The sequence below is a fragment of the Cupressus sempervirens genome, chromosome 10 (assembly GCF_028749045.1).
Source record: "Cupressus sempervirens isolate cs-2001-9-10 chromosome 10, ASM2874904v1, whole genome shotgun sequence".
In the NCBI taxonomy this organism is placed as follows: domain Eukaryota; kingdom Viridiplantae; phylum Streptophyta; class Pinopsida; order Cupressales; family Cupressaceae; genus Cupressus; species Cupressus sempervirens.
In genome coordinates this window covers 200,195,718-200,339,896 of record NC_143127.1, presented here as the reverse complement: position 1 = coordinate 200,339,896, position 144,179 = coordinate 200,195,718, and the positions used below count along the sequence as shown (strand labels likewise).

The 144,179-nt window shown below is 33.8% G+C and overlaps 1 pseudogene; it reads left to right on the top strand.

Moving 5' to 3' along the window:
* Positions 1 to 60,812: 60,812 nt before the first annotated feature.
* Positions 60,813 to 127,363, top strand: LOC149533326 (anaphase-promoting complex subunit 8-like; annotated as a pseudogene).
* The last annotated feature ends 16,816 nt before the right edge of the window (positions 127,364 to 144,179 follow it).

The following is a 144,179-nucleotide window of genomic DNA, read 5'->3' as shown; positions in this document are numbered from 1 at the left end:
TCAGTGATAGTGGTTTTCAAACCCCTGTCTATTTGAGAAACTTCTTTCATAGAAAATACTGGGGAATTAGCATAAAAAATTTATTCAAACCCTATATGATTTAATCAAGGTTGTGTATTTCATATGAGGTAGATATGGATGTAAGGAAGCTACACCTAAAAGCACATGAGATTCTAAGTTGATATGTGAGTGCATAAAGGATAACAAATTCTTGGGTTAACAAGAATAACTATTTGAAGTTGTGGACTTGTGCAATCAATGAAAAAGTAAATTTGAAAGCATTTAAATGGTAAAATCAAATTTTTTAGGATCATTTAATCATGCAAAGAGTTGAGGAGAATAAAGAAGAAAATTTAAGAGCAATTTACTAGCAGCTAAAGAACTTGTCAAAGCATCTTACCATGATTATGTAGAAAACCCCAAAATCCTAAATTATAGGTATTAACATTCTTGCAAAATTAATTTGAGAACTAAGGTTAAGTGTTTTATGTGCTAAAATAGAATATTCTATGGTTCACAATATGGAAGAGATCCCAAGACCTAAGATTAAACCAAACCCTATTTCAACAATACAAGATGACCCTATAACTGCATTTTCACAAATTCTTAAAGGAAAATTGAATTTAGAAGATATTAGGAGTTACACATACTATAAGTTTTAAATAATAGGATAAAACAACATATGATTTTTCTTTGAAAAGGTATACAAGTAAGATATGTTATTCAAGGATTTATTTAAACATGAAGGTCATAATTATGTAGTCAAATATATGTTTTACCATGACTTTGACAATGAAGTTTGGGCCAAGATAACCTTAAGAAGAATTCGTGATGAGAAATTATTGCTAGAAGACAATGTGGTTGATATTAAAATAGAATTTATTCATGAGGTGACTAGTTTGAGCAATGTGTTGGTAAAATGACCAATCAATAAGATAAGGTAAGTGATATGGTTGTTATTTATTGCAACATATTTGTTTTGAAGATTAGAAAATTGTCTAAGTATTAGACAACATTATAGCAACATGACAGATTTGATGATAGTGGACTATTCCCTTGGAATATTTTTTTGTGTAGTTAACTAGAGATGCATGACATCATGTTGATGATGTATACCAGTGTGCATGTTTGTATGACCAACCAAGTTCAAGTTATGAAGGAATTAGTGATGTAGCAATGTTACAACATAGAATAGAGCATATCAACAAAATGTGTTAATCGATTTGATTAATTTTTTAAATTATTATTTCTTTGTGAGCTGACTCTAAGGATGTTATGTGAGTTTAATAAAGGAAGAATTTACCAATATGTTTGGTATAAGTAAAGAACTTCATTTGTGAAGTTAGATAGTATTAATGTGATGATGATATGAAACTAGTAATTGCAAAATTGATATGATCTTGTGAAATGTGAATAAAAAGTGAATGCAATGTTATGAGTTGTGATGTGAAGCAATACTATACAAGATCTGATGCAAATTGATATGTGCATAGTCATTCTTCTTATGAAGAATTGATAATCAGAAGATTTGTGAAGTACAACAAATAATCTAGTATTGTATGTATATCTATTATCTTGAAGAAACTTATTGTATAGTTGCATGTTAGGGTAGTGCGATCTTCTTGCACACATTTGTATATGATCCAAATGTTGGGTGATGCGATGCGCTCCCCTGCCCATAGGTGGTTAATTATGTGGTGTTCCATGTTCACTAACAGTCATTGCTTTTGGTGCAATGGCAAATGGGCCCTACAATTGGTATCAGAGCCTAGTTTTGGCCTAGTCATGGGTTCAAATCTCCCTGGTGCCTTCCCGACCCGCGTAAGCACCTAGTATGCGTGTCGAGGGGGAGATTGTTGAGTGATGCGACGTGCTCCCCTGCCCACAGGTGGTTAATTATGCGGTGTTCCATGTTCACTAACAATCATGGCTTTTGGTGCAATGACAAATGGGCCCTACACCAAAAACTCTTAATAGGGTTGAGGCTTCTAAAAAGCTCTTGTCTCCTAACAAGGACTTGAGACACTATACATATTTCATAGACTCCTAACAAGGTCAATATTCTTAACTAGATCCTTTATATAGTGAATCATCTTGTGGGTTCCATCCCCACCGGGGTTTTCCCTTGGCCTAGGTTTCCCTAGTTAATAAAATATGGTGTTATGAGTTCTCTTCTTGTGTGGTTGTTCATATTATTTTGCACTATTGGTTCTCTCTCTTCTGCATGTGGAAAAGTAATTAATAATATTTAGTAGTGGGTAAAAAAATTAAAAATACTAATTCAAACTCCCCCCAAGAATATTATCTACTTCTGGCACAATGAAGCTTCAATTCTATTAAATGAGAAAAATGTCAATAAAATTTTATTTCAGAACAACCAATCAAGTTATAATAGAAAATGAATAGTTATAACAAACATAAAGTAAGATGATGTAGGGTTTGTAAGTAGGATTATTATAATTACATTATGTTCAAGATCTAGAGATGATGAGTTAGTAGTAGGACTTGTGCATGCATCCTACAAACTATGTGTTGGGAGAACAAAAGTGAGCTTGTGTAAAATCTTGAGAATTCAACTAATAGATAATTTGGAGAGAATAAAGAAGATAAGTAATGGATAATTGAGATATCAGTATTTGATTACTTACATGTTTCTCCATCTTCTGGAGGGATTTCTATTCATGCTCATTTTTTATTGGAATAATTATAAGTGTACATTGAAGAAAATCACAAACTTGTCATAGGAGCTATGTTAGAAAAAGGTAATATTGAGAGGGGAGATAAATTACTATTCTATAATTTTTTTTCCCACAAGTGAATATTATTGTTTACTTTATAAAATGCATATGAAATTACACTAACAATGTTGAATATTAATAATAATCATACACAAAGAGAACTCATAACACCATTTTTTTAAACTATGGAAACCCTAGCCAATGGAAAACCCTAGTGGCGATTGTATCCAAAAAATGATCCACTAAACAAAAGTATCATGTTAAGGATTTCAACCTTGTTAGGAGTCTATTAAGAACATATAGTGTCTTGGTCCTTATTAGAAGACTAGGCTCTATTAAAATCCTCAACCTTGTTAGTACTTGCTTCAACCCTGTTAGGAGTTATCTCTCCAATTGTTAAGCATTGTATACATCATTTGAATTTGGTGTCTATTTTTCTATCAATTTCCATGGATCTTCTGCAGTTAGTCTATCTTCTAGAGGTCCTTGCTCTAAAATTCATCAAACAACAATATTGGGAGGACAAAAAACTCAAGATTGTAATGCATCACTATGATCTTTGGCCTATTGATTCCATAGTTGGGGGTCTATTCACAAAGTCTTGGCTTCTTAGGAAGCATGAATACATGGTTATGTTTGATGCACTCCAAAGGTACTTTTAGAACCAAATCTCTCAAGCTATGAAATATTCTATACATGTTGTTTCTTGTGCCCTTGGTTATCATCTAGAAGAAAGAGTTCAAAAAATTGGGCATGCCTTGTTGGACTTATTGATCCTTTCAAATAATTTGTATCTAGCTTAGCCCCCACATGATCCTTTGAAGTTTTCACCTTCAAACTTATGTGACAATGAGTAGGCTTGGCAAGATATTGGGTTGTAGAATCCACATATGTTGTTTGACATGACAAATACCTTTGCTTTAGGTGTTCTTCTCATTGGTATATGTCAAATCATAAGGACCATTTAGGTGGTATGGTGTTTAGGATAGATAGGTTCTTACTAATGGTGGTCAACTCTGATACTGGTTGTAGAAATGATCCTTGGTCAATGGGTGGACATCATCATGTTGATGAATCTACATTCATAGAGATGGAGGAATGATAGTTAATGGATATGAGAAATTATTATTTTTTGAAGTTGGACATCATGAGAATAATGCTCGGTCCATATTGTAAATATTCTTCTTTTATATCCTTAAGGATGTTATTATATATGTAATGTTTGATAATCCAAACTTTTGTATTTAGCGATGATTTTGGGTTTTCTTGCTAGTTCTTTCCTAGTTGAGTTTTTGAATCATGGATTTTTTTAAAAATAATAATTAATATATTCAATGGCTTGTCCAATTTTTCCAAAAAAAAACCATCAAGGATTTCATCCCTAATTAGTTCAGTAATATTTGGTAACCAAAATAATTCCTTAACCTTTAATCATCCATTTATGATTATGCTTTGTTCGACTCTATTCACTATCTTTACTAGTGTTTATTGCATAATTCCTTCTATATAGAATTGTCCACTTAGTCACATTATCATGGAATATTGTACTAGCTATCCTTAACTATATACATGCCAAATATCACTCTTTCATCCATACACATAAAAACTGATCCTTCTCTACTAGATAATTATCTAATATTTAGACACTTTTCCATATCTAATTGTATAAACTTCATCTATACATAATACCTTCTTCACTTAGGATGTATGTTTCCGGAAATGACAAATATGTCATTATTCAAACTTATTTTACTTAGCCATATAGAAAAAAATATACCTAATGATAGGATTGAGAGCAACACACCATTGTTGATTTTGGCAACATTTTAGAAAATGATGAAATAAAGAACAAGAATCCCTAAGTCAATGATTAAAAAGTAAAGAATGAGATATTTTTTTATCATAGATATAGATTTAACATATATGGAAGAAGTTACACCTAGAATGCTATATGTTAACCTACTTGGCTATGAGATAAATTAATGGGAAATTGAAGGATATGCACAAACAATTCTTAGATGATAATTAGACCTAATCGTGTGATATTTCTAACTTGTGAGGAAAATATGTAGTTGGCATACCAAGCTAACATTGAGGAATTTTCAAAGAAAAAAGTTGATGGTACAATGAATAAGATTATGGAAAAAGCACATATGACCCCACGAGAATTTATAGAAGAGAAATAGACAATATTAGGAATGAAACAAATTGCATAAGAGGTTATTTTATTTTTTCCATATTTATTAGTAGAAGGCTCAAGAACTGCACCTACAACTCATTTTTTTTCAACATCTATAATTGTCCTATATTAGCCTATAGAGGAAGAATATTTTAGTATTGTAGATATTTAGAAATCTACTTCTATTAGATTAAGAAGGTCCATGAGGTTGGCATAAGTAAAACAAGAGCTAGGTGTGGGCCCTAAGCCCAAAATAATGAAAAAAAATGGCTACTGGATGTAGTACAAGATAGAAGGTAATTTATACTTATGAGGTAGAAAGATGAGAGGATAAGTGGCTACCCCTAAAGTTCCACAATAGAAATAAGAAGAAGAGGGAAGCACTAAAAGGAAAGATTCATGTAAGCCAAAGATTTAGAATTTCAATGATTCTATATTGAATGAGAGAAATATTTTTTTAAAAATTAAAAATTCTATGAAAAATACCCCTTGTATGAACCTAGAAATTTGGATGTGATAGTGGTTCAATATATGATAAATTTTAAGAAACTACTTCTTATAATTCATGGTGAGTTACCTAAGGAATTGTATAAAAAAGTAAATAAGGAGAGATTGAAGTTAAAGAAATAAGAAGAGACCTTGAGAGAAGGATTGCTGAGAAACTACTACAATGTGGAAAATCAAGAAAAAATGGAAAAAATAAGGCATTTACTAAATCCACATGTGTGAGATAAGATGAGGATAATAAGAACTGTGGGAGGAGAGGGAGAAGTTCTTAAGGATATTGAAAATCTTATTGACTTGATTTTTAATGAACCAGTAAGAAGTACCTATATTGATGAGGGAAAAAATGAAGAGGCAAAATCTCTATCTATAGCACAACCACCAAGGACATCAAAGATTTTACAGAAGACTTCAAAAGATATAATAGAATCTAATATGCTTGAACCTAAAAAGGAAGAAGAATGTGTGAAGTTAGGGGGATAAACTCTAGCAGCTTCTACTTCCACTACAATAAAAGATATTGGATTACTCTTTAAGGGGATCATATTCCAATTCTATAGTGAATTTGTAGAATATTTTTTATAGGAGGGATTACTCCTCAAGGGGATTCAATTGTGCATTCCTAAGGGATCAATAAGGGAGAAAATCGTAAAAGAGAATCATTGTGTGAGTATGGCAGGATATTTTGGAGTAAAAAAACATTGGAGCAAGTGAGGAGACATTACTTTTAGCCCAAGTTGTAGATAGATGTAAGGAAGTATGTTTGATTTTTCAAAAAGCCAAAGATCACACTTCAAATGGAGGATTATATACTTCACTCATTATTCTAAATAATCCTTGGGATTAAGTAAGCATGTATTTTTTATTAGGCTTGCCTAGGACTAAAATCGGTTATGATAGCCTTTATGTGATTGTAGATAGATTCTTAGAAAATGGCTCACTTTATTCCATGTAAGACAACACATGACACATCATATATTTTAGATTTATTCCTTAAGGAATCTATTAGGTTGCATGGGTTTCCACTATCCATCATTTTAAACAAGGGTCAAATTCTTGGACACTTTTAGAGAACATTGTGGAGAAATCTAGTCACACATTTGTGCTTGTCATCAGCCTACCATCCTTAGTTTGATGGAAAAAATGAGGTAATTAATAGATCTCTTAGAAACATCCTAAGGTGTTTGAAAAAGAAACATGACACAAGTTGGGATATTATATTGGGACAAGAAAAATTATCCTATAATGATTCAGTCAATAGAAATACAAAATGACCCCATTTCAAATAGTCCATGGGAGACACCCAAGAGGTGTTCTTGAACTTAGAGATGTGAAGGACCTAGAGAAGATAAGGGCACAAGAAGAGGAATTTACTAAATTAGTGAAGGATATCCATTAGAATGTACCAAAAAACTTGAAACATACCTCAAGAAAATATAAAGAACAAGTAGACAAGAAGAAGAGGGAAATCCAATACCAAGTTGGAGATATGGTGATGATTCATCTCAAAAAAGAAAGGCTCCCAAAAGGAAAGTATACTAAGCTCATGATGAAGAATATTGGACCTTTCAAGATAATGAATAAGTGTGGGAATAATACTTACAAGATATACTTTCCTTCTAACATTAGTATATCTCAATCTTCAATATGGTTAAAAAAATTCCATAAAAAGTTGATGCAAAAGAATCAAGAGAAGTTGTAGATCAGTTTGATGAACAATGATGCAATTTGTTCCTATACAAGCACCAAAAATTGAATGCATCCTCACAAAGAGGGTAAAGAAGAATACTAGGAGAGAAACTTACTAAAGTGGAAGAATCAACTAGCAACAAATGCAACATGGATGATTGAGGAAGATATTTTGAAGGTAGGATACTAGGTTCCAGATATTCCAACTCAAGAGATGCAAGTTTCCTTTGACTAGGGGATTATGGAGTAGAGAGTTCAAGAAAAAAACATGAGAAAATTTCTTAGAAAGATCATAGGAGATTAGAATAAATTAGATAATAGGCTATGTGGTTTGAAAATCCAAAATTGTAAGGCTAAGGGATCAAGTGATGCATTATAAATCATGGATTTCCTTGAGTTACCATATGATTTCTTTTCTTTTCTTTTTTGATTATTTGGTTAGAATAAGAGTTTCAAGAGAATAAAAAGTTATTTCAAACTTGTATTAACTGACCAAAAGATCTTAAGAGTTAGCTAAGTGAAAATTTGTAAAAGTTATCAGTTTTGCATAATTGAAAAGTTACAATTTTGATACAACTTATCTAATTATGGTTACAAGTGATGTTGGTCTATTTTGACCATTAGGGGAGGCCTATATAATAATTTTAGACATCTCTCATACCAGAGAGGAAGATGTATGAAAATTTGAGGATTTGAAGAGCAATAAAAATAGATTTAGCATCAAATTCATTGATTTATGTGTTTTTTATGGATTGAACAAATGGATCAAGTTGCACAGGTGGATAGAGGAGTGCTATAGTTAACCATTTAACTTGGTTTAATAGTTGTGATATTTCCAATTAAATTTATATCTATTCTTGTGCAGGCTATTCTAGAAACCCTCATTTCTAGGGGGTGTGACAAAGATGGAGGCCTAACTTGCATTTTGACAAATATAATTTAATGACCATTTGGTGAAAACAATTTGGGTATGTGTACTACTAAATTTTAAATATTTGTGGTCAATATCCATGGTTTTCTATTTTTCTAGCCATCCCTATGTCAAATATCTCAATGTATATGACACTATTGAATGCAACATCAAGCATTTGAGGGACAAATTTGTGTCAGTGGGACAAGAAAATTGGAGGATAGCGTGAATTGGTGTGTAGGATAGTGTGAATTAGTGTGGAGGAAAATATCCAAGGGACTAAACCAATCCTATGCACCCATATAATTTCACTAGCTTTATAAACCAAACATAATTAGGCTTATTAGGTTTGCATACAAAGTAACGGTTAGGGGATACTAGAGTAGAGTCAAATTTTGATATTTTGGAATCTAAAGTAAGGCAGAGAAGGGTACCTAAAAAGATTTATTTTTTTTCGTAGTCGATTGGATATTTTGGAGGTTGAGTAGGAAAAACCAATTATGGAGGCTTGATTTCTCAACTAGCCCAAATTGGGTTTGGAGACTTGTGTGAAGTTGGGGATCAAATTGACTATTGGAATACCCTATTTTAGTGCCTAAGACACCATTCCAAGTGAAAGAAATGGTCAGTAAGGGGCTTAGGGAAGGTATTCAAAAAATCAAAAATTTAAGGGACTTGGGTCCTAAAATCAAAAGGTGCTTCAACCTTTACATCTTATCCAAGTGTGAGGGAAGTCTTGGGGTAGGTTGGAGTTTTTTAGGGGGTTGATTTGGAGACCCTAGATACCATCCTTACAAAGAGGGAAGTCAATTTCCTCTTTTGAAGAAGTGGGTAGGGAAGTTTGATGAAACCACTTTTCTTGCTATGATCTCTAAATCAAGGAGGATAGACCAAAGGTGAAGGAGATACTAGTGAGGAGGCTTCAACTAGAAAGAGATAATGATAGAGGGAAAATCAAGCCAAACTAGAGGCAACCATAGCACAACATACATAGAGATAAGGACATAATAGTGTTGCTATAAGCCACACAAGAAAAGTTAAGGACGCTACAAGAAGAGATAGAGATAATGACATAATAGTGTACCTATAAGCCACACAATAAAAGTTGAGGACACTACAAGAAGAGATAAAATACTCATATACTACCATTACTATGTGAGATCATTAGCTCATAGATGGGTGAGCTTGTAGTGATTAATTAGTACCATAAAGAGAGGGACACAACATGATAGGACACAAAGCATCATGGTACTAGAGAAACCTATTACTATGCCACATACAAAGCCATAGTTCCTCCAAGGAAGGGACTCCAAGACTATTTATTGTATATGAGGTGTTTAGAAGGAGAGATTCCACCACCAAATAGGACCTAGGATCTTCCTCCATAGAAACATCATAATCAAGGGGAGGAAGCAACACATAGATTTCATCTTGACATTATAATACTTGATGTATTATTGAGACATCAATATCCATATTTTGATACTCATGTTGTGCTTGTACTTTGTCTCTTTTTATGCTCATGTGGTGTGATAGATATATCTTTACATTTCAACACTTTTTTTATGTAATCATGTTCTTTTCTTGTGTTCCATAGATGTGTTCTATGCTATCATAGATGTTGATATCTCTCATGTATGTCTACCTCTATCATGTTGATATGGACTTATGATTTGAAAACTTAGCATATGGATATATTAGGTATGATGATGTGGTTAACCCCACATCATGACATGATATCAAGGAGCTAAAAAAACTAGAACGTGTGACAAGACATGATAAAAAAAAAGATCAAGAATAAGGTGATCAAGCATTCTTGATGACACATCCAAGACAAATGAAGGATACTCTCTCAAAACTCAAGTGCAAAACTAAGATAGAATTAAACTCTAGAATGAAACCTAGTATGCAAAGTGCAATTGCAAGGGTTAATATATAAGCAGGTTGTAGTTCTTATCATCAAGCCTTATTATGGACATTGTAAGATCATACAATCATAACTATCATTAACTATGAGGATATGAATATGATCTATATTGGATAGGAGTGTGGGAATCTAGATTATTCATTGAAGACATAAAGGTCAAGATTAAAGTGTAGCTAGATTCCCTAGGTTTAGTCTATCAAGATTATTCTTACATCAAGACACAAAATTTTGAGATGTTCATAAGAATGATCTTGTCATAGAAAACACAATGAATATACAAGGTCATACCTTTGAAGATCCTATGTGTCAAGGGGGTCAAAGAAAGATTCTCAAGACAATTAAGATCCATAAAGGACAACTGCAAACATTAATCAAAGGGAAAACATGCCCTGTGCTCCTAGTCCTTCTAGTTCTGTAACATCCTTGAGAGACTAAGAAGGGAACACTTACCAAAGAAATCATTATAAATAATGTACATATAAAATAAGTCAAGCAAGTCTTAGTCGTCTTAGTTTCAATATTTGTGTGAAAGTCAAGTTCTTATCTTCCTAGGACTCATGTTTTCAAGTGAGAAACATTACATTATTCTAGACTTTAGAGATAATGTTGACTCAAAGTAAGGTATCTAATAAGTGTTGATAAAAACTCGATGTCAAGGGGAGTGTTAAAAAAATATTCTTTAGAGAGGTGCTAGAGAAAAACCAATGCAACTAAGAGACCTAGTATGATATATACATTTTTTGCCCCCTAGATGTAGATAAGGACAAATTCCAAACTATGGAAGGAGATATGAAATGGATTTAGTTTAGAGCACAAAGTGATGCATGATAGACATAAGTTTGAGGGTCTAATGTAGTGCATGTTTCTAGGTTTTAACCACTTGGTAGGATTTTTTTTTAGGACTTTTTATGATTTTTTTCTATTTTGTAATATTTTATTTTATTTGGTGATACATAAAAAATGTCTATTAGTAGGTTTTCACCAAGACAATAAATTTTAGGATATTTTATAGTTTTTAGGATTTATTTAGGACCATATTGATTTTTTATTTTTATTTTTTCAAGATCATGAAGTATGCATAAATCTCTAGACATAAATAATATCAAGCATATTACATCTTTAGATGTAGGATATTGATAGGATCAGGGAGTTGTTCTCCCTCATGTGTAGAAATCTAATAAGAACAAGACATAAAATAAATAGTGATTATATTGAGATCTAGCTAGTTAGGTTCAAAATTTTTTTTCAGTGCTCTGTTCTATTGATTCTTTGGTTTCTCTCTAAGGACTAGATCACCAACCTAGAACTTTCAAGGATGAACTTTTTTGTTATAGCTTTAAGACATCCTTTTATGATAGTCCTGATAGCCTAAATTTTCATCTAGCCAAAATTTACCTTATGAAAATCAGGAAAAGATTATGTTTTTGTAGCTTAGGGTTTCTAAAAATGTTGTTATCCTCATGAAAAAACCTTAGAAAATAGTTGTCTTATATCTTGATGAATTATTCATAAATTGACATGAAATTATAAAATAGGGATACATCAAAAAATTTGGTTGTGTTGATTTTTATACCCCTAAGTCCACTGATCATTTTTATATATTATAAGTCATGTCTCTAAAGCTCTTTAAGTTACAATCATGTGATTTTTTTTTAATCACAACATCTCTCCATTTTGCCCCTAGCTATTTTGGTGACTGCAATGTCACAAAATATTCATCAAAAAGGTCATCACAACATCATAGGTGTTAGTGTTGAATTTCAAGTTTGGGCTATGAAGAAGGGATTAGGTGAAGATTTCACAATCACAAGTTATATTTGGTTTAAGAGTTTCCGAGTTGTGAAGGTGAAAAAGATAACCATGCTAGAGAAAGTATAAGCTATTGCTACTTCATGGCTAGTTAAGATTGTCCCCAAGTTACATTAGAGAAGAGGAGATCATTTTGTATCGCACCATTGTGGGATTAATAGATGAGTTAAATATTTAAATTTTAAAACTACAAACAAGGTAACCATTATCTCCAAAGGGTTTTCACAACATCATGGGTAGGAGAGTGGAAAATAAGATTTAAGGTGTGAAGTAGAGATAAGCTAGAAAATGAACCATCACTGCTTATGATTCTCTAAATAATATTAGAGTTATGATGTAGCAAAAGGTAACCTTAAAAGTCAAGATTAAGGTTATTGCTTCATCGCTTGTAGTTGTGGATGATCCATAGGTAAGGTAGCAAAGAAAAGATACATAGCCATCACATAGTCACAAGGTTTGATCATGAGTTAAATTCTTTGGTTGTAAAGCCATGAAACAAAATAGAAGTCAATCAAGATAGACATCACAAAATCACACATTTTAAAGGAGATATATTTTTGACAATTTCAAAGTAGCAATGAGTTTAGAATGAAGGCTTTTTGTAACATTACAAGAGATAAAAATATTAAGTCCTAAACCACAAAGAATTTGCAAGGTGGTTAGTTCAAAAGGTTTTACTAATTTACATGTTTAAAGTGACAGTGTGAAAGAAGCAATGTAGAGATAAGTAGTTATGTAGTTTTTTCATTGGATCACTAGAGTTAATGAAGTAAATGGTTAAAGAGTTCATAAGCTATGAGATGGTCAAGTTTTCTATGCTCGCTATTTCACAAGGTGTTCACTCACAATATTATTTTGTATCATCTTCAAATGGAAGCACTTCCAAGTTAAGAGTTTTTATTCCTCCTAGTAAGTTTTTTGGGGTCATGTAAAGCACCTTGGATGGGTTTTTGACTTGAATCTTAATTTTTCCCTATTCTGCCCCCTTTTCCACTTTCTTTCTATAATTTTCTAGCATTCTAGACTGAGATCCTAAGATTTTTGACCTTAAGGTAAAGGACTAACTTTTAGGTCAAGGATGACCTCAACCTTGACCTAGGGCAAGGTCAACCTCATCCTCGACCATAGGTCCAAATTTCACAATTCCATGATTTTCTAATGTTGGGTTTTGGAAAGAATTGTTTTCCCAGATCCAGATCAACTATTTTGGTCTCTAAAATGGTAAACTCTTAAATTAAATTTAATCTAGGTCCATTTATAGGGGTTAACATTAATTTGGATTTAATTCTCCCATGGTTGTCTTCTCTGGAAGTTTGATCCCTAGATCTTTATATAAGGAAGCCTCCTCCTCTTATTTTCTCTAAGGCAGATGATGATAATTAGGATTTAAGAACTCAACAAGGAATAAGGAGATGAGAGGCAGTTATAATCTTTCATGATCAAGCATTAAAGAATTATCAAGTTCAAGAAACAATCCATCTTCAAGCATTCAATTCATGAACGTGATCCATTAGTAGCCATTGAAGGATTCAAGCTCTATGGAGGCCTCTTGTTGAAGATTCACCATTTCCATTGAAGCCTCTTCCTAATCCAAGATCCATTCAATATTGGTATTTAAGATCTATTATCATTGATTTGAGACATCCTACTTTCTATTCTACATTCATTTCGAGCATACCTACTTGTGGGTTCAAGGATTCAAATACTCCACAAGGATTTCAATATAAGCAAAGTGAATAGCTCCTTTTACTTTGTTTATACATATTGAAATTTCAATTACATTTCAACATTGATTCCAAAATAAGGTTTGACTAAGGAAAACCCCCCATAAAAAAATAAATAAATAAAATAAAAAACATTTTTCTTGTAGGTACAGGTGTTTGATAGGGAATATTAGTGTAGATTTGGATACCCCTTTTGTAAAAATTTTTGGATCCATGAAAAGAAATTTCATTGGAGATGTGTAGGTCAAGGTAAACTTTTTGGGGCACAATTGTGCCCCAAGGTATAATTGTACCCATAAGAATTTTCCTAAGGTAATAATGCAATGCAAGATCTAGAAGCACAAGTGGCAACACAAGAGAGACAAGAGATGATCAAATGAGAATCTCAATAATGATCAAATTAATAATGGATGAATACATCATAGTAGCACCTATACAAAAGGGAAAATGATATTTCTTGGAGTTATACATGGGATAAGCATAGAAATTAAGCACATGTCCACCAAGAGTGGATTATCCTTCATTGTGCATGAATGTACGTGTAATAATGAGAGGAAAAGAATACAATGGTGTATCTCATAAAGAGATGTAGTACACAACATGTGCTCAATTGGAGTGCTAACTAAAATTTTTTCTACATGAAAACTCATATGAATATGCAAATTCTTAGGTTTATACATGACAACTAATATGAAAATGCATTAAGCTAAGTAAACTTAAGTAAAGTGTAAATAGTAAAATATTAATTTACACAAACACCCCCCCCCTAAATGCAACTTAGGGAAATTTACTTAAGCTCACAAAAGAAATATAATAATTCAATATGGGTCTCAACTACTAGACCATGTTAGGTAACCACGTACAAATGGCAAGTGCAAAAAAAAGATTCAACACAATCTCTTGTAAAGCAAAGAAAGAGGGAAAACCACATGGGAAAAATCCCCCTTCAAAAAAATAATATAAGTATAATAAGAGAAAATAAGAGAGAATAAGACCTCATGTGAGGAAAAGATCCCTCCCATAAGAAAGAGGGAAGAAGTTAAGTGACCCCCCTACTAAAATATCACACCCCCAAGAGATCTCACAAATGAATACACTTGACTGTGGTGAAGGGTTCGGTGTAGATGTTTGCAACCTTCTCTACTATAGGAAAATTATTCAACTCAATGACCTAATCCTATATCATCTCTATGGTGTAGTGCATATGAACCCCAATGTGTTTGGTCCATTGATGCTGAATTAGATGTTTTGAGATCTCAATAGCACTCTTATTATCACAATAAATGATTATAGACTATGGAAGGTTGAACTCAAACTCATTCAAGATATGTCATAGCCATATAGCCTCTTTCACTATAGTAACATCCCCTCTATACTTAGCCTTAATCAAAGAAAGAACAATAGTATTTTTCTTCTTTCTATGCCAACAAATGGGGCCAAAACCAAGATAAAACATGTAACCTAAAGTAGACTTGCTAGAATCAAGATCTCCTACATAATCTGAGCGTGTGTATCCAACCAACTAAAGTCCAATACTTATTGCATAGTGTATCCCATGTATATTTGTACCTTGCATGTAGTTCAAGATGCATTTAGTAGCCTTTCGATGAAGATCATGTGTCTCTTGCATAAAGTGAGAACCCATGCCGACTACAAAAGCTATCTCAAGGCATGTATGTGTCAAGTAGATGAGACTCCCAACCAATTATTTATACAATGTAGCATCAACAAGTGGAATTGAACACTTGGATTCTAACTTAACACTTGAAAGAAAGGGAGTAGTTGCATGTTTGTAATCACTCATGCAAAATTGACAAAGTAAATCAAGAGCATACTTGGGTTAAGAAAGTGTGATCCTAGTTGAAGACTATGGGATTTCAATATGAAGGAAATAATGAAGTAAACCCAAGTATGTCATAGAAAATACTTCCTACAAAGAAGTCTTGATGCTAGAAATGATGGATAAAGTACTTCTTGTAATGATAAAGTCATCTACATAAATATAAAGTATCAAGTGTGATTCATCCCTCTGAAGAATGTAAACATTCAAATCTAAATGATACCTATTGAATCCTACTAAGAGTAGAAAGGAATCCATATTGGCATACCAAGCTCTAGGAGCCTGCTTAAGGCCACAGATAGACTTCCTTAACCTACAAACCATTGTAAAATCATGTATTAATCCCTAAGATTTCTCCCTATAGATCTCTTCAAGAAAATCCCCATTGAGGAAAGCACTCTTCACATCCATCTCATGTACAACCTAGATATGAGCTAAAAAATAGCTAGTGTTAAATGAATGAAATTCATCTTAGCTAGTAGTGAAAAGGTCTTAGTATAGTCAATACTAAGAACATGTGAGAAACCTTTAGCAACAAGTCTAGCATTATACTTATCCACAGTTCCATCCACTACAAAATTAGTCTGGTAGATCCACTTACATCAAACCAACTTCCTTCTCTTAAGAAGAGGATCTAAGTCACAATTATTGTTTTTCATCAAGGAGTTATACTTTTCCTCCATAAGCCTTGTCCCATATAGTAACCCATGATGTTTCCTTAAAGGATTGTAGATCTATAGCAATGAATATATGTGCATGTGGAAATGATTTGTGTTGTTCCCTTGTCCTTCAAGTATCTAAAGGTTTCCCCACCAATAAACCTACTAAATCAAGTGTTTGTTGTGCCTAGTGAGGTATAGTGGAAGAAGAAGGAGTATCCTCAATTATTTGTGGACCATATGAAGATGGTGGCCTACGAGTAAATTTGGAAGAAATATCATCTTCCAATCACTATTATCACTATAATTACTTTCCATGAAGGAGGAAGAAGGAGGAGTTAAAGGTGCCAAACTTGGACAAGTCTCTTCAAAGTGAACACTATGTCTCAAAGAAAATTTCATGTGACTCTAGATCCATGAGTCTATATGCCTTAAGATGATCAAGATATCCAAAAAATAAACAAGGTTTACTTTGAGGTTCTAATGCCCTCCCTTTTTGTGGAGGTATCCTTGCCCATGTTGGACAATCAAATTCTTTAAAGTGTTTTATTCTTGTTTTTCTTCCACACCAAGCCTCAAAATGTGTAATTCCATCCATGGGCTTATGAGGACTTCTATTTTGAATGTAACTAGAAAAAGACATAGCTTTTTCCCAAAATACTTGGTCTAGAAACTTACGTCGTAGCATATGAGTGCTCATCTCCTTAAGGGTTTTTCTCTTCCTTTAAGAAACACCATTTTTGTGTGGAATGTATTCAACTAAATGTTGAAGATCAATAACCTCATGTGTAAAAAATTCTATAAGCCTTTTGTTCACATACTCCCTTCCATTATTTGTTTGAAGAATCATGATGGGTTCCCCAATTTCTTCTCAACTTGAGCTTTGAAGGCAATAAAATGATTAAACACTTCATTCTTATGAGCAAGAAAGAACACTTAAGTTTAGCATGAAAATTAATTAATGAAGATGAGAATGTAGTGATCCTTTCCAAATGAAGGCATTGGAAATGATCCAACTACATCACTATGAAACAATTCAAGAAAAATAGTCTCTCTTCGAGATGTCCCCTTGTCAAAATTCTCTTCAGGATGGTTGTTTACTTCACAACTTGTACATACTCCCTCTAAATACTTGACTTGATGTAGACCTATTACCATGTCATTATTGTTAAATTTTTGAAGGTGGTAGTGATTGAGATGTCCAAACTTCTCATGCCATAGTTTACTTTGTGAATTGGACTAGGTCAACAAGGCAAGGGAAGTGGACTTAGGTATAGAATGAGAAGAAGAATAAAGTCTTGTATCATGATTAGCATTTCCATTTTCCACCATAGAATCATTCTTAAGATTTTTCACCACAACTAAGTTAGGAAGGAACTCCACTTTTTTTCCACATCCATAGTGAGTGATTTGGTATATTGAAAGGAGATTGGTTCTAAGGTTGGGAACATGAAGAACATTCTTGAAAACTCCATTGTCCAACTCAACATCCCCTCTTCCTTCAACTTCCACTTTTGTTTCATCTCCCACATAGATGTAAGGTACATGAGATGGTTTTAAAGAGGAAAAATTCTCCTTTGAAGTACCCATATGATGTGTAGCTCTTGAATCAAGAACCCATTCCTTGGAATTGTTTGTACTTGCTACCAAAGCTTGTCTCTTACCTTTTGAAGTGGATGAGGATCCCTTATCATTATAGGAATTTGGCACATCAATTTTATGTTTACTCATTATGTTTAGCAACTCATAAATTTTCTTATCCACTCATGTTCATCATGACCATTCTTCTTACAATAGGCACAAGTTTTCTTCTCTTTTTTATTGAAGTTGTTCCCCTTCTTATTATTGTTGGAAAATGGCTTTCCTTGTTCTAAGGAAGATTTTTTTGTGGAGGAATATTGATATGTGGAGGTAGATTGTTGTGTGTTATCTTGTGGCTTATCCTTCCACTACTTTTGCTTCTTGTTGGAATGTTTACCACCTTGATTCCCTTGATTCCCCTTATTAGCTACCAAGTCTTTGGACTTGGAAGGCTGGAGAATTCCCATACTAACTTTTGATGTTCTAAGACCAAAATTCCTAAAATTGACTCAAATTAAAGCTTAGTGAAGGCACTTCCCATTGTTAACTTGTGAGTATTATAATTTGAAATAGAAGCCATATATTTAGTAGGAAGATGAGTCATCATATGTTTGATCAAATTTCCATCCTTGATGGGTTCACCACAATCCTTAAGTTGTTCCCTATACATGTCTACTTGAGTAAAATAATCTTTTCCAGTGACAAAATTCCTTGGACTCAATTCAAGAAGATTGTCCTCAATGGTGTAGGCCATTTCTTTATCTACTATCCCATACAATGCTTGTAGTTTATCCCAAACTTCTAATGGATTGGTAATGTTTCAAATGTGATATTTGATAGGATCTAACATATTCTTCAGCAAGTTTCCTAAGGAAATCTCTTGTTTTGATTCCCACTCTTCTTTACAATACTCATCAACATCATCATCATGTTTATTTGCAACACCGGTTACATAATGTAATGAGACTTTTTCAACTAATGGTTCATTTATCTTTCCTTTCCAAGTAGCATAATTATGTGGTGCTAATTTAGAAAAAGAACCCATAATATAAAAGAAATATCACAATATCAAAAGAGATATAAGAACACAAGAAATACTCCCCCTTTTTACTCAATCAAATAATCCCCACCCTAGAAAAGATGATTTGGAACTTTATATTTAGTGCAGGTACAATAGCCACTTGCCAATTTTGGGTCAAAGTGGAACCCTAATTTTTGATCTTTACAACTACCCCTTGATGCCAATTCTAAAACTCAACAAGATAGCTCAAAATGAAAAAAAAATCTTAAACTTTAAAATGATTATAAAATGCAAAAAGGGGCCTATTTTTGAAAGTGATATATCTGCCCAAACAAGGCTACAATGTTATTGCACATTTGTATAGTAGATGAAAAACCATACACTTTCAAAAAAAAAAAAAAAACTAGAAATGTGTCTGGATGAGCTCAAACAAAGCCTTTGAAGTTGAAAAATGAGGATTTTCCTACTTCAGTCACCAAAATCTTTCAAATCTTCAAAATCTACTGACCAAAACTAGATAATAGCTATAACAATGCAAAATTTAGGAAATTTTAGCTCAAATCAAAAAACATTACACCTGGTTCTAAGTCAAGATGAATGAGATATGACCTCTCAAAGTTAGAGTACCCAATAAAAAACTCATATGGTGACTTGTTTACAATTTTCAACTATAGATGATGTTAGTAGATCTATGGGTGTAAATTCAATGTTGGTCCCAATTTCTTGTTGGAGTGGGAGTTCAGGTTGGCTAGATCTATGTGGGTGAAAATCAAAGTGATGAATGTTGTGAGTAGATATGTAGTAGTCCCAAATAGATATTCCAATGCTCATGCATGTAGAAGATCATATTGCCTACAATGTCTTCAAATGATGAGGATCATGTTTTGAGGATTAAATGCTCAAAGAAAGAGCTTAGCTTGTCCAAGTCAAATCAAAGACCTATTCTACTCGATTGAATGGATCAACCAATGCAAATGTTTGATGTTGCTACTTGTGGTAGGGATCTCTACTAACTATGGTGATTAGGTGCTAAAATATTGATGGCATTTCTTGTGTTACAAAAAACACACAATTTCCCATTTGGAGTCTTTGAGCTAGGATCTCTACTTTAGTAATAGAGATTGTGATGTGCATCAACCACTATTAAACTAAAGGGTGGTGTAGATTCTTGGGTGGATCATAGATGAGGATGGAGCTCAATAGATATACTAGCTCTAACCTTGGATCAATAATGATTCAATGTCCTAATGTTGTCAATTATGTCAAGGTCAATGTGAATGTAATCAGGTTGGGTCTACTCCAATGTTTGGAGTGATGTACACAAAAAGAATGTGGCACTAATCAATGTGAGTGCAAACTATAGGATGCATGAATGTAGATCTAATGCCACCCAATTAATTCCACATAGGGATGTAGCCTCCTAGATTGCATTGCTAGGATGAACAATTTCTATTGTGCAGATTGAGATACAAGTCTCAAAGTGATCTTGATAGAGGTAAGAAAAATCCAACTTGATCAGGCAATGTAAGACATTGATGAAATTAATGCCAAATTTTCAATTCAAAAAATGATTTAAGATGTAAATATTATGCAATGATTAGATCAAAATCTCTTCATATTGTAAAGAATATGATCTATGCAATGAAAAATATACATAGGCTAATTTTTCCTTACCTCATAAGAAATTGTACTCCATAGGAAATTGTGATTTCACAATAATAGTGAAGGCAAAATAATTTCACTCCCCCAGATTACAAATAATGTAGAGAAAAACTATAAAGGAAAATATGCATATTTAAGAAAAAATTGAAAATAGTTTTTGTAATATAGAAACCTCAAATCTGTACCAAAAAATTACAAATATTTTCTCTACATTGGATGTATTATTGTACGATAGTGAGCTTGAAGAATGGTACTTGTAATCCTCCAAAATGGTAAATTAGGCTTCCATGTTTGATTTGTAAAAATAATTTGTCTCAGATTTGACTTTTTCCTAGTATAGGCAAATTTATAGTCAATATTTTCTAGAACAACCACCTGAATGTAACGGAGAGGTCCACTTTGGCTCTAGACTCTCCTAATTGAATGTTGATCCTAGATGTGAATTATGGTCCTCCAAGGGGTGAAGCAATGATTCTCTCTAATGGCTACCAAATTTATGCTCCTATGGCTCTAATACCATGTAAAATTTTTCTTAAAGGTATAATGCAACACAAGTTCTAGAAGCACAAGTGATAGCATAAGAGAGATAAGAGATGATCAAATGAGAATATCATTAATGATCAAATTGATAATGGATGAATACATCATAGTAGTTCTTGTATAAAAAGAAAATTGATATGTCTAGGAGTCATACAAGAGATAAGCATAAAAACTAAGCGCATGTCCATCAAGAGTGGATTATCCTCCATTGTGTGTGAATGCACGTGCAACAATGAGAGGATAAGAATACAAAGGTGTAGAAGTTGACAAATCCAACTACACAAATCCTCAAGAACACCTGCATGCAAATATCTTGCAATGAAGAGTAGCCAAAAAATAGAAAATGTAGAGCTTAGAAGTTCTCAAAAATGTGAGAGCCAAAATGTATTCTAAGTTATGAAAGAAAAATAAAAAAGTTCAACCTTTTAAGGTGAACAAAACCCTAAAGGAAAGAAAAGTAGGCTTGCACATTATAATTAATATAAAATATTAATTATATGCACCTAAGAGAGCTAAAGAAACTAGAGTAATAAATGACTTACTCTAACAACCCCCCTTAAGTTAAGCTTAGGAGGAAGCTAACCTAGCAAAGCTATGAAAGTAGGAAAATGGGTCCCAACAACAAGGCCTAATTAGGTACCCAATACAAGGAAATCTTTGTAAATTGGAGACAAAGGAGAAAACCCAATGGGAAAAACCCCTTTCCAAAAAGAGATGAAAAAATAACAGAAGTAAAATGGCTCAAGAGACTCTCTCAAAACCATAAAAAACCCCCCCATGAGAGAGAGATGAGACATCAAAGCCCCCCTAGAATGATGAAGCCCTTGTAGAAATGAATGAACCAATGGAACTCCAATGTAGAAGAAATAAGGGCATAGAACAAGGAAACCACTAAATGATAAGAATGCCTAACTGATGCTCAAAAGAGTAGACATGAGGATCCTAAAAAGGAATCCCCAATGCTTGTGTGCTAACATTGTCATGAAAGAGGAGATGACCATCCTCTATAGAATCCACAACAAGTTCACTTGAAGGCTCGATGAGTGGAGCTAGAGGCTCTAGAAGAGTTGAAGAAGAAAAGACTTCAATAGAATGAGGTGTGGTGAACTTAGGAAGAATACAAAGGTTCACGTGTCCTAACTGCACCACATGATGCTCTCGTGAAAGAGAAGTATGCTTCGATAATGGAGATGGTGGACCAAAGTGAGATAAGGTGTAGAGATAGGTGGTATGATCAACTATCCCTATAGAAATAAAGCCTCCTATTACACTATCCTAAATGTAGACTGAATCTGCAATGAACTCAGTTGACTTCACTAATCCACTATGTGTAATCTGATACATCAAGAGAAGGTTTGTAGAGAGAGATGGAACATACAATACATCATTGAATGTGCCATCCTAAATGTGAATTGAACCTTTCTCACAAATTGTTAGAGTAGTGTTATTCCCCATGAGAATATGAGGAATTGAAGAAGCCTCAATAGAGGAGAAGACACCTTGAGAAGATGCCATATGGTGAGAAGCACTTGAATCTAGTATCCAAGGGAATTGGGAAAGGGATGCAAGAGAAGCCCGTAATGCATGACCCTAACCAAAATTTGGTGAAGATGTCAAATAGGTGGATGAAGACTAAAAGAAAAAACCCTAAGAGGTAGAAGAGGATGGGGATGAAATAGAGCTCTTTTGAAGAAGAGCTTGCAAATCTACAATCTATTTCTCATAGCCATCAAATCTCTTCTGAAAACAATGTGCCTCATCATGAGCTCCTTTTTGACAATAGGAACAGGAAGGAGTCTCAGTCTTCTTTTTCTCCTTCTTCTTAGAAGAAGAGGATGGACTAGTAGAGTGCTAAGAAGAGGAATCATATATCTTCTTTAGCTTCTGCTCCTATGTATCCTTGGCAAGTAATGCCTATGATGGTGAACCTATAAGTGAATCCATCTGAGTGAGCTTGGACTGCTCACAAGTTAACGTATCATAGAAAATCTCAAAAGAGGGCATCTGATGTCTATTATGCAAGGCATCCATAATGGAGTAGAAAGTGGAAGAAAAGATCTGATACTATCCTCGCAACTTTGAAAGTATCAAAAAAATACACTCATCATCTATTTTGTTTCTACCACATCCCTGCAAGACTGTGCATAGAGATTTGAACTACATCAAGAAGTCCTTAATGGTTGGAAAGCTATTAGGTGTCAAAGAAGTCAACTCTGCATCAAGTTGAAGTGCTCGAAACTCATTCGCTTGGCCAAACAAAGTCTGAAATTTGAGCCAATAAGCTCATGGAGTAGTTAAAACATCCAAGTGAAATAGTAGACTGTCTGAAATTTTTAGTGCAATCAATCCAATGGCTTCATCCATTTTGTTTCTATGCTAAACAACCTCAAAAGGCAATTACAAAATAGGTTAGTTCACATCTAGGCATGACCATAAGCCTCTAGACATGAGAAGCCTAGTCATTTGTGTCTTTGAGGTGTGATAGTTGTGCAGTGTGAGCTAGATCAAAAAAGGATCTGACATTGAGAGAAAGAAAAGATGGAAGCAGAAGGGTCTAATTTTGAAGCAAATTATAGAATATAAAATGCTTGCCCCCACAATGAATAAAAATATCCCCCAAAACCAAAGCAACAACTATGGAAAAACACAAAAAGTAAGAAAAGAACCTAGAATTCAAATGTAAAGAAGAGGAAAACAAAAGCCTCTACTGAAATGCCAAATTTAGAAGCTCAAATGAAATCAGAATCACACAAAACTAGCACCATTGTGTCTATCTTTGAGTCATCTTTTTGACACTCCTTTCAGATCACATAAATATGTCTGTATGCTCTAGTTATCAGCAAAAAATTGATTGTAGGTCTATAAAAAGAACTCTCTAGAAAATTACAAAGATGGTCTTAAATTTGATGCCCGTACGACCATCACCAGGCCATTACTAGGAAAAAAATTTGATCACCGAAAAGATGACATCATCAACCAAAATGATGACATCAGTAGTCAAAAATATGATATCATCTCAATGCAGCCCAGATGATGTCAATGATCGAAAAGTATGAGGTATCCTATCAAAAAATAACATGTCGTCATTGGAAAATGATGTACGCTGGCATCACTTGCTAGAGCGACAACAGGCTAGTGGTTCGTTGGCAGTGGTGATGCCCAGGAGGTGAACCAGGTGGTGACCACTAGTAGAGGTGGAGGATTGGTGGTGCATGGGTCGTGGTGGTAGCGAGGTGTTGAGTGAATGATGCTACCCTCTGAAGTAGAGCATAGGTGGAGCACTAGTGGAGCATGGGTGGCCCCGCGATGGTGTGCTAGCCCTACTATGGTAGCGCCTTTTAAATTTTTATTTTTATTTTGCAATAAATGCAAAATATCATCCTTACGGCCTCTCGAAGGGGCTAAAAAAATTTCCAGACACCTGAAAGCCAAAAATGACAAGTTTTATATGTATCTTGACTGTAAACGACCTTTCAGATCCAATGGCAATGTCCGTTTGAGCCCAAAGTGCCTCAAAAATTTTCCCTTCACCCTTTGAAGAATTTTATTTTGAAAAAGGTGGGGTTTCTGACTGCAAATCATGGCTTCAAGAATCTTCAAATGAGGAAGTAGTAGGTCCGCTCTGATACCATGTAGAAGTTGAGAAATCCAACTTCATAGATCCTCAAGAAAACCTGCATGCAAATACCCTGCAATGAAGAGAAGCCAAAAAATGAAAAAAGTAGAGCTTAGAAGTTCTAAAAAATGTGAGAACCAAAATGTATTCTAAGTTATGAAAAAAAATACAAAAGTTCAACCTTTTAAGGTGAACGAAACCCTAAAGGAAAGAAAACTAGGTTTGTGCATTATAATTAATATAAAATATTAATTATATGCACCTAAGAGAGCTAAAGCAACTAGAGTAATAAATGACTTACTCTAACAAAAGTTGTATCTCATAAAGAGTTTTAGTAGACAATATGTGCTCAATTGGAGTGCAAAGTACAATGTTTTCTACATTACAACTCATATGAATATGCAAACTCCTAGCTATCTATAATAAAACTAATATGAAAATGAATTAAGCTAAGTAAACTTAAGTTAAGTCTAAATAGTAAATACAAATTTACACTAATGGTACCCCACTATTTGGTTCAAAGTTAACGTACTCTTAGGAAATAAAATGATTTCTAGGTTTTGAGGATCTCACAATTTTGATTCAAGCATATAGAAATTGATAATTTTTGAGATCGTTTGACATGGTTTTGAGTTAAGTCTTTTTCAGAGGTAAGTACCTTTTATTTCTTCATTTAAATATTAGTCTCTTATATTTACATCTCATATCATAAGAATATATTTGTATGTGTAAAATATGGGCTTAGGGTATTTTTCATGTGCATTATTCTAAACCCTGTTCTTCATCCATATTTTTATCCTATACATTTTGGTGAACCTGACACACTTACCCCCTCTCTTTTGTGGAATTAGATGGCCTATTATGTTTTTGGTGTTAGATATCTCTTTATATTATTTTGTGTGTTCACCTTCATTATTTATTTTGGTGAACCTGTTTACAACAACTCTTTCTTTTTGGTGTTATACTTAAATCTTACATTTCTTTCATTTATATTTTAATTTTATTTTTATTTTTGTGGAAAATTTCTTTTGAAATATAAAAACATTTACAATTTCATGCTTTTAGTATTTCAAATATGTATGATTCTTGTTTTGAATACTTTCATGAGGCTTTTATTGCAAAAGAGGATAGATTGTATAATGAGTTACATGGTAGTGAGGATAAAAATGGTTTGGATAAGATCTCCATTGATCCTATTCCTATTTCACTCTTGTCCACAACCTCTCCAATTGAATTTTACCTTAGGTTGTGTGCATGGTGTCCTTCATGTTCCATTATTTACAATATTGATAAACCTAAAGTGATATTTCCTAGTGAGTGTGATGTTTCTTTGTCTTCTTTTCAATTACCTATTGGAGTTCTTACTAGTAAGGAACATACTATGTTCTTTTAATCCTAATACAAGGGAGCACAAGATAAAGGCCAAGACTAAGTGATAGCTAAAACCTATAATTAGTTGGGTTTATCCTAGCTCTGGACCAACTTCAACATAATCACTATGAATCCCTTCACTTTAGACTATACGGGGCTAAGATCGGAAAACATCAAGGATTGATATGACTACTTCTATGATATTCTTCTCTTCAAGAAAATCCCCTATAACAAAAAGTGGTCAATGTTCTTCTGTAATTTATCAATAACTTCCCTATCATAGTAGTTAACTATAACTAAGAAGGTATTACAAATAAGTAATGACATACAAATTTAGTTTTTCATTACATGAAATGGTGATTGAATGTTCACAATTTGTGTATTTAGTAATTACATGAATCATCAGTCTACAACTTAAAAATTAATGACCAGTGTCTTATCCATTGCTATATAGAGTCAAAATCAATATCTTAGACCTATTTAATCAACTTGTAACTAAATCTTTCAATTGCAAACTCTAACTTTCGTTCTTATCATATCCTTCTTATAAACCCTAAACCCTATCACATACAAATAGAAATTACATAATTCTTTGAATTAATATCAAGTAATAAGATATATACAATTCATTAAAGTTGAATTAAACTGAAAGAAACTTGTTCATTTTAGTCTCAAGATCAAAGATATATAAAGATGGAGACAAAACTCAAAGACACAAATATATGAAAAATTCCTTTTGTATTGATTTCCCTTTGAAAAATGCATACGATACTGATAAAAACTTCAAATATGACTTAGAAATTGACTAATGATACTCAATACTCACTATATTCTAAAGTATATGGAAATGATTACATCCATATAATTACAAAAACTAGGCAGACTGCAAAAAAAAGCATAAAACATGAAAGTTCCTATAGATTACTGACCACCACTCCACATCTTAGGAATCTTTATATAGAGGATTGAAACAATCTTTAGATGGGAGGGTAGGTGTCAAAAACTATCTAGTTAAAAATAGAAGGAAAAATCCTTTGAAGGTTACATTAATTCATTCTTTGTAGTTGGAGAGAAGATAGGAAAGTGGGTGTAAAAAGTAGATCTTATTTATGGCAAGAGCCTTTGCTTTAACTATTTTTTCTTATTCTTTCTTCTTGTAGTAGGGTCAAAGTTTTTTCTATCTAATCATCGTACTATGATGGTAGAGCCTTGATGTCTTCTACTAATTCCCATATGACTATATCTAATTCAATATCAGGCCAATGGCTTTTTTGATCATGTTGAAATCATCTAAGCACTTAGTCCATTTGGCATTAGTTATGGCTTTGACCTCAACAATCACCTTAGACATCACTGCCTTTATTTTGGAAAAGTATAAAATCATATCATAGATGGCAATAGGAATTGCTTCATTATTAAAAAATGATAAAAACCTGGGATGATCAAGAATATTTTCAAAAGATGATGACCATTCTACCCAGTCCTTTATTTTACCTTCACTGTCCATAATTATAGGTATAAAATTTGGTGTCCCTATAACAAATTTTTTTCATTTTTCTCTTAATCAACTACATCTTACCTCCAAAGAAACCATTTCTATAAGAAAACTAGTTAATTTTGTGTGCTAAGAGCTAAAAAAGTTTACTTGGATATCTCTGCACTTGGAAATTGCTTAGAAAAAAAAGACAAATTAAGGAAATGGTGATGAAAATCTCTTTCTCTTTAGAATTTATCAATATCTGTATTTAGGGTGTGCCTTTAATTGGAATTTAAGAATGGTATTCTTGAAAACCTATAAATTTCTCATAAAACTAGCTAAATCTATACATTTTTTGATTTTCATACATCCAACTCATCACATCCCTATCCAGCTGAGACTTTGTTGTTGAAAATCCATTTTATGACTTTAGAAATAATGGATACAACCATGTGATTAGGGCCTTACTTCTTAGTACTTCATAGCTTTGCAATGGTTTAGTAAGACACTTACATTAACCTTGCGATGTCACACTTACCATTTTATCTAGCCATTATTCCTTGATCACAACATCGTGACCTAAATTTTATCTACTACACATGTCCATGTGAACATGCGATATTTTACAATTTTAACCATTTGTTCTTTCTTTCACTCATTTGCAACTTCATCTTGCTAACTAGGGTTAGAACTTGCGGTAGTACGATGTACTACATTCACTACCTCACCACCTCCTCCATGAGTTAAAAACTATCTCCAAGGAAAGTGTAAATGTATAAAAGGTGATTGTGTGGTCACTATAATTTCTTCATTGAAACTTAAAACTATAACTATGGTGAAACCTTTGTGAACCAAGCGATGAACATTTCTTTTGACTACCATACATCCTTCATGACTTCATATCTTGAAGACTACCTTGGCCACTTAACTATGTGGTCATGTGGCAATTGTCAGATTCCTTTTCCATGTTCATAGACCAACCTACATGTCTACAATATGGCTTTACCATCTAGATTTATTTGGATACATGTCTTCCCTACACTGCTTCATATCCTTAGAAGACTATAGCTGGATTTCACATGCAAACATGTAATTAACCTTTATATTAATTTCTTTCCTTTGTTCACATAGTCACCACTTTGAATTAATTGAATTCAAGAAAACCTACAACCTTGCACTCATACTCTTTTCATATCTTTGCAACTTTGAAAGAAAATTTACAATTGATTGATGTGGAACCATGCAATGACTAAAATAAAGTATTTCACTCCTTTTCTTCCCTTTGAATGGTTAGTGAGCAAGGAGATGCATTTTTGCAAAAGATAAGATTTCACAACATCATGACTTAATTATATAAAATGCCATGACAAAATAATGTGAAATCTTGTCGTAAAACATAAGGACATAAGATATATTAATCAATTTTTGCATAGCCTCATGGTGGACCTTTTGAAATAATTTTACTTAAGGGGTTTCTATTGATGTCAAAGATGGAATGTTTTGACCTAGGGTTTTTATAAGGATTAACTAAAATATATGAACCCTAAGAAAGGTAATTTTGCAAATTCTTTCATGATTATCACTTATAATTTTCAAACTCTTTGAAAAATGGAAAATTAGACCAATAGTGTCTCTATCTAGGTATGATGGATAAATTATATTGGTGTAAGGATTCATAATTTTTGGCAGAAGCAAACCCCACACACACACACAATAGCCTGAGTCATCAGCCTAAGTAGAATCAACCAGATATGGACCAAGCCATATAAGATCAAATATTCCATGTTTTCCTTTGTCCTCTATTCATGCATTCCACATTAGGAATAGATCATCTGATTGAAACTTCCTTTCCATTGCCTTTCTATCATACAAATTCTTTATCTATAATTGCAATTTTACGTTTCTTACATAGACTTCATTTCTTGTTTTAGATATCCCAACTAATTCATCCATCCTTTCTTGCATATCATTAATGATATCTTCACCATACATTTGGATGTAATTATATAGAACTATGAGGTTGTTCTGAGGCATTCTAGCCTGGATTCCATACATAAGCTCAAAAGGTGAAACACTTATTGCCTTCTTCACTATCACTCTGTTAGTCCAAACTACCAACTCTAATTTTGAATCCCATGCTTTCTTGTTATGATGTAGGAGCATCCTAGGTTTCCTTGTAATCCTACACTTTTGTTCATCCTACTAGTTACTATCAAGTTACCAATTTCTAGTTGATGCCAAGTTGCTAGTTTCTAGTTGATGCCAAGTTGCCATTTTTCTAATTGATGATGAGTTGCCAATTTTCTAGTTCATGTTGAGTTGCCAATTTTCTAGTTGATGTCAAGTTGCCAATTTCTAGTTGATGTCGAGTTGCCAATTTCTAGTTGATGTCGAGTTGCCAATTTTCTAGTTGATGTTGAGTTGCCAATTTTCTAGTTGATGCTGAGTTACCAATTTTCTAGTTGATGCCAAGTTTCTAGTTTCCAATTAATGCCAAGTTTCTGATTTCCAATTGATGCCGAGTTGCTAATTTCTAGTTGATTCCGAGTTACCAATTTCCAGTTGATGCCAGTTTCTAGTTGATGTCAAGTTACCAGTTTCTAGTTGATGTTGAGTTACTAGTTTCCAATTGATGATGAGTTGCAGTTTCTAGTTGATGTTGAGTGTTAGTTTTCTACTATGTGTTGAGTTATCTAGTGTATGTCATGTGTCAGCATTTGGACATGATTTTTGTGAGCTGACTTGTGAGATTTATTTTGATTATGATATTTATGTTAAGATATTTTCTTGGGATGTGCCCAAACTATTGTTGGTTTAGCCCTCCTCTTATGTAATGTTCTAGAATGATCTGTAAGCCATTTTGGCAAGTATATATAGAGTGTTTAGGCTTAGAGTTAGTCAAGTTTTGTAGGGTGATTGGAGAGAAGAATTGAAAGTATGAATTTTCTATTGGATCTTTGAATGTGAATGTATTTTTATTTGGTTGTAACCTAGAAGGCCTTATAGAAAGGCATTTGTGAAGATATTTTGATGAATCAATACAAGTATTTCACTCTTCTCCAACCTTTGGTTGTTGTTCCTTATGTTTGCTTCCATTGTGTTAACTCTTGTAGGGTGGTTTAGATAGTTGGGTGAGCCTTTGGCCCTAGTTATTCACCCCTTTTCTTATTTAAATTGGTATCAAAGATTGAGGTTCATCCTTATGGAGATTGGATCGTGTAGTACCCTAATTTAGATTTGGTTATAGGATGGAAAATCTATGGATTTGACCTATAACTTGCAGAGGGTTACAATCTTGTAGGAACCTAATTTGTAAAGATGGTTTGTGGTAGAAGAAATGTCGATGATGCTATATTAGATTAGTTGAGACAAATTATAGCTAGATGACATGTTGTGGAGATAGCCCAGAGGAGAGAAGAACATCTTGATGATGTAAGTGATGATGAAGTAGCACCAACAAACTATAATCTAGAACTTGAAGAAGATCAAGATGAGGAAAGATTGTTGCAAGTTTTGTCTAGGAAAAATTCAAAGCTTATTGTAGAAGTTGTTCCTTATGATGGAAAATCGGATAACAATGTTGCGTTGGATTGGATCTTTGATATGGAGAAGTTATTTGAGTATGAAAATACTCATGATAATAGAAAGGTGAAGATTGTAGTCACTAGGTTGAAAGGTCATGCATCACTATGGTGGGAGCACTTGCAAATTGATAGACAAAGGAGAGGAAAGGAGAAGATCAAAACTTGGCCAAAGATGGTCAACAAGGTAAAGAACAAATTCCTCCATGCTAATTACCAAGTTAGCTTGTTAAGAAAGATGAAAAATTTGAAACAAAAGGACATGACTGGGAAAGAATATACCAAGGAATTGAATAGATTGGACATCAGATCTAGACATGTGGATGATGATGTTGAGAAAATTGCAAGGTACATTAATGCATTGAGATATGGAATTCAAGATGAAACAAGTTTTATGAAGTTGGAAAGTGTAGAAGAAGCCTATCAATATGCCTTTAAAGCTGAGGAGATCTTGACAAAGAAGCATGAGCAAAGACAAAGAGGTAGAGGTGGTAGATTCGAGAGAGCTAGAGGTAGATCTTATGGTGAAGGTGGTAGATCTAACAATTTTATGTAGGATAAAGGCAAATCTGAATGAAAGAATGATGACAAATGAAAGACCAAATGGAAAGGTGGTAATTCTTAGCAAGGAGGCACTAATTCTTACTGAGGAAGAGGTAATTCTTACTCTAGAGGTGAATTTTATGGTAATTGTTTTGGATGTGGTAAAGAAGGGCCGATATTCTTTGAATGTAGATCCTCTGAAAGTGGGCAAGGTAACAAAAATGCTATGATTCAAGAAGACATTGGGAGTTCACCAAGTGGACTTGAGGCTGGAGAAAATATGATGGTGATAAGAACCTTATGTAATAAGGAAAGTGATAAGGAATCTATTTTAAGGAGGAGTCTTTTCAAGACAAGACATAAGATGGCTAGAAAATGCTACAAAGTGATCATTGAGAGTGGAAGTTCTACAAATTTGGCATTAGAGGAGCTGGTTACAAAGTTGCAATTATAGAGGCTGAAGCATCCTAAACCCTATCATGTTTCATGGATCAAAGATGAGAATAAGATATTGGTAAGTGAACAATGCCTTGTGAAGTTAAAAATTGGACATTACTTTGATGAAGTTTTGTGTGATATTATGCCCATGGATTGTTGTCATATTTTGTTGGGTAGACCTTGGCAATATGATAGATATGTTTTACATGATGGAAGATTGAATCAATATACTCTTTCAATAAATGAGAAGAAACAAACATTGCTACCTTTGATTGAAATTCTAGATGAGGTTAATTGTACTACTCTAAAAATTTGCATGATTAATGGGAAACAATTTGAAAAGGAAATGAAAAAGAATCAATTCTGTTTTGCCATAGTTCCTAGAGGATCAAGTGTTGGTAGTAATGGCCAAGCAATAGAAGCTAGTAATTACTGAGTGACAATTTATAGTGATAGCTAAGTACAAGTAGAAATTCTAAAATTGATGAATAAGTATAAAGACATTATTACTGATGATATTCCTAATAGTTTACCTCTAGTAAGAAGTATAAGTCATTCCATGGATATGATTCCTAGAGCTAGTTTTTCAAACAAAGCAACATATAAATTGACACATATAGAAAATGAAAAACTTAACAGATAAGTGAATGAGTTGTTGCAGAAAGGTTTGATTAGAGGAAGATTGAGTCCATATGTTGTACCTACTATAGTAGCACCTAAAATGAATGGATAATGGAGAATGTGTATTGATTCTAGAGCCATTAACAAGACAATAGTGAAATATAGGTTTCCTCTACCGAGGATGAATGACATAATAGATTCTTTGAGTGGAGCAAAGTATTTTACCAAATTTGATTTGAAGAGTGGCTATCATTAGATCAGAATCAAAGAAGGTGGTGAATGGAAGACTACTTTCAAGACAAGGGATGGTTTGTATAAATGGTTGGTTATGCCTACTTTGACTAATGCACCTAGTCCTTTCATGACGTTGATGAATGAAGTTTTGAAAAGATTTTTGGATAAGTTTATGATTGTTTATTTGGATGATATTATGCTATTTAGTAAGACTAAGGAATAAAATATTGAGCATATTAGACAATTATTTTAGAGGTTAAAAGAGGAAAAGTTGTTAATTAATTTGAAAAAGTGTTCTTCTATGTAAGAGGAGATTGTGTATTTGGAATTTGTGATTTCATTTGATGGATTGAAGATGGATCCTAAGAAGGTTAAAGCAATTTTGGAATGGCCTACACCTGAGGAATTTATGGTTTGGCTAGTTTTTATAGGAAAATTATAAAGGATTTTAGTGCTATTTGTAATGTTATGACTGAGACAATGAGGGGAGATAAAAAAGAATTCAAGTGGACATATGGAGCTGATAAGAGTTTTGAGACTTGGAAACAAAAGGTTTCTAAATTACCTATATTAGCTTTGCCTAATTTTAACAAAGCATTTAAAGTTGAATGTGATGCAAGTGGTAATGCAATAGGAGCTGTATTAAGTCAAGAAGGTAAACCCATTGCTTTCTTTAGTAAAAATTTGTATGATGCTAAAAGGAAATATTCTATGTATGATCAAGAATTTTATGCCATTTTTCAAGCATTGAAGAATGGAGATATTATTTGATTCCTAAAGAGTTTGTACTATATACTGATCATAATACTTTACAATACTTGGGAAGTCAACATAAGTTGAATCAAAGACATATGAAGTGGGTTGAGTACTTGCAAAGTTTTACATTTGTTATCAAGCATAAGAGTGGAGTTACTAATAGAGTTGTTGATGCATTGAGTAGAAGACATTCTTTGTTGATTGAAATGAATTTTGAAGTTCTTGATTTTGATGAGATGAAAGAGTTGTATGATGTTGATCCTAATTTTTCTGAGGCATGGAGAGAGTGTAGAGCACCAAATCTGATAGATCACATAATTAAGTATGATGAATATTTCATTCAAGAAAGTATGTTATTCAAAGGTATTCAGTTGTGCATTCCTAGAAGTTCTATGAGGTTGAATCTGACTAAGGAAAAGCGTAGTGGTGGATTAGCTAGACATTTTGGAATTGATAAGACATTAAGTTTGCTGAAAGAGAAGTGTTATTGGCTACAAATGTATAAGGATGTTTAGAAATTGGTGAAGAGTTGTGGAGTTTGTCAAGTTGCAAAAGGGGTGAGTCAAAATATGTAAGGCCCATCCTCATATCCTATTATAAATCTTAAGGAATGAATGTGATTAGGAGATAAATTAAGTCATGATTGACATGTTTGCTATTAATAAAGATTTATGAGATTCTTTTGGAGACTGATCTAGATTTTAGTTTATCATTATGTTGATACTCTATCAAATCACAATAGGTCAATATCACATGTCCAATGGGATTCTTTGGCATGAAGTCACTTAACCTAAGCCTAATCCTCATTATGAAATCAATTAACCCACCTTGGAGAGTGTTAGGAAGAGTCACCTTCATGATGGAAATGCAAGTTATAAGTGGATATAGGAACTTTAAAGAGCCTAAAATGATTCCCAAGTGTTAATTTTGTGAAAATAAGTTACCCACATGGTAGTAGTATGGGTTTTGGGTTTAAATATAAACATAAGTTGGTCTAGGGGACCTAGGAGACCCTCAAAAATAGTCATTTCTAAGCCAATTCGAAAATCATATTGTAACATGACTTCTTACCTCATTACACCACTTGGATAAGTTCTTATTGGTGGAAGATACAAGAAAGTAAGAGGGGTAGGTGAGGAGGAAAGTGAAGGTCTTTATAGGGAGCTTGTGCTAACCTTGGTAGTTGCTTACCCACTCTCTAATTGTAGAGACACATATGGTTATGAGAAGAAGTTTAGAAGCCAAGAAAAATAGAAAGAGATCTAGATCACCATTTCAAAGCTATAGTTTTATGGAGGTAAGTACTTCATGCCATGGTTCTTCATTTCATGAAGTTGTAGTTAGATATTGTAAGAATTGTTCTCGTGGGATCTATGAGTGTAGTATGGAATCATGTGTTGTTATTGGAGTTTTTTTTGTGTTGTGTTCTGTTGTGAAGGTGTATGTTGTTTCATGAATTTTCTTGGGGTTTCTTCTTGGATTTTCTTATGTTGTTTGAGTGTTGAAATTGTACATGGGTGTGAAGGCTTCACTCACCCTTGGGAGGGAAGAGCAAGCCATGGGTGAAGGGATTAGTTGGGCTTGAGATATAGTTGAGAACCTTGGAGAATGGCATCCATTGTATGCCATATCCCTTCATAATTTGTTATGGACAATATGGAGAGTGATGGTGTGGAAGAAGGTTGATGAAGTATGGAAATTCAATGATGCTTTGGTTGATGGTAGTATGTTTGGAGGATGCTTGTGAATAGCCCTGAAAGGGCATGAAATTATTGTTTTGTGAAAGCCCGAAAGGCATGGAAATTATTGATTTATGAAAAACCCGAAAGGGAATGAAAATTGTTGTTACATATTTTATATGATATGGCAAGTCTCCTAATTGAGAGCTCACCTTCACCCAATGTTTATGATTCCACTTGTGAATCAATGTGCAAGCCTTGGTTGGGGGTTGTAATTGTGATGTTAAACTGAGATATTCATGTTGGTTTTTGTTACTATGATGATGTTTGAGTGTATCCTGGTTGAGCCTTGTTTCTCCTAGCATGGGGGTTGTTTCCATGAGGCCTAGGTTGTGAGGTGAGCCTCCATGGTTCTTTATTCTCTTTGCATTTGCAGGTTATTTGATATCTTGGATGCTTGGAGGTTAAGAGGATTTCATTGCATAAAAGAAAGGAATGTTGTTGTAATTGGTTTAATAATGGAGATGCAATCTCCAACTTGATATGTGTTTTTTCTTATGATTAACGAGTATGGTGTTGTTCAAGTCCATTTGGCAATAGATAAATTGAGAAAACATTTGTGTATGGTAGCAAGGTCTTTCCATTTGTGTAATTCTATTATAGTGATTTCACCACCTTTTTGTGTATCTCAAAAATTATTGGAGAAAGTTTCCATTTTGTGTTTGAGGATAAACTATCTTGTTCCTTTAGTTATTGTATTCCTACATCTTTATGTGGATAGTAGGAATGGATTTCATCATCATGAAAGAATAGCAACACTAAAAGATTTGGATTATGGAATGTTATTTTTATTTCAGTTTCATTGCACAATAGTTGTATATCCAAGTTCTCATTTAAAATGCATACATATTATAATAAGTGAATGATCAAGGTTAAAAAAATTCTTTTAGGCCATAATTAATATGTTTAATCCCTCACAATCATCTTGGAAAAATCAATTTTAAAATAATAATAATAATAATAATTAGAGTATACATGTAGTGTTGTTACTAACGAACGACATCCACCAAATCTAGGTTCCAATTAAGTCAGCCAATGTTAGAGAACAAGGTAGAATGGTAAACATTATAACACTTATATGTCTAAGTTGTAGTGTGATGAGAACCCGATATCATGGAGATGGAATTTATTCCGTGAATAATGTAAAAGCTCCATGTCTATCTAAAGGATGTCTCAGTGTTAACATTGTAGTGAGTTAAAATATAAAGATGTGTTGTTCAATTGAGGGTGTTCTTGATAGTTTGACTGATGTCATGTTTTAGGTGTAAAGTTAAGTAGAGGCTAACCCTGATAATAACATTAATATAAAAGTAATTAAAAACAAAAAAAAAAATTGTTGTGCTTGTTTTGCTTGCCTTGCCGGGTGTCAGGAATAGTTGTAGTGTGATGAGAACCCGATATCATGGAGATGGAATTTATTGCATGAATAATGTAAAAGCTCCATGTCTATTTGAAGGATGTCTCAGTGTTAACATTGTAATAAGTTAAAATATAAAGATGTGTTGTTCAATTGAGGGTGTTCTTGATAGTTTGACCGATGTCATGATTTAGGTGTAAAGTTAAGTAAGTAAAGGCTAACCCTGATAATAACATTAATATAAAAGTAATTTAAAAAATAAAAAAATTGTTGTGCTTGTTTTTCTTGCCTTGTCGGGTTTCAGGCATGACAAAATACTAGTTGGTATACACCTATTACTATTCCTAAGAAACCTTGGACTAACATCAGTATGGATTTTGTTCTTGGATTACCTAAGACAGTGAAAGGGTATGATTCCATATTTTTTGTAGTGGATAGATTTTCTAAGATGGCTCATTTCATAGCATGTAAGAAGATGTTAGATGCTAAGCATGTTATTGAACTTTTCTTTAAAGAGATTGTGAGATTGCATGGATTACCAATAAGTATCATTTTAGACAGAGACAATAAGTTTGTTGGTTATTTGTAGAAGACTTTGTGGAAGAATATGGGTACTGAGTTGAAGTTTAGCTCTACATTCCATCCACAAATAGATGGGAAAATAGAGGTTGTGAATAGAAGCTTAGGTAATTTTCTAAGATGCTTAGTTGGGAATAAGTCAAGTAATTGGGAGATGGTATTGGAACAAGCTGAATATGCATATAACAATTCTATGAATAGGAGTATAGGGAAGACACCTTTTGAGATTGTTACTAGAATGCATCCTAGAGGTATATCAAATTTGAGAGATGTTGCTGGTGAAGAATTTGTTGATTTTATGGAGTCCTTGCATAAGGAAGTGAAGTTGGGGTTGGAACAAAGTAATCAAAGGTATAAGGAGAGTGTTGATCAGTCTAGAAGATACCATGATTTTCAGGTTGGTGATGAGGTGATGGTTCATCTAAAGAAATGAAGATTACCAATTGGAACATACAACAAGCTAAAGATGAAGAAATTTGCACCTTGTAAGATCTTGAAGAATTTTGATAGTGGTAATGCTTATGAAGTTGAGTTAACTAATGACATGGATATATCTCCTATATTCAATATTGCTGATTTGTATAAGTATCATGAGTCATATGATGAAGTTGTTGTGTTAGATGATTGTCCTATGAAGCACATTGAAGAAGTTGAATATATATTGGATCAAAGAGTTGGCAAGAGCACAAGAGGAAAAGACTACTATGAGTATTTTGTGAAGTGGAAGAATAGACCTATTAAAGATGCTTCATGGATTTCTCATTTTGAGGTGGATTCAGCTTAGGTTGTGACACTGGCATGATTTAGGAGAATCATTTCTCCAACCTTGGTTGTTTGATACAAGAGCATCCTAGGTTTCCTTTTAATCCTACACTTTTCTTCATCCTGTTAGTTGCTACTGAGTTGCTAGTTTCCACTTGATGCCAAGTTGCTAGTTTCTAGTTGATGTCAAGTTGCCAATTTTCTAGTTGATGTCAAGTTTCCAATATTCTAGTTGATGTCGAGTTGCCAATTTTCTAGTTGATGTCGAGTTGCTAGTTTCCAGTTGATGTCAAGTTGCCAGTTTCCAATTAATATCGAGTTACCAATTTTCTAGTTGATGTCAAGTTGCTAATTTTCTAGTTGATGTCAAGTTTCTAGTTTCCAATTGATGTCAAGTTTCTAGTTTCTAGTTGATGTTGAGTTTCTAGTTTCCAATTGATGCTAGTTTCTAGTTGATGTTGAGTTACTATTTTCTAGTTGATGTTGAGTTACCAATTTCCAGTTGATGACAAGTGCCAGTTTCTTGTTGATGTCAAGTGCTAGTTTTCTAGTATGTGCCAAGTTTTCTAGTGTATGTTGTGTGTCAACATTTGGATGTGATTTCTACAAGATAACTTACGAGATCTATTTCGATCGTGATATTTATGTTAAAATCTTTTCTTGGGATGTGTCTAGACTATTGTTCGGTCAACCCTCATCTTATATAATGTTCTAGAATTATTTGTAAGACATTTTGGCAAGTATATATAGAGTATTTAAGCTTAGAGTTAGGCAAGTTTTGGAGGGAGATTGGAGAGCAGAACTAAAAGTCTGAATTTGTTATTGGATCTTTGAATGTGAATGTATTTGTATTTGACCATAACCTAGAAAGCCTTACAAGAGGGCATGTGTGAAGATATTTTGATGAATTAATAAAAGTATTTCACTCTTCTCCCTCCTTTGGTTTTTGTTCCTTGTGTTTTCTTTTTTTTTGTTAACTCTTGCAGGGTGGTTTGGATAGCTAGGTGAGCCTTTCGCCCTAGTTATTCACCCCTTTGCCTATGTCATGTTGTCTTCCAAATTCCCTTTTATGACTTTTAAAAAGCTTTTTTTTGTGGACTCAGCTTGCCCATTTCCTTGTGGGTGATAGGGTGATGAAGTTGCCCTAATAATGCCATACTTGCCATAGAATTTAATAAATTCCTCAGACTTAAAGTACATGGTATTGTCAGTTACAACCCTTCAAAATAAACAAACCTTGTAATAATATTATTCAATCTAAAATTATTTACCACTTTACTAGTGGAATTTCTTGTGGGAATGACCTCTATGCATTTTTTAAAATAATCAATTGCCACCAAAATCTAGGAGTAGCCTATACTAGACTTGGTTGAGATCTTAGCTATAAAATCCATTCCCCATTTTTGAAAGGATTCCTAGAATTCAATTGATTTTAGTGGAGTATTCATAGAAAAATTTAATTTTCCTACAAATCTCTAGCAAGGATCACATTTTCTAACTAGGATCTAAGAATCTTTAAACAAGCTAGGCTACCAAAAAAGCTTGCTCTCATAATCTTGTGGGCAGTAGTCTTCTCCATATAATGGCCCCTACATACTCGAGAATACATTTCACTCAACACTCTTTCAGATTATATTTGATCAATGCATTTCAACAGTATACCTTCAAAGTTTCTCCACCATAGACTATCATTTATAAAAAAACATATTTAACTGAATGCACCTTTATAGTCCCTTTTGATTATTTGTGAAGTGAAGTGGAGCTTGTATGTGTTGTAAATACTATATTAAATCTTTATACTAGTCACATTGATCTATATTACATGTGTCAAAATTAAGGTCCTTATTAACAATATTTATTTTATTAGCATACAGATTTGATTGAGACATTAATTTAGCTAATCCTTAACCTCTTACGAATTTGGTAATTTTTATGTCTATATTAAATCCTTGGATCCTATTGATCCATCTGCACCTTCTACTAGACACTTCTTGCTAAGAAAAAATATCCTTTACTATTGCACTAAGTACAAAGGAAACAACAATAATACCCACTAGGTCACACCTAAAAGCCTTGACAAGTTTAAGAAGTGCATATGCCTATTTCTCATTGATTTCATACTTAATTTTTGTTGGCTGAAGAGATAGAATAAAAAATGCTATAGGTTTTTCATGTCCATCTTCATTTTTTGTAATAGGACAACAAAAATGGTATGTAAAGATGCAAAGAAGAATCTATGCATGGGATTTCGATAGGTAGGAGTTCTAACAACTAGCACATTCTTGATAGTAGTCTTAATTTATTTGAAAGGACCAAGAGGCTCACCTTCCCAACTAATAGTTACTCCCTTCTTGAGGAATTTGGAAATTGGTCTGCTAATCTCAACAAATTTTGTCACAAATCTCCTTAGGAAATTGTCTTGTCAAAAGAAAGATTGTGTGCCCTTAACATTTTTGGGCTTTGGTACCTTGTCAATTGTTGTTACTCTCTTAGGATCAATCTTTACCCCATCCTTGGATACTATATGACCAAGCAACATCCTCTCTATAAGTCCAAATGTACATTTCTTTAGATTTAAAGAAATACCATATTCCAAGGTCTTAATAAATATCTTTTGTAGATTCCTATGATGGTCTTCAACTTTCTTTGAATATGAAGTCAAGTCATCTTGATACACCACCATGAACTTGTCAATATATTCTTTAAATTCTACATCCATGGCCCTTTGAAAAATTTATCCTCATTTATGAGATCAAAACGCATTCTTACATACACTTAAGTCCCCCAAAAAGTAGTAAAAGTTGCCTTGAATTGTTCATTCTCATTAACAAGAACCTAGTTGTATTCTAAGAAACCATCTATTAGATACATTTACTCTAACCCAGTCACTTGCTATAGTATAGCCTTCATGTTAGGCAACCCATAATTATCCTTCAAAGATGCAATGTTTAAGTTTATAAAATCAACACAAAGCCTAATGTCATCATTCTTTTATCTGACTGGTACCAAATTAGATACCCATAAGGAATGCCTAATTGGCTTTATTATCCCCCATCCCTAAGTTTCATAAGTTCTTACATTTTAGGGGCTAAAGTGGGATTTATAGGTCTCTATTTTTGTCTGAATGGTTTAACATCACCCTTGAGAAGTATCACATGCTTGAATAAATCTTGCCAATAAGCTTTAAGGCCATCATATGACCATGCAAAGAAATGTCTAAATCTTCTTAACATATTTATCAAGGTTTTCCTACTTTTAGGGGACATGGTTTTTCCAATATATACCTTCTTGGGAGCTTTAATAGTGCCTAGATTGAATTCTTCAAAATCTTGTGGCTTCTAATTTTTGACCTTGACTATACTCTATCCTAATTATCAAAGACATTCTTCAAGATAACTAATCCTTAGGTACCTTGTTGGATTTTAATTGTAAAATTTCTTGACCAAAGATTTTCTCCTTTCCATCTATTGTTTCTATCCAAGCACTACATTCCATCTCCTAGCCATGATATTTATTTTCATTTAGGAGAAAATTTAATATGTCCCTATCATCTTCAAAAACTTGCAACTTTCCACATTATCAAGAATAGATGGCCTACTTTGTATTTCAATTGTGGAAACACCAAAAAATTAGATATCATCCAACTTGATTGTCACATTAGCTAGAAGCAACCATCTTATTATTACTCCTATCCTTCCACAAAATGCTAAAGGCATCAAATAATTCTATCTAGTCCTAAAATGTAAGAATTTGGTATAGCTCTGATACCATGTAAGAATTTTCCTTAGGGCAAGATTCACCCAAGATCAAGGAGCACAATCACAAGTACATAGTAGACCAAAGAGTATGATCAATATGAATGCTTACTATTATTAGAAGCATATAGAAGCATGTAGAAGCATGCACATACACACTAGGAGAGACTATATATAAAGGCCTCTAAGATGCATCTAGAATGTGTCTAGAATGTATTAGGAGATAAGCATGACAACTAAGCACATATCTTCCACAATAAGAAGATAAGCATGATGAGGTGTCTAGAATGTTGTAGACACCATGTGCTCAAATAATGTGCTAACTCCTAAGTGTAGACAAAATGTGCATATTTAGAGTGAAAAATCTTGTGTTTTCAACATGACAACTCACAAGAGTATGCATACTCCTAGGTGACTAATAAATAAATAATAAAATATATGCATTAACCTATAAGTAAACTTAAGTAAATGTAAATAGTAAATACTTATTTTCATCAACGCAACATTCCTATAATATTTCAATCTTCTATTCTTGGAGGAATATGTTTCCCTTATTTGAGATATCACTAATTCAAAATCCCCAATAACTTGCAACCTTTTAATTCCATGAGTAGATGCAACCTTTAATCCTAGTTGTAGTGCTCCATATTCTACAACATTGTTGGTACATGTGAAGATCAAGGTAAAAGAGTATCTTAAAGTATTTTTCTTTGGGGTTATAAATATTATCCTAGCTCTTGAGCCTTCTCTAGAACTTGGTCCCTCAAAATGAATGGTCCATATCTTCTGCAAGTCCAAACATTTAGGACCCTATTGTGTAATCATGGGGGTTGGTTTTCCAATTTCTTGGATGATCAGTTCAGCACTAAATGGATTGACCTCAATTTCAAGAAACCATGTAGCATCCTTATCAACACTATCTTCAAAGATATAAGTAACCCTCAGTTACCTTTCAACTTTGACAAAATTTTCCTCTATATGGAAGGTATCATATGATAAGTCACACTACAAGTTGACTTCCATCATAATACTCCATTTCCTAGAGAGAATCATTCCATAGTGGGGGGGAATATAAACCACAAGTGTAGTCATAGAAAGCTCTATAGTAGGGTAAGTAGCAAGCTTGAAAGGTAAGGCATTGATAGTGCCTATAAGTCTCTAGCATCCATTGTTCTACATCTTTGATGCTTGACCTATCTACCTTTAAACCAAGGGTTTCCATGACATTAAAAGCCATAATATTATTAGATGCACCAAAGTCAATCATACAATTCATGAAAGTTCTACCATTTATAATCAAACTAGGGAAAAGGGGATCAATGTCTTGGAGATATTCTACATAGGAGTTATCCAAATAAATTTGTGGTATTTGATACATGAACTCATTATCCTCCACTATAATTGATCTTTAGAATGATAAGATTGTTGGTTCTTGTGTGTCAAAATTAGTATTTCCCATTGACTCCAACCAAGATAAAGCCTCACACTTGTGATCCTCTATCCTAAACATTTCTGATAAAGGAATTTTGATAGTAATGTGTGATAGCCTTGAAATCATGTCAATAGGATCAAAACATGTAGGCTTTATAGAAATATTTATGGCTATAGGTGCTTGAAAAATAGGAACCTCCTTTTGCTTGATGGTGTTAGAGTTTGGTTTCTTCTCTTGAAAACCTACCTTGAAAGTTTCAACTCCTTGAAACTACACCCTTTTTTGTGGTTCCCACTTCTTTCCTTTGTTATCCTTAAGCTTGGAAATCTTAGGTGCATCCTTCTTATTCTAATCAACTATCTTAATAGTATTGTCTTTAATAAAAATACCTACTGGTTTACCTGGAGCATTTATTAATAGTATGATTTCTTAGATTGTAAGTACTATAAATTTGAGCCACCATCTCTATATTAATTCTATCAATCTCCTCCTTAAATGGTTTTCTCAAATTCATGTGATCTACTCTTGGCAATACACTACATATAGTGTGATCTCATCATTATCTTCATCATCTAAAAATACCTACTAATGATGCATCTAATATACATTTCTTTGGTCCAAATCATTAGCCCCATATTCCTCAATATCTAATTCCTCCATGTTGTCACAAAGCTTCACGATATTGCATGTCATATCCTCATGATTTTCTTCTTCCTCTTCCTCTCCATTTTGGGCTTTCTGATTTTCTACAAAGGATTAAGCAATTGCACAATATTCAAAGGAGTGAGGGGAGTGACATATAATACACCATGGTATATCATCAAACATGTTAATAGTGTTTGTTTGTAATGGATCTATTGTACCTTTGGCTTTCCTATTTTGAGTAGGATTTGGGAAGAGATTCTCATCCTTCCACTTTATAGTATAAGTGATGAAGGTATGCTCTAATACCACTGATGAAGGTATAATACAAGGCCAAATGAACACAATAAGAAAAGGGAAATATTATTACTAGAAGTGATATGATATTGCATTTAGTACAATGAAAAAAAACCAAATGATGTGCCCTAGGGGCTTACAATGTTGTTTGATTTTGAGGAAAAACCCTCCTCCAATTCCTTCTCCCAAACTCCAGCAAAAACTCTATTTACAATACTAGAAATGTCCTTAAGTAACCCCAATTAGGTTTAGGGTTAGGAATATATTTTATAATATTCCATTTGCCATCCAGTGCCAAAATAGAAGGTTCCAAAAAACATGTCAGAAGTTAGTGTAAGATTAGAAGAATCCATAAATGGTAGTCCAACTTTTGGGAAGCATAACTTTTGATCTAGAATTTCAATTTATGAACCATTTACATTTCTAGAAATATCTCCCAAGTGCTCTATAGACCTATGGACTAGCTTCACTCATCCCTCATTTTTTGGGCTTGTACAAGGCCATTTACTACCCAAATCTGACTTTGAAGCACTCTTAGGAGGTCTCTAGGAAACTCAAAATTGCAATAACTTTCAAATTGTAAAGCCTTTTGACCTAATTCTTTTTTTGGAGTACTTTAAATTAAAGCATAATTATCCCTCTAACTTAAACCCTCTAGATCATGATAATTATGGTTCAATTACAAAATAACCTATTTTCTCCATTGACATGTATCCCAAGGTGCTGAAAAACTCTAACCTAGAAAACCAATAGTGGAACTATGATAGTTGGAATCTCTATTTGACCTAAATGGGTATCTAGAAATGAAAAAAATTAAATAGAAACTAACACTAAGAATATTTTTGGGTGATATAGGATTGCCCTTACACCACTAGATGCTCCTACATCAATAAGGGTAATTTTGCATCCAAGGTGCCATATTAAAATTATTATTAAAAGGATTCTTCTTGGCAGTATTTGTCTTCTTTTCTTGGTAAGTTGGTGGATTCATTTTCTTCATCAATCTTATAACTTGTCCCATTGTATATTCTTTAGGCATCTTACCTACTACTAGCCTTTCACCATCCTTCTTCCCTACTTACCAGAAGCCCTTTTTATTGTTTTGAATATTGACAACCATTATATAAGCCTCTCTCAATTTTCTAGGATCTTTATCCCTTAGGTTATATGTCATCTTACTATCAAAGGTGTTGAAATATGTTTTGAGACATACATCCTCACCTAGCCTCATTACTTGGAACAATTTATACATCCATTTCTAAAATCTCACATTAAAGTAAAATGTGGACACATTAGAGTTTTTCTTGATATTGTTTAATTCATTCAACATGAAACTAACATTTTTCCTATCAACATATTATTTCTTGAGTAACCTCTCCAAGTCATTTCGTGAGCTGATACTATTATCAAGTAGCCTTCTAAACTAGTGACTTGCATCATCTATTAGCAAATAAACAAACAACTTCATCAATACATATTCATGCTCCACCCCATAGTCATTGAGCATAACAATTAATTTTGTCAAGTTCTCCCCACTAGTTATGGCATTGTTGCCTAAAAATTTGACAACCATATCTCTCAAATCATTAGAGATAGGATGGGGAAAGTTGGGAATACCCACAAAGGACATTTTATTATATTGTTATAAATAGTTGGCTCTTCTCTAAGGAACAGTGGTATTAGATGTACTTTCTCTAGTAGTCTAGCTTTGGATAAAGATCTATGATTGTTGGGCTTACTAAATGAATGGGACCTCACTAGTGGTAGCAACAATGGTAGGGGCTGACTGAGATCAATTTTGGTAAGTTATTGTAGCTCCAAAAATTGGAATAGATGAGATAAATTGTGAAGATAGGCTAGGGAAAGATGCTAAAGAAGAGTTAGCTTTGATAAATTATATCTTTCTCTTAGTTTTGGCCACAAGAGCTTCATTTTCTAATTTCTCAAGTTCCTTTGCTAGATCTTCCCTTTCCTTCTCAGCCTTTTCTAGATGTAGGTCAAGCTTAGACATGGTAAGACTTGAAGAATTAATAGGAAGAGCTCATGGCTCATTCATTTGTACTCAAACAACCTTTTTCTTTCCCTCATCATTTTCTTTCATAGTCAGATCTACAAGACTAGGTTCAAAAATTCTATAAGGTTGAACTTGTGCAATAATAGGCACTTCTCTCTCTTTAAGAAGGTGTTTCTTCTCTTGGAACTTGGACCTTAGAACCTATACATATCCGAAAATGTCTGAGTGTAGTTTATAAGATCTCTCCTATACATTTTTGTTTTGCTTCTTTAAGGAAGCCATTCTCCTAAGAAAGTTATCTCTTTCATTGAGGGTATTCAAGGTAATTTGTTCCTTTTCCTTTTCCAAATCAATGTCTTTGGCCTCCTCTTTTGAAAAACCTTTTCCTAAGATGGATTAGTTCTAGGAATAAATCTTTAGGAATCCAGATCTATATGGTTAGCCATAAATTGCCCTTATCTACGACTAGAATTGATATCCATATTCTCTCTAAAAACCCAAATGTTGTTCATTTCATTCAAAAGATTTGGTCTATAAGGGATATCCCCTACAAAAGACATATTTTTATTATGAAATAGCCCATCCTCTCTAAATGGAGTGTTTAATGTTTCCCCTAATAGTATAGTATGCTTAGACTCAGGACATTTGGAAGGTGACTCATTTTTAATCATAGGATAATATTGTGAATGGGATGACACACTACCCTAAGGGATCCAAGTAGGACTAGGGTTCACCCTTTTCTTATTTTGATTCTTTCTACCCCTAGGAGGTAATTTTGTGTACAATGACCTATTTATGGGTGGTGCTTTGTAAAAGCACATATATTCTTCTTCCTATCATCCTTTTGTCAGAAAACTTTAGAAAATGTTGCACTAGCTACAAAAACATTAAACTTGATTTGCCACCCTTTCAAGGGATTAAAAAAGTGTTAAAAATGACTAAGATAACAAGAGAAAAAAACCTTAAAAATAGAACTGATAGAATAGATCAAATTGAAAAATCTATAATAATTACACATTGGGTAATAGAATCCTTACTCTATAGATAAGGTACTATAGATATGACAATATTCTTTCTAAAATTTTCTAGCAGAGTTACCATTTTGTTGAAGTTCTTACTAGTAAGGAACACACTAGCTTTCTTTGAACCTAATACTAGGGTGCACAAGATAGAGACCAAGCCTAAGGAATAGCTGAAACCTATAATCAATTGGGTTTATCCTAGCTTTGGACCAACTTCATTAGAATCACTATGACTCCCTTCACTTTAGGCTTTGTAGGGTGAAGGGGAGAAAACCTCAAAGATTGATATGAGTACTTCTATGTTATTCTTTTCTTCAAGAAAATCCTTTATAGCAGAAAGTGGTCAATGTTCTTCTATAATTTATCAATAACTTCCCTATCATAGTAGCTAATTATAACTAAGAAGGTATTACAAATAAATAATGACCTGGGTGAACCCACAATAATGGGTTCCACTTTTGTGGGATGAAGGAAATTTTAAAAAATGGCAAAATCTGCATATCGGATTTACCATATGATTGTGTGAACATTCAAGTTATGTTCGTACGAACATAATTATAGTATATATTTGTGCGAATACATTTGATATATATGGGGCATGTTCGTGCAAACATACTCAACTAATATGTACACCATTTTTTTCATTTTACTATTTGTTTGCATGGTAAACTTAGCCCCATAGGTTTGCATGAACATATGTTCGTGCAAACATTTTAAATACGTTCGCGCAAACACAGTGTTCATGCAAACATGTGATTTTAGAAATTTTTGACCCTCTTTTTGAAAAATAAATAAAATTGGCTCTTTTCATGCCAAAAATTGAAAATGAATGATCTCTTACTATAAAATAAAAAATACCAATTTGTGCTGCTTGGAGCAATCTTTCCAATGACTATAATTGTAATACATATTATAGTCATTAAGACTTTCAAATATGATTTTAACTCATTATAGGTTCATTACCGATTGAACATCAACTGAATTTTACACTTCGGGAAAATTAGTAAATTAGGTCAAATTTTTTTTGAAAAATATCTAGGAAAAGGGTAATTGAGATAACTTTCTATTCAAAAAAAATAAAAATAAATTTACAATAAATTGAGTTCAAGTTATCTGTGTCAAAAGGAATGTATGTCTGAATTACGATTGGTGTCACTTCAAAACTTCATAACTATACAATATTCAACCAAATCCATCCTCTAGATATTGATGTTATAAATCGCCAAAAGAATTACCTCATTATCTTTTTTAGAAAAAAATTTATCTGTGTCAAACACATTGTCACTCTTTAAAAATATTGAATTTTAATATGTGCCACTTTTTGGAGGAGAAGAAAAAATTGACTTAAATATTTTTTTAAAATAAAATAAAAAATATGGTTAGAAAGTAGGAACAGAGTACTAGATATCACTAGTTTACATCATCTTGAAATTATTCATAGTTTTAGAGATATAGTCACTTGAATCTAAGGTTTGTTTCAAAAATATTGATTTCAATGTCAAAATTGGTCAAAAAGTGGAACCCATTATTGTGGGATCGCCCACCTACAAATTTAGTTCTTCATCATATGAAATGTTAAATTAATTGTTTGTAATTTTTGTGTTTATAAATTATATGAATCATTTATTTGCAACTTAAAAATTAAAGACCAGTGTCTTATCCATTGTTATATAGAGTCAAATCAATAGCTAAACCTTATTTAATCAACTTGTAACTAAATTTTTCAACAATGAACTTTGAGTTTCATTCTTATCATATCCTTCTTATAAACCCCAAACCCAATCACTTACAGAAAGAAATTACTTAATTATTTGAATAACTTGAAAATTAGACCAACAATGGCTCTATCTAGGGATGATGGATAACTTGTATCCATGCAAGGATTTAGAATTTATGGTAGAAGAAAACCACACACACACAATAGCTTGAAACAAAAATTCCAAGACTATATATAAATATACACATATATAAAGACTATAGACATATGCATAGGAAAATTCACAAATGTACAAGTATATCTAAACCTAACTACTATTCATGGAATATAAATGCCTTTAGCAAAAGTATTTCTTTAAAAATTATCCATGAATTGGCAATTCAAAAAATCTCACTAATAATTCCTTGATGAGGCATGAATCATCTCTCCCAAGTAGAATCAACTAGATATGGACCAAGCCATATAGGATCAAATTCTCCATGTTTTCCTTTGTCCCCCATCTATGCATTCCACATCAGAACAAGATCATCTAGTTCAAACTTCCATTCCACTACCTTTCTTTCATACTAATTCTTTTTCTCATATACAAGGTTACATTTATTCATTCTTTGTAGTTGGAGAAAAGATAGGAAATTGGGTGTAAAAAATTAGTTCTTATTTATGACAAGATCCTTTTCTTTAGCTATTTTTTCTTCTTCCATATTCTTTTGTCTTCTTGTAATAGGCTCATAGTTATTTCTATCTAATCATCCTACTAGGATGGTAGAGCCTTGATATCTACTATTAATTCCCATATATCTAATTCAATATCAGGTCAGGTGGCATTTCTGATCATTTCTAAATCCTCTAAGCATTTAGTCCATTTGGCATTAGTTATGGCTTTGACCTTAGAAGTCACCTTATACATCTCTGCCTCTATTGTAAAAAGTGTATCAACCATATCATAGATAGAAGTAGGACTTGCTTCATTATTAAAAAAAGATAGAAACCTGGGATGATCGAGAATATTTTCAAAAGATGATGACCATTCTACCTAGTCCTTTATTTTACCTTCACTATCCAGAATTATAGGTATAAAATTTAGTGTCCCTGCAGAGATTATTTTTATTTTGTTCTGAACCAACTACATCTTACCTCCAAAGAAACCATTTCTACAAGAAAATTGGTTAATTTTGTATGCTAAGACCTAATGTTTTTTACTTGGATATCAATCTATACTTGAAAATCGCTCAAAAAATAGACAACTTAAGAAAAACGTGATGGAAAAACGTGATGGCAATTTCTTGAAAAACTAGCCAAATATAAACTTTTTTCATATTTTTTTTAATCCAACTCATCACATCCCTATCTAGCTCATAATTTTCTATTGAAAAGTCTTTTTATGCCTTTAGAAATAATAGATGAGACCATGTGACTAGGGCCTTACTTCTTAGTACGTCACAACTTTGCAATAGTTTGGTAAGAAACATACATTAACCATGTGATGGAACACTTACCATTTTATCTGGCTATTATTCCTTGATGGTAGCATCATGAACTAAATCTTATCTGCTACACATATCCATGTGAACATGTGATGTTTCTCAATTTTAACCATTTGATCTTGCTTTCTCTCATTCACAACTTCATTTTACTAACTGGGTTTAGAGCTTGTGACAACATGATGTACTACATTTACTACCTTGCCACCTCCTCCATGAGTTAGACACTAACTCCAATGAAGGTGTGTAGGCATAAAAGTAGTGTGTGTGGTCACTTTGATAGATTCATCAAAACGTAAAACTTTAACTATGCTTAAACCTTTGCAAACTAGGCGATGAACATTTCATTTAACTACCATACATCATTTATGACTTCACAGCTTGAAGAAATTCTTGGAAACTTAACCATGCTATCGTGTGCCAATTGTCAGATTCCTTTTTCATGTGTCATAGACCAACCACACATCTATGATATGATTTACCATCTTGACTTATTCGGATACATGTCTTCACTACACTACTTTGTAACCTTAATAGACTACAAATGGGTTTCACAAGTGAACACAAAATTAACCTTTATATTAACTACTTTATTTTTTTCATATGGTTTCCACTTTGAATTATCTAAAGTCAAAAAGATCTGTGACCTTGTGTTATACTCTTTTTGCCTGTTTGCAAATTAGAATGAAAAGTTGCCATTGACTTATGTAAAACTGCATAGTGCCTAAAACATGTTTCGTCACTCCTTCATTACCCTTTTAATGGTTAGTGAGAAATGAGTTACAATTTTGTGAAAGAGAAGATGTCACAACATCTTGACTTAATTATATAAAAAACCATGCCTAAATAATGTGAAATTTTGTCATAAAATAAGGACATAAGATACATTAATCAATTTTTTCATATCCTTATGGTGGACCTTTTATAATAATTTTTTATCAGTGGTTTCTATTGATGTTAAAGATGGAATTTTTTGACCTAGGCTTTTTATAAGGATTAACTATAATTTAGGAACCCTAAGCAAGGTAATTTTGTAAAAAATTTCATGATTTTCACTTATAATTTTCAAAATCTTTGGCAAATGGAAAATTAGACCAACATTACCTTATAACCTGATATATTAGAGAAAGAACATGAATTTAACCTATCTCTCTATCATATTTCTCTTTACGGACATGAGTTTAGGATTGATGTTAATTCTAATCCTAATATATGTCCTTTTTATGAGCCTACTCTAGAATATAATTTACCTTATTCCCCGTTTTGGGATCAAGATTTAGTTAATTATGGAACTTCTACAATTTAATTTTTTGATAGGGATGATCATCCTCCTCTTTGGGATGTGATGGCACTCAAAATTGCATTCTTGTTTTGAGTGTCCATTCCAAATTTTGAGTCACTTTAAGCCCCTCTGAATAGTTTTCATGCATATGTACACAATAGACATTTCAAGGCCTAGGTGGTGTTTCAGTTGTTTAACACCTTTCATTTGGCATATGCATGTGTTTCATATTGATAAACTGAAATCTTGGATCATTCGATGAAGTCCCATTTTGAGCTAGTGTCAAAACTTGCAATTCTGCCCAAGTGTCAAACAATGACAGGAGGGCATGTTTGCCTTTGCATATCTTTTACTTGGTTATGTTTCATGACCCACCACTTTAATAATATTTAGTATGCATAATATAGAACCTATGTTCCAAGTTTCAAGTTTTTTTGACATGTTTTGACAAGGTTTTGAATGTCTCAAAGTTGGTCAGTTGCCTTTGTTGTAAATTTGCATACTGTTCATATTTTCGGGTAGCCCTATTTGACCAATTATATCTTTGACCCATTTGAACCAAATGAAGAAATTCTTTTTGCATTGTGTTTCAAGGGTCAGACACTTCAGATGTTCCAATTTTGAGATCATGATGAATCCATTTGACCAATTTGCTAACATGATTAAAAACCCAGTTTACATTGTTTTGTTATGGCTAAAGTATCTAGATTGATCTGTACCTCTATTCAGCATGTTATAACTTTGATCTTGTGATTGGTAAGCCTAAATAGATTGTACCATCTTTTCATTTCCTATAAATTCTTGAAGTATTCCAATTCTCAAGTCATGACTAATCCATCTACATACTTTCTTATGTCCGTCTGTTTACCAAAAATTACTTTTTGACACATTTCCCTGTTAAAATTTCCAAGTGCCTATTTTCAGAATTTTGCCAAATGCGTCTTGTGATTTATCATGAGCCCAAACCACAAAATTATATTCCCCTCATGTCATAGAACCTATACCCTAATTTTTAGAACCCCAAGTGATCAATAACCCAATTTATAATACCGAACTCGAGCCTAGTTTATGTTTTTTTAACATTGTATGCCTATAGGATAATTGAAGTATGGATGTTCAAAATATTAAAATCTTTTGACTGGGAATTTTTCATGGGCTGAAAATTTTCAGTATGGTAGAGCGTGTATGATCAAACACTCATGCCAATTTTCATGGCCTGGTTACTTGATTGAATCAATTTTTAAGGCCAATTGGCGGGCCTCCAGACACAAATTTCACAATGGTGTAGAAATGATTAAAATGGAGTTTTAAAGTGATGTTCCAAATTTCAGTCATTACAATGCGATTATGGGATAAATATGAGGATACCAATTGTTTGAATGGCAAAAAACATTTAGCCAGACCCACTTTGGGGTCCGACTAAATTCTTCAGACATGGGTGATTGTGAATATCAAATAAATGTTATCATGATTCAAATTATTTGAATGCATGATCATAGTTCTCAAATATAGAGGAGAAATTCAAATGAACATAAAATGGGGTGAATAGAGACATATCACATAAAGGAAAAGGGCAAAGAGCCATGATCACAGTTAGGCATCAAAATATGGGTAGAGCAAACAAAACAAAGAAAACCATGGAATAAGATACGTCCATAACTTCTTGAGGATTGAGGAAGGAGCAAATTCCAACATAAAATAGATGATCACCATAATATGGAGGGTCTAATCCATCAATCCAATCTAACTACATAAAGGGGGCAGCCCATGGCAAGCAAAATGGACATTGCCACCACATACAAAGGAAAAATAAAGCATCTATAAGCTCAACCTACACCCATGTTGAAAGGAATGGGCCCTTTTTAAAACAAAGAATAGAGCATATCCATGCGCAATGTTCTCAGTAGCAACCCACATTTTTTAAACCCTCAGCTTTCTCTAGTTGCAATCTCTCATTTTTGAAGCAATCCATTTGAGGAACAAAGCAAGGGAGATGCTAATCTGAAGAGGAAAAGATGTAGATGAGAGTTTTGAATAGAGAAAAGTTGCCATGGCAGGGGAAGACACAGTTGAACACCACATCAAAAAGATAGATTGAAGCATAAAGGGAGGGTGCATCCATATTTTTAAAAGGGGGCAGCTTCATTATAAATGCCCACTATTTGAGAGTGTGTAGATCCATAGCAGGTGAGCAGCCCATGTTTGATCTAGAGCCCACGACCATGGCTTTGAAGAAGAACACCATAAATAATAAACAAATAGCATCCCATGTCTAGAAAATGCAAGGAAAAGCTATCCGTGTATCTATATTGACCAGCAAGGCAGGTTCATGGCCTGCAAAGGCCCCATGAACTTGGACGTGAAGGGCATTTGGCAGGGGCAGTTGTGGATGCAGTAGGATTTTTAATCCCACATTTATAATGTGATGAGTTTTTATTTGTTTTTATGCCCACGTACTCACCTAGTGAGATGTCTTAAGGAAATGTCTCTTTTGAGACTGACCTCATATAAAGGCCCCCCCATCTAGCCAATGAATACAATGGTCAATGAAGCTTTGACCCCATCGTGTGATCGGGGAATGAGATTTCAAGTTGTGCGATGTTACAATGGTATTGAAAAATCTTAAATGGAAAAACAAAGGTCATCGATCCTACGATTGTCATAAGATCAAGGTATAATTTTTGAAATCTCACGATGCTATGACTTCATCATGAGATTAGAGACCCAAGAATGAAGTGGCATGATGCTAGAAATTTGGCTTGTCATATGGTCAGAGGTGGAAATTTATAAGGGAGAGATGCTATGATGGAGTGTTGAAAATGATTTTAATATATTAATTATATATTAAATAGGTTTATGTGAAGTTTTCAAACCTAGTGTCATATCATCGGGGAGGATGGATTCATGGGCTACAATATTAGGATTTGGTCGTAATATCGTAGGCTTAAAATTAAAATATTCTAAATACATAAAATAATGTAGGGCTCGCCAGATATGATAGTCCAATGAAAAATCGACACATGCCATTGAAGAATTTAAGGAAATGGAAATGTATGATTATAAAAATCATCAAAATTTCAAATGATTTAAATGCTCAAATTGAAATATTTGAAATATTTGAATTAGTTTTAAAAGTTTATATAGTTTATACTATATGAATTTTTTAAATTTTTCAAATTTTACATGCTCTGTTCAGTTTGGGAGCTATATTTTCAAAATGGTCGCAAGGGGGCATTTTTTAATCCTAAATAGGAAGTGTAATATATCATTGGAACCAAAAAAAAGAAAATTTTCCATTTTTGTAGTCAGATTTTGTGCAGGTATTAGCTAGTAACAACTACAGGAGGTTTTCTAATTTTGGGGGCTTCATACCGAAATGTGCAAATTTAATGTTGTAGATGAAATTGCAATCAAATATAGACATAATTTCATCATGTATGACTTCTCCAAAAATTTTGAGGATGAATTGAATGTGTTTTGAAGGTGGTTGAAGCAATTGTGTTTTTGGCAAAAGTGTAATTAAATTGCCGGCAAAGGACAGATGTGACATGCAAAGATCAAATTTTGAAGCTTCAGTACAGTTTGTGATGAATTCCTGATATTTTCTCCATGAGATATTTGTATATTATGTAGGTGAGATATATCAAATATTTATGCATCATTGATGATTTTAATTATAGGCAGTTGAAGGAAGTTCAGTTTCAACAACTTTAGATTGAAGATTTTTTTTCTTCAGTGGGACAAATGTCAATTCCATATTACATTTCCTAAAAGATCTTCTCTCCTATATATCTTCTTTTCTACTTATTGTAAGGGTTCCAATTCTTTGGAGATTTTAGGAGGATTCTGAGACCAATCTAGTTCCAATTTCTTGAGATTTTTCTCATAGTTGTGATACCATTTTCTCAGTGTTCTTCTATTATGAATAGCATATTGTATTCCTTTTATGGCATTTGTTATATTACACAGTCATTCTTTCTGTATTTTTTGAGTTTCAATATGTAGATTATATATTGTTTTCAATAAAATTAATACAAGAGCTTCACCTTTCTTAGTTTCATTCTAATTCTCATCTCCTTCTTCTGTTATCTATAATGTTTTGTTTTTGAGAATGAAGAGCTTGAAATCAATTACAATCCCTCAAGGTTGTATGTCATGATGAATTTTTTGTTGGAACAAAGAATCCAAGTAAATGCTTGTTTACATTGATACGGTTGCAGGTTACACTAGGAGGATTTCACCATAAGTATGAGAGTTGTCATGAAGATTGATGTTTGTTTGTAAGTCAAATAGATAGATCACATGTCTGAATGTATGAGTATCCTTTAGGTATCTATCTACATGTTAAGGTTTAGTTGATGCCTAATGGATAAGGGAATGGTCAGCTTGAAGGTTACATGTTCTCTATTGTTGCATACCCCGATGATGTTGAGATACAAATCTTAATCAAATATCTTTCCTTTTGTGTTTAAGAATTAAAAGAGTTTTCCCTCACTTGGTTTATCAGGTTCATGTGCTCTGTTATTAGCTATTTCACCCATGAATGTTTTGATAAACATAGAAGATTAAGGGATTTTATCTATTTTCTAGATTCAGTTGTATGCCTTTACATTAGTACCATATAAAGAGTCTAAGGTTCCCCTGCCTAGGTCTAATAGAGCCTAAAGAAGAAGAAGGATTTATCCTTATAGTTGGCCCAAGACTACAGTCAAGTGCATCCACCATAGGATTTTGCTAACCTTAGATGTATTGGCCTAGTTTCTTGGTTATTTCCAAAACTGTTAAATTAGGAGCCAACAAAATGGTGACTCTGCTGGGGAGTATTGCGATCTGAAGGTGATTGAATACAATTACAAGAAAGGCATGTGTAAAGTTTGTTATAAGCAAGGTCATGCTGAAGTTTCATGCCTCCCAGTGATGTTTTATCTAGGACTATAGTAGCTTTGAAGATTGAAGAAAGATTGTATTGTTACTAGTGTTCCCATCATTAGTCTATTCAGCTAGAAGTGTTTTCAAAGTGATGTAGTGTTTAGAGTCATGGGTGAACAACATGGTTTGTTCTCGATTTTTCAAGATTGTAAATCTATAAGAGTGGTTTGATGATCTATGTTTTTTCCTACCATTAAAAGTCTGGTTCAAATTTTGTCAAGTAACAAATCTTGTTTTATTTCTCATGTCTATGAGTGGTGACTCTATCTCTGTACCAGTGTATCCTAGTTGATTTCATTGCTTAAAAGTTGAAGGACTTTTAGTTGTAGTGCAGATTTGAAGCTCCTGTTAGTTTCTTTGAAAGGAAGTGTTTTTTACTATGGTTTAGTGTTGTTGTTTCTGCTGTTATAAAAAATTTGAATGATTGAGGGTGAATCATAACTATGATTTATTTGTCCTTTTAAAGAAGGTGGTAGCTCTACAAATTTTTTCCTTAGTGTGTGAAAGAGTATCAGTTCACTCCAGTGCCAGAATCAATAGAGGAAATTTTTTGCATCAGCACTGAAGGTATTTTACTTTTCATGAGTTTCTTTTTCATGAAAGATTGAACGTTAAAAGAATCAATACCTCTATTTAGTGATTTTAAGCACTAGAGAAAGAGGTGAAGTTTTTATTTTAAGATGGATTTAGACATTAGGTCTTCAGGGGGAAAATGGGAAGTCTTCAGGGTCTAAATGTTCAACAAGTTTATATAAAGTTTAAATCAGAAATGAGTATGATGCCTTTGTATTCTAGACCATAGGAATCTTCCCTACCAAGTATTTTCCTAGATATTATAGCTCTTGATTCAGTTAATTGGCCAATACCTATCAGGTTACAAGAGCTTTTACAAGCTGACAGATTCATTAGGGAGATGGAAAGTGATAATGATAGTGTTTATATTATGTCTCCTAATGATGATAATACACATGCTAAAAGTCAAGGTAATCATGAATGTAATGAATCAGTAAATAATGACAATCTATCTTTTGAGTGTGAAGAGATGTAATCAACTTTTAATGAATCAGAGGGTTGTAACCAGCATAAAGAAGACAGATATTAAATTGAAAATTAGTCTTGTGATAGTGAATATGAGTTTCAAGAGGTTTATAACAGCAATAGAGGTGTTGATTATCATGATGGGAATGAGTTTTATAATGATTCTGATGTTTTAGATTTTTGTAGTAATGTGACTGCTGCTATGAGTTCTTCATGTCATCTAGATAATAATCAAAGCCTCGAGAAGATTTGTGAGGAAGTCTTCTTGAGCCATGATGAGATTTCAAATTTGTTGGCTCGTGAGTTTGAAAAATATGTAAGTACTTCAAAGGACATCCGTATTTTCCCTCATGGTTAGTCAAGTCACTTCACCAATGTTTGATGTTGAAAAAGATATAGAATCTAAAAGATCTTTATCAAATTTTGGAGGTGCATATAGTAATACCTTAGGCGTATATGCACATGATGACTTGATAGATGCAGGGGATGTGTTTGAGGGGAAGTTTTCTACTGTCTCAATGTTTTCTCATATTAGTGATTGTAGTGAAATATGTTTTGATACTTTGGATGAAGAGGAAAACATTGAAAATAATGTTGTTGATTATGACTTCCCTTTTATTACTAACAAATCATGTACTAAGACATTTGATGATTTTAAGGATCCCTCTAACAGTTTGTTAGATGAAGACAAAGATTGTGATCAATATATTTTGGATCAGCATTTTCAAAAAGGTTTTTCAGATTTGGTAACTAACCATTTTTTTTAGTGTGAAGAGTTTTCAATGAATGATAAATCTAATGTAATGAGTAATATCACTACGAAGAGGTAGGAATCATATTTTGCATACCCTTCACACTCGAATACACAAGGTGAGTTACAAATTGATTCATGTAACTCGTTGAATGAAGTAGAATATCAAAATTTTGTGTTTCTAGTTGAAGGTATCCATGAGTGAGTTAGTAATGACAAGTTTTAGTTTAATGCTAGTAGTTATGATCATGTTGATTCATATTTTCATAGTGAGCAAGATGAAGAAATTGATTCAAGTTCTTGTATGCACTATGAAAATGGTTTTGTTTCACCTGATCCACTAATGAGAAGATTTGATGTGTGTGGTGAAACAAAGGATAGTAAAAGTTTCAGTTTACCTCAAGAAGATGTTAATGAGAATTAGGTATATGACAGAGGTAGGAAGCTTTGAAAACTTTTTGGTAGCCTAGGGTCACCATCTTGTATAGTTAGAATAGTTTCCTTTTTTTCAGTAAGTTGCTCGGAGAAATTTTTTAAGTGGTCTTCTTCATCAAGAGATATGATTTATTGCCATGCATGAAAGGGGCATACATCCCCAAATAGAGCCACTGATGGCACTCAAAATTGCATTCCTGTTTTGAGTGTCCATTCCAAATTTTGAGTCACTTTAAGCCCCTCTGAATAGTTTTCGTGCATATGTACCCAACTGACATTTCAAGGCCTAGGTGGTGTTTCAGTTGTTTAACATCTTTCATTTGGCATATGCATTTGTTTCATATTGATAAACTAACACCCTAGATCATTCAGTGAAGTCCCATTTTGAGCTAGTGTCAAAACTTGCAATTCTGCCTAAGTGTCAAACAGTGACAGGAGGGCATGTTTTCCTTTCAATATCTTTTACCTAGTTACATTTCATGACCCAAAAAATTAATAATATTTAGTATGAATAACAGAGAACCTATGTTCCAAGTTTCAAGTTGTTTCAACATGTTTTGACTAGGTTTTGAATGTCTCAAAGTTGGTCAGTTGCCTTTGTTGTAAATCTGCATACTGTTCATATTTTCAAGTAGCCCTATTTGACCAATTATATCTTTGAACCAGTTGGTCCAAATGAAGAAATTATTTTTTCATTGTGTTTCAAGGGTTAGAAACTTCATATGTTCCAATTTTGAGATCATGACGAATCCATTTGACCAATTTGCTAACATGATTAAAAACCCAGTTTACATTGTTTTGTTATGGCTAAAGTATCCAGATTGATCTATACCCCTGTTCGGCAAGCTATAACTCTTATCTTGTGATTGGTAAGCCTAAATAGACTGTACCATCTTGTTGTGTCCTAGAAATTCTTCAATTATGCCAATTCTCAAGTCATGACTAATCCATCTACATACTTTCTTATGTCCGTCTGTTTACAAAAAATTACTTTTTCACACATTTCCCAGTTTAAATTTTCAAGTACCTATTTTCAAAAATTTTCCAAATGCGTCCTCTGATTTTTCATGAGACTAAACCACACAATTATATTCTCCTCATGGAAAAGAACCTATACCTTGGTTTTTAGAACCCCAAGTGATCAATAACCCAGTTTATAATGCCGAACCTGAGCCTAGTTTATGTTTTTTAACACTGTTTGCCTATAGGATAATTGAAGTATGGATGCTCGACAATTAAAATCTTTTGACTGGGAATTCTTCATGGGCTAAAAATTTGCAGTATGGTAGAGCGTGTATGATTGAACAGTCATGCCAATTTTCATGGCCTGGTTACTTGACTGAATCAATTTTTAAGGCCAGTTGGCGGGCCTCTAGACACAAATTTCACAATGGTCCAAAAATGATTAAAATGGAGTTTTAAAGTGATGTTCTAGATTCTAGTCATTACAATGCGATTAGGGGATAAATATGAGGATGCTAGTTGTTTGAAAGGCAAAAATTTTTAGCCGGACCTGCTTTGGGGTTAGACTAAATTCTATAGGCATGGGTGATTATGAATATCAAATAAATGGCATCATGATTCAAATTATTTGAATGGATGATCATAGTTCACAAATATAGAGGAGAAATTCAAATGAACATAAAATGGGGTAAATAGAGACACATCACATAAAGGAAAAGGGCAAAGACCCATGATCACAGCTGGGCATCAAAATATGGCTGGAGCAAACAAAACAAAGAAAACCATGGAATAAGATATGTCCATAACTTCTTGAGGATTGAGGAAGGAGCAAATTCCAACATAAGATAGATGATCACCATAATATGGAGGGTCTAAGCCGTCAAGGCAATCCATGTGCATAAAGGGGGCAGCCCATGGCAAGCAAAATAGACATTTCCGCTACATACAAAGGGAAAATAAAACATCTACAGGCTCAACCTACACCCACATTGAAAGGAATGGGCCCTTTTTAAAATAAAGAATAGAGCAGATCCATGTGCAATGTTCTCAACAACAACCCATGTTTTTGAAGCCCACAGCTTTCTCTAGGGGAACTCTCACATTTTTGAAGCAATCCATTTGAGGAATAAAGCAAGGGAGATGCAAATCTTAAGAGGAAAAGACACATAGGAGAGTTTTGAATAGAGGGAAGTTGCTATGGCAGGGGAAGACACAGTTGAACACCACATCAAAAAGATAGATTGCAGCATAAAGGGAGGGTGCATCAATATTTTAAAAGGGGGCAGCTTCATTGTAAAGGCCCACTATTTTAGAGTGGGCATATCCATAGCAGGTGAGCGGCCCATGTTTGATCTAGAGCCCACGACCATGGCTTTGAAGAAGAACACCATAAATAATAAACAAATAGCATCCCACATCTAAAAAATGCAAGGAAAAGCTACCCATGCATCTATATTGACCATCAAGGAAGGTTTATGGTCTACAAAGGCCCCATGAACTTGGACGTGAAGGGTAGTTGGGAGGGGGAGTTGTGGATATAGTAGAACTTTTAATCCCACATTTATAATGTGACAAGTTTTTATTTGTTTTTATTCCCATGTACTCACCAAGTGAGATGTCTTAAGGACACGCCTCTTTTGAGACTAACCTCACGTAGAGGGCCCCCCATCCGCCTCATGGATATAATGTTCAATGAAGTTTTGACCCCATCGTGTGATCAGTGAATGAGATTTGAAGTTGTGCAATGTTATGATGGTGTCAAAAAATCGTAAATGGAAAAATAAAGGTCCCCGATCCTATGATTTTTGTAAGATCGAGGCATGATTTTTGAAATTTCATGATGCTACAACTTTGTCATGAGATCAGAGATCTGAGAATGAAGTGGCACAATGCTACGGATTTGGCTTGTCGTATGGTTGGAGGTGGAAATTTTCAATGGAGAGATGCTACGCTGGGGTGTTGAAAATGATTTTAATATATTAATTATATATTAAATAGGTTTATGTGAAGTTTTCAAAGCTAGTGTCATATCATCAAGGAGGGTGGATTCATGTGCTATGATATTATGATTTGGTCATTATATCGTAGGCTTAAAATTAAAATATTTTAAATACATAAAATAATGTGGGGCCTGCTAGATATGATAGTCCAACGAAAGATTGACACATGACATTGAAGAATTTGAGGAAATGGAAATGTATGATTATAAAAATCATTAAAATTTCAAATGATTTAAATGCTTAGATTTTAAAATTGAAATATTTGAATTATTTTAAAAAGTTTATATAGTTTATACTATATGAATTTTTAAAAAATTTCAAATTTTACATGCTCTCTTTAGTTTGGAAGCCAGATTTTCAGAATGGTCTCAAGGGGCATTTTTTATCCAAAATAGGTAGTGTAATATACCGTTGGAACCAAAAAAGAGAAATGTTTCCATTTTTGCAGTCAAATTTTGTGCAGGTATCAGCTGGTAGTAGCTACAAGAGGTATTCTAATTTCGGGGGCTTCACAGTGAAATGTGTAAATTTTAATGTTGCAAATGAAATTACAATCAGATATAGACATAATTTCATCATTAATGACTTCTCTAGAAATTTTAAGGATGAATTGAATGTTTTTGAAGGTGGTTGAAGCAATTGTGTTTTTGGTAATAGCGCAATTAAATTGTTGGCAAAGGGAAGATGTGACATGCAAAAGATCAAATTTTGGAGCTTCAGTACAGTTTGTGATGAATTCCTAATATTTTCTCCATGAGATATTTGTAGATTATGTAGGTGAGATATACCAAATATTTTTGCATCATTGATGATTTTGATTGCAGGCAGTTGAAGGAAGTTTAGTTTCAATGACTTAAGTTTGAAGATTTTTTTGAGTGGGACAAATGTCAATTCTAGATTACATTTCCTGAAAGATCTTCTCTCCTATATATCTTATTTTTCTACTTATTGTAAGGGTTCCAATTCTTTGGATATTTTAGGAGGACTGTGAGACTGGTCTAGTTCCAATTTCCTGAGATTTTTCTCATAGTTATGATACCATTTTCTCAGTGTTCTTCTATTATGAACATCATATTTTATTCCTTTCAAGGCATTTTTTATATTACACTATCATTATTTGTGTATTTTTTGAGTTTTAATATGTAGATGATGTATTGCTTTCAATGAAATTAATACAAGAGCTTCACCTTTCTTAGTTTCATTTTGATTTTGATTTCCTTCTTCTGTTATCTGTATTTCTTTGGTTTTGAGAACAAAGATCTTGAACTCAATTACAATCCCTCAAGGTTGTATGTCATGATGAATTTTTTGTTGGAACAAAGAATCCAAGTAAGTGCTTGTTTGCATTGACAGGGTTGCAGGTTTATGCCAAGTGGATTTCACCATAAGTATGAGAGTTGTCATCAAGATTGATGTATGTTTGTAAGTCAAATAGATAGATAACATGTCTGAATGTATGAGTATACTTTAGGTATTCATCTACATGTTAAAGTTTAGTTGATGCCCAATGGATAAGGGACTGGTTAGCTTGAAGGTTACATATTCTATGTTGTTGCATACCCAGATGGTGTTGAGATACAAATCTTAATCAAATATCTTTCGTTTTGTGTTTAAGAATTAAAAGAGTTTTCCCTCACTTGGTTTATCAGGTTCATGTGCTCTGTTATTAGCTATTTCACCCATGAATGTTTGGATAAACATAGAAGATTAAGTGATCTTATCTATTTTCCAAATTCAGTTGTATTCCTTTACATTGGTACCATATAAAGAGTTTGAGGTACACCTGTCTAGGTCTAACAAAGCCTGAAGAAGAAGAAGGATTTATCCTTATAGTTGGCCCAAGACTCCAATCAAGTGCATCCACCATAGGAATTTTCTAACCTTAGATGTATTGGCTTGGTTTCTTGGATATTTCCAAAATTGTTAAATTAGGAGCCAATAGGATGAACCTTTGGATTTGGATGTTGATTACTCTTCCTCATGAAATCATTATGAATGAATCTACTCTTTGGGATGAACCCTTGGATAAATGTACTTATTTATCCCCTCCTTTTGTAGAAGCTTTGATAAAAGAGAGTGATTTATTAATGGTTGACATATTCATACATGATGGTAACTCTTTTTCTAACACACATGCAAATATTATAGATGCTTTTCCTACATTTTTTATTACTTCTAATGATGAGATATTAGTAGAGAATGATATGATTTCCCTTAATGGCATACTTCTTAGTGATGATCTTATGGAGAATCAATATTCTACTTCATGTTCTCCTAGGATGTCATCTTTGCTTCCTTATTATGATTTTTTTTGTAGTGTTGAGACAACTAACATGGTTGATCCAAAACCTTTGTTGACTATCAAAGGTTGTCCTAGAATTACTACCAAAGTTAAATCTATGGAATCTTTCAAGTATTTCAGTGACCAAGGTTCTATAGCCTACACATATCATACAAGGAATAACCTTGAACCTATTTTGGTGGCTTATATTTCTTTTCCACCTTCTCGACCCATTCTTCCTCCTTCACCCCATCTTCCTAGCAAGGAGTATGATTTGATAAACTAATTGCAAAATACCCCTACCAAGATTTCTATTTGGGAGCTTCTTCAAACTTCACCTACCTGTTATGAATCTTTGTAAAAAGCTCTAGAGACTCTCCCCACTCCACCTCCTAATCAAGAGAACATCAATAACTTCTTACAATGCATGCATATTAACTTGAGTGATCCTAAAACTATATTTACCTTCTAAAGAAGTTCAAAATTAATATGATACTCTTATGGTATTGTTACTATCAATGAAAATATCATTCATAGGACCTTGATTGATAATGCATCTAGGCTTGATGTTTGTAGCATGGACATTCTCAAAGAAATTCAAGTCGATCTTCCAACTATTCAACCTGACAATGTTCCTATAGGTGGCTTTGATAACATTGCTAAGAAAACTTTGGGAATCATTACCTTACCTATCAAAGTAGGTCTAATAATCTTGAGTACACCTATTAATGTTATGCCTAAAACTCTTAATTATAACCTTCTTTTGGGTAGACCTTGGTTTCATGAGATGAATGCTATCCCTTCCATTATTCACCATAAAGTCAAGTTTATACATAACAACATGATGTATATACTTCATGTGGATGATGGGCCATATCCTTGTCTGAATATTCAAACCCATACTACTCCTATTTTTAATAGTAATCCTTCTTCCTCTAATGCTCTTTCTAGTGATGATTGGGGAACATTGGATTTTACTCCTACCTTTATTTGAGGGTATAATGTTTATGATCTTGATTTTATGAAGCCACAAAGAGAGTTGGAACAAGGATTGTTTACTTTTAAAGCTCTTCATAAAAAAAGTGTCATTGTTTCTATCCATAATATAACTATCAAACCTACTAATGATGACATAGTGACTAATAAAGTTCCATTGACTCCTTCTGATATGGCTTCTTGTTATGGTCCTAATAAAGTTCCATTGACTTCTTCTGATATGGCTTCTCGTCATGGTCCTGGTTATCATTTCCTAGTTAAACAAGGATTCAATGGTTAAGCATTTGGTAAGCATATATAGGGAACTCAATTGCCCTTACAGAATGGGAGCATGAGCATTCTCATGGATTGGGATTTAATCCTCAACAAAAAATCAATGTTAACAACATCTTAAATAACACTTCAAAACATGATGAAATTATGAAGGGTTTTGACCAAGAAGTTTTTTTTCCTAAACTCATTCATGCTAAGATGATTACTAGACCTAAACAAAAAAAGAAACATAGTCCACAATTGAAGACTCTTCCTTTTTGTCTATATCATAGATTTAATGATCACTCTACTAATGAATTTCAAGCTTTACATTATAAGATTAGGAAACTCATTGATAGTAAGGTTATTTATATATCATGTGGAAATGAATTATATTTCAATCCTTTTTTCTCTAAATAAAATTAATGTTCCTATTATGGAGCTCCACATCATGTAAAAAATGTTAGCCTAATCTTTGGGGGCTCATTATCTTATATAGTGTTGCGAGTGATATAATAGGTCCCCTTCCATCTTTGTTCCTATGCTTGGTGGGAAAGGATGCCCATCTATCTTTTCTATCTTTCAGAGATCCACTTTTCCTTGATTAACAAGTATCTATCTATTATGTGATATCCAATAATACATGACAATTTTGGTTTTCATTGAGGATCTATGTCCTTAATCATAATCTATTTCATTGTTTGACATTGGGTTTCCATGGTTAATAAAGTTCTCACCTTGGAAGCTAAATAATGTGCTATCCCTCACAAAGGTTACTTTTTCTCTTCTTGCATGATATCTCTCTACAATCGTCCCTTCTATGGACTCATAGGATAAAAGCACAAATTTATGTCACCATTTAGGATACTAAAATCTATTGGAATATAGAAATGGGAATATTACTTCTGAGGGGAGTGGGGAGGGGGGGGGGGAGTTGGGGGGTGAACCAGAAGTAACACACTTTAACCATAAAAACTTTTAACTGAAAATAACTTGCTTGCATGTAAACATATTAAATAAACATAAAGTAAAGACATGCATCAAGACACATAAGACCAGATTTTTTTCACCTAGAAACCCTCCATAAATGAGAAGGTAAAACTGGGGTGGGGATGATACCCACAAATTATCACTGCAGCAATATTGTTTGACCACTTCCAATGGTCTTCCCTATGAGAGGCCTACCTTGTTAAAGGCTTTACACTCTATCAAAAGTGACCTATTCAAAGGATTTACAAACACTTACTTGAAGTGCTACCCTATAAAAGGATTTATCACCTCTTTAAAGGTTGTACAACATAGTTGTTAACAAAACCTATCAATATAGGATTTTCTTCCTAATACAATTGCTAGAGAATATTAGATTGAAAACTTGATAGCTTACAATCCTTTATTGCTGATTTTAGGCTCTTGATCTGCTCACTATATTCTGATGCTTTATGATATGATGTCTATGCATAACTCTTCTACTCTATTCTGACCAACTATATTCTACAATGCTGATCAATTATCTAAGACTTCACACCTCTACTGAAATTTGCCTTCTTCAACAATTTAAGTGCTCAATAAAATTCAATCATGGGGTTGCTTCCTTCTTATAAAGGCTTCCAAGACTTAGGGTTAGGCTTGAATCCACAAACTTATTTTTCTGCTCAAATCCTTGCACTTTTCCTATAGGTTGCATCCATTCTCCATTTTTTTTATTGGCTACATGCTGATTGCATAGGTAAAGAAAAAGATTCGATCTTATCTCTAAAATCATTTGTGATTCATCCTAAAATAGTTTACATTTGAGTTTGTCAAGGCACAAACTCATATGTTGATTCTATGTTACTCGGCACATACTAAATGTTGATGCTCAACACATGTAGGTTTTTTGGCTTGCTTGGCATATGTAGTAATTTTGTCTTTCTCAACATTAATTGTGACTCAGCACATATAGATCATTTGGGACCTGAAGTCACTTGGCACCTGTATTATTCTCGGCACCTGAAGACACTTGGCACTTGATGGATTTTTGACTTGGCACATACTGTGGCTTGACATGTATAGTGTACTCAGCTTCAACTTGAAAATTGGTGAAGTGTGTTGACACTCAATTGTCAAAATTAATCTAAAACCAACAATCTCCCCCTTTGACATGAGTGTCAAAAACACTTAACTAAGAATTATATATATGACCTTATGAGTACAATATATGTTCTATTTGACATATGTACAAAACTTAAAAAATCTATTCAAAATTTTGCATAAGACAATATACCTCAAAATCTTGTAACTCCCACTGAGCTGATGTGCCACTTCTTTATCAAATATCTGATACACTTTATGTTGAATCTGTCTCATGTTGATCTATCATTGCCTCTTGTTGTTCCTTAGCTGACCTATTCTATATACTCTATTTTATTCAGTCTCTCCCTATTTGGCTATCATAGGGTATGTACAATCCTTCCTTTTAGTTATTCTCCCAAAAAGAATGAAATAGTTCAAAGTATGTAATTATTCCTCCTTAGTATTCTCCCCCTATGTCTATTCTACCTTAAGTTATTAATCTCCCCCTTTTTGACACTTATGTCAAAGGGTCCTAGGGATGAATTGAATACTTAGCCAAAAATGATTTATTTACCTCCAAAATTATTTTCAAAGTAGTATCCCAATTGTCTAATGCAATTTGTAGGGCTTTAAACTAGATATCTATCTTTATTGAAAGGTGAACAAGGCTATCTAAAGTTGAAAGGTTTGGATCTTTCTACAAAACATTCCCTACATATGCTTGTTCCTTTTGAAGTATTTCCATGTACAGAGTGGTGGCTGACTGAATCTATACAAGTTTGGCCTTTATGTTTGCTTCTTTTGCTATTAATACAACTAATTCCTTATGTTTGTGAAGCAATGTTGTAAAATTCTTCTCACTCTGAGATGGATTGTTTGGTAGCTGTGAACTTGAAACCTTTAGATTCCCTTCCAAACTTAGTATTTTCTAGCTTGTTTCCTATGTGAAATGTGATGAGTCACACAATTTGGAGTACAATGAGAAAATGTTCTCAAGTATTGTCTTGACCTTTTCAATCTTCTTTGCCAATTCCACTTGGGTAAGTTCTATTTCACTAGATATCTTCTTATTGACTTTCATCTAGAATTTCCTCTCAGACCATTCTAATAGTTTTATATTTGTATCTAGGTCTTCATTCTATACTTGGTCCAATAAGTTGGACAATTTATCCTTAATGGGCTTGGTTTCATTAGGTACTTGTAGGCTAAAGGCATCAAGAAATATATATTTGATCTCAACTAATGCTTGTCTTTGCCTATACTCATTTTTGAGTATCTCCTACTTCTTCCTCTTCTCTAGTGCCTCTTGCACTTCATAGATCTGTTCCAAATTCATTGTTTTTGATTCATAGCTCGATATGACTATTTCTTCATCTAGTTTAGGATCTCCATAATGAAGTATCCTTGTCACATTTGTAGAGCTTGAGCCTGGTGTTGATATTTTCAAAGGTACCATATTAGTCCTCATTTTTTTTTTGCAGGGGTCCCTATTGTAGGTAGATTGACCAATTTATTGATTGCCTCTTGTTCCTTCTCTTTTGGGGATTTCTCCTCTTTCTTGTCCTCTTCTTTGCTACCTTGATCAATGATGGTGATCTAAGGAGGTGGACCTTGACTTTGTGTAGTAGTGACATCTTGTCTTGTTTGTTCTTTTGCTAGCTCCTTAGTAGTTGTGGTGATTATTATTGATGAATCAACCATAGCTATTGTGTCCTATGCTTCTAGCTCTTTTGATTGATCTGTCACAGCTATAGTAGGCTGTGAAGGTGGTTCTTGTGTGTTCACCTTCTCCTTTGTGATTTCAGCTATAGCTTTTTGTAGCTCCTCTACACTCACCAAAATAGGGTTTGTACAAATTTGTGATTGTATTATTGTTTGGTGAAGGATCTTTTTGAGATCCTCTATAGTTAAAGGGTTGATGTTTTAACCTAAAATATTAGGAACATCCTTTACAATTACTATTTCCATTGGTGCTATATGTGGAGGAATTGGTGGTGGCATTTGGGTATCTTGGATACTCTATTCATCCTATTGCTCTTCAGATGTTGCCTCTTCACCTTGTTGTGTCTTCTCCACTATTTCCTCTTTTTTTCCTTTCTCATCTTCTTCCTCTTTTTCTTTCACCTCTTCTTCTTCTTTTTCTTTCTCCTCTTCTTCTTCTTGTTTCTCTTCCTTCTCTTCCTTTTCTTCCTCCTCTTCATCATTCCCTACTTCAAAGGGATCTTCGTCTCCTTCTTTGACTATTTGCAATCCATATAAGACCTTCCACACAAGTGTGGACTTCTGCACAACATCTTCAATTTGATTTTGCAAAATTTTAAATGCACTATATTTGGGTGCAAATTTTCTCCCATGCTTCTTATTGACCTTGGTTATTTGACATTTAGTAATTTTTGGCATCACATGAGCCAATGTTGACTCCATTATATCCTTTTCCATATTAAGGTATTAATGCCATTTATTTTCTACAATGGAGCTTAGCTCGTTAGGCATTGAATTGTCTAGTTCAAGTGGGGTGATCATGAACTTGGCCATCATAGTGTAGATAGACTCTTCCACTATGTTCTGCTCTTCCCTTTGATAACTTATTAAAATCAATGGTATTTAAACTAGATAAATCTACATTATCTCTAATGTTGTTGCAAATGTTTTCCAATTTTGATTTGGTAGAATGTCTTACCAATCTGAATTGTTCATCATTAGACTCAGTCTTTTCTTCGTCTAACTTAGGAGGTGCAACATATTTTCTTCTTTTGTTTGGTTTTGTAGGCCTTCCCTGTTATGTTTCCTTATGTTTCCCTTGTTCTTTTACTACCTGTGTAGTAGCCCTAGTGTCTTCCCTTGTAGTTGCCTTGGTTGGGCTTAGCTTTGTTTCTTTCATCTTTGCCTTGGGTTGTGCAACTGGCTTTTTTTGTGCCTTCCTCTTCTTTGGCTCAGCCTTGGGTGCTTCTTGCTCACCACCTTCCTCTTTTTCTACATCCTCCCCTAAGCCTTGTGTTAACTGTAATGAGCCTTGCCCCTATTCATCTTCATCTTCATCACCTTCATTGTCTTCTTCTTCCTCAACTTCTGTAACTCCTTCTCCAAATTTTTCCTTTAGCTTCTTCAACAATTTATCTTTTCTTTTGATGGTGGAAGTTGTCTTCAATTCCTTGTCAACTTTGGACCTTACCACATCATAGGTTCCAAAATGAAGAGTACTTTTATCAATCTCTTCTGCTAGTAGTGCAATTATAGCTACTCATGCCTCATCTATGTTAATTTCATAGCCTGAAGGCCTCAACCATCTAATCCTTGGAATAGTTGCCTATATATGTGTGTAGTCTATGTCAACAAGGAAACAAACATCATTCACATGTTGCTCAACTAATGAGACAACAATCCTTAGTCTTTGCTTCATGGTTTTCTTGAAATCTTCAAAATAGATAGTCATAAGAGTTTCAAAATTGACTCCCATATGCTCAATGTATTCATTAAATTGAGTTATTATTGACCTATTTGCTTTCTACACTACTTTACCAAAAGAAGGAAACTCATTCTACACATAGAAGAAAATGCAAACCAAAATTGCACCAAATTTGCACTGTACACCCTTGCTTCTCCTTATTGCTCCTAAATTCTCATTAATTTGTTGCAGTTGAAGTTTTACAAGATCATAGGTATAATCCTTCTTAACTAGTTTGTATCCAACATCAATTGCAATGCATGGAAAATTGTTTAGTCTATTGGACTAATAGAATTTATATGAAATGACTCTAATAGTAAATTTGATAAGGGGATCTTGGATGGTGTCTATTTTCATCTCTCATTTATTCCATTTTGCCCCAGTATTTTTCTCAATAACCTCCTTGGAGTTTCTCCTAAGGGTCTTTGGCTGATCTAGGGTTGGGTACCCTATAACTTTGTGCATAATTTTTTTGGTAATTTTCACTAGGCTATCTTCTAATCATATGCTCCTATCATGAATCTTGTTAAGCACTAGTCTTATCCATTCAGTCTTGAAAATGGTGGAGAATTTGAGGCAATGGGTCAAACCCTTGGTTTCAACAATTTTGAATTTGTCTTTCAGGGTTCCCTCTACACATAGCTTATCATACACTTTCCTAATTTTGATATCACCTATGGCTCCAATCTTGCAGTTGTAACATCTCCTAACATCTTGCACCATAACTACCTTAGGGGGTATGATAGATAGGGCACCAGCTAGGTCATTTTTGTATGCAACCTCTAGGATAGAGCAAAAATATGATTGCTTAACCTAGTTGGATACTAGTTAAACTTCAAATGGCTCTTTGTCCTAAATTTTCCTTGGGCTAGATGCCATTTTGTCTTTCGAGGGTTTGAATTTGAAGAAAACTAGAGATTGCATAACTTAGCATTTGAATAAATACCTTTAGATTGAGAAAACTATGCCAAATCACGGTTGAAATCTACTCAAATGCTAGTTTTTCTACTCAGAAATTGCTCTGCTCTCTTCTTCATCTTTTCTCTTTGATCACCATGAAGAAAAATGAATGAAAATACGGTCATATAACCTATTTTATCTATATTTAATGCTTAATGTGATGACAACTGTTCCCTTAGCTCCATAAGCATTTCAATATTACTCAACATCCACTGATTTTCAACCACTTGGCATCTAAAGGCAACTTAGAAACACTTGTGAAAACTTGAAGTTTTAACATTGCATCTTTACTTATGTTGATTTCTCCTTTCCAATACTTGCTTATCTTGGAACTGATGCATGATGTAGCTTTGTATATTAGTTCCATACACCTTTTCTTGGTTAGTTGGATGAAGTGTGACCACTTGACCTCTTGGGTGAAGTGATCCCTCCATTATATGTGTAGCCTCCATCTCTTTTCTTCCATGTTTTTTTCATTTCTCCTCTAATATGTTCAACATCAACTTTTTCTTTTCCTTTGTTGAACTCAGAGTTGGGTGGACAAAAGTTGTTGATATGTCCTATCTTTAGATAATTGAAGCATGTGGTTTGACTCAACCATCTATTATAGTTTCCACTAAGATGTGTTCTTATGCAATTCTTAGGAATGTGCCCATATTCTTGATAGTAGTGACAACTCTGCCTAGTATTGTAGTCCCAATTGTAGTAGTGTCCATGGCTTTTACTCTTTTCTGGTTGGTTTGATGTCCACATAGGCTTTGATCTACACTCAAAAGCTCTATGACCATACTTCTTGCAATTCTAGCCGTGACCTTCAAATCTTGGTGTCCTTATAGTTTTGGTCCTGCAATCTTGTGTCTAGCGTTCTTGCTTATTGCATTTGTGACAGTGACCCTTGTTCTTTGTTTTTCCTATTGATTGGCCTTCTTGCCCATGCATACATTAGAGGTATGTCCCTTTTTACCAAAAAAATGACAAGTGGGCTTAGTGTTCTTACCTTTGTCACTTCTTTCCTCTGCACTCTTTGATGACTCTCCTTCTTTAGTGCTAGTGAAACCTAGTCCTAAAGTGTCATTTCTGGATCTTGGTGATTTTAGTAATTGTTCAAAGTTCTTGATGGCTTCACTTGATTTGTTGAAACTCTCTACTATCTCCTTTTCTCTTCTCAAGTCATTCTATAATTTTTCATTTTGCATTTTTAGTGTGGAGATCTCAATGTCCTTGAAATTTAGCTCATGATGAGCATTCATCATTTGTCTAAGGGTGTGTAGCTGCATGTTGAAACCTCTTGTAAGCTCTATTCAATTCTCCTCCAATCTATTGGCAATGTTTATCTTATCATCCTCAATCATAGCCCTATCTTCAATGGCTCTTTTCTTTTGTTCAGTTATCTCACAAAGCATTATGGCTTGTGACTCTTGCTTAATTTTGAGAGTTTTGATCTCTTATGCTTGAGCTCTATTCTTTTCCATCATATCTGCTATTGCTACATCAAACTCTTGGGTATCTCCATTAAAAACACTTTTGTGGTGTCAATCTCCTTGTATTGTGTGTCATTTATAGCAATGGAAATATCTCTTTTTCTCTTTAAGAATTTTCTTAACTCTTCTCTAGCTTCCTCCAAGTTGTGTAGAAAGAGTGAAATGCCAATCACGTGATTCTCTATGACCTTCCCAAGTTTGTAGACTTCTATCTTTAGATCTTTTCTCTAAGTTGTAAGGCTTTTGCTTGTGAGAACTTAGCTCTGATACCAATTGTTGGAATATACAAATGGCAAGATTACTTTTGAGAGGAGGGGGTAAACTAGAAGTAACACACTTTAACTATACAATTTTTTAACTAAAAATAACTTGCATGAATGTAAACATATTAAATAAACATAAAGTAAAGACATGCATCAAGACACATAATACCAAATTTTGGTCACCTAGAAACCCTCCATAAATGAGAAGGTAAAATTTCAGTGGGGATGATACCCACAAATTATCACTATAGCAATATTGTTTGACCACTTCCAATGGTCTTCCCTATGAGAGGCCTACCTTGTTAAATGCCTTACACTCTATCAAAAGTGACCTATTCAAAGGATTTACAAACACTTATTTGAAGTGCTACCCTGTAAAAGGATTTATCACCTTATTAAAGGTTCTACAACATAGCTATTAGGCTAACCAATCAATATAGGATTTTCTTCCTAATACAATTGCTAGAGAGTATTAGATTGAATAAACTTGATAGCTTACATTCCTTTATTGATGATTTCAAGCTCTTGATCTGCTCACTCTGTTCTGATCCTTTATGATCTGATGTTTGTTTGTAAGGCTTCTACTTTGTTCTAACCAACTGTATTCTCTAATGCTGATCAATTAGCTAAGTCTTCACACCTCTATTGCAATTTTTCTTCTTCAGCAATTTAAGTGTTCAAAAACATTCAATTTTGGGGCCTTTTCCTTCTTGTAAAAGGCTTCCAAGACTTGGGGTTAGGTTTGAATCCATGAACTTCTTTTCCCACTCAAATCCTTGCACTTTTCCTATAGGTTGCATGCATTCTCCATTTTTTTTATTGGTTGCATTTTGATTGCATAGGTAAAGAAAAAGATTCAATCTTATATCTAAAATCCTTTGTGATTCATCCTAAAATGGTTTACATCTGAGTTTGTGAAACCACAAACTCATATGTTGATTTTTTGTTACTCAACACATACTAAATTTTGATCCTGAGTACATCTAGGTTTTCTAGCTTGCTTGGTATATGTAGTAATTCTATCTTGCTTATCATCAATTATGACTCGGCATAGATCACTATGTACCTGAAGTTACTCAACACATGTATTATGCTTAGCACCTAAAGAGACTCGACACCTGATGCATTTCTGACTCAACACATACTATGGCTCAGCATGTATAGTGTACTTGGCTTCAACTTGAAAATTGGTTAAATGTCATCTACAAGATATACATTTCATCTATAAGATGTTTTCAAATTAGATCAAAAAAAGATTATTTGCATATACTTGTTTGATAGGAACTACACACTATATCTTTTACAGTTTAAAAAGCTAGTATAAATTATTTTTAAAGTGAATAAATTATACTTAAATTAATAATAAAAATTATAGGCATAAAATTCATCCAATTTTACACATTTCATCAGTTTACATCATCTTCAAATTCTAACCACAAATACCATTTTTTTGTCATTAATGTTGAATTGTTGCATTTTGATATCCGATTTCTTTATAAAAGGTGACATAAGTTTGTGGTTTTACCCCATAGGAGTTGTGATCTTCTTGGCTTGGATTGGGTGGTGTTTGTCGATATTATCTTGATTTTGACGAAGGCTTTATCCTTGTTCTTTTGTTTCCTTAACATGTCAAAATAGTATGTATTTTTGCCATCTTAATGAGGGGGGCATATATATAGCCTCCCTCATTCTATATTATGCATTTTTGTTCTAAACTTTTATTTTACAACATGCTAAATCTTAGAAGATAATGCACATAAGTTTCTAAATCCTAAAGAGACACATATTTTCAATTTTTAATATGCTAAATCGTCATAAGGTAACACAGATAAGTTGTTAAATCCTAAAGGGATACACCTTTTACAAATTTATCATATCATGATATGAGAATATGGATCCATGGGTACTTTATAAAATCTATCAAGAAGATGCACTACATACATGCACAAATTCACCATAAGGTGTACAACTTTACAGGGTGACTATCAAGTTCTTTCTTGGTGGGCCATCCTATCCCTTTTGTGGTTCACAGTGAGATACACACATCTTACTGGGAGAGCTAGCTATTCCTCTCATATTATTCTCTCTTTTGTCTACAAATGTCTCTCTTATTGTAATCATGGAGTTGAAATAGACTTGAGTCCCTAGGGGCTTAAGGATCTATTTTTCTCTTTGATTTTAATTAGATTATCTTTTCATTATGATCTACCTTACCAAGAGTTTGCATTTAGTCCATACTCTAGCTAAAACGAGGGCTAAATGCATCATCATAAAATGGAAGCACTTCCATGTTAAGAGTGGTTATCCCTCCTAGTAAGTGGTTTGGGGTCATGTCAAGCACGTTAAATGGGTCTTTGAGTTGAATCTAGCTTTTCCCGAATTCTACCCACTCTTCCACTTTCTTTCTATTCTTTTCTAGCATTTTGGATAGAGATCCTAAGATTTTTGACCTTAGGGTCAAGGATGAACTTGACCCTAACCTACGATAGGGTCAACCTTGTCCCAAACCCTAGGTCCATATTTTGAAGTTCCATGATTTCTCAATGTGGCTTTTAGAAAGAATATTTTTCCTGCTTTTGGGTCAACTATTTTGGTCTTTGAAATGGTAAGATCTCAAATTGCATTTAATCTAGGTCCATTTCTATAGGTTAAGTTAATTGGGATTTAATGCTCCCATGTTGACATTCTCTAGAAGTTTTTTCCCTATATCTCTATATAAGGAAGCCTCCTCCTCTTATTTTCTCTGAGGCAGATGATGATAACTAAAACTTAAGAACACAAAAGAGACATAAGGGGATGATACAAAGTTAATACTCTTTCATGATCAAACATTCAAGCATTATCAAGTTTAAGCAAAAATCCATCTTCAAGCATTCAATTCATCAAGGAGATCCACTAGTAGCCATCGAAGGATTCAAGCACTATACAACCCTCTTATTGAAGATTCATCCATTTCTATTCAAGCCTCTTCCTAATCAAAGATCCATTCAAGATTGATGTTGAAGATCTAATGTCATTGGTTTGAGACATCATACATCCTATTCTATATTCATTTGGAGCATACCTACTTGTGGATTGAAGGATTCAAATCCTCCACAAGGATTTCAATATAAGAAAGGTGAATAGTTCCATTTACTTTGTACATATTGCAATTTTGATTACATTTGAAGGTTGATTCCAATATGGGGTTGGACTAAGGAAAATCCCCATCCAAATAATAAAACCATTTTTATTGTAGGTATAGGAGTGGAACAATAAATATCAATGCATATTTGGATACCCTTATCATCAAACTTGTAGGATTTACAAACATATATTTTGTCAGAGCTATGTAGGTCAAGGTAAAAATTTTGGGGTATAATTGTGCCCCTCTATCTGGATCAAGGTTGATGTACCCTCAAAAAATAAAATGGATTTTGAAGATCTCATAGTTTTGGGTTAGGTTCATGAAAATTGATAGTTTTTGAGATTGTTTGACAGGGTTTTTAGTAGGTTCTTTTTTTGAGCTAAGTACCTTTTACTTCTTCATTTCAATATTAGTCTCTTATATGTACATCCCATATCATAAGAATTTATATGTGTATAAAATACCATCTTAGGGTCTTTTTCATGTGCATTATTCTAAACTCTATTCTTCATCCATATTTTACCTTATACAACTTTATTGTTCTAAAGATGCGGTTATGGTTATTGTGGAGTTATCACTACATCTCCATGGTGAGTGAAAAGGAGTAGTAAAAAACTACGAGGTTACAATAAAGGTTTGAATGAATATTTTTTTGTTTTTTAGGTCCAATCGATGAATGAACAAATAGAGTTGCAAATTAGAGATTGACTTGTCATCACAAAATCATAACATTAATATAATAGTTAGGGATTTAAGTCAAGAGCTTACGAAATAATCAAAGTAGCCATTTTTATATGGTCACAACCAGAAACAAAGAAAAGTAAGAAACCATGGAGTAGAGATAAAAGGTGATCACTAATTCATAACATTTTGTTTTAAAAGCATTAAACATGATTAAAACGTTCATGTCTAAGCTAGAAAAATGAATATGAGCTAGAATTAGCAATAGTAAAAAAATAAAGACATCGCCATCTTTTCAAGGACTAAAAGGATTTTAAGCATGCCAATTTTAATGACATTAATGCCAAACTCCCTTTTATAGAAATAGGTAAATTCTAAGAAGAATGAGGATTTTTATTACTAATTGGATAGCGTTTTAAGTGTTATAGAAAATTTTGAGCTGTAGAGAAACTTTTAGCATACAAAATTCAAAATTATTATGATACTTTGGAATTATGGCATGAAAAGAAGGAGAATTGATAGAATAGGCACAAGTTGAGGAGTTTGCATTGAAAGAAAAAAATTGTAGCCTTTTCCCAGATGAGTGGTTACAAATTTTACTAGGATCATCTAATCTATAATTAGCTAGTGATCATGCATTTAGAGATCCCTACTATTTTTGCAGAGATGCAAAGATACTTGATATAAATGGAAGCAAGGTCTTTTGGTACTTCTACAAAATCATGGTGGAAAAAGTTCCAATATGAAACCCTTAGACTAGAAATTTGGGGAAATCAATAATTTCTAATGTGGTTGTTGATTTAGATTTAATGAAGGCATTGATAAAGTCATACAACCCTATCAACAAGTCATTTCACAGAAGGGATAAAAGTATACTCTATGCATTGGACAAAGAAACATTCATTGAAGCTTTTGACTTGGGAGGACCTATGTCTTTACCAATTAACATTGATATATGGGTAGAGTTATGAACCAAAACATTCCAATGTCAAAGGAAAAATGAGAGATACCAAAGAAGGAGGTGGGATACTTTATGCCTCTTAAATATTTTCAAAGATATCTTTAAAACATATTGTTTGGATTAAAAGAAGACCTAGGTTCAAATGGAACCATGAATGCTACTAGTGCACATTACATCATGGCATTGACCATTTAGGATCCATAAACTAATGTAGGGTATGATTATGTTACATACATAGTTGGAAAAATCCATGATGAGATTGTTGCAGCACAAGAAGGAAGGATGGAAAACTTTAAATTTCATCACTATTCACCATTCATGCACCTGATTATCTGCAAGAGTGTACAATTCATTAGTAAAAATTTATTTGAGATCACAGAGGAATGGTGAGAAATATTTCTTGTACAATAGTGGAAAGGGTATGGAAAAGATTCTACCCTTATTCTTGTAAAAAATTGCCTTAGGGAAAAATCACCCAAGACTAAGAAGCTCAACAACTAGCATAAAATAGACCAATAGAGTATGATCAAAATATCAATATGATAAATGAATGATATGATATGTACATACACTAGAGGTTCCTATATAAAGGCCTCTAAGATGCATCTAAAATGTCTCTAGAATAAACTAGGAGATAAGCATGATAACTAAGAACATGTCCACCAAAAGTGGATTATCCTCCATTGTACATGAATTTACATGCATCAGTGAGAGGAAAAGTATGACAAGGTGTATCTCATGTTGAGATGTTATAGACACCATGTTCTTAAATTAGATGCTAAATTCTATGTTGCAAACACCATGTGCTAAAATAGAGTTGCTTAAACCTATGTTGTCAACATGACAACTCATATGAGTGTGCATACTCCTAGGTGTCTAACCTAATAAATAATAAAAGAATTCATTTATTCTAAGTAAACTTAATTAAAGTTTAACTAATAATTATTTACACTAACACCTCCCCCCCCCCCAAGTGCAACTTAAGGGAATGCACAAAAGCTATGATGAAATGCATAATTGGTCTTGACTACTAGGCCAAGTTACATACCAAAGTACAAATATAATGGAATACATATAATGCAATGAAATCTCTCTAAAAATGAAGAAAGAGGGAAAGCGTCATGGGAAAAACCCTCCCCCAAAAAAAGAGATAAATATAATAAAGAAAGGTGCAAGAATGGATGGAGTAATCAAGACCTCCCATTATGACATATATCATGCATATACAATAGAAAATCCCTCAATGAAATCTCCCCCTTAGTGAAGGAGCTTGTGATGATGAGCACTAGAAGACAAAAAAGAATCCAATGTCTAAAAAAAAATTCTCCCTTTAGGAAGAAGATACACCAAGTACAAGTGCAAGTATGCTTGTTACTATGGATAGGAAGATGGAAGAGGGATCCATATGTAGTATCCTATGGATGTTTCCTCTGAAGTCTATGCATATGTCAACAATTCCTTGATGAATGTAGATGCCACAAACCAATCTGGTGTATGCCCAAAAGAAGGTGGCAAAACAAGGTAACATGTCCATTTATGAAACTAAATCAACATCCAAAGATGATGAAGCATCCTGATAGGAAGATATAGGAAGAGAAGCAATGTCACCTCCCCTTAATGATGAATGTAAACCCATGAAAGAAGCTACTTTCTGACTAAGGAAGCTGGACCATGAAAACTAAATGATATTCCTCCTTGTAGGAGGAAATGATGCCATAGGTGTAGTAAGGAATGCTTCCCAACTAATAGGAAGAATCCTCAAAAAAATCATGTTTGAGAAAACTAGAATACAATCTCCAAAGATTGATATGAATCCTCATAAGTGAAAGATTCCTTCTCCATCTAATAAAAAAAAATGTCCATGATGATGTTAGAATGATAAAGTGGTTGAGGTTTAGGGTGTGCCCTCACAATGAGTGAAGAAGTCTCCTCAACAAAGAGAAGATTGATGTCATTGATGATGTCTCCCATATCTTCAATGTGAGACTCCACAAATAGCCCTACAATGTATGGGAGGAAGTCATCTGATGAAGTTGAAGTAGGAAGACATGGTATTTTTTAATACATTAAATTAGGAGCATCTATGGCTGGGATTGGATCAGTAGAAGAAATAGGAGCATCAAGAGGTGGGATCTCATCTGGAGTTGGAGGTACCATAACTGGAGTGGCTGGAGGTAGAATGTCCTCTAGAAATGGAGGAACTATAAGATCTCTATATGCTTTCTAAAGAGCCATCCAAACATCATAAGGATAAGTGACCTTGAAAATGACTTCAAAGAAATAAGGATTAACATTGAAATAAATGATATCTAAAATGATTTTAATAGGTGGTATATCAATGGAATAGAGCAGTTCATTGGGACATAGATAAGGATACACTTCCTTGTGCTCTCTTAGATGATCAATTATCAAAGCACTACATTTTTACTAGTTCATCTTTATCAACTTAGGTCTAACACCAAACCGACATGTGAAACAAAAATCCATGAGATTAATAAATATATGCACCCCCAAAATGTAATAATAATAATCAATGAAACCCCCCAATGTATGATTTGGTACTTTATAGGTAGTGCATTTACAATAGCCACTTGCCAATTTAGGACCTATTTCTAAAAGTAATAGTTCTATCCATAGAAGCCTATAATCTGATTATAGATCTAGAAAGTAGATGAAAAATTATGCACTTTCAAAAAAATGGAACTTGATTATGTGTTTAGATGAGTGTGTAGTAAGCCTTTAAAGTGGAAAAAATTGGGATTTGCAATTTGCAAAAAAATTCAAGAATAGAGATCTTAAACATCTTGCATCAATGTGTAGATCATGAAATTCTACCTGAAAACATAAACATTTAGTTGAAAAAAGGAAACATTTAGTTGAAAAAAGGAGTTTGTATGAGCGAGATATCATTGTTTGAAAATCACCTCTATAATTCTTTTTCCTGAATTGTCACTGTCACACCTCCAAAAATCAAATGACTCTAGATTTCACCTAAGATGTCCAATTTTGGTAAAACAAAAGTCAATTTAGGGGTTCTTTGACCTTCTAAATATGATGTCAGTATCTGATTTGCACCAACAAGCTCCAATATTCACCTATAAAAAAAATCTCTCCTACTGACCTAATGGCTAAATTGTTTCCAAAAAATAATGCAGATCTAAAGAAGATAGCAGAGATGAAAATGATAAAATATGTAGATCTAAAATTTAAATTCAAAGATCTGAAATGAACACACCAATTCTATAAATTGGGCCTTTGGGTGCCAGTTTGCAAAAAAACTTGCCTCAATTTGGACTATAGCCTAGAGTAGGTAACTTTATAGTCAAAATTCATCGAATCAACTCTCTAGATGCAAATCTGTGGTCTACTTTGGCTCTAGATGCTCCCAATAGCTAAAGATACTCTAGCTCTAAATCAAGGTCCTCTAAGAAGTGAAGCAATAATGGTCTCCAATGGCTATGAAATGATGCTCCTATGGCTTTGATACCATGTAAGAACTTAGTAGAGCTTTGATACCATGTAAGAATTTTCCTTAGGGAAAAATCACCAAAGACCAAGAAGCTCAACAACTAGCAAAAAATAGAGCAATAGAGTTTGATTAGCATATCAATATAATATGTACATACACTATGGGTTCCTATATATAAAGGCCTCTAAGATGCATCTAGAATGTGTCTAGAATGAACTAGGAGATAAGCTAGGAGATAAGCATGATAACTAAGCACATGTCCACCAGAAGTGGATTATCCTCCATTGTACGTGAATTTACATGCATCAATGAGAGGGAAAGTATGAAAAGGTTTATCTCATGTTGAGATGTTATAGACACCATGTTCTTAAATTAGATGCTAACTCCTATGTTGTCAACATGACAACTCATATGAGTGTGCATACTTATAGGTGTCTGACCTCCTAATAATAAAATAATACATTTATCCTAAGTAAACTTAAGTAAAGTGTAAATAATAATTATTTATACTAACAATTCTAACACTATTCTTTTTATAATGAATTTTTATACCCTATTTATGAATATGTTGGGAGCTATAGTGGAAAAAATACCTAGAAGTGTTGGGAAAGTGGTTAGGCCCAATCTATGTTATGATGAGGGAAGAAAATTAGTGCATGACTGGGGAAGTGTATTTTAAAAAAATATTATATAGTATTTAGGGTTTATGGATGCCCTTAGCATCCCCATCTTCTACCAAAGTATGTTCCAAAAAGATTAGGGATTGTGGAGTTTTTCTAGCAGTTAATTTCTATAAATACATTAAATTTAGGTTGAAATGTTAGAAAAGGAACCTTTTTATGTAGATGCTCCAAAGTTGGATATTTTGATATTGGAAAAAGGGAAATTAAGGAGACTAACACCATTTTAAGAAATTATAAATTTCCAACTACCCCTACTAGAATATATGACCCTTATGGTGTGGTCAGGACTACATTGAAACAAATGAGGGGATATAATCTTCCTCCATCCAACTAGAGAGCTCAAAGTGGGCTTATTAGAAGAAAAAAAAATGAAAAAGGTCAAGACTCCATAGAAGGTCAAAGAAAAATCCTTGAAGATACTACAAATGAGCAATAAATATTTTGACAATGCAAAAAGAAGCTAATATATTATTCAAGCAAATGAAGATGAAAAAGGAGCTAAAAAGTTGGAGCTTCAAGGTTAAATGATTGAAGATAGAGTCATAAAATAAAATGAGTTCACGAATGATGAAAATTTCATCAAAATAGAAGAATTTAAAAGCTTATTATTTAAATTGAAGTAGAATGAACTGTCATTATAGATGAAGCCAAGTGATTGGTGCAAGAGCACTTCTAATACCTACCATTGCAAGCACATTAGGATGATAAAAAAATGTGGTTAGGATATTATTTGGATCGATAATCCAATTCTAGAAATAATGTCCAAAGTATAAGGCAAGGAGACATTAGGTGTGTTATAAACCTAATTGTCTACCTTGGTCATTTTTATGGGCAATTTCTAGGTAGAATGAGGATAAGATAGTCTAGAAGATTAAATAATGATATTTTACTGATTAAAAAATTCTTAGAATCCTAGGTAGGATCTAGGATTAAATTTTAGTAAAGTTTGGAGACATCTGACAACTTTTGCAAAAAGTTGTCAAAATTGTTAATATTGCATAATGCAATTTTTGTGCAAAAATGAAACTTCAAAATCCCAATATTCACAACCACCTTTATTGGTTGGAACTATTTGGGAATGGGATAAATAAGGTTGAGAAACCTTTCTCAACATAGAAGAGAAGAATCTATTGTAATCATTGTTTCAAATCATTAAAAAAAAATTATTTTCCTATCAAAACTGCCTAAGAAACTACTTGTACAAAATTGTATAGATACACATGCAACTCTAAAAGATTGGAAAATTTGAAGAATTTTATTATGAAGGATCTTTAATTGGTTTGATTTTTTGAAGTCATACTAGTTAAGAGGAATCAATTTTTGATTGCTTGCTAGTCATAGGGAGGCCCTAACTAGGGTTTTGAGAGAAAAATTCTCTTTCCTAGAGATTCCACCATGGGAAAAAGACAAGCTTTGGTGGAAAGAAGGGGGAAAAGATGTAAATTAAGATTATTTGGGTCTTAGAATAGGAATAAAAATGTTGGGGGAAAATACTAAACCCTCTGGATAGGCATCTAAATATGACTGTCTTGTTTTGGGTTTTTGAGGCACAACTTAGCCTAGATGTGGAATAGAAGCACATGAACTTGGACTTATATATATTTTGACATGTCCCTAAAGTATTCCAATAGTATTTTTTAGAATTTTTTTTAATTTCTTGTACTTTCTTTGGAAAAGAGACCTAATTAGCCCTATTAGGCATAGGAGAATTTTGCAAACAACTTGAGTTGGGAGATTGGTAAAGAGTCCAAACTTGGTAAAGGTCATTGATTTAAGTATTGGAGTGTTTGAAGTATTTTAAGGGTTTATATGGTGGAATTCAAAGAAAATTTCCTTCAAAAATCCTTAGTTTCTTCTTGTAGCCATATCTGGAGTTTTAGGTGAGTAAGTTTATTTCTGAAGTACATATTTGTGTATGAAAACATTTGGAAGATACATGTGAGGTTAGAAGAAGACCTATTTCATCCTTGAAAACTTGATCTTAAAGTTTTTTTCTTGTTAGGGATCATGGACATGTCCTATAATTAGAAATTGATCTAGTATAAGGATAGTGGGTATTGGGAATTGTTGGAAATATAAGAGTAACTGAGAGGGCAGGGGTGAGTCAGTTACCACTAAAATAAATCCTAGATCCCTTACATGTCAATACAAATCAATATTCAGTATAAATTTTATTTTTCTATAACTCAACAAACACACATGCACTCAGTTTACACTAGGAAATGTTGTAACATAGTTTACAATGAAATAACTTGGTAACTGCTTGACATGAAAATCTTTAAGATATTATCTGTGGTTGATCTTACTTAACTTAGTTGTATACATATAAAAGAAATAGCAAGAACAAAATTGACACCAAGATTCAATGTGGAAACCCAAATTGGAAAAAATCACCAATTGTAACTAGTTACTAATTTTCACTCTTTAGAAGTGAGTCCTATTAGGAGCCAAGCCTGTTAAAGGTTACAAACCACACTATTAGGTGTGACCCCATTAGAGGATTTAATCAGTCTATTAGGAGTGACCTTTTTAGAGGTCTTTAGATAATTCAATTATAAATACCACAATGTTAGAGGATTTACAAATAGCTTCTAAGACAACTTGGTTAAGAGATTTAGATCACCACTACAATGGTTAGGGAGTAACAATTAGATGACCTAATTTCTAATGCAACTAAAAAGCTAATTATAGATCTCAATTCTGGCTTGTATACTTGACTCTTCCTAATCAAATGTATCTTTGTAGTTCAACAAGGATATTCTGCTTATCGTTCTAATTCGCTTCCTCTAAGCATCATCAAATCTTAATCACGACCACTTATTCTTCTTATTAAATTCCTCAACTTCACCTTATATTTATATATTACACATTTTCAATTCAGCTTGAATACAACTTAGAATACTTAATATTCATCTCCTTGGTCAACTAACTTATAAATAATTTTTTTGTGTTAACAAAGTGAACTTGATTAACTGTGCATATTCAAAAAGTTCTTTTGGTAACCAAGTTAGCTCAGTTAACATTGGTTACATCCAACATTTACTTCACTAACTAAGTAAGCTTAGTCAACATTCAACTTTTGTAAACTTTCCTTTGATGATTGAGTGAACTAGGTAGATACTATCTTTTGAACTAGGCAAACTTTGGAATGCTCAGTAGTTATAGGAAAAAATCTTCAACACCTAAGTGAGCTCAACATACATGTTATAAAAAAATTTAACCATTCAATAAAATTAAATAACAACCATAATAAAATGCACATATAAAATTACACTAGATATGTTGACTAGGGAAACCCTTGATCAGAGGGTAAGCCCTAGTGGGAATGATGCCCACAAGATGATGTATGAATATAAATATTCTTTGCTAGAGGATGGACCTTGATAGGAGTCTATTAAAAAATTTAGTAGAGTCCCTATTAGGAGACTTTGAATCCCTATTAAGAGATTCCAATTCTATTAGGATGTGTGCCAACCCTATTAGGAGTTGTGATACAATGTATGCAAGATGAACCCACTACCCAAACATGCCATTTCAACTACAAGAAGAGATCATTGCTCAAACATGTAATTTAATATTATGTTCTTCTTTCCTTTGTTCTATCAATCAAACCAATCACTTTCAAACCTTTTAACTAGGTCATGAACCTCAGATCCAAATACCAAATCTTGGATAACTCATCAAAACCTTGATAATGAAGTTTCCTACACTTTTGCACTACCCTACTCAACTTCACATTCTACTCTTACTTCTACTTATCATCAATCATAAAACCATATCATTCCATTTTGATGATAAAGGAAAATTTCCTTCCTTTATACCGATTCTTTAAAAAAATTCCCTGAGTCGGTTATTAGACCTTCTCAATTAATTATTTAAGGACATGTTACACTTAGTGATGACATAAATCTTTCTCATTGCAATTTGAATAATTTTTTGTACATGCAATATTATGATGAGAAAAATTAGTCACATCATCCTCAACATGTCTTCTACATATTGTCAATCTCAATCCTCAAAATATCAACTCTACTAAGAGATATAACAAATTTACTAGTACGTGCCTCTATAAACTCTATCTTAGAATAGACATCACCAAAACTTACATAACTTCTTTTAGACTTATCCTTTCTTCTTCCAACATTAATTGAATATACCAAATACTAAGAAGTATCTCCCATAACCTTGGATAGTTAGAATACTCAACTAGCCATCCATACCAACTTGATATTTTCATTATTCTTTTATCAAATACCATAGAAAATTGATATGGTGACATTAATGATAAACTCAGTCATGAATGTAACATCTCTACAATACTCCCCTATAGGAATATCATCAGTCTTCATGCTTCCAGAAATCTCCCCCTTTGGCATTGATGGCAACATAGATGAATAATATCTAGTTCCAAGAATACCAACAAAAGAATCTTCATCTTTAAAACCTCTTCATCAATCATTCTCCCCCATTGATATACCTCAATGTGCTTTCTATAAAATTGTCATTCCATGTTGTGCTCATGCTAAACTTCTCCAACTGACATGCATACTCCTTTACCATGTTGTTTTTACCATACTATTTTTCATGCCAAACATCTCCCTCAACATAATGTTTTTCATGCAATATTTCTCCCCCATTGACATCAATGTCAAAGGTTTCAGCACCAAATTTTATTACATCAAACTTTGCAACAACTGATTCAAACTTAGCTCAAGTGTCAAAAGACACTATTCAAAAAAACATCCAACAAGAGTCCTAGATTACTGTGTCCATCATAGATACTCCCCCATATAAGAAGCATTAGCATTCAATCTAGAAAACAATGGTACTTTGTTACACTGGACTGATGCACTCTTGCATCTTCTACTCTAATGTAGGAAGGGGCATAACCCCACACATACCTCACAAATACTCAAAAGTCTCTTTGGGAAGAGGCTTAGTGAATATATCTACTATCTACTCTTTAGTGCTCACATACTCCAATATAATTTCCTTTTCTACCACTTCCTCTCTCAACATATGATACTTAATAGAAATGTGCTTAGTCTTAGAATAAAACACTAGATTCTTAGACATATTTACTGTGCTTTTGTTATCACAATGTATGAAAATAGGTTCACTAATTTCTATCGTTATATTCTTTAGCATTTTCTTCATCAAAATAACTTGATTGCAATTATTTACTGCTACAACATACTCTTCTTCTACTATACTTTGTGATGTACAATCCTCCTCTTACTTAACTAAAAAACCAATCTTCTTCCAAGAAAGAAGGCTCCACAACTGGTGCTTTTTCTATCATTCATAATGCCTACCTAATCTACATTAGTATAAGCACTTAGACTGAAATCATTAGATCTTTCATACCATAATCCAAACTCAGATGTTCTCTTCAAATATCTAAATATACTTTTGATTACTACATAATGTGCTTCTCTAGGATTAGCTTGGAATCTTGAAACAATTCCAATTGCATTTTCTAGATCTGGCCTTGTGTGAGTTAGATATTGCAATCCTCATATAATAGATATGTACTTCTTCTACTTAAGAGTAGGTGTCTCATCCTTTATAGATAACTTGTGTCCAATTACCATAGGTTTTTCAATAAGTTTTCATGTTTTTGAACCAAACCTTTTTAATAAATCCTTCAAGTACTTAGTCTGAGAAATGAAGATTCCTACTTTATTCTATATAATCTACAATCCTTGTCATCTCTCCTATCATACATATTTCAAATACTTTCTTCATCTCCTTTGCAAACTTCTCACTTTCTTCATCATTTCCTCCAAATACGATATCATCAATAAACATTACCAAAATAATCAAACCATAATTAATTTATTTCCAATATAGATTACTATCTATCATACCTTTTCTAAATCCAAGTTTGATCAAATGTTTGTCTAGCCTTGTATACCATGTTCTGGGTGCTTTCTTCAATCCATACAATGCTTTCTTTAGTTTTCATACTATGTCCTTGTCATCTATCAAAGGACATCCTTTAGGCTACTCAATGTATACTTCTTCTTGAAGTTCTCCATTCAAAAATGTTGACTTGACATCCATCTGATATACTCTGAACTTCTTTCATGCTACATAGGCTAAGAATAATCTTACTACTTCTATTCTAGCCACTATAGCATAAGTTTCCTCATAATCTATCCCTTCTTGCTATGAGTAACATTTGCATACCAGTCTTTCTTTTTTCCTTACAAATTTTCCTTGTTTATTTATCTTGTTTTTGAATACCCATTAGTTCCTATCACATTCTTTTCTACTAGCCTAGGGACCAATTCCCATCTCTCATTCTTTACTATCTGATCCAATTCATGTTTCATGGCTTGTTTCCAATAATCATCTTTACATGCTTCATCTACATTCTTAGGCTCAACTTGAAATATCAAACATAGTTCTTCATTTACTTTGTTTCTTGTCATCACACCTTTGTCTTTGCTTCCAATTATCTTCTCAAATGGGTTATTCTTTATCATATTCTTTCCTAAAGTAGGAATTTCTATTTCAACTCTTGGCTCTACAGAAGGTTTTGAGCTTTGTCCCTACCTTGGCTCTCCTTCATTCTTTAAATCATTGATAGTCTTAAGAAATACTTCATCATTCCTTGGCTTAGTAGAAACATCATCATCTTAATTGTAATTAAGTATTCTCTCTTGTATTCTAAAATTTTCATCAATTCTCACATTTTCACTTTCTATAATAGTATTAGTTCTCTAATTATAACATCTATAAGCTTTTCTTTTAAATGAATAACAAAGAAACATACCTCCATCACTTCTAGCATCAAACTTACCAATATCATCATCTCTTTTGATATAACACTTACTCCCAAAAAATTTAAAATACTTAACTATAGATGAATGACCAAACCATAGTTCATAAGGTGTCTTGTTTGTGTCTTTCTCGACTCGCACTCTGTTCATAGTGTAGACTGTTGTATTCACATCTTCTTTTCAAATTTTTTTTGGATACATCATTCTCTACTATTATAGATCTTGTAGCTTCTGTTACTAACTTGTTCCTTCTCTCTACAATGCTATTCTATTCAGGAGTTCTTGGAGCTGATAACTATCATTTAATTCCATTTTCTTCACAAAACATGTTAGACTCATTTGAAGTAAATTCTCCTCCTCTATCTTATCTTAAACATTTAATCTTCTTACCATATTCATTCTGAACCCTATTCTTGAATATCTTAAGCTCATAAAATGCCTCATATTTCTTTTCTAGAAATACAACCCAAATCATTCTAGAAAAATCCTTAACTAGAATCATAAAATACCTTTCACCATAGAATCCTTTAGTCTTTGTAGGATTGCTAAGATCTATGTGTACAATCTCAAACTTTCTTGTGGTGGTAAACTTCTTATTGGGAAAAGAAGTTTTGTTATCCTTAGCCAAAACAGACTCCTTGCAAATTGTGTTAGTAGGCTTTACAATCTTCAACAAATCTCTAACTGTAAACATTTTACTAGTCTTCACAATATTGTCAAAGTTTATATGAAAAAATATCTTATGCCATAACTAACTACCATCTATCTTTGAAACTAAACATGTCATTTTAGTAGGATTCAACTAAAATAATTACCTCTATATCTAGTTCCTATTCCAATTACCTTTCCATCTTTATGTTTGATCATGCATATTTTGGCTATGAACTATAATTGATAACCTTTGTCTACTAATTTTCCAACACTCGAAAGATTGTGTTTTAAACCATCAACAAAGTATACATCCTCAGTGTTAGTTTTACCATCAAGAGTTATAGATCTAATACCTTTAACTTGGCATGTTGCATTGTTTCCAACTCTGATAATTCCTCCATCTTGACTTTTGAAGTTAAAAAACTTGTTAATCTCACCAATCATATAATGTGAACAACCACTATCAATTATCCAATTATATTTCTTCTTAATCTATGATACCAAAGCTACTTTTTTCTGGACTTTCTTCTTTAATTTCCACAAATCCAATTTCATCATCACTAGCACTTAATTCTTGTTCATCAGAATCATTATCTTCATTTGCATACAAATACTCTAACTTTTTCTAGGCTTGTAATTTCCCTTACACTTTTTCCCTCTTTTAGGAAACTTAGATACATAATGACCATATTCATCACAAGTCCAACATTTAAAGATTTTCTTACCTCCTTTTTCTCTTTCAACTAGAAGGAATACTCCTTATTCAATCTTTCTATCCTCCTTAGATCTACTACTACTAGAAAAATCTCCTCCAACACTTGTTCTCCTTGATAGACTAGATCAAATATTCAGGGCATTGAAGGTTGTCTATATTCTAGTTAATTCTTTGGATTGTTTGAGCACATTCTCTACTAATTCAAGTCTTCCAAGCAATGAATCCTTTGTGAAATATTTGGTACAAGATATCAAAAACTATATTATCTAAACTATCGACTTAAATAGTGGTGTTAGAGTCTTTAATATCTTCCATATAACCTCATCATCTTCTTTGGTTCCTCCTTGAGCTTTGATACCTATAGTAATTTCTAAAATCCTACCTATATATGTTCTTATAGATTCATCCTCCATTATTTTAGCATCTTGAAATGAAAAAATTTAACTTTGTAGGTTAAACTTCTTAGAATGTGCATCTCCTTCAAAACTATTTTCCATAGCTTTCCAAATCAAATGTGAAGTAGTAAGTGATTTTACTTGATTGTTCTCAATTTTAGAAAGTGCAGTCAATAGTGCTTCTCTAGCTCTCATGTCACACATAAAAAATCTCTTTCTATCTTGGTGCAAATTTCCAAATCCTTTTCATCAATTATTTTCTTCTTTCATTTTGTCAAGATCCAATATCTTGGACCCATACACTACAAATGTGTCTTCATCTTTTCTTTGTAGCTATCATAATTTATTCCAGTAAACTATAGACTATCTTTCCTAAACATGTTCACCATGGATCTCCCAAATTTTTTAAACATTTCCTTCAATGACCTGATGCTCTGATACCAATTATTAGAAATAATAGTCCACCAAGATAACTAGGCAGGGGGTGGATCAATTATCTAACAATTAAAAAGTTTATCTTCCTTAAAAAAACTTAACCATTCAATCAAAGTAAATAGAAATTATAATAAAATGCACATAGAGAATTACACTAGATATGTTGACTAGGGAAACCTCTGGAAATGATGCCTATAAGATGATGTACTAATATAAATATTCCTTGTTAGAGGATGGACCCTATTAGAAGTCTATTACAAAATTTAGTATATAGAGTCCCTATTAGGAGACTTTGAATCCCTATTAGGAGATTCCAATCCTATTAGGAGCTGTGCCAACCCTATTAGAAGTTGTCATAAAATGTATGCAAGACAAGCCCACTACCCAAACATGCAATTTCAGCTACAAAAAGAGATCATTGCTCAAACATGTAATTTACTATTATGTTCTTATTTCCTTTGTTCTATCAATAAAACCAATCACTGTCAGACCTTGTAGACTAGGTCATGAACCTTAGATCCAAATATCAAACCTCATATCACTCAGCCAAACATCAGAAATGATTTTTCCTTCACTTTTGCATAGCTTTGCTTAACTTCATATTCTACTCTTACTACTACTTATCATCAATCATAAAACCATATCATTCCATTCTTGTGATAAAGAAAAATTTACTTCCTTTATATTGAGTCCTCAAAAGAATTCTCTAAGTCAGCTATTAGACCTTCTCCATTAATTATTATAGGGCCACATTAAGAATGTGTTACACTTAGTGATAATATAAATATTTTGCATAGTAACTTGAATAACTTTCTGTACACATAATTTATGATGAGAAAACTTAGCCACGTCATCTTGAACATGTCTTTTACATGACCTCAACATTGATCCTCAAAATATCAACTCTGCTAAGAGATATAAAAAATTTACTAGAACATGCCTCTAGAAACTCTATCTTAGAACAGATATCACCAAAACTTACATAACTTGTTCTAGACTTATCCTTTATTCTTCTAATGTTAACTACATATACCAAATACTTAGAAGTATTTCCCATAACCTTAAATAGTTAGAATACTCAACTAGCAGCCTATAACAACTTGATATTTCTACTATTCTTCTATTAGATACCACAAAAAAGTGCTATGTCAACATCAATGACAAACTTAGTCATGAATGTAACATATCATCATAGTAACATATCTACATTACTCCCCCATAGGAAGATTATGAGTATTAATCCTTCCAACAATAAACTGATTGGAAATGATATTACATTTTGTGTAACATCAAATACAATACACAATTAATCAATTGTTTCCAACAAGAATCACATAGTAGAGTGTAGTATTGTATGGTTGTGAAACATTTTTGCACCTATAAGGGACACACCTTGGGTACATATAGAAGGGGAACCTACTCTAAGTGGTACCAGAGAAACTTAGTAGATCTTTGGAGAAAGACAAGTTGCAACTTGATGTAGGAACATTCAGTGTTGTAAGGGCAATCCTATATCCCCCCAAAATATTCTTACTCTTAGTTTTCATTTAAAATGTTTTCATTTCTAGATACCCATTTGGGTCAAATAAAGATTCCAACTCTCATAGTTCCACTATTGGTTTTCTAGCTTAGAGTTTTTGAGCACCTTGGGATAGGTGCCAACACAAAAATAGGTTATTTTGTAATTTAGCAATAATTATAATGAGTTAGAGGGTGTAAGTTAGAGGGAAAATTATACTTGTAGTTTAAAGAGCTCTATAAAAATAATCAAGTCAAAAGGCTTAATGGTTGGAAAGTTATTATAGTTTTAAGTTGCCTGGAGACCTCCTAAGAGCACTTCAAAGTTAGATTTGAGGCACCAAATGGCCTTGTACAAGACAAAAAAATGGGGGTGAGTGAAGCTGGTCTATAGCTTTATAGAGTGCTTTGAGAGCTTTCCAAAAATGTAAATAGTTCATCAATCAGAGTCCCAGATCAAAAGTTATGCCTTCCAAAAGTTGGACTACCATTTTTGGATTCTTCTAACTTTACACTGACATCTAACGTGTTTTGTAGAACCTTCTATTTTGGTGATGGAAATAAAATGAAATATTATAAAATTTATTCCTAACCCTAAACTTAATTTTGGTACTTCAAGAAATTTCTAGCATTGTAAAGGCAGTTTTGGGTAGAGTTTAGGAGAAGGTACTAGAGGAGGTTATTTTCTCTAGGATCAAACTATGTTGCAAGCCCATAGGAATTCTCTTTGGGTCTATTTTCATTGTACTAAATGTAATAAAATATCACTTATGATTATAATATTCCCCTTTTCCTATTGTGTTCATTTGGTCTTGGATTGTGCCCTTATTAAGTGGTACCAAAGCAAGTTTTTCTGAGAGTGTAGACAGAGCATTGTTTGTGAGGCAATTTGCACTAGGATTGTGTGGTTGTGGGTTTTGATACAAGAATATTCCTCTAAGAAGGGAGCACGTTGGAAGGGCTAGAGTTGTTACTTCTGAGGTTAGAGCCCTCTAGAGACAAGTCCAAGCATTACAGGAGGAGATCCATAGAGGGATCAATGTTTTTATAGGCGATGAAAGTGAGGAAGAAAATGAAGAAGAAGGAAATATTGTGTAGGAAGGGAAAGGAGATGGAGAAGACCTAAACCAAGCAGAGGATAATTTTTTTAGGAAAATTTCCAAGCTTCAAAAAAGACCTAAAATTGATGTTGGCATATTTTTGAGAAATCTAAACTCGAACAAGTTGATCGACTAGGTCAATGAGCTAGAGGAATATTTTGAGTATGAGGATATAGGGGGTCCTAAAAGGGTTAAGTTTGTGAAGGCCCAAATGAAATTCCATGCTAAAATCTAGTGGCAAGAGATATAGTTGGAAATAAATAGAAGAGGAAAGGAGAAAATCACAATATGGGATCGTATGGTAGAGAAACTAAAGAAGTAGTTCATTCCTATTGATTACAAGCTTGATTTTTTTAAGAAGATGCAAGGGTTAAACCAAGAAGGAAAATTTGTTTAGGAATATACAGAGGATTTTTACTATGTCCTTATTAGGGTAGGGCATGTAGAAGCAAACAAGGAGAAGGTTTCTTGTTACCTTAGTGGGTTAAGTCCTAACATTTAGGAGGAGTCAAGTCTGATTAGAATGACTAGCATTGAAGAGGCATACTAGTTCACCTTGCAACTTGAGGAGAAGTTAAACAAAAAATTTGGTGGAAGGCAAAGAGGGCATAGCCAAGAAGGAAGGGGTGGTGGTAGTTCATTTTGAGGCCGAAATGAGAACTAGAAGAAAAATGAAGATGTGGGTACTAGTCGAAACCATAGGAACAAGGGTTTCAACCACTTTCATGATAAAAGATTTAGAGATTAGAGAGGAAGAGGTAGAGGAAATGAACAAGGTTTAGGAAGAGGAGGCTTCTATGGTACCTATTTTTATTGTAACAAAGAAGGTCATCATGCCTTTATATGTCCTAAATGCCAAGGAAGGACAAACATGAGAGTTGATGGTCAAGAAAGAGTAGCTCATGTGGATGATGATGCATAGTCATTACATTTAGAGGATAAAAAAAGAGGAGAGGTTTTAGTTAATGAAAGGGTCTTACTAAGTAGTGTGACTAAACTTGCAAAAAGAAGGTTTGTTTTGTACTAGGTACAATTGCAAGGTTAAATGTTGTGATGTGATTGTTGATGGTGGAAGCACTGACAATTGATGTCAGAGGAGATGGTCTCAAAGCTAAAGCTCAATAGGGATAAACATCCCCAACCCTATCAGATTTCTTGGGTGTAGGATAATTATAAAATCCTAGTTAGTGAGTAATGTCTAGTAAAGGTCAAGATTGGGATTAACCATGACAAGGCTCTCTATCACATCATTCCAATGGATATCTAGAATTTATTGTTGGGAAGGCCATGGTAGTTTGATAGGAATGCTATACATGATGGTCATGCAAATACATGCTCTCTAACAAAGGAAGGAGTTCACCATGAATTAAAAACTTGATAAAGGGGGCTGAAAAGGTATGTAGTATTGCTAGGGTATATCTTGTCGATGGAAGAAAATTCCTGGATGGCATAAAACATCACCATATGTGTTATGCATTACTTCCTAGAAAAGATAAGGAAGGTAGTAGTGAAATTCCACTTGAATTTTTAGGTATATTAAGTGAGTATGGGGATGTCATCTCTAATAATGTTTCAGAAGGGTTGCTGCCAATAAGGAAAATCAATCATCAAATAGATTTAATCTGTTGAGCTAGTTTTCCTAACAAGGCTACTCATAGGATGACTCCTAATGAGACTAAGGAGATAAACATACATGTTTAGGAGCTATTAAGGAAAGGTTTGATTCAAGAGATCATGAGTCCATGTATAGTACCTACAGTGCTGGCACCAAAGAAGGATGGAAAGTGGAGAATGTGTATAGACTCTCAGGATATAAATAGAATAACCATCAAGTATTGGTTTCCTTTGTTAAGAATGGATGACCTTATGGACTATTTGAGTGGAGCCTAGTACTTCAAAAAGATAGATCTCAAGAGTGGCTATCATCAGATATAGATACAAGAAGGAGATGAGTGAAAGACTACATTCAAGACCAAGGATGGTCTATATGAGTGGTCAATCATTACCTTTCAATTGACCAATGTGCCAAGCACCATCATGTGGCTTATGAATGAGGTACTAAAGAAATATTTGGAAAAAATTGTTACTGTCTATCTGGATGATATTTTGATTTTTAATAAGTATTTGGATGAACTTTTATTTCACATTCATAGTGTCCTTAAAAGGTTGAGGCAAGAGAAATAGTTGATTAATTTGAAGAATTGTAGCTTTGTCAAAAGGGAGTTAGTATATTTGGGGTTTGTTGTATTAGCTAAGTGTCTCAAAATGGACCTAGAGAAGGTGAAGTTCATCTTGGAATGACCTACTCCAAGGTTTGCCACTAAGGTGAGGTCATTCCATGATCTGGCTAGTTTTTAGAGGAAGTTCATTAGGATTTTCAGTAGTATATGAGCACCCGTAACTGAAATAATGAAGGGGATAGAAAAGTGTTCAAGTGGACTACATGAGCTACAAGGATTTTTTAGTTACTAAAGAAGAAGGTGAAAAAGAAACCTATATTGACACTACCTGATTTCAACAAGGTGTTCCAAGTTGATTGTGATGCAAGTGGTAGTGCTACTGGGGCTATGTTGAGTCAAGAAGGTAAGCCTATTGCCTATTTTAGTGAAAAATTGAGTGATGTAAACAAGAAGTATTCTATTTATGATCAAGAGTTCTACATAATAGTTCAAGCCTTCAAGAAATGGAGGCATTATTTGTTGGCAAAAGAATTTGTCTTGAATATTGATCACCAAGAATTGCAGTACCTAAATAGCTAAGGTAAATTGAATTAGAGAAATTTGAAATGGGTAGAGTTCATGCAAAGGTATACATTTGTGTTGAAACATAGAAGTGAAAGGTCCAATAGGGTTGCAAATGCATTAAGTAGGAGATATTTTTTGTTGACAATAATGATTTTTGAAGTGATTGGGCTTGATGAACTCAAGATATTTTACCTTAAGGATCCTAACTTTGTAGAGGCATGGAAGGCTTGTATAGAACCTATTACTCTATATAAGACCAAGTGGCTAGATTACTTGATTTAGGATGGCATGTTGTTCAAAGGCAATCAATTGTCAATCCAAAGGAGTTCTATGAGGGAGGACTTAATCAAGGAGAAACATAGTGGAGGGATGAATGAACACTTTGGTAGAGACAATACCATTGCCATTATTAGGGAACATTATTTTTTGCCTCAATTATTACAAAGTGTGGAGAATTTTTTGCAGAATTGTCAAGTATGTCAAATAGCCAAAGGATTTAGTCACAATACTAGACTCTATTAGCCGTTACCTATTCCATCAAAGCCTTGGGAGGACATAACTATGGATTTTTCTCTTGGGTTTCCAAGGATAGAAAGAGGTAATGACTTATTATTTGTGGTGGTTTATAGGTTCTCCAAGATGGTACATTTCATTCCATGCCACAAGAGTCATGACATAGTGCATATTGTAGATTTGTTTTTCAGAGAGGTGGTGAGACTACATGGTCTCCCAAAAAGTATTGTTTCTAATAGAGATACTAAATCTATGGGGTATTTATAGAGGACTTTTTTGAAGAATTTGAAGATAGAATGGACAAATAGAAGTAGTGAATAGGAGTTAGGTCAATTTTCTAAGGTGTTTAGTAGGAGATAAGCCCCAAGGGATGTGATTTGATTCTACTACAAGTAGAATTTGCTTATAATAATTCTATAATATGAGTACTGGTAGAACACCATTCCAAATTATGTATAGGAGTAGTCCAAGGACTGTACTAGAGCTAAGGAAGATGGAGCAAGGGGAGAGGAGTACAAGTTCTAAGGTAGAAGACTTTGGTGAACAATCCAAGAACCTACATGAGGAGGTGCAAGCAAATATTACCAAGATAAACCTATAGTATAAGGCTTGGGAAGATCAAAAGATGAGACATAAGGAGTTCCAAATTGGGGATTTGATTATGGTACACTTTAGGAAGGAACAAAATCTAGTGGATACCTACAACAAGCTAAACATGAAGAAATTTGGCCGTTGCAAAATTTTGAAGAAACATGATTGACAGAATGCATATGAGGTGGAGTTGCTAGATGGGATTCACATTCCTCCTATTTTCAACATTGAAGACTTAACAAAATATCATGATGATGGTGTAGATTAGGAGTTGATACTGAAGCCATGTCCAATTCCTACTTTTACAAACGAAGAGATTAAGAAATTTTGGATAGTCATGTGGGCTAGACTACTAGAAATATGTAGTATGAAGAATATGTGGTGAAGTGGAAAGGATGACTGATAAAAGACTCAACTTGGATATCTACAATAGAGGTTTTTCATTTGAGTTTTCCTCTATTAGCTATAAAGTGATAGGGTAAATTTTCAATCTACCCTAGATGTCTAATGTAGGAGCATCCAGTGGTGTCAAGGCAATCATGTATTGCCCAAAAATATGCTTAGTGTTAGTTTTTGTTTAAAGTGTTTTCATTTCTAGATACCCATTTGGGTCAAATAAAGATTTCAACTCTCATAGTTCTACTATTGGTTTTCTAAGTTAGAGTTTTTGAGCACCTTGGGATATGTGCCAATGTAGAAAATAGGTTATTTTGTAATTGAGACATAATTATAATTAGTTAGTGGGTTTAAATTTGAGGGAAATTTATACTTGTAATTCAAAGCACTCCATAAAAAGAATTAGGTCAAAAGGATTTATGGTTTGAAAGTTATTACAGTTTTAAGTTGTTGGGAGGCCTCCTTAGAGCAATTCAAAGTTAGATTTGAGGCACAAAATGGCATCTTACAAGCCCAAAAAATGTGGGACAAGAAAATATGGTCTATAGGGCTATAGAAAACTTGGCGAGATTTCTAGAAATGTAAATAGTTCATCAATTAGAGTTCTTAATCAAAAGTTATGCCTCCTAGAAGTTTGACTACCATTTGTGGATTCTTCTAATTTACACCAAATTTTGACGTATTTTATAGAAACTTTTGTTTTGGTGGTGGATGTCAAATGGCATATTCTAAAATTTATTCCTAACCCTAAATCTAATTTGTGTACTTAAGGACACTCTTGGCATTGTAAAGGTAATTTTGGGTGGAGTTTGGGAGAAGGTATTGGAGGAGGTTTTTTTCTCTAGGATCATACTACATTGTAAGCCCATAGGGAACATATTTGGGTCTATTTTCATTGTACTACATGTAATAGTAGATTAATTCTAATAATAATATTCCCCTTTTCTTGTTGTGTTCATTTGGTCTTGGATTGTGCTCTCATCACAACCATGTTAGATAGTTGAGAAGAAAATGAAAATGAACTTCCTAGTAGAATGACAAATGTTTAACTATTGAGAGCGATGAAATAACATGATGCTAAGAGGAAGAAAATGAAGAGAGAGATGGAAAGTGTGTTGCATAAAAATTTAATAAAGGAAATAACACTAAGAAACTAATGCACATTCCTACATTATCATGCAAAACCTCAAAATATGAAAGAAGAAATGTAAATGAACAACATGAAACAAATAAGAGTATTAATGAGATCAAAATAACACATATCCAAACCTCATGAAACCATCAAGTGTAGATGATTTCATTGCTCATGGGATGTGGTTGCTCACAAATCTAGTAGCATAACAATGACGTAGAAGGTGCTTGTGAAAATGAGGAGAGGGCTCTCCATTTATAGGAAAATGGATGCAACGGATGGTTGAGATTGAATCCAAGATGGAGGGCTAAGATCTCTCAGGATCGATGAGGTGTCAATGAGGTGGAGGAAAAGTAGACTCCACATGGATTAGGGTTTTGACCATTCAAAGGGGGCAATATTCTCACACATGTGTGAGGAACCTTTGATGGTGACATGATCAATGAGGTGTGAGAAGCATGGCTTCTCACACATGTGTGAGACAACTTGATTCTCATGCAAGTGGACAAGTGTGCAAGAGGTGTGAGAAGGCATGGCTTCTCACACATGTGTGAGACACCTTGACTCTCATGTAAGAGGAAAAGTGTGCAAGAGACATGAAAGACATGTGGGATAAGGAAAGTGTGAAAATATCCCACACGTGTGAGGATTCCTCACACATGTGTCAGAACACACTTAGGATTAAGAGGTGATTAGCTAGGATGATTATGCAAAGCAAGCATGATTAGGAAGTGGGTAGGTTTAGCATGATGGGTTAGGTAGGATAGTGAGGTTAGGTGAGGGTTAAATGTAGGAGCCATGTGCTCAAATAGGATTAAATGCAATATTTAATTCCTAGGGGCTTTAGGCAAGGAATTAATTAAGTAAATGAAGTACTTAATTAAAGGAATGGGTTAGGATTTAAATAAACCTTAGTTTATTTAAATCAAGGAAAAGAAAAGGATTTAGATAAACCTTAGTTTATTTAAATTAGGGTAAGGCAAATTTAATTAAATAAATGCAAATTTATTTAATTAAGGTAGGGAAATTAAATAAATAATGAATATTTATTTAATTGGCTAGGAACGGGTTTTGGACAATTTTAGGTGTCTACAGAAAGATCAAAAGAACAAGTCATGAAATGATTCAATGGTAACTCTAAGAATGAGAAGGAGGGGAGTGATGATGAAAACCCTTGGTAGGAGGAAGAATAAGAGATCCTTTTAGAACAAAGGCCATTCCTTAAGACTTTGAAATCCATGGAGAGAAGGACCATAGACACTAAACTTGATCTTCCTATCTATAGTGGGAAGATGGAACTAGAATAAGTGATGGATTGGATTGTTGTACTCACTAGTTTCTTTGACTATAAGGAGATAATAGAGAATTAAAAGATGAAAATAGAAAAATACAAGTTGAAGGGGTGTACCTTAACTTGGTGTAACTTCACTCAAGAAAAGAGGGTGAAGATGGAAGAAAGCTAGATCAACACATGGAAGAAGATGGTGACCTTGATAAAGAAAGCATATGTGGGTGAGGACTATGAGATTCAATTTTACTAAAAGAGATAGAGTCTAAGAAAATAGGAGATGAATGTCTCTAATTACATTGAAGAGTTCCAAAAACTCATTACGAAGTCCAAATTGGTGGAGCCATATTGTGTCAAACATGCCAGGCATATGCAAGGGTTGAGGATTAATATCCAAGACAAAATGATTCTATGTTCTCCTAACATAGTCCAAGAGGAAACAAGACCAAGGAGGGAAAGGAAGAAATCTAAGAGATTTTGGAAATAAAGGAAGAGGAACAAGTGGTGGAAGAGGAAAAAATCCTAGAGACTATGGGGGGACTAGTCAAGACAATTCATTTAGTGAGAATAATGCTAGAGGATCCCATAGGGAAAGAATAGGAGACTCAAGGGGAATATTTGGAGGGAGATCATTAGGACCTCTAAGATGCTATAGATGTAACCAATAGGCACTTGGCATCTAACTAGACTAATAGGAGACAAAGCCTTGTCAGGAAAGAGGACAATCAAGAAGAGGATACCCAAGGATCTTATGCAGCACCTAAGAAGAGAGAATCCCTCATGATGAAAAGGACACTTTTGAATGCACCAAGCACCCATGAACCACCTTAGAGGAAGAATCTATTCAGAACCATGGGCAAGTGTAGGGACAAAGTTTGCAAAAAGCAGATTGATAGTGGATCTATAGATAACTTAGTGTTTGAGGAGGTAACAAAGAAGTTAAAATTTTGGAGGGTACCATATCCAAACCCTTATAAGGTGTCTTGGCTAAAAAAGAAGCAACAAACCATCATAGAGGAGTAAGCTTGGGTAGAATTCTAGATTGGAAAGTACAAGGACAAAGTTCTTTATGATATTGTACCAATGGATGCCTACCATTTGTTATTAGTGAGACCACAGAAATATGATGTGGATGTACACCATGATGGTAATTTGAAGAATTACAAAATCAACCATAGATGTGAAAAGGTAACTCTCTCACCTTTACCAGAATCTGCAGAAGAGAAAAAAGATTCAATTTTATTTTTTTAAGATGGAAAAGAATTTCCAAAAGTTGTTAAATAGGAAAAGGCTCCACACTATGATCTAGTCATTTTTCCTAAAGATGACAAAAATAAGAAGATTGTGAAGGAAGTGAAGCCCTTGAGATATGTAGGTACTAAGGAGGTTATAGATCTATTGGACTAGTATAAGGACATTGTCACTAATGAATTACCAAGTGAGTTACCCCCAATTAGAGAAATAAGTCATAACGTAGATATGATCGTAGGAGAAATATTTCCTAACAAAGTAGCATTTAAGTTAATCCTAGAGAAAAATTAGGAGATGGAAAGATAGATATAAGAAATCCTAGATAAAGGATTGATCTAAAAAATCCTCAATCATTATGCAATACCTACCTTGTTGGCACTCAAGAAAGAAGGTACATAGAGATTGTGCAATGATTTTGGAGCAATAAATATAATCACTATTACGTATAGATTCCCTATGCCCATGATAGAAGAACTATTGGACCAACTAGGGGGAGTAAGGTACTATTCTAAGATAGACCTAAAAAGTAGTTATCCCCAAATAAGGATTAAGGATGGTGATGAATGAAAGACTACCTTTAAAAATAATGAAGGGTTGTATGAATTGAGAGTGATGCCTTTGTCCTATCTAATGCTCCAACCACATTCATGAGATTAATGAATCAATTGCTAAAGAAGTTTCTTGGAAATTTTTTCATAATATACCTTGATGGAATCCTTATTTTTAGTAGGAGTAAGGAGGCACATATAGAACATCATAACTTGGTGTTGAAGAGATTGAATGAAGAAAATATTTTTATAAAGTTAGAAAAGTATGTTTTTATGTAGGGAGATCTTGTTTATTTGGGATTTTTTATCTCAAAAATTAACATAAAAATAGATCCTGAGAAGGTGGAATCCATCTTGCATTGGCCTTCCCCTAGGACCATGAATGAAGTCAGAAGATTTCATGGGCTTGCTTCTTTGTATAGAAGCTTCACCAGAGGTTTCAGTCAGTTGTGTGCTCCTATTCTTGAGACAACCAAGGGTGGGAAAATGTGAAAGTTTGTGTGGAAGAAGGATGCAAAGGAGGCCTTCCAAATGCTAAAGAAGAAGGTAATGGAGAAACCTATCCTAGAGTTCCTTGATTTTTATAAAATATTTACTATTGAATATGATGAACTTCTAACTTGGCTATAGAGGCTGTCTTGAGTCAAGAAAGGAGGCCAATAGCCTTTTTCAGTGAAAAAATGAATGAATCTAAGAGGAAATACTCCTTTTATGGCTTGGAATTATATGCTTGAGTCTAGTCAATAAATAAATAGAGGCACTACCTCCTTCCAAAAGAATTTTTTATGTTCATAGACAACCAGGCCTTAACTTTCTTGAAAAGCAAGGAGAAACTAGCGCAAAAACACATGAAATAGGTAGAATCCATTCAAGTCTACACATTTTCAATAAAAAAGAAGGGAGTTTCCAATAAGGTGGTAGATGTACTAAGGAGGAGGAATTTGGTTGTGCAAGAAATCCAACTCCAAAGTGTAGGAATAAATGCCTTGAAAGGTATGTATAAAGATGATAATGACTTTAATGACATCTATAAGTTGTGCTCTAACTTCTCTAAGGCTTATCACATTGAATATACTAACTACTTGATTCAAAATGGACTACTATTCAAGGGGCATCAACTTTGCATTCCACAATATTCTATTAGGGAGAACATCATTAGGGAAAAGCATCTAGGCAATGTGGGGGGAAATTTTGGATTGGACAAGACCTTGAAATAGGTGAGAAGGTTCTACTATTGGAAAAGCTTTAGACTAAAGTGAGGAAGATTGTGGAAACATGTACTACCTATTAGAGGACCAAGGGTACATCCACTAGTAAAGGATTATACCAATCTTTGCCTATTCCTACAAGGCCTTGGGAGAGTTGTAGCATAGACTATGTAATGGGATTGCCTAGATCATAGAAGGTAAAAGATAGCATATAAGTTTTAGTGGATAGATTTAGTAAAATGGCCCACTTCATCCCTTATAAAAGAATTAATGATGTATCAGCAATTGTAAATTTGTTCTTCAAGGAGATTGCCAGAATTCATGGTTTACCTTTAACCATACTATCAGATAGAGATGTGAAATTTATTGGTCACTTTTGGCTAACCTTATGATGGATGGATGAACAAGAGACCCATAAGCATGGCTTAAGTTTGCAAGATCTTATCTCAAGAGGACTTGAGATCAATGCACCCCAAGAGAATGGTGCAGGAGAACTTTCAATACCTATGATTACAAAAAAACTAGGAGGATCAAACACAAAGTGTTAGGATAGGATTTGGATCTAGAATCCAATGCTAGAAATAATATCTAAATTGTAAGGCAAAGAGACATTAGGTGTTTATAAACATAATTGTCTACCTCTGTCATTTTTATGGGAAATTTCAAGGTAAAATGAGGATAAGATAGTATAGAAGGTTAAATAATAATTGTTTACTAATTAAAACCCTCTTAGAATCCTAGATAGGTTATAGGATTAAAGTTTAGTAAAGTGTGAAGACATTTGACAACTTTTACAAAAAGTTGCCAAAGTTGTCAATATTGATAATGCAACTTTTGTAAAAAAATGCAAATTTTGAATCCCAAAATTCACAACTAATTAAATAAGGTTGAGAAATATTTCTCAATATAGAAGAGAAGAATCTATTGTAATCATTTTTTCAAATCAATAAAATTCTATTATTTTTCTATGAAAACTACCTAAGAAACTACTAGTATAGAATTGTATGTATTTACATGCAACTTTGAAAGATTGGAAAAGTTGAAGAATTTTCTTATGAAGGATTTTCAAGTGGTTTGACATTTTGAAGTCATACCAACTAAGAGGAATCAAGTCTTGAATTCTTGTTGGTCATAGGGAGGCCCTAACTAGGGTTTTGAGAGAAAAAATGTCTTTCCTAGAGATTCCACCATGGGAAAAAGATAAGCCTCAGTGGAAAGAAGGGGGACAGGATGTACATTAAGATTATTTGAGTCTCAGTTAGGAAGAAAAATATGTTGGGAGAAAACACTAAACCCTCTAGACATGCATCTAAAAGTGATTGTCTAGTTTTGGATTTTGAGATACAACTTGGTCCAGGGGTGGAATGGAACCATAGGAACTTAGAATTAGATTCTTTAAATATCCTTGAAGTATTCCAATAGGATTGGTTGGAAGATATTTTTAATTTCTTGTACTTTCTTTATAAAAGAGACCTAATTAGCCCTATTAGGCCTAGGAGAGTTTTGCAAACAACTTGAGTTGGGAGCTTGGTCAAGATTCTAAACTTGGTAGGGGATTTTGATTAAAGGATTGGAGTGTTTGAAGGTGTTTAAGAATTTTTTTGGTGGAATTCCAAGAAGGTTTCCTTCACAAATCCTTATTTTCTCCTTGTAGCCCTATCTAGAGTTTTAGGTGAATAAGTTGATTTTTGAAGTACATATCATGAAGATTTGTGTATGAAAATATATGGAATCTACATCTAAGGTTGGAAGAATCCCTATTTCATCCTTGAAAACTTTGACTCAAATTTTGTGTCTTGTTAGGCCTCATGGAGGTGTCCTAGACTTTGAATTTGATCTAGTCTAAGGAGAGTGGGTATTGGGAATCACATAGTGGAGCCTGCTATTATATGGTTGTGAAAAATTTGTGCAACTATAAGGGACACACATTGGGTATATAAAAGGGGACTTTTCTCTAGTAACTCTAATGAGGTAGTAGCTGAGATTGTCTAAGAACTACAAGAGTATGATCCTACAACTGAGACTCTAACTGTAGAAGAGGAAAGAGAGCTAATACAAAGAGTGGAATGATTATATTCCCAGGATGGGATATTAGTTGCTCATTCTTATTAGATCACATGAGGAGGTAGGAAAGAAAAATGTCATTTGAAGATGAGAATTAGTAGGGGTAGTTGGGAGGGTCTAGATAGAACATTGATGCCGAAACTATGGCAATATGGAGTTTAGCTAAAGAAAAATAGAAGCTAATGTTGGAAATATTCAAGACTAGCTAGGTTACTAAGAGGGGAAGGGTGAATCAATAACCTCAAAAACTTTATCCTATTCAAATCCTTTTTGCAATAATCCAATTGCAATTTAATTCGTTAAATCAGATCTAATTGCATGCATGAGAAACTAAAAAAATAAAACATTTATAACACTTGAACACAATAATTTGATGACCCAAGAACCTTCCAAATAGAAAGTAAAAATGGGGTGGGGATGATACCCACAAAATGTCAATACTATAGCATAAACTTGGTCGGTTAAGGCTTACATTGATCACTTCTAATGACTTGCCCTATTAGGAGCAATTAGGACTGCTAAGTCCACCTTGTTAGAGGTTTTACAAACATACAATGAAGTATGCACTTAGTAAAGAGATTTTAGAAAAGATTGTTAAGTCTACCTTGTTAAAGGATTTGGACTAGTTCACATGTTAAGATGAAGCAATAAGCCTTTGACTTGCAACTAAATTTCTGATGGAGATTCTTTGAAGTATAGATCACCTTTATGGGATAAATATGACTCTATTGTTCCTTTGTTGATATGGCCTTACAATACACTTTGTTTGCTGCTAATTCACATTTGCGTGCTTCTTTCTCATATTACATTCACATTATCATGCTTGGATATGATACAGTTCATTACATATATATCGATCCAATTTACATAATTATGAAGTTGGCCATCATACAAGTTAACTCCAATATTACAAAGTTAGCCCAAATGTAGATACTTGGGTTTTGAAGACTGACATGGTGAAGTTCTAATACATGGTGTCCATTGTCATTACTTGGCATTATCATGCACTCAGTAGAATTAGAAGCTCCTTCCATACTAATCACTTCAATGTTGTCTTGAACTTGATCTACACTGGTGACTCAGTAGATATCATGTAACTCGGTAGAAATTGAATTACCTGTTTACCATGAGTGCACTTGGTAGACAATAATCTTCATACAACTCAATTAACACTAGCTTTTCTTTACATGAACTACTAGCTTGGTAGAAACTACAAAGCTCGGTAACCACTAAAACACTCAGGTTGAACTATTAGACTTCACATTGATTGGATTCACTTGGTAACCACTGGAATGCTTGGTATGAACTGTAGTGCTCGATGGCTACTGAAATGCATGGAAAACATTGTAGACTATTCATTGACCTTGGAAGCCATATAAAATCTGAATAAGTATTGTCACTAAGAAAAAACTTGACTAAATGTCAAAATCCTCCCCCTTTGGCATTAGTGACAAAAACACTTATCAACAAAAACTTAGATGTATCACAGTGTGATACTAGTTTGATATGGTATACTGATTTGAGATTTTTCAAAATGTCTCTTTGTAAGTATTTATAGTATACTTTATTTGCAAAATCTTTACTATATACACTTTCTTCCTTTACATAATTCTCCCCCATACAAGATACATATCATAACACATATTTCTCCCCATACATAACATATTAAGCATACTAAGTGTCTGTCCCCATAGTATAACAAGTATTTCTCCCCCTTTTTGACAATAATGCCAAAGACTTGTTCACAACTTATTTACATGGAGACACCAAGATGTGAAAGGAAATCTGAATTTACCTTAAGAATGAGTATTAAATTCTTATCCTAGTTCTCTTGCAAAAGTTTGTATGTATGTAGATCAAAAACTTGAAGTTTTGTAGATAGCTGGATCATGTGATCTACTATTGAGAAGTTGTTGTCATGGATTAATATTTTTGAATAGATAATATTCTTTTGTATTGTATCCATGATGGGAAGGATCATATTCTAAATATCTACACTAGTACAAAAACAACAATGTGACTAAAATGACCACTAAAAATTGTATATATGTGACTCAAATCAATCAAGTGACTATTAGTAGTTAATATCTAGTCATTTATAACACTACTAAATACACTACTAAGAAATTTTAGTCACTAACTTTGATCTGTGACTAGAATATACTACTAAATATACTACTAAAATTAGTAAAATATTTAGTAGTATATTCTAGTCATAGATCAAAGTCAGTGACTAAAATCGCTTAGTAGTGTATTTAGTAGTGTTATAAATGACTGGATATTAACTACTAATAGTCACTTGACTAATTTTAATCACTAATTTCATTCGTTGATTTAGTCACACATTTAGTCATATAATTAGTAGTATATTTAATCACATATTTAGTCATATATTTGAAAGTTGATTTAGTCATATTTAGTGTTATATGTATTGATCTATTTGGTCACATAATTAGTATATTTAGTATCATATTTAGTAGTATATTTAGTTATAATAGGGCATAATGGAATCAAACCACCATCCTCCTACTTTAAAAGTAGGTGCTCTTCCATTGAGCTAATACCCTTTGAAAAATAATCATACAATGCGTATAGCATTGTATGAGTACATTTAGTAGCATATTTAGTAGTATATTTAGTTATAATAGGTTATGTATAGCATTAGGAGTTCCAAAGCTAGAGGACTTGAAGTCATTTTTAATCCAATCTTTCATTATATCATGTATTGCAAGGAGTACACTAGAATTTGTGCCTTTCTTGGATCATTTGGCTTGCAATATCTACATAGTCAAGTGCTTGCATTCAGGTACAAGCATTGATATTCCACTTATAATTTTAAGTATTGCCTTAAATTTTGATGTAACATCACCAAGGTCATGCATCAAACATGTAGTTGTAGCCATAGATTCTGCATCCACCCTTTGACCATGTAGTTACACAAAAATAAATGCTTTTTTTTTAAGGCAAGAATAGATTAGAAAAAAAAGATTATAAAGTATTTTTTTCATTTCAAAATAAAATGTTGACTACTAAGCCCACATGATATTGCGCATAGATAAGAAACAAAAGAGTTTATTTTCAGAAGTAATAGTAGCAAAAAGGAAGTAAGTGAAAATGTATCAAGAAAACTAAAACAATAATTACTTATATAGGAAAATTCAAAATAGATGATGTTTCATCACATAGGCCACTTCATAAGAGCCATAAGATGCATGACTTAAGCCAACTAGTAAAACTAAAAAAATTAAAGAAAAGCTATACTTGTTTTGTAATATGTCAATAATTGTTCCCATCTCCCTTGTGAAGTATTGAAGAACACAAACTGAAGGCATTATAAAAGGGTCTATAAAACATTTCTACCCTTTAGCAAGTGTCTTTCCAATAGAAAGTGTAAAACTTATGATTGAATTAGTTGAGCTTGTCTCAAGTGATATTTGAGGTAAGTAGATGTTTTTGATTAAGGAAAACAAGTTTTGAAGGGTGCCTGAAACCCTGTACACAACTTTAGATATTCAATAAGCACGGAGACATAATTACAAGAAACCAAAAAGGAGTTGGTTACCCCCCAAAAAGGGGTAATCGTGGTGAAAAATAAAACTATCACTAGACAAAACAAAATAACCAACTAGGAAGCAAAGATCTGAACTAAAGGATCTGCCTCCAAAAAACTAGGCACAACAAGGGAGCTCATGATACACCCTTTGATTTAGAGTCTCCCTTGCTTGATCAAAGCTTCATTTCTAAAGGAGGAGCAGAGGGCTTAGTTTTCTTTCTTTTTATCATAGTCCAACCATCCTCCACCTTAGTTGCCTCACCAATCCAATCCCTGGAAGAAACTGAAGAGTGGAAGCCAAGGGGAGAAAGAGCAGCAACAAACTCCCTCAGAGAATTCGTGGAGGGATGGCCTCCCACAGGAGCATAAATATTAGTCGAGATAGGGATAGGGGTAGGAGAGGGACTAGGGGCTAGACACCAACCTTCCTCAACAACCACTAGCACCAAATCATCAGTAGGGGGAGAGGACCTGACATCCTCAGCAACCACAAGCTCTAGGATGTCAATAGCATGGGGCAAGCTAGAATCATCTGCAGCCTTTGAGGTACCATCTAAGGACACATCCGAGGACTTAAAAACTATGTAATGCTTAGGGGATACCCCATACCACTAGGAAGGTGGAAGCCTTGCTTTAGTCTTCCCAACAGCACAATGAGCAACAATGTAACCTATCTGATGACATTTTCTATAGTGGAAGGGAATACCTTTGTAATCCAACATTTGGGTCTAGGAGCCCTACAAAGAGTTCAAACAAATCTCTTCTAGAAGGCCTTTTGAGACATCCATCTCAACAATAATTTGTGCACACGTCAAATGGAGAAAATCAAAAGTGGTTGAGTCCACATATAAATTTTTTTAGAGAGAATCCCCAATAGTTTCCAAAATAGAGTCTATCTAGAGATGCATTGGGAGGTTCGGGAGCCAAACCCAAATAGGAACCTTATTAAAGGATTCAGTAAGTGGATCAAAATCCATATGCCATGGTTTGGCCATAAGTGGGTATTTTTCTTGCCATGAAAAACTGTTATGACACAAAATGGTCTTCCTGTCCTTGGCACTTTCCAACTTTACAATGAAAAATCCTTTGACATTTGGAAATATCTGGACACCATGGTCTAAAATTGGTTCTCATAGCTTGGAGATCCAAGCATGGAGATCAACTAGAGAGGGCCAAAAACCCCAAAAATGAAAGATGGTAGTGAGGGAAGAGAACTCCTCTGCCATTTTGAGAATATCATCACCCATTTCATTATCTAAAATGACCTTAATAGGTTTGGAGACACTTACAAGGACAACTTCATGGGGATGAGGAGGCCCATAACCAACATGGGCTGCACCATGAAGACTCGCTTCAATGGCCATCACATTGGCATAAGAGGCAACCCTACCCCCTAAAGGCATAAGAGAAGCCAACCTAGAAGACCTAGTAGCACCTGGAATAGCTATTGAAGGAGTGCTAGCAGGAGGCAAGAAAACCCTATCATTCCACAAGGCTGATGCAGTAGTAGACTTGATTACAGATAGAAGAGGGTAAAGCTATTCAAGAGTGTGCACATCAGAGACATTTTGAAATTCTTGCGATGCGCGCCCAAACATGTGAACAAGGGAAAAATAGGCAACAAGAGGCATCATTCTCCCCAAAATTTAAGGTAAGTAGATGTTAAAAGATGTTTCTCTATCAATTCTTCAACCTTGGAATGATATCTTAATATCATATGTTGTATTCGTAGCATCAATGGGAAATGCATCAAACATAGTTTTTAATAGTGTGCAAAATGAATTCCCTATACCCAATAGCTTGATGTTAAAACAAGGTTTGAGTAACTGCAAAACAACAATAAAAGATAGCTATAAGTAAATAACATTCAAAATTGAAGTTTAATTTGTAGAAAGTATGTAGTTTCAAAATATTTGATTTGTTTTCACATAGTTGAGTTATTTGTGACACATTGTTTTGAATGAATATATGTGGTTTCTTCTATAACACCTTATTCATGACATCAAGGCCCTATGCTAAAGCTATTAAGGGATCTTTTCTTTACCCCGAAGGTTGTAAGGTGTTGAGTAATTATTCCAAATTATTGTAATTTATATTAGTAGTAGGCCAAGCTTCTAATACCTGAGATAGGAGCTATATTTTGTAGACATTTCTTTGTCCTTAGGCTCAGTTACTAGTGCAACTTGCATGGTATTACAAAAAATAGCATTTAGATGCCATAGATTAATGGTTATCTAGGAAATATGTATGCAACACTTATTTTTTTCCAAAAGAAATGTGGCGTGAATATAATCAAATTTAACATAATACTATACCCTTGAGCCTGTCTCATAGATTTTTTAGAGTAATACTCTACACAAGCATAACCATAGTATTTCAAAGTCTTTGTAAATCATATTTGATTCAATTGTAAAAGACTATAACGTACTAACCACTACTACTACATTAATGAATTATAAAAAAGAAAGCATGGCCATGTGCTTTTGGGGCTACATTTCCATTTATAGAAAATAAAATTAGTAAAGAAAATAGGCATACAATCATCTACAACATATTTGTTTAAAATCAACCAAATACAATGAGGAGACATGAATAATGAGAAAACCTCAACCATGTAAAATCCTTTAAGAACATGTAGTTGATGTGAGTTTTGGCAAAGAAGATATATAATGTATATCAAATATAACCCCTACTTCAATTTTATCATGTCGTAGATAGTTTAGAAAACACTTGACAAGCCTCTTGGTCTCTTTGATCTGCCTTACTTGAACAAGATCTTTTCTAAGGTTGTACAAATTAGTCTCCATATCAAACATAGACTCTTATTCTATCTACATATTCAAATCTCAATTCTGTAGTATTCATGTGCATGTTGTATATATTCATCTCTGCTATTATTCTACTTTCAATTCTATAGTTTTCATGTGCCTGTTGGATATAGTCATGTCAATTTTTCTATATATATTTATGTCATCTTTGCATGCTATATATATTCATGTCTACTATTATTTACTTTCAATTCTATAGTATTCATGTGCCTTTTATATATACTCATACTTTGTTGTTTTCTTTTTCTCAAAAAAGCTACAACTTTTTTCTTAATTTTGTAGTCCTATTACTATCTTCTAGATGGAACTTGCATGGCTTAAATTTTCCATGTGGCATGATACAAGTTGTCCTTTGGTTTATAGAAATTATCCCTTTTCATAATGGGATCCTCACAGACAAACACTAAAATGAGAACCTCAATCAATTAACCTTGGAATTAACTCCAACCTAATGCTAAATAATAGAGAAAATTTTGTTTATCAATTTTCAATATTTATAGAAGGGCAATGTTCAACAAACTTCAAATTACCGATTAATGGTTCTAGTGCAAGAGATGTGGTTGCTCAATTTCAGCAAGTTAATATGATCAAATCACTTGAATTTAAATTTTCCAAATTTAATTTATTTAATTTATTTCTTCTATTAATAGCTACTTACTTGTGATGAATGTATGCCAGTCTACATTGCAACACCAAACACAAGGAGAAAGTTCACGATTAAAAATGCTAATGCACCAAGATGTTGAGCTGCTAAATGGTTCATCCATGGCCTGAAGAAGGAAGGAGAACTTTGATCTATCACTAGTCCTGTGTTTCCAAATAAATATTATAATTAGAAATCATTTAAACCTTAAACATGGTCAATAGTAAAAGTAAATCGATCTTGATTTTATTTGGTAGTGAAAAAGACATACATTGAAAAGTAACAATGCCACTAATTAGTATTGCAAAAGTTTCCATAAAAAGAAACAACAAAAAATCCCATTTATTCTTCTACAACCATAAGTACAATAACCAACTCAAATATCACTTCTTGTTTAAAGATAAATTTTCAATACATGAAATAGTATCAATCAACAAATCTCATAGTGTCAAATGAATCAACAAACCCTTTCATTTACATCATAATACAACTCTATTGGAGGTTTGGCAGTAAGTCTTGCTAGGGATTTCTTTGTAAAAGTGGCCTAATTTTGCCTAAATTTGATGCTGATAGCACTCATTCATATAGTTGGTAAAAAAAAAACATAGGTGAGTTTGACATATGTTATTATCCTTCCAAAATGGTATCCAAAATTTGGCTAGTGTTTTGGAGAGTTTGGGTGAAAAGGCCAAAAATTGGTTTAAAAAGACCTAGTTGGGGTTTAAGGCCTAGTTAATTGCTTGTGAAGGGTTTGCAATTGCACAATAGATAACCACTTGAGGGCTTGGGAACCATTGAATGACCTTAGTTTGGGTTAGAAAAGGTGTTTGAAATCCTTGGATTCAATGGTCAAGGGTGAAGTTGAGTTTTGAGCCATTGGAGGCATATTGGTGCATTTGGGTACACATAGAGACCTAAGGAGTTTGATCCATTTGAGAAGTCAAGTTGAGAAACTCATGTGATAGCCCAAGGCTCTACATCGCATTAACATGCATGAAAACTATGATCTAGAATGATAGTTCACTTTGGACAATTCCTAAAGACCAGTTGCACGTAAATGGTGTTAAAAGTCATTTCATCCCAAATTCTGTATAGATAAAGAGTGTTGCTATATCTTTAATGCAAGCTATACCTACCAGATAATTTTCCAGTTTATTAATATCCAATTTTTTTTTATTTCAAGAATTATTTGTTTCTTCATCATCATCTTCAGTTTCACAAAAAATGCAATGAATACAATTCTGCTACTGCTAATTGCCACTAGAACCTCTAGGCTATAGGTGACTATGCACTAGTGGAACAAATACTATATATGGAATTTTCAATAGTCCAATTATCCTAATGGTTAGCTTGCTTCCTCTGTTATCCTTCAAAACACTAGTAGGAATATTTGTAGTAGTTGCAAGAAGAAACTTATATATGTACCTATAGAAGTAACTTGTTGAGAGAAATCATTTGAGGGAATTTCAATATTATCAGTGCCAAATTTATGCTAAAGAAATTGCTTTGAAGACTAAATGTTTTTGAGTTTTTATAAGGAAATATGTGATTATATCAACCAAGAAGTATAACCAAGCTAGTTTTCTATATGAGGGCATTCCCTAATCTATCTAATGCTTACCTATATGAGATATAGTGATCACACTGAAATGCAATCAAATGATCAAATTGAGTATAACAAAAGAAGTCAATCTGTAAAATAGAAACCCAAAAGTACATTCTCAGCACATGTATCTCGAGTGAAAATAAAAACTAAGTTAATTGCTTATGGTAGAAGGAATTTAAAACTTTATTCTTGGTACCTACAAATCTCCATGACCTTCACCTTTAAAAGTTATTGTAGAAGGGTCTAGATTTACGGATGCTTGAACCAGGCACTCAAGGTCATCTAATTCTTTCAACACAACTAACTAGATCCATCAAAGTTAAAATAAAATTTCTTTTTCTCAAAGAAAAAGAATGAGATGTCTCTGTCCTAACACATCTAACCTTTTCTAGAATATCACATACATGAGAACTGTTACATATTTATTATATGTTGATAATACAACACCATATATCTAAATTCCATAAACTTTGATAGATGTAATTGGAAGTTTTCCTTAATTAGATATATAATTTTTGCATGAAAATTTTATTATACAATATTTCAATCCACTATGATAAGCTTTTGAGAAGTATTTAGTAGATTCCTTAATCTTATCTATGCTATACTTATATTCCCATGAAGTTTGTACATATATTCACTTGCACCAATTTTAAGATATATGATCCATAAATTTCTTTGATCTTTAAAATTGAGTATTATCGAGGTCAATGATATTATCTATTTTCTTGGTGTCTAGACAAACATTACGTTAATTGTAAAACTTACTAGCACACCAACCATATTTTCTGCATTGTAATCCCTAGGAATAGTATCTGGAATCCTTGTCCTGATTTTAGCATATTTAAAGGCATTGTGAAAATCACTTGACCTATACATCAAATGGAAGTAGTCTCAGATTATTCTCTTGAAGCTTGATTATGGATACTAACAATGTGAACAATGAAACACAAAGACATTATTGATATGCCTAGTATATGCTCTAGTAAAGGTGTAGCAGTTGGAAGGTAAATGCATATAAATTGTCAAGATATTAATTCCATCTTCATTCATCTTCTAGTTGGAAATGCACTCAAATATGTTCAATCTCTAGTTACCTGACATGAAAGCCTCCAAGGGAATGGAAAATAGATTGATCCTTTATTTTATTTATTTCTTGAAATCCTTAATATCTAAATTGATGCAAGCATATGAATCTCATCCTCAATTGCTCTCAATTGTGACTGATTGATTTGCAAGTTGCTTCTACACATTGTACTACCCTAGTCTAGAATTACTTATAAAAACTTCTATTTGGATTAGTTACTACCTTACCAAGTCAGAAATGAGGGTCCAGACTCATGAGAATTGACATTTTAGCATGCTAACACACTCCACAACTGCACACTCTTTTGGAAGTCCAACTGAAGGACTGATTATTTCTTTCTTATAGCTTACTAAAATGTTTATAGGAATATTTTTTCTTATTTTTAGGCAATTCCCACACAACTGGAGATTCCCCTAAATGGATTTCATGCTCTGCTACTTATATGCTTTAGAACAGAGGACCTGTCCCAAGAAGCAATTGTATGACTAGTTTAAATGCTCAAAATTTTTTAGATTCATGGGAGATCTTAGCAATTTTAATCCATACCAAAAACTTGTTCAAGAAACCTTTTTAAAAACTACCATGCTAACATATATTTAAAATAATAAATACTATACGAAAACTATGAATATTATTAGAAAAAACAAAGGCAAAAAAACTAAGTGCCTATTTATACACTATAGTTAAATTCAAGAAAGAAAGATGCTACTCTTAATGGGATGGTGCATTGTACAAATTGCATAGCTGCTTTGATAGTACTAATTATAATATCTATCTTCATGGGTGGAGCTTATCACAATTATAGCAAGGGAAAGAGCATGAGAAAGATTGTCTCAAGACTTTTGTCTCTACATCTTTATGTAGTTTGATTCTTTGCCTCTTTTAAGAGTATAATTGGGTGGCCTTTCTTGCTAGTCTAAATATTCATAAAAGAGACAAACAATCATACATGAAGTTTATGTTTTTGGATAAATTATGTTATGTTGCTGGTCTAAATCTTCCTATCAAATGCATTTTTTGGTGTGATGTGTTATCATTCTTTCATGACCTGATATCGAAGATGGGGGACTATTGTGAATACTATCTTCAATCGTATGTGACTTCAACATATGTGAAACTATAGAAAATTATGTGATTGGAAGGTTAAAAATTGATATTATCTACGAAAACAAGTGATATGTATGTATCAGATTTATTCTGAGTATGATCATATATGTATGCCACTTTCTCATGTATTGAGTATCTGTGAGGCACAGTGAAGAAGTGATTCTTCTGATAAAGCTTGTGAGCTTTATATCGAGTTCCATTGATTATTTAATAAAGATCTTATTATGTGGTTGGGTTTTTCCATCAAGTAAGAGGGTTTTCCTAGGGTACCTCTGATGTCAATTATGTTTTGTTCTATTCTTTTATGGAAAGAGATCTTAATATATTTGAAAATATCACATTGCTTTCAAAAAAATAGGGAAATGGTTTTGTTAGCCAATTTTGGTGCTTCTCAAACTTAATTCTCTCATTCCTGGAAATAGATGAATATGATCAACAATCTGAGTGGCTAGTCTTGTGTTGTGTGTGGAGGTGGCTGGCAACAACACTATTTATAGCATACTATTCGCATATAACTTGTGTTTGTTTGTGATATATTATTGCATGAATATGAGATACATGTATTATATGATGTATCCTATTGGTTGTGCTAATAGGTTTTTTTTATGGGGGACCCTAAGTGTCTAGGGTTTAAGTTTATATAGTGGCTTAATGCTAGTCTTTGGACTCCAATGACCAATTGTTCAAAACTGTGTCATCCATTGAAGTAAGGTCCAGTAGTAGACAATGTACTATACAATATTTGAACTCCAACTCTTCAAGTGAAATTGAAAATAGAGTAAGGTGTATTGGATAATAGAATTTGGTAGATTATAGTATGATTTTGTTATGAAGCCATTACAATGGTTGATTTCAAAAAAAACTATAGAAAATGATGATAAATGGGGAGCTCTAAGATGGTTCATTAGCTTTGCCAACACCTAATGGCTTCGAATTAAAGTAATGATAGAGACAAAATGGGAAATATGATCTAAATATTAAATAAAAAGAAATAGATAACAATGTTGCAGAGGCAAAGTACCTGATAAGAAGGATGAGATCAATTGCAAAATCATGTGGACATTTAGGAACATTGCATGCACTACATGGTTGGTTTTCTATATCTGGGGATGGACCCCAACTATAGATCCCCTAATCTATATTTGTTAAAAAACATAATGAAATAACGAAAAATAAATGTCTTTTTTCCAATGAGAAATCACAAATACTTTAATGTCAATCATCTAGTCAAGTGACCAAGAACACGCAAGATACAAATTTATAGCACATACTAAATTGTAAATACCCATATATTCAAATTCAATAAAAATAGATCAAAACAATTGACTAAGATTGAATTTTCTAGTAAACAATAAGACATGCAATGCTGAAAATCATCTACTAAATTGTCCAATAAAAAATAAGAAATGCAATACTGAAAATCATCTACCCAATTCAGAGAAAACATGCAAGGTACAAATCTGAAAATTGCACTTTTTTTCCAATAAACAATCAAACATGCATTACTAACAAACATCTACCCAATTGAGAGAGAAGATGTAAGAAGAAAATCTGAAATTACATTTACTTTTTCCAATAAACAATCAAACATATAGTGCTGAAAAAAATCTTCACAATTCAGAGAGAAGATGCAACACCCAAATCTGAAAATTGTGCCTTTTTTCTAATAAACAATTAGACATAGAGTACTAAAAAACATCTTCCCAATTCAGAGAGAAGATGCAACACCCAAATCTGAGAATTACACTTTTTTTCCAATAAACAATCAGACATGCAGTACTAACAAATGTCTACCCAATTGAGAGAGAAGATGCAAGACACAAAATCTAAAATTATATTTTCTTTTTCCAGTAAACAATCAGACATACAATACTAAAAATCATCTACCCAATTCAAAGAGATGATGCAAGACACAAATCTGAAAACTATAGTAAATACCCATCTTTGAGTTTGGCATTCAATGAAAAAATGATAAATACAATCGACTAAAATTAAATTATTGGAAAACATTTTTTTCCCAATAAACAATCAAACATGTGATAGTTAATTTGCCTTAATCAGAGAGAATATGCAAGACACTAATCTGAAAATTACACTAGTAACCCATCTTTGAAAGGTTGATAATCTCATAAAATAAAAACATCGTTAGCATAAAATAAGGATAATTCAGCCTTAATAAACATTAACGAGCATCGACATCCCATCGCAATCTAGTTCACATCCACAACTTGGGCATACATAAAAATTTGAGAGAGGAAAAGTAGCAGAAATAGTATCTTAAAGGCCTTGGTGAGAACAATATTAGGAACAACATCCTTAGATGCAAATAGAGACTTAGCAAGAAATATAGCCCCAAGATTTTGGCTATTAAAGCTAGACAATCTCACAACTGATCAATCCCCCAAATTTTGGATAAAATACATCATTTCCTGCAAAAATACAAACAATTCACCTTCCTTCATGATCTCTTCAATTAGCTAGTTCTGTATATCAATAAATTTGGTGTGTAGAGTGTCTTTTATCAAAATCAAAACCTCTAAAGCCCTCAGATGAAAATGTGGTTTCACAATTTTCCTTTCCTATAATTGATTCAGGCAAAAGATAGCCCCTGCATATCCAGGCCCAAAAAAGATAAAGCCGTGGCAATCCTGAGAATAGATCCCAGCAAATTTGATGTGTTTCAAGGCTTCACAAGCAATGAGTTAATTTTTTAGACATAAAGGGATGCACAATAATGGGCAGTTAAAATAATTAGGCTACCATAAATGCATTGAACACACTCACTCAGTGGGTGACTAGAGAATGAACTTTCTCTACTCACCTACTCCGCCTGCACTCACCAACCGCCTAGACTGAATTGATGTGAAAATTGGTTATCAATGACTAAAAAATGGTATGTAGGGAAAGGTTTAATGGTGTGAGACAAATTCCAATTGTAGGAAACCTTAATGTGAAAGCCTATCGGCTAATAAATTAGAATAGAAATTATATAGCATTGAAATTGAATACAAATTGAGATGTCTCTACACTTAATAAAAGTAAAACCCCCAAACTGCAACTATTATTGCTTGTGATATTTTGGATACTATTTCTATAAATTAGAGATTTAAAGCAACTCAAATTTATTGCCAAGCAATAAAAGAGAGAATTTTCAAACTCATTATATACTAATTCAGTCTCATGAACCCTTTGGTACCTCCATACGTATCAATAGTTAATCAAAATATTACAATAAACTATCACTAACAATGAATACTCACATGACAACCTACTTAGGGTATCCATTTTCTGTTAATGGAAACAAACATCCAAACAGAGACTAAAACAATTTAAAAGAGCCTTCAAAAATCTCCCAATTTCTAAGATTTCAAAATTTCTAGAGAGCTATCAATAAATATTCTCTTAGCCCTTAAATTGGAGGGTTTTAAGATAATTTTAAATAAATGGATCAACATTTCAATATTGATCATGAAAGACCTTTAAATTATGTTCAAAATGGAGTGGAATCATTTTTTAATGTAGAGCCTAGTAGATCAGAATAAATCTCCATTTTGAAACTATCTCTTAGTTAATTTGTTTTATAACAACACTTATTGTCTCCTTTAATTGGATCATCCTAGACCCATACCCATTGTTCTCCTTGAAATCATGTAAGAATTCTTTTCCACTCATGAGTAGAACACGCTGATCTGTTGCTGCATCTATGCCTTCCTCAACAAGTGATTGGATTTTGTGTGTCACTCCTCCTTTCTTGAATGTATACAAGTTCTTCTTCCCATTATAGACAGCATCCCTATCATATTGCCATGGTCTACCCAAGAGTAGATGACAAGCATCCATGGGCAACACATCACAAAGAATTTTGTCTTGATATCCTCCAATTGAAAAATCCACCCAAACTTGTTCATTTACCAACACATTCTGCCCTTTATTCAGCCATGTGACTCTATATGGATGATCATGAGGAATCTTTGTTAGCTTGAGCTTTTGGACAGCCTCTTCAGAGATGATATTATCAGTTGATCCTGAGTCAACAATAACTTTGCAAACCTTACCAAGTATCTTGCATTTTATTCTAAAAAGTGCCCTTCTTTGTTTAGGCTCTTCTTTGCTAGGCTCCTTGATCAAAACTCTTCTAAACATCAGATTTTCTCCCTTCTCAGAATCAAGATTCACTTCTGAAGTTATATTGTTGCTGCATTCTTCTTGAACATATGTTATCTTCTTATCCCCTTGGGAAGATGATGCCTTCTCAGGACATCTATAGGCTGGATGACCAAGTTGTCCACAATGGTAACATTTCATGTTTGCAAAATGTGAACCCCTGCTGAAATTGTTTGATCTGCCTCTAGCTCCACCACCAAATCCTCTTCCTCTAGTAAAATTACCTCTTCCACTTGTTTCCCCACTTTGCTCAATCAACTTGGAGTCTCCTGTGGCCTTGGGTTCATTGCTTCTTCCCCCATAACCACCTCTATGTCCTCTAGAGTCTCTCCCTCTTCCTCTACCCCTAGAGTTAGAGTCTTGTTTCCTTCTATTCTTATCTCCCACTTTGAGTGCCAATTGAAAACACTTATGAACAGTAGTAGGAGTCCAAAGGCTAATCTCCTCTTGAATACTCCATTTCAAACCACCTAAATATCTAGCCACCTTGATGCTCTCCTCCTCTTGGACCTTGGATCTCAAGCAAAGTTTTTGAAACTCTTCAGTATAGGAGGCCACATCCAAATCTTTTTGCTTCAAGCTTTGTCTCTTCTTGTGTAGCTGGATTTCATAGTCTTCAGGCAAATAGTTATCTCTGATTTTTGCCACCATAGCTTTCCAATTAGAGATAGGTTTCTTGCCTTCTCTTTCCCTCTCTTCTTGAATGAACTTCCACCATGTTAGGGCTGGTCCCCTTAATCTTGCTTTGGCAACCTTCACCTTTTGTGCCTCTGATATGCCTTCACATTCAAAATGGTTCTCCATCCCTTCAATCCATTCCATGACCAACTCTGAATTCATCTTACCAGTAAATAGGGGTATCCCCTCAAGAGATTTGCCACCCAATGCCTTGATGGCTTTAAAGAAAGGTTCCTCTTGTAATGGAGGATCAGGTTCAGGTACATAGTCCTCTTCATTCTCTTCCTTTCCCTTTTCTTCATTAATTTCCAACTTCTCTTTCATTTTTCCAGCTGTCTCTACCACTTCATCAAGCTTATCTTTCATAGCTTCTAAGGCTTCCTCAAGGAGCCTATTTTTCTCCCTTTGTTCTGTCACTTCCTTTGCCAACTCAACATTTGTTACCATGGTGGTTTCTCCCACTATCTCACTTCCAAAATAAGACATACACAATGTCTTGTCCCAAACCTTTCAAGGCTCTGATACCAATTTGATGGGGAGGATCTTGAACAAGGTTCTAGCCTCAACTACTAGAACTCACTTTAGGCTTTCTCCTAGCCTCTTAGGGTATTTATCCTATACCCTAATCCAAGGGAATATTCTCTCTATTCCCTTATTACACTAATCCTCACAAATCAACTCAAAACTCTATTTCACCATGGGGTCTCCCTAGTGCTCTCATTGCACCGTTCTTGACAACTGGCTTCCAGGAGTGCATTCTTGGCTATATAAAATTCCAAGGCTTGTATTAGGTCTCATTAAATAGTTTTTAGGATAACTAAGTGAATTGGAGTATTGGGTTTCCAATCGATTTGAAGATTGCATAGTTAAGAGGGCTACCAAGACTAATAACAAAATTAGGCCTCCAAAACTGATTTTTGGCTTATATCTCCTCAAACCCTTAAGAAGTACTCAAAAAAATTTATGATTTGGATACCCTTTTGGCTCCCCTTGAAGATTTTTTAGGTCTGCAACACCCAGGTCATCCGTACAAGGGATTTCCAAAAATATGTCTATTTACAAGGGTTTCTTATTTGTATGAACAGGAATATAGAGAGTTCTTCCTTCCACCACTCAAATGGACTCTAAATGACTGAAATCCTGGAATTAACTTCCTTCACTCACCACTCTTTCCTTCCATAAATTTTTATTGCACCCAACACCCCATTCTATGCCCCTTTCAAATACTTATTTGCTGATTTCATTGCCTAGCCGAGTATGCAAACTCGCCTAGGGCCTCTTGGAAAAAACAACAAACCTCTGCAAAACAAGAAAAAAATACATATTTACATTGTTTATACAGTCTAGTACTTCATTCCAAAAGTCCATCATGGTTCCACCATTTGAATTCAAGTTATAGAGATTTCTTTGCTGATTGCTGTGTACAGACCAGCGAACTGGCAACTTTAAAAAGATTTTTCAAACTAGTAATGAAACTGATCAAAAAAACTCCTAATCTTTACCAAAGAATCTACATTCCATACACTATAAAATCACATGAAAACAGCAACCCTATCAATCCATTAAAGGTGTGTATGAAGGGTGAAATCAGAAAACTGTCATCAAAATGCTCAGTTTTCTCTTCATTCCAATGCCAAAATTCGTACAAAAGCATATGCCAACCCTCAAACTAACTTGGATTGGTCTTAAATACCTCTTACCCACATGAATCAACAGATCCCATAGGTTTCCAACTGATTCTTGAAGCCCTTATAAAGTTTTAGCACTTTTTGTCAATGTTGTCAAGCAACTTTGCAAAGTTGCAAAGTTGCCAAGTGCAACTTTTGCACTATTGTGCATTTAATGGCTCCATGACCTCAAACATGGTTAAATGAACCTATTTCCATGTAATTACAACTTTTAATATATTTTCCATGTTTCCCATCCTCCTGGGGTCTTGGTCAGTGTTTGACCATTCTAGGCTCTAACAAGCAATTTAAGCAATTTTGCCAACATAGAAGCAACTTGGAAACTCAAACACAACAAAAACCTATTTACAAACACAACTCACACCCTTGGGCCTTTATCCCATAGCCCTTATTCATGTGGTCTAGCCAAGACCACTACAAGCCAAAAATGATTTAGGAAACTTGGCATATTTCCTAGGTGCTCCTGCACCACTTTCATTTACAACACACTATTTAACTATGGACAAAGCCTCTTTATCATCATTGTGACTATCTAAATCCTTCCATGTGATTGTATAAACCCTTCCCTGTGACTGTTACTGTCACTTTCTTGTCATTCAATACATGTTTCCTGGTAGGTTTAGGAAAATAAAATATAGTATTTTTATATCCTAATAGATGAGTTAAGGGCCTTATTTTATGTAGATTCTATTGGAAAAATACATTTATTGACTCTGAGGATTGACACTAGAGAACATCGGCTAAAGAGAATCTAAAATATTCCCATGTTATACATATCGTCTTGATAAAGGAAAATAATATTTTTAAGTTGAAATACCACTAACTTCAATAAAAAATTATTTAACACCAAAAGAAATTTGGAACATAGTAGCTACTCCCTTTACAGGATGATACATTTGGTCTTCTTCTCTATATTGTATATTGATAAGGGGTTTATCATTCTCTATCTTGATAGAGTATGTCATCTTATCTTATCAGTTGATGAGCTTAAGGGGATTTCTAATGAATGGTTCATAAGGAAATCACTTGGTGAAGTTTTTGTAAATATGGTTGCAAGAAGAGTGGATTTAACCATGGAGGAAACTTTGTAGTCAAGCTTGCTCAAGCTAGGATGGGTGACCTCCTAGGAAATCTGGGGCTTCACCTTTGTGAACATTATGTAGATCTAATAAGTACTAAGTGCTCCATTCATTCTCATGAGATATGGATTCATGTGAATCAATACTCATGAAACATGAGTCAATTATTTTGACTCAAAAAAATATGAAGTTAAATCCTAATAGCAATATCACAATTACATATTGTATTTTTAACATAGTCATGTGTTTATGCTATAGTGGTGGAATTTCATTTTGTCTGTAATTTTTAGCTTTCTTGTCTTGTAATTTTTGGTGATATTTTTGTTTGTATGCAAATGGATATTAAGAAAAGACAAAAATGTAAATTTCCAAGCAATAGTGATTAGGAAGAGATATTGGAAAATTGTTGTTTCGTTGTAGATTACAATCATTTCCAAGACCTGCGTATAGAGTCCAAGAGGCATAACAAGACATTGGAAAAAGATGGATAAATGCTAATGAATTATAAATGGGAAGTAAATAATAGGATACACTCATTAGTAATGACAAGAATATTCAAGAGGGTGCAATTTATAGTGAAGACCTAGATGTAGAAGATGTGACAGAGATTAACAGATATAGAATAGTATATAATCAATGGAAGAGAATTGAATAGTATATACACTCAACAAGTAGAGATTTGATGATAAAACTTGGATAAGTATAGTGATCAAAGGCTTAGATATGGGAAAAGGGAAGTCATAATTACCTAAATCTTGTGCTCTTACTCAGTTAATATCATAATGATATCAGTGTAAAGTGATAATCAAAGACAATATCAGAGATACCTATTGAACCAACGATGAAAATTATATCTAGTGATTAATTTCAAAGAAAAACTCTAATATTAGACATCAAATGAATCTTAGACTTGTTTCCAATTAATGGTCAATCAATTGCTAAAGACCAATTCAACATATGTGAATCTAATCAACAATCAATTCAAATTCAATTCGCAAAGACTTAGTAATAAGAAAGCTTTACACATCTTGGAATGGATAGATCAGTATACATATCTGTGCAACTTGGATTTAATACAAAAGGAATAAGGAATCTTATTATAGAGTAGTGGGAATCTTGTTATAGAGTAGTGAACAAGTCAAACTTGTAGATAAAGGGATAGATTAACATTAGTATATCCATTCAAAATATGAATCATCAGTAATAAGGAAGAAAGAAGAATTACATTGGATGGAGAGAAAACCAAATCATATTATTACTAGTTTCTAAACACAAAATATCACTTATTCATTATAGAGGAGATAGAGTACTAATTAGATATAGTTCATATGGAAATAAGGGGTTAAGAAAATGGATGAAAAGAACATAGATTATTAGTTATTCATTTGGAAAGAGTTATCTTGTTAAAAGAAAATCAAGGTATTTTGTTATATTTAGATCCATCTTACAATCCTTAGTCAATGGAATTTATGATTCAAAGACAAAATTAGGGCAGATATAGCAAGGGACATTACAGAATAGGCATGTTGTATAGATGGGCCAGGGGATTGCATTTATGTTGCAGCTTAGTGTAGATTAGTCCAGACCATATTTGGTTGTTCCAACATTGGAGGATTTTACAACCACATAATGGACTATTCTCAGCTACCATGTGACCTCCCTAAATCATATACCTTTACATTATTTCTACTACACTACTTCTACTATCAAATCTAACTATAAAACTTGAATATCATTCACCATACATCACTCCTACAGGTGTACATTCATCATTTATAATCATATTCAATTATTGTGAGTTTTAAAATTGCGTATCTTAGTGATTTTATGTTATTCAAGTATTACAAAATTGATATAAAAATAAAGGACCTAGGGCTCCATTCTTGAATGATTGTAGGCATTTGAGGGTTAATTCATTTTATTCCAATCATATTAACACTTGCGTGAATTTTTTTATTGGTAACTACCAGATATAAGTGTAATTTCCTTTAAGAGAGTGTTAAGTTGTTAGGCTGCCTCATATCAAACCTCAACTACATCTTTTCATTTGGGTTAGCCATTTGATTGGAAGAAAAAATATCTAGTACTTAGAGTAATGACACTCTTGATGCATTCAAAATATACTTGTATGGCATTGTGCTACATAAATGTGGAAAGGATAAATCAGCTCGTGATGTTCTTGTGAAATCTTTTGATGCATATACATGGAGCTGGAGTGTTTGGCTTGAGCTATAGGCTTTATGTACAAATATTAGTATCCTAAATATTCTTGAGTTGAAAGATTATTGGATGAAAGATTTTCTTACTTAGAACTCCACAAAATTATTAAAGGTTCAGAAAAATATATGATGTTACAGGAATATTTCCTTTCAGAGAGTATATTTTAGGTCATATTACATCAATATTTTATAATTCAAGTGATTATGAGAGAGATGAAAGCTTATATATAGATATGCTCAAGTATGATGCCTATCATTTGACAGTATGGATATTTTTACAAACATATAATACGTAAGAGAATTTTTTACTTCTCTAAGCCACCTAGCGCATAAAATATTTTTAACTAAAATATATAGGCCTAAGTCCTATTTTATAATTTGAAATTATTGTAGTCTCAAAAGGTCAGCATGAAAAGGTTGTTTTGTATTTCATACGGGCAATAAAGATGAAAAAGAACTACATGGTAGAAACTTCATAGTTAAGCGCACAAGCTAGAGTAGTACTAGGATCGATTACCTCTCATGAAGTCCCTGTACTTCACCTCTATGATCATCACCTAGATCTAATGAGTGCTACGTATTCCATTTATTCTCATGAGAGATTGATTTGTATTGAATTACTATTCATGAAATATGAGTCAATGAGTTGGACTCAAAAGCTACATAGTTAAATCCTGATAGCAATATCACAATTTGACTTGATGTGAAAATTATCTCCTACTTATCAAAAGAACTACCTTTCAGCATGGACACTTATGGGGCAAGAATATGTTGCAATGAAAAATACTCCTATTGTTGTTGATGCTTAATAATGATTTATTGATATAAATCCAATAGACTATTATGTGATATGATTTAGGGAAAAAACTATGAAACTTTATCCATGCTCAACTATGCTCTTTATTATCAACAAAAAGAAACTTTTTTGGGTCTTGATGATGCTAGCTTGTGGATTGATATTCATAATTTATATGATAATGAGAAATTGTAAATTCTTGATCAAGCCATGAAGCATTATATTAAGGATTTAAGAAACATGCATCTAGGGTGCCATGATGAAGCTACATTATATTACAAAATGAATCTTGATAGAATAGAAAATGAATAGAATTATTTGCCCAAAAATGATCGAAGCACTATACCTTGAAAATACTTTGAATAAAATAGGAAAAAGTGATTTTCTTTATACCTAGAAATACTTTGAACGAACCCTTATCCACTGTGATTGAATGCAATTTTATCTTTGGTATTCTTTATACCGAGCAGAGGAGCATAACCTATAAAACCCCAAAGAGATTATGATTATTACAATGATAAAGAAATAATTTTTGTGCTAGTGCATTTATTAGGGCCCATTTGGCGAGCATAATACAAGAAGAATAGGCATATGTAAATTCCAAAAAAATTGAATTCCTCATTTGGATGCACCAAAAATAAATTGGTGTACGAAGTAAAAATGGAATACGTATTCCATTTTTGGCCCAAAAATGGGGTTTTGCAATTCCACCAAAATAGGTGTTATTGGAATACATATTCCTATTCCATATTTTTATATTTTAGAAAACATAAATTTTGAGGTTGGTGAATTCCCATCAAATATTGGCTGAACCAAATGAAGAATAGGAATACGTAGCCCCATTTTCTATTCTAGAATATGTATTCTAGAATACGTATTCCAGAATACATATTCCTATTCCTACAACCAAACGGGCCATTAAAGAATCAGGTTTTGTGTTTCTTGCACTAAGGCAATAGATTTGGTTCTTTACCTTTCATCAAATCTAGATCTAACAATAGCAACTGTTTATGGAAGAGGTAAGGGTGGAAAGTAAAATTAGCTTGACCAACCACATCCAATTTGGTGTCTACATATTCATCGCGCCAACAATTTTGCCCTCAACTCGCGAACAATTTTGGAACTAAATGTCACATTAGATTTTGAATTATATTTTATACCCACTCAAAATTTTCATGATCAACCCACTCTTAAAAATTACTCAATAAATTAAAATTGTTCATTTAATTTTGGTTTTTAATTTATTTATTTCTATTCTTTATTATTTGTTTTATTTTTTTTGAATAATTAGAATATAGAAAAAAATATAATCTATTTTAGGTGATGTGTGCAACTAGCTCTCATATAATTTTGTGTTTAATTCTAATATAAGATAATTAAAATAATTTTAATTTCAAATTTAAGATATTTAAATTAATAGCATGTATTTTTAAGACAATATTAAATTGATTTAAAATATTTTAAGCTTTCAAAATACTTTTATAAACAATCTATTACAAATATGCATATGTACCTTCATAATGCTAATTGAAAAATTTGACACGATTGAATTCAGAAATATACTCAATAACAACACTTATTATTTACTTTAAACAATAGCTCTAGGTCTACGAGTCTTGCCAACATTGTTTTAGGCTCAAAACTTCCAAGCTTTCAAGTTATATTATTCAAGCAGCTATTCATTCATAAATCATACATATTTAATTAACTCAACCTATATAAAATGATATAATATTTAAACCAAATGGTGCCTTACTTTAATAATCTAGAATTAACTATCCTTTATTTGACATCTATAGTTAGCCCTATTATGTAAAGGAAATATTCAAAATGTAACTTGTGAAAATAAAATGTAATTGAACTTTTGATTGAGTATATATCAATTATTCCTTTTGATTCTAATTATAGTTATATCTCTAAATTAATGGTATAATTTATCAATAAATTTTGATCAAATTGCCTAAGAGTTAACAGACTCAAAATTTATATATTAGTCTATGATTATATAAATAAATGTATAATTATAAAGGAATAATAATAATTTATGTAGTAATTTTGGTTTGTGTGATTGGTTATTAGTGACTAACTACTTAGTTTATTTAGTCATTTATATTTGGTTAAACTTGTGATTTTACTAGGTGACTAAATTAGTCACTTTTTTAGTCACCTACAGTTGTATATTGCTAAGATATAGTAGAACGTGACCAATCATAGTCACATGACTAAATAATTTAGTACTGTGACTAAAGTTTCTAGTCACATAGTCACATATTTGCCAAAATGTACTAGTACTATCAGTGTAGATTGAATCCTTGCTTCCTCTCTAAACAACTCTGCCTACATATTTGACAAGAATCTGATCTTCATATGATGTGTAGAGCTTGAACTTGGGTAAAGTTGCAACTGTCGTATGCTAGCCTTTAGATCTTCATTAATATTTATCAATTTTCTATTTATTTCCTTTGTGAACTTGGTAACATCATACAACTTTCCAAAGAGTTATGTTACATTTGTGCAAAAGGTTTCAAGATTGGTCAAAATTGAGAAAAGCTCCAGTTGATGGATGGCTATTTGCTAAGAAATGTGCTCAAGCACTTTGTTATCAAATTTCTTCTCTACTTTCTCAATTAATTTATCTTGACCATTGGTGTCCTCATTAAACTTTCAAACTACCTCTTCTAATTGCAACAAAATGTGTTGAGAAGTATCAACTTCAACACCTATAGCCTCAGTCAAAATGTTCTTGGAATCATCTATAATTTTATACTCTCTGTCTCTCTCCTCTCTAAGTTTATGTTATTTTTTCCTTCTTTTGGAGTAGTTCACCAACTATATGCATTTGATCTATAGTGAGATTACAGATGTCCCACTTGAGAAATTCAATCTCATCTAAATCTCTTTCCCCATTCCTTTACTCAAAAATCTTGTACTTGGTTGAACCTTAGGTTCAACTCTCCTTTTACTTAATGCCTTAGAATCTAGTATGGAGATAATAGTAGAGATAGTAGGACTAGCAGTGAAAATTTGTATAGTGCCAATAGATGGAACACTAACTGGTATGCTTACTATATTCAAAATTGAAGTACTTATAAGAGTATTCAAAACTAAAGTAGCCAAAATTGTAGAATCCAAAACTATACTTACTATAGAAGAACAAAAAATGGGAGAACATATTGTATCCACAATTGTTGATGCTGACTCAGTGGCTGAAGGATGTTGTAGCTTGATAGATGAAGTGGAAGACACTTCTATCAGTGATGTGATGAGATGAGAGGTAGTGAAGAGTTATTGGACATTTGATGTGTCATTAGTTGTTACAATCAGACTTGGTGAAGATATCTCTGAGCTTGATGATATTGCAAGTTTAGCTGGAGAGTGAGGAAGTGAGGCAATGATAACCACAACTATCTTGACTAGGTTGGTCTCCTCATCATCTTCATGGGCTTTCTCTGTAGCTTCTTCCTCTTTCTCTTCTTCTTCATCCTTCATCAACTCTTGATAATCAACTGTGACAAATCGAGTGGAGTCTTCATCATTATCTTCATCCTTGTTACTGTCATTATCATCATCTTTTATTTCCACTAGTTACTCACTCAACTTGTGAAGGTGAAACACATTTCTCCATTTTTTTGTGGCATTCCTCACAACATACTCTATATCCTTCATTAGAACTAAACAAGTATTGAACTTGAGTTTCATTTTATTCTCATTGTCTTTCAATGCCTTGTTTACCTCTACATCTATCAAGGTGGGTACCAGCTATCTTAAGGTTTGTGAAAAAATATCTTTGACGGTCTGCTTGGTATTCTCCCATCTTACCTTGATCTTTTCTAAAAAAATTCTAGGGATCTATGATGGTAGCTGGTTTGGAGAGTATTTCCATTGGCCAATCTTGTCCATGACTAGATCCTTAACCTCTTTCTACTCTATTGGTGTCCTTGTCACATATTTGAGAGCTTTAAAGTTATGCACACCAACACCTTCTCTCAACACCTTGAGTCTTTCTTGAAATTTAGGAAGAGGCCAGTTGAAGACTGTAGACACCTAAAAATCCTTTAGAAAGTAAAGTATTTTTATTTTTTGAAAAAGTCCTGATGACATCATCATTTATTAATTAATTAATTAATTAATTAATTAATTAATTTTTATGCCATTAAATCCCTTTATCTTAATTAAAAATATTTAATTAAGGAATCCCTCCCAAAAATGTTTAAATCTTATTTAAACATTATTTTCTTATTTATTAATTATTTAATTAATAAATTGACCAAAAATCCTAAAATAAATAAAAAATTTATTTTTTGCCCAAAACTTGGCCAATTTCCTTATGACCAATAACCTCTTCCAAAATCTTCTAATCCTTCTTTAATTTCGATTAAAGGCTAATCCCATCATTTCCTACCCCTAATCCCAACTCAAAATATTTAATTAAAATTAAATATTAATCCTCATGTTTATTAAAAAAGTTTTAATAAATATCTCCTCAACCCAAACCCTTGAAATAAATAAAACTTTATTTATTTCCTAAAAATCTAATTTATCCTCACCCTAAGAAGTTCTAGACTCTTCTAGAAAGTCTTCATCCTCATCCTAGGAAATTCTAGACTATTCTAGAAAGTCTTTATCCTCATCCAAAATCTAGACTCTTCTAGAAGATGTCTTTAAACCTAATCCTAATCCCCTCCTAACCTTGTCACATTCCCTAAACATGGGTTAAGAATTACTAACCCAAGCCAAAGTTAACAAATATCTCTTCCTTCACCCACCCTCATTAAATGCCATCCACTTGCCTATCCTTAAGCTAATCCTAAACCATCCTAATCCATCCTCTAATCATTTGCACAAGCCTAAGCAAGCTTAGAACCTTCCTAATTAAGTCCAAGTCGAAATTGCTCTCATCACCCTCAAAATATCTCAACCATAAAACTTTATGAAGCCCACTAGGCCATAAATGACTCTTCCAAGCCCTTTTATTGCTCTTACAAGTCATTATGAGGGTCTTTATGAAGATTTTATCCTTTGAGCCTCCTTTGTTGACTCATCCTTCCCCTTTCCTCCATCCTCTCACCATGTGACATGTGTCACTCCTTGATTGGCTATAAGGAAGCACAATCCATGTGCTCTCCTCTCATGCAATCTGAGCCCTCCATGAGCTTTTTCCCATCCTTGCATCTTAGCCCTCAATCCCTCAAGCCTCTTGCCTATAAATTGGATCCTTCCCCTTTGAAAAATAACACAATCCATGAAGTAAAGTCATAATGCCATTTTGAGAAGCCATTTTACATCAAAACCATACACTCACACCCAAATTCCAACTCCATTTGAAGCCCTTTTTGAAGCATAAATCTTGAGCATACATCCTATCTATTTAGACAAAGCTACTCAACAAGAGAGCTTCTCATTGAGAGAGCCCATTAATGGCTCATATTCTCAATTGAGAGCTCATCTTAGTCTATCTTGAAGTTTATGAATTTTGTTTAGTTTGTAGAAGCTTTATTTAAATTTGGTTTCTATTAGCATACTAACATTGCTCATATACAAAGACTACATCACTACCTTCCTTATTTGTCTTCTTCTTGGGTCTTCTGGTAAACACTGTACTGGATGGCTTAGGTGTTTTGGTGATGATCACCTTGGCTTTCTTCTTCACTGGTTCTTCTTTTTTTTCTATTTCTTCTTCATCCTCTACTTCTTCAACATCTTCTCCTTTTCCCTTAGTCAACATAAGAGATGTGGATGTTTTCAATTTGTCTATCCTCTTCTTACCTTTGGTAACTACTTGAGGAAGCTTGATCTCAAGCTCTATTCTTGCCTTGGCCTCATCATATGTTCCAAAGTATGGTGCCTTTGGATCAACAGGCTCATTTACTAGGGCTTCAATGATATCCTTGGTTTCATCAATGTTTACCTCATAGGTAAGAGTTTTCACCCATACAATTCTGGGTTTTACTACCTTAATGTAGTCTCTATCACTATCTACCATGAAACAAACATCATTCTTGTAGTGTTCTACCAATTTCTTGGGAATCCTAAATCTATTATTCATCTTTCCCTTGAATACTTCAAAATAGTTATCCATAATGCTAACAAAATTCTCTCCCATTTCAAAAATATATTCATTAATCTAATATAATACCAGCACATCTTTTCTCCATACTATCGTGTCTTTTGAAGGGAAAAACTTTTGAACATAGAAAAATGAACATGTCAACAATGACCAAATTTGCAAGGGTTGTTCTTGGAGGTTCTAATGCTTTCCATGTTTTTATTGAATTGTTTCAACAACAAATCTACAAGGTCATATGACAAGTTGTTCGTCACAACCTTGTATGCTAGGTCAACTGCTTCACATGACACATTATTTAGTTAGCTAGAACTATAGATCTTGTATGTTATCACATGGATACCAAATCTTAGTTTCACATAAGTTACACTATTGATTTTCATACCTCTGGCATCCCACTCAGATAGGGTTTTCTTTTCCAATTCCACCTGACCTAGGGTTTTAGCTACTTTTTCCTTGGTGAGCATGGGAAGACTAGTAATGTGATGAATTATCTTCTTTTCATTCCTACTAGTAGCTCAAGCCATAATTTACCATTGTGAACTCGGCTAAGGATGTATCTAATCCATTTTATTTGGAAGCTTCAGGGCAGATGGGGAATGTGGGTTAAACCCTTGTCTTCCAAATGTTTTTGCTCAGGTTTGAGAATCCCATTAATACAGATTTCACCTAGGGTATCATCCATTTGTAGGGTTTTTATCTCTTGAATTGCACACTTAAAATGAGTGTGAATATTGTGTATGAAAATTACCTTGAGAGGGATCTGTGACTATGCTTCATTCGGGTTGAGGGTTTTAGCTATTGTCAGAACAAGTTTGAAATCAAGATCTTTTCATTCAACTCCTCGAACCAACATCTCTAACCCTTTCCTTGCCTTTCTACTACTACTTCATGCCATGGCTACTTGGTAAGCTATGAAAAACTTCAAAGAACTTAGCTGCAAATTTTTCTCAAAGTGACTTGGTCACTTTGCAAATTGCTTCTTTGCAATAACACTTAGAATCCTCAGGGAAAATGAATTCTATTTCCTACCTTTTATTAAAACTTTGATATTAATGCTCGGTATGATGGTAGTTTTTATGACATAGTGCTTGATAGGCTATCATCCACTATCTCTTTGGATTGCTCGATGAAAGCTTCATGACTTGGCAACCAAACATGTCCATGTAACTTTTGACTTTCCTCAGTATAGTCAATGAACCAACCTTTCTCAGTAGAGAAGTCAACTTGGTGATAACTATTATTGATCTCATTGATGATCCTTTTGTATCTTGAATATTGATTTGGATCTTTGCTTCCTTTCATTTGGAACTATTAAGATGTGATCCTGACAATGCAGTTCCAGTTCTTCCTTAAGAACTTAGTTGAAAATGGTGGAGTCACCCACTTCTTGAGTGACATGACCATCATTTCTCAAACTAGCTTGCTTGGTAGATTTAGGAATTCATTACTATCTCATCTACTTCTTGATGTTATCTGCTTTGGTCCTCTTTTCATCTTCAATTCTCCCTGTATTCATGCAATTCTTAGCTTTATGACCAAGTTCGGTACAAGTGAAATATCTTATGGTGGTATCCTTTCTTCTCATGTGATGTTTAACACAGTTCATGCCAAAGTTGGAATGAACTTTGTATGCCATAATCACAAGTGTCTTCAATCATAGCTTACAAAATCTAAATCATCAATTGGAAAAAAAATCTGCTTTTTAGCCCAAGGTCATCTGAATCTTTTCTCCCCTTGTCGCCTTTGCAGGCCATCTTGGGTGCATAAGACTATTATTCAAAACCTTGTTTTTAGTTTTAGGAGGCCTGCTTGGGGATTTCATCACCCCTTGGGACGACCTCAACTCCAGCGTTCTGGCGGAGTATAAAGATCGGGAGGTGAATCCAAAGACACCTCTCTTGGGATCAAAATTTTGTCACTCGGGCTAAGCCTCAAGGAACTTTATACCCTTGAGAAGTGAAAGAGGAGAAGTGGGTTACCGCTCCTCTTGGCTGTGTGACATCTTTTTGGTTTCATCTACAGATTTGGGCCTCACGTACCTTGCGTATATCGAGGACTCCCTAGCTATAACAAATTTCATCCTTGTAGAAAGCTTCCTAGGATGTTGGTGTGTTTGACGTGCTTGCTCCAAAATTTTGTCTGCTTGTTTGTTCATAGCTTTTGAATGAATGTTTGCCAACTTTGGTCAAAATCCCAAAAAGTTAGAAATCTCCCTGCTCAAGGCATACTTAGCGTAGTCACTGCCTCATCAGAAAATCATCCAAGCTCCCCCGCTGCAACCAAATCTATCTAGTTCCTTGCTTTAGAACAATCCCAAATTCAAAGTCTCTCCAAATCATCCCCCCCAGCCAGCTAGCAACCCAATCCAAAATCACACCCAAGCCTTTAGAGAGTTGTTGTCATTCTGCTAGAATTTGCTATCCAATCAATCCGACCAATCCACCAACCTCACCAAGGTTATCCCTTTGACAGAGCTTTGTCTAGGGTAATCTAGCTTTGTCACTTGTTATCCCTCATCACCTTGAGCTAAAGGTTGGGATCCACAAGTGGTCAATCTCGTGTCATGCCCATAGGATCATTAGTCTATCCTTAAGTTGACACAATCTCCACCAATCCAGCGCATAGGAAAGCAAAACTCTCACTTTTTGATAGCATTCCCTTGAAGTCTTCCATCCACAGGAAAGCCAAAAATCTCCAACCAATCCTCCTTAGGTCTATCATATAGCTTTGACTCTCCCTAGGAAATCTTTCATCAACCAATCCAAAATCTGTGCTTAATCCAAATCCAACCATGAGCTTCCGTGTTCATCTGTATGCAAGACCCCATCCCCATCAAACTCATCATCAAAGCATGAAGTACTAGTCCTATCATGATGTGTTTGGTCGCATTGTCCTTGCTCCTGCCACCTCCTATTCCAATGATGATGAAAATCTTGTTGACTATGATGGGTATATTGAAAGCCTTAGAAACATTCCCCCAAGCATCCCCCAAAATCCAAGAGTTATTCCAAACTATCTAGTCATGCCATCTAATATTCCAGCTTCCCCTCCATCACCCCATCAACCAAGCTTCCAATCTTCCACCCCCATCACACTAGCTATTCCTGTCAATCCACCTCCACCTTCGACACACGAGTCTCCAAGGAATCTCCTAGAGGAAATACAAGAAAAGTTGCCTCCAATAGTCGATAAGCCATGTCATCTAATCCAACCATGTGAAGTAGTCAGTGATGAAGCTTCCCCATCTATAATATCACCTCCATCTCCCATAGCTATCATCCCCATACCATCCATCAAATTGCTTAAAATCCTTCCACTTCCCGCAAGCATCAAAATCCCACCACCTATCAAATCCCTCCAAATCCTATCCACATCGCCTCCAAGCATTTCCCAAATCTCTTGTAATGACCCTTATGCATCCATCTTCTACTCACCCATCTCCACTACTGAATCCCCCATCTATCCATCCGCTGCCTTTGAAGAATCCATCCCTTCACCTCCTATCGCACCATCCACTCCAAACCAATCCTATCAAGATCCTTCCCAAAAGCATGTTGACATCCCCCAAAGCATAAATGAAGATATCATCGTACCATGTCTTCCATCCATAGTGTAGTCACCATCTCCTCCATCTCCAAAACCTCAAGCCATATCTCCTCCACTACAAGATATCTTGTCATCCCACTAGCTACATCAAGATCCTATCCTTCCATCTCCCCCACTCCATGCTTCCACCTTACCACCTATCCAAGATATTCCACCATCTATAATCTACCCTCTTGGTTCACTTACATTCATCCATGGTGGCCCTCTCTCAGCAGAAGAATTAAGAACAGTATCTCCCCATTGCAATACACCTAATAAATCACTTCTACCATTTTTTGCAAGCAAAAAGTTTCCTCAGCTTGTTCAAATGCTCAATCGATGGCATTATCAAGGTCAAGGTTTAGGACCACAAGAGCAAGGAATCAGAGAGCCTATTATTGCACAAAAAAATCTAGGATTTCATGGTCTTGGATATGTATCCAAAGGCTCACCATCTAAAGGTGTTGGTACACCACACCCCCAAACCAAGCCTATCTCCAAGCCCACCATGCCAGCCTCCCATCACTCCTTCAAGAAATCTTATGTCATCCCCCCTCCACCATCTTTGCAACCCAAAACAACCTACCATATCCCCCCTTCATCCGCTAAATCCATTTTGGGTCCCTATGTCCCAAAATCTACCATCCTCCATCCTCCTATTAGCCATCATAAAAATTCTATTCCATCCATTCCTATGCAAGATCAACAAAGGCACATACCAGGGCACATCATCCATCATCATCCCCCTACATGCTCTTTCATATCCTGTCCATCTCACAAAGCTTCTCCTAACCATCTTCCCAAAGCTTACCACAACAATGTAAATGCCAACTTCAAAATGCATAAAGCTAAAAATCCACATCCTAGGAAATCATATGTCTATTTTAAAAGACATACTCCAAAAAGGCAAAATCCAATCAAAGAATGCAAAACAATGCAAAAGCCTATGAAAAGAAAATCCAAAACCATGTGGATCCCCAAGAAAAAAGTTGAAACCCAATGCATAATGGCATCCACCATTGCTAATCCCCCATCTAGTGACTCATGTCCCCCATCTCCTAACTCCATCTTGGGTGCCTATATCCCCAAGCACACTTCCACAAATCCTCCATCACGCCCGCATCTACCATCTATCCCCCATATGCTCTTTTCACACCCGTTCCAACATGTGCCAATGTTGCTCTTGCAAGCATCCCCATCTCATGCTCCTTTCCAGCATTTTTATCCCTCCATATCCTACCATCAATCCCATCTAATCCAATCTATTGCATAAATCACACATCCGGTGTACCAACAACTAGCAACAAAATTGAACATTCCAACAGCCAGTGAAAATACCAAAAAAGCCAAAATAGCTGAAGAAAGCCAAAATCATTCCAGCTAAGTCCAAAGTCAAAAAGTCAAAAAAGAAAAGAAAAATAAAGCGTCCACTGGTGAAAACTTGGCAATTCAAGTGCCTTGGACAAGTACCATGATGAAAACTTGGCAAACAAGCATCATGCATAATCCCGCCATCCCCAGCTTAGCCTATCACCCTCATGCTTTTGGTCATCTCTTGACATCCAACTCCATCTTCCAATCTATCCACCTATCCTCCACCCTCCATCTTCCATCTCACACCATCCACTTATCTCCTGTAACTTCAGCCAACCATCCCAGCTATCATCCATCTCCATAGCCCCTTCAACTTTTTCCATCCTAGCCTCAATCCTATCACATCCATCATAAGACCTCCTTCTGCATGTTATCTTCTAATTGGGGGTACTATATTCCTTGGAGATCTTGTCTTGTCCATCCTCCCTTGTCATTGGTATCTAGCTCTAGGCTATCCTCATGCAAACCCAATGTCATCTCTTTATATCCATCATAATCCTAGCTATCTACCATCCTATCTAGCCATCTCATCCTGCTCCTCTAGCTATCCTTGGTCACAAAATCTCTCATCATCATTGGATGCATCCTGCCAAATCCATATCTTTCACTATCACCCCACCCTTAGCTTTCACATCTTGCACAACATCGAACCTTCCCGCTATCCTCTCATCCTAAGCTTTTTATCCATCTGTATCATCCCTATCATTGGTCCATTAGCTTGTACCATATCTTTATTAGCTCACTTGTAAATATCTTGGTTTGTCAGCTTGTACATCCTCTTTAGCTTAGTACCATTGTATCTATCCAGCGTTCATGTCAGTTCGTCCTTGATTAGCATCTTGCACCCATCACACATCTTGGTTAGCTATTCCAATGCATCCTTTAGCTAGATCTCCTGTCACCAAAGTGCTATCCTTCTTAGTTCAGCTTGCCAGACGCATCACCCATCCAGATCCATCATCTTAGGTGCTCTCCAATAGATCCTTGTAGGATATAGCTTTCCTCATGTCTGATCTTGGTCCGTTAGTACCTCGTCCTACCCATCTCGTTGGCAAACGGTTCTCTTTTGGATTTTTTCTTTCTTTTGATTTGGAATCTTCCCTTTTGGGTCTTGAAATATCTTTCTGAGCAATCTTTTTGTTTCCTCCTCAAGGTTGCCACGATCTTCCATATCATGGTATGCTACGAATGGGGCAATCTGAGCGTAAGGTCTTGATCAAGTCTTTTGTTTATTTTTCTTTTATGCTTGTGGGTTACCCAGTGTCAGTTCCACACTGCTTCCTCTTGGACTCATGTGTGATGCTGGGACAATCCTTGCATGTTTGTTTTGAGTCAGTCCGTCAGTCCTCTGGACAGTTGGTGAAAAGGCCTTGATGTTCTTGGTAACCTTGGCAATTAACCAACAGTCTTATAGCAAATCTAGTGCTCAACTACGTGGTGGTACTTCTCTTTGAAGTATCCCCCCCGCTCAAAAAGCTTCAATGGTTTTCCTTCATCTCCGTTATCCCCCATCCATATCCAACATTCGTCTCTCCTACCCCAACTTATGCATCAGTATCTCTTTGAATCACTCCTCACCTTTAGCTTTAGGGATCCACAATCCTAGTCTTAGGGATCCACCAATCCAAATCCATCCACCAAGCCTCATCTTTCAAGATCCACAATCCTAGTCCTAGGGATCTCCGAAACCCATCTTCCACCAATCTGACTCTTTAAAATCCTGTTGCATCAGCTTTATAATCCCCTCATCCATCTCCCTATCCTGGATTCCTTTTTATGGCGCTCTGGTCCTTCATCCTCCACCTTCCCTAAGGTCTTAAGCTTGCTTCCTCTTGTGCATATGATTCTCCTTTATCATTCTCCCATAGTGAGAGTTTGAGCTAATTCAGCCTCTTCTCTTAAGCCAATCTGAGTCTTCTTGCTCATCTCAGATTCTTGTACTTTTCAAGAAGTCATCGAGCCTCGCTTTCTCTCCCCGCCGCCTTCTTGAGGGGGCATCTTACAGTCCATTCTCTCCTCTTCTACTCTAGCCTTGGGAATCTTATTTTCTTATCTTTGATGCCATGCCACTTGCGGCATCACATCAAAGAGGGGCAAAATGTAGACACCTAAAAATCCTTTAGAAAGTAAAGTATTTTTATTTTCTGAAAAAGTCCTGATGACATCATCATTTATTAATTAATTATTTATTTAATTAATTAATTAATTTTTATGCCATTAAATCCCTTTATCTTAATTAAAAATATTTAATTAAGGAATCCCTCCCAAAAATGTTTAAATCTTATTTAAACATTATTTTCTTATTTATTAATTATTTAATTAATAAATTGACCAAAAATCCTAAAATAAATAAAAAATTTATTTTTTGCCCAAAACTTGGCCAATTTCCTTATGACCAATAACCTCTTCCAAAATCTTCTAATCCTTCTTTAATTTCGATTAAAGGCTAATCCCATCATTTCCTACCCCTAATCCCAACTCAAAATATTTAATTAAAATTAAATATTAATCCTCATGTTTATTAAAAAAGTTTTAATAAATATCTCCTCAACCCAAACCCTTGAAATAAATAAAACTTTATTTATTTCCTAAAAATCTAATTTATCCTCACCCTAAGAAGTTCTAGACTCTTCTAGAAAGTCTTCATCCTCATCCTAGGAAATTCTAGACTATTCTAGAAAGTCTTTATCCTCATCCAAAATCTAGACTCTTCTAGAAGATGTCTTTAAACCTAATCCTAATCCCCTCCTAACCTTGTCACATTCCCTAAACATGGGTTAAGAATTACTAACCCAAGCCAAAGTTAACAAATATCTCTTCCTTCACCCACCCTCATTAAATGCCATCCACTTGCCTATCCTTAAGCTAATCCTAAACCATCCTAATCCATCCTCTAATCATTTGCACAAGCCTAAGCAAGCTTAGAACCTTCCTAATTAAGTCCAAGTCGAAATTGCTCTCATCACCCTCAAAATATCTCAACCATAAAACTTTATGAAGCCCACTAGGCCATAAATGACTCGTCCAAGCCCTTTTATTGCTCTTACAAGTCATTATGAGGGTCTTTATGAAGATTTTATCCTTTGAGCCTCCTTTGTTGACTCATCCTTCCCCTTTCCTCCATCCTCTCACCATGTGACATGTGTCACTCCTTGATTGGCTGTAAGGAAGCACAATCCATGTGCTCTCCTCTCATGCAATCTGAGCCCTCCATGAGCTTTTTCCCATCCTTGCATCTTAGCCCTCAATCCCTCAAGCCTCTTGCCTATAAATTGGATCCTTCCCCTTTGAAAAATAACACAATCCATGAAGTAAAGTCATAATGCCATTTTGAGAAGCCATTTTACATCAAAACCATACACTCACACCCAAATTCCAACTCCATTTGAAGCCCTTTTTGAAGCATAAATCTTGAGCATACATCCTATCTATTTAGACAAAGCTACTCAACAAGAGAGCTTCTCATTGAGAGAGCCCATTAATGGCTCATATTCTCAATTGAGAGCTCATCTTAGTCTATCTTGAAGTTTATGAATTTTGTTTAGTTTGTAGAAGCTTTATTTAAATTTGGTTTCTATTAGCATACTAACATTGCTCATATACAAAGACTACATCACTACCTTCCTTATTTGTCTTCTTCTTGGGTCTTCTGGTAAACACTGTACTGGATGGCTTAGGTGTTTTGGTGATGATCACCTTGGCTTTCTTCTTCACTGGTTCTTCTTTTTTTTCTATTTCTTCTTCATCCTCTACTTCTTCAACATCTTCTCCTTTTCCCTTAGTCAACATAAGAGATGTGGATGTTTTCAATTTGTCTATCCTCTTCTTACCTTTGGTAACTACTTTAGGAAGCTTGATCTCAAGCTCTATTCTTGCCTTGGCCTCATCATATGTTCCAAAGTATGGTGCCTTTGGATCAACAGGCTCATTTACTAGGGCTTCAATGATATCCTTGGTTTCATCAATGTTTACCTCATAGGTAAGAGTTTTCACCCATACAATTCTGGGTTTTACTACCTTAATGTAGTCTCTATCACTATCTACCATGAAACAAACATCATTCTTGTAGTGTTCTACCAATTTCTTGGGAATCCTAAATCTATTATTCATCTTTTCCTTGAATACTTCAAAATAGTTATCCATAATGCTAACAAAATTCTCTCCCATTTCAAAAATATATTCATTAATCTAATATAATACCAGCACATCTTTTCTCCATACTATCGTGTCTTTTGAAGGGAAAAACTTTTGAACATAGAAAAATGAACATGTCAACAATGACCAAATTTGCAAGGGTTGTTCTTGGAGGTTCTAATGCTTTCCATGTTTTTATTGAATTGTTTCAACAACAAATCTACAAGGTCATATGACAAGTTGTTCTTCACAACCTTGTATGCTAGGTCAACTGCTTCACATGACACATTATTTAGTTAGCTAGAACTATAGATCTTGTATGTTATCACATGGATACCAAATTTTAGTTTCACATAAGTTACACTATTGATTTTCATACCTCTGGCATCTCACTCAGATAGGGTTTTCTTTTCCAATTCCACCTGACCTAGGGTTTTAGCTACTTTTTGCCTTGTGAGCATGGGAAGACTAGTAATGTGATGAATTATCTTCTTTTCATTCCTACTAGTAGCTCAAGCCATAATTTACCATTGTGAACTCGGCTAAGGATGTATCTAATCCATTTTATTTGGAAGCTTTAGGGCAGATGGGGAATGTGGGTTAAACCCTTGTCTTCAAATGTTTTTGCTCAGGTTTGAGAATCCCATTAATACAGATTTCACCTAGGGTATCATCCATTTGTAGGGTTTTTATCTCTTGAATTGCACACTTAAAATGAGTGTGAATATTGTGTATGAAAAGTACCTTGAGAGGGATCTGTGACTATGCTTCATTTGGGTTGAGGGTTTTAGCTATTGTCAGAACAAGTTTGAAATCAAGATCTTTTCATTCAACTCCTCGAACCAACATCTCTAACCCTTTCCTTGCCTTTCTACTACTACTTCATGCCATGGCTACTTGGTAAGCTATGAAAAAATTCAAAGAACTTAGCTGCAAATTTTTCTCAAAGTGACTTGGTCACTTTGCAAATTGCTTCTTTGCAATAACACTTAAATCCTCAGGGAAAATGAATTCTATTTCCTACCTTTTATTAAAACTTTGATATTAATGCTTAGTATGATGGTAGTTTTGATGACATAGTGGTTGATAGGCTATCATCCACTATCTCTTTGGATTGCTCGATGAAAGCTTCATGACTTGGCAACCAAACATGTCCATGTAACTTTTGACTTTCCTCAGTATAGTCAATGAACCAACCTTTCTCAGTAGAGAAGTCAACTCGGTGATAACTATTATCGATCTCATTGATGATCCTTTTGTATCTTGAATATTGATTTGGATCTTTGCTTCCTTTCATTTGGAACTATTAAGATGTGATCCTGACAATGCAGTTCCAGTTCTTCCTTAAGAACTTAGTTGAAAATGGTGGAGTCACCCACTTCTTGAGTGACATGACCATCATTTCTCAAACTAGCTTGCTTGGTAGATTTAGGAATTCATTACTATCTCATCTACTTCTTGATGTTATCTGCTTTGGTCCTCTTTTCATCTTCAATTCTCCCTGTATTCATGCAATTCTTAGCTTTATGACCAAGTTCGGTACAAGTGAAATATCTTATGGTGGTATCCTTTCTTCTCATGTGATGTTTAACACAGTTCATGCCAAAGTGTCCAAATTCTTGATCGTAATGACATCTACACCAAGTGTTGTAATCGCAATTGAATATTGCCTTAACAGCTTCTTCTACTAGATTGAATGACTTAGATCTAAATTCAGATGCCTTGTGACCTTGTTTCTTACATTTGTGACACTTGCATTCAAATTTTGGTTTCACTTTGCATTCATTAGCCCTATGACCATGCTAATTGCACTTGTAACATTTTCCATTGAATTTAGCTTTTCCATTACTCCAACATTTGTTTGATGTATGACATATCTTACCACAGTGATTGCAAGTAGGTTTTTGATTCTTTTGGGCACCTTGTTTGGAGGATTCACCTTCTTCTTTGTATCCAATTCCTACTTTA